Genomic DNA, 144,179 nt, shown 5'->3' with positions numbered 1-144,179 from the left:
AGCCAAAGGTCCTTTTTAAAAAATATAGTGTGAAATATATTGAGTCTTGATTTTTCCAAATAGTCTTGTTGTGTCTTGGAAAAACGCTGCAGATTTTCTGCTTATTTGGTGTTGTCTCAGTTATTGAGAGCCACATGTTGAAGCCAATACTTTTTCACTCAAGTGATTCAAACTGTTGCAAGTCCTATAAATAAAGCGAGTCTTCAGATAGGTGAGAAACAGCCTCATTAATGCTTTATACCAACAGGAAAGCTGTAGTAAATAAAAAGTTATGTTTTTGTTGCATCTAAACCGCAAGGAACTGGCTGTGAGGTTGGAGTGGGATGACTGAGGATACACACTGATGATGAGCATAAAACTTTGGAGAAGGTGAAAAGAAGGTTGTATACGTGCGTGTCCCCTCATCCAAATAAGCACTCCAGACTGAAGCGCAAGTGCTTGGGGGCCCATGGAAAGGAGGGCAGGAGGCCCCTTATCCAAACAGAGGGCTGAGAGGAACAAGGGGGGGCTAAATGGAGTGTCAAGGACCAGGGGAAGTATTCAATCCTGTTGTGACATGCTCACCTCTGTGCAATAACACCTACCCAGACTCCTCTGACCTGCTTTTAGCCCCACATATGGACACACACATGCACAGCAGACCATCATGTCAAGTGTATGTGCACAATAGAGAACTACAGGACAAGTGGGAAGAGAAAAAATAGGAAGAAAAGGAAAATATGACACAGATGACAAAGAGATAAAAGAGATGGAGGAAAAGAAGAAATGCAAGCGAGACAGCTGAGGTGGTTGTGCAGTCATCGGTGTGATGCAGCAGTGCTGGTATTCTCTGACACCATACCTTCCTCCACACATGCACCAGATACATGGTTCTCATCAAAAGGTGGAAAACTGGCTCTCTGCCATTACCTAGCTAGCTACTTGCCATATGACTTCATCCCGAAAGTCTGATTTTCCCTGCTCTCAACCACCCCACACGTGTTTCAAATGTGTACATGTGAGCGTGCAGACAAAAACAAAGTCTTCATATTCATTCTCATTTATTTATAAGACAAGTGGGGCCTTCGGGACGATTGATTTGAAGTGTTAAGAAGACGGCACGGACTGTAACTTTGCATAGCCCCAAATTTCAATAAAACATCTGCTCCTAAACAAACATCACTGCAAAGATGCTGATTATAGCCCTGGCAACGATCCGGAGACTCAGATTCAACAAAGTGAAACATCCATCATTTTTTCCATCCTCCTGAAATTAATTAATTTTTATGAGTGTTTTGCTGTTTGCTCCCATTTTCTTATTTAAGAGTGGCAGATTGGAATATTGTAACTTCACATTTGTTTACACTCAAGGAATATTGGCCTTGTCCAAATGTCATTATTTCCTTAAAGTGTAAAACTGCAAAACTTGCATTTTTCAAAGACCTTCACACCTGGCAGAAATATACAAGTTGGAACAATAGTGCTTTAAAGAGTTCTCTCTGGAGGGGCTGTAAAGTTGTTGTAAAAATGATGCTGAAGAGATCATACCAAAGAAAATAAGAGCATAACCTGAGTGAAGACGGGGACTCCAGGCCTAACAGACAACAATAACCTCAACCTGCATGCTGTGCGAAATGTCACTCCCAGATGAAAAATGCCCCTCTCCAAATTTCATCAAACAGTTATTCAATCATTCGCCATTTTCCACTTTCACGGGTAATGAGGACCAGGTTCCCTAAACAAAGTGTGGCTGAGAGAGAAAGACGGAAAAATTAGGCCAGCAGATTAGTGATGTGCAGCAGTAGCACCAGCTCCTATGGCTACAATAGTGTTTTAGCATCACACCTCAGATGAAGCTGGAGTAAAGCCTCAGTCTGCTGTAGGCCGGGAAGCTACTTCAAAGTGGAACAAAGTCTTAAAGCCTTGAACGGGGAAGAGGAGAGTTAATTGAGAGCACAACATTTCCAGATGGCCCAGAAAAATCGGCTAGAGATGATTAAACTGCTAAGAAGCAATGGAAATCCCTGGCAATTAAGCCAGATAGCTGCCATATGCACCAGACCAAGGTTAAACTGCAGACTCCTTTTTTGACTTCGCTTGTAGATCCGACATTCATCCTGGTTCATCACCACAAACAGGCTCACAAAAGATTGTGCTCCCATCTGATGGATACCATTTAAGGATGTATACACACTCACAGTCCACAGTGCTGCTTCTTTACCACTCCACTTCTCTGTTCAATGCACTGGCTCCCTGCTGAAGCTCACATCCAGTTCCCAATAAATGAACTGACATCAACATGTAAGTCTGCTTTAAAGTGCCTGCTGGATCGTCTGTTAGTGTTTCCTTTCAATTCAAAGATCAGGTAGAGATAGAGGTTGAAGATACACTAGGTGAGACAGCAGTAGCATGTGGTAAATAATCATTTACTATTTTTAATCATCTGAGTACAGCCATCCAGCTCCAGTCAGTTTAAAACAAATGCCAAGACTAAAATTATTCAACCCAGGCCTTTTCCAGGGACATATTATGACAGGCAGCCACGCTCTGTGAGTGTAAAAGGAGCAGAGCGCATGAATATCTGATATAATTCACATGGATATTTATGCTTTTGGAACAATTCTGAGCATAGGTCTTAATACAATCCACCTTTTAGAGAGAAGATGCTCAGTACTCATGGAAAAATATGCCTTTTTTCAAAAAAGCAATTTTCTGCAATCATGGTGGCTTTACTGTGCTTACTGAATCTAAATAAAAGAGGTGGCTATTTGTGTTGGTCAAATTTTATTAATTGCAACAATCTTAAGGAATTTTCCATTTCTAGATGGTACACAGAAAAACAGTGTGACATAAACTTGTTTTCTTAACTGATGCTGGAAAAGGTATAATCTTGTGTTATTTTTATACACTATTGATTTTAGTTTGCCAGTATTTCCATCAGATCAGATGAAGAAGACAGAATAAATGCAGTATTTTGCAGTCATGGGCATCGCTGGGCTCCGTGGGTGCCAGGAAGAACTCAAACAAGAAACAAATAAAATGGAGTGTAGCAGACCACAAAAATGACAAACCACTTTTTTTGAAGCATAAATTCTCCATGTTGCCCTTCCATCTCTTAACCAAAATGACTTTAAGAAGGAAAAAAACACCCACAGACACTTCACATCATCCTGCTCAACACATTCCAGGAGTTACTTTATGATGTGATGTAGTCACTTTTTCCTCCAGCACGACTTGTTTGCTTTGATATAGATTTCCCAGAATAACTGACCCTCTGTGTGGAAACACTTATGACGAATAAGTACTAATAGTATTAATTGATACAAGGATGAATAAAAACTATCACTACAACTTCAAAAAAAAAAAGAAAAAAAAAGGTTATGTGGCACTTAGCACTTTTGCATCAGAACAAGAAAGGCCTGGGCCAAACTTTGTCTGCAATGCGGAACGAGATGTTTTGATGGATAACAAAGACACAACTTATCTGAAATGTTCACTGAGAAGGATGTCAATATTGGACCATTCTGCACAGCCCTACCTTTCAATTCCAGTGCTATTTCCTAGAATACTGAGCTGCATGTATCATATGTTTTGCCATAACATCCAGGCAAAGATCATGGTCTTGGTTAACGAATCAGTTCTTGTGAAGTCGGCTTTGAATCTTTGAAAATTTACACGATAACCTTACTCAAGTGTTATAACAGAGCAGCAGAGCAATTTGACAACATGTGAGCCTCAGGACATATACCCCTCACTCTCCACGTTTGAAATCCTGGGCTTTGTGTCTGTTGATGAAAAATCCAGACTGGAAAAGCTTTCCTCAAAAACATGGAGATATGTAGACATATTATGCAGGTGAGAAGTGCAGCAGCATAAGAATCAGGCTTCATTCATCTACTGGAGTCTTGTCCTGCTGCAGTGCACAACTGTGGAAAGTTACGAGAGCACTATCACAGCTGGAGGGGAAACTTTGTTGACAAACAGAGCAAAGAGCATCATTTCTTCCACCAGTCTTGACTCTGTTTGCTCACGTTTCCATTGGTCCAGAGGTTCCCACACAAATAAAACCAGAGTAAACTGTAAGTTCTTAGAGTTGGCAGAACCATATATGAAAATTTGTGCATCTACTGGGGATAAAATACATCTCTGTCTCTGCAGTACTGTTTATTCATTATCCCGAGGTGTGGATGATAAAAACATTTCACTGTTATAGCGTTGATGTTAGCCAAAAACTTTCTCCGCTGATGCTGCCAGCTGCCATTCTGTAAATAAAAGGGGTCAGAGATTGTTGGAATGAAATTTCTCACATACAAAATGGTTTTCTGTTTATGTTTCAGCAAGTCTTCTGCTTGTTGTCACATCTACAAACACCTGTGAATGTACAACGAGAGGCCCTGCCTGCAGAGATACTGTACTATAATGTGCTGTGTCTCTTGTTTTCTGCAGCCATGAGACACATTAAAACAGAATAATAATAATAGCTGTCATTCTGTCATACATAAAGTTTTGGTTTTGTGCCACTAGAAATGGTTATGTCTGATGACAGAAAGCTGCTAATACACTGCTCAGTGTGGGTTTCCACTGTTGGTGCTGCTGCACCTGGGGATACATCACTGATGTGTGAGTCCCACTGTAGTCTTGTGGGTCACTTATGCTTGTTTGTAGTTTGATTGATAGTGTACAAGAAATATCAACTGTCACTTCAAACAGAGACTCAGGTCCAAGGGCCCAAGGGATGAGGGGGGTCTGTGTCCACTAGGTCCATTCAGTAATCCATCCATGATTTAGGGGTTTCTCTTGTAGAAATACTTGTAGATTCCTGTCTGGGTCTTATCCTAAAGAAGACCAGACACTGCCAGAACTTTAGTTTCAGTTTTCAGTTTCTCTTAATTGCTATCTATTTTTAAGCATTCATGAACATCCAGTTCTGTGAACGACTAAAAAGGTTTTTGGCTGGCTCAAAAAGACTCACACAGTATGAGTGCTTTGTGATCTGCCAGCCCACTGTGGCACAGTGCAGCTTGCAGTGTGGTTGGGCTGATAGTTAGGCATCCAAAGTGGTGGTACAACGTTGGCTGCTGTGGGAGTCTAACCATCCACCTCTACCTCCATCTTAAGAGGTTTTGAGGCTTTCTCCTCTTTCTTCTGGGAGCAGTGTTATTATTTGAACAACCATAAGAGGCTGATATTAAAAAAACTAGTAACCCAGTTTTAATTGATTGAACAAACAGTCTGCTTTTTTCTGCAGTCTCCAAGTGACTGAAAGGGGGAAGGGAGACCTTCATGCAGTGTATCACTAAAAGTAACAGCTGAAAGAAGTTTGGATGCATTATTTGCTGTCAGTCACTGAGAGTAGAAAAATGTCAGGTTCTCCTGCTGTGTAAGTGACATTCAGTCCAGTTCTTGCGCTTCCTTAGGAACTCTAATTTGGCTTATTGTTGGAAGGCCACGCCAAACAGCACCAGAGGGAATGCTGGGTCTTTTAAGGAAACATGTATGGGGGGGGGACTGGCCTGGCACACCAGCCTCCCTGCTGCGCCCTCAGTGTGTGGCTCCAACGCACCTGGCAGCACTTCAAAGCACCTACCATGTCTCTCACACACATACAGTTCATCTGACTCAGATAGCTCAAGAGCCAGCGAGTGGGGGAATAGTGCCCACGGCTTTAGTGTGTTCTGTGGGTGCAATGTAATATAGTATGGGCCAGTATGAGCACAGGTTAGTGTGGGTGCACACAGGACAGCATTAGTGATGTGTGTGGTCACCTTGGAGCCATAGTAGGGGCTGGAACTAACTGGTGCTAACTTTGTAGGGAAGCAAAAAAGAAGAACAGGAAGAAGTCATTTTTAAATATTTTGTGGTATTTATTGGAAATTTCCCATGAAATTATGGAGCTCAGAAGTGATGTAATAAGAATGAATGTTACTTTCTAAATTTAATTCAGGAAAAACTCCAATAAACATATTCTGTTTCCTAGACAACTGGTTTTTCCTGAGATACTGATTTTCAATCCGTGATGAACAGATCCTTAAATAGTCAAACTTGTAATCTCTAATTACATCCCAGTCCAAATTTCAGTCTCATTCAAAACGATATGCTTCAAATTCATTCATTTTGAAGTGTAATGATCATGACAATTGCCTTGGCGAGATCTTGTATCTTGTAAATATGCAGTCTTGCTGAGGTGTAAGATTGTGTCCTTTTCAGCTGAAATGAACAGGACAAGGCAGAGAAAGGACAACGGAGCAGAGTAGATTAGAAGTGAGGATACAAGAAATGGAAACTGGAGGGATGAAGAGGTTATCGGAGAGGATGTTGATGGGCGCTTGGCACTGGTGTGGTGGTGCGGGTCTGCAGGAGCGGCATGTTCACAGAGAGTTTCTTTAGGGCTCTTTATCTGTGGGCTGGCAGCGCTTCAATGGAGGCCTTATCACCATAATGGACACAGGGGAGAGGACATGACGAGAGAACACACTCAGCACATAGTCAAATACATCATGAGTGACTACATGCATGCAGATGAATTAATGTGTGGATGATAAAGCACACAGTCCTCTGCTGTTTTTTTTACTTTCTTGTATCTTCTCATCATCTTTCTTCCTGTGTTTCACTTCCTCTTTATATTGAGTTAAATTTCCTCAACACTATACAGTTTCACTAGCTTAAAACAGACTTTGAGAGGGTTTCTACGTGATTTCACCCAAATGGACCTCACAGTAAAATGTCCTTCATGGCTTCACACCCAGATCTCCTTAAGGCTCTCAAGGTCATTTCAGATGCTGTAGGACATCCTCCAAGCAGTTATCTGTTCTGAGGGTTAATGCACTTGGGTGTTTAGAAAGAGACAGTGTGCCTGGGAAGTCACTGTTAAAAGAAAATGGGAATTGGTAAAAACGAAGAATGACAAAACAATACTGAGGTGAGGATGATTAGATGGTTAAGAAATAGTGAATAAAAAGGGATCAGAACATTAAATAAAAATGTGAGGATGAGGAACCTGGGGAAGCCGAGGGAGATGGATGAGGAAAAGAGCTGACAGGGCCAAAAATAATATGACACAAGAAGGAAGTGAATAGATGAAGAAGAATCCAGCCAACATAAACTGTTATGTTCTAGTCCCATTAAAACGCCCTCGTGAGTCCATGTGATAGCCTGGTGGTGTACAAGAAGAGTGTACAACAAGTGCGAGCCTCTGTAAACAACTGCAAAAGCAAAGACACTTAAATGGAATTATGTATTCAATAATATACTCTTGTATCTTATGGAATAATCACACAAGAGGAAGTTGTGCCTTTGAGGACTACAGCCAGGCTTCGGACATCAGAGGACTTCAAATGCTTACACCAGCTGTGAACATCTGAATTTCCTTTCCTTCAAAATGACTGAAAACAACGTGTCCTGGACAGTTTAGCCAATGTGGTGAAACAAAGATTAAGGATGGTTTTGGCTGCATTTGTCCTTGAAGGATTGTGAGGACATGGGGCCTCCAGGAGCCACCCAGGCATCGGTTGTTTATCCCTGCGGCAAACAGACCCTCTCCCCCTAGCGGAGGCTGGCGGTCAGTGAGGTTGCGACAGGAGAGAAAAACAACAAATAATGTCAGAAGGAACATTGTGTCCATGCGTTTACAAGCGTACTGACTGCATTCAATTATACGTTACAATAAGTAGGATATTCATGTGAGGCGTCTGAAAGAAAATGTATATATTCATACCACTCAAATCAAACGTATCTTCTGCTATTGTCACTATTCAATTGTTTGTCTGTCTTTCAAAACACCTGTGACTCATGGCTCATGATTGTCACTGTTTCCCAACTTATAAGCACTAAAGTTGCAGTTTGGTTGTGTTTGTGAAACTAAACCTTGTGGTTTAAAGAAAATGTTGACTGTCAGGATTGTGGGCGACCAAACCATCAACCCTGACCCCGTCTCCACTAGATATCTCAGTGGTAAAACAGTATGACACCATTTCCCTGACAAGCAAGGATTAATTCACACAGCAGCTAAAGGTCCTTTAAAGGTAAATGTAAACATCTGTATCATCACAGAGAACTTGGGAAATAGTGCGACTCTGCAAAACTGTGGATTATGTTTAATGACTTTGTTTTAATACGTATTCAAAGCATGCAGCCATGCAGCTGTTCAGATAGTATGTATGGAGGGAGTTCATGGAAAGTCTTCCCCCTTGGTTTGACCCACCGCCCTCCCCGAGGACACTACGACAAGTCATAGTCAGCAAACTCATGTGCTCCAAAATCTGGCCATTGTCCAAACCCAAACATCAACAGAAAGGTCAGGGGCTCCCAGTTCTGATCCAAGTCTTTTCTTGAAACATGGCAGTTCTCATCCTTGTTTATCTTAGCTTTAACTTGGCCGCAGCTTCAGCCTCTGGTCCGAAAGACACTTGACAGCTTAGATTTGTTGTGACGTTAGCAAGATACTGATTTGACATTGGCTGATGACAAAAAAAGTCTCCCAAACTCCATCCAGATGTGGTCAGATCGGTGAATCATTTGAGTGTTTCCGATAAGAGGCTATGGATGTTCTCTTCTGAAGACGAGTGACGTCTCACTGAGGTAAAACCTCTGTCGTAAAGCTGCTGAACATGAATCAGCTGTCCTCTCTGGTTTACTTCATAATAACCTATTGCCTGTGTTTGCGCTGAAGAACACAAAGATATTACCAAACCTTTCTTAATTAAGCTGTGTAAAGGATCAGTTCAGAGCAATACGTTTTGCTGTCTTTGTCTTAGAATTGAAAATGTGGCACTTCCACTCCTGCAACCTGTTTTCATAAGCATTTTCATTAATACACTGAACTGTGTCACTCATGTTGCGTCACTGAAGGAAGTTTTGGTTTGTTCCCGCTGCAACTAAAAGAGAGACAAACGACCATAATTGCCGGTCATGGAATTATCAGTCAGCTACTTAGAAACAGAGAGAAAAAGACAAGGTGGTTTTAAGAAGAGCTGCGTTTTCCTCTTATTATACAAACTGCACGTTGTGTTGTTTCTAGTCAACACTGCGTCAGTTTCAGGTTAATTCTGACATAATCTGCATGTTTACTCGTAATAAAACAGTCAAACCATAAATAGTAAAGACGTGTTAAGAAGTTTTTGCATTGAGTGTCTTGGGATATTGATAATGATAAATGCTGCGCACTGATTGATTGGCCAGTTTGTTGCCATTGGTGATGTTTGAAGACGCTGGTTGGTCAGTTTGGAGCTGCTCTATAAACAATTAAATATAGAAGAATATTTAATATACGTCGCAAAGCAAAAAGAAAGGCGAGACCAGGACTTAAATAAAGCACAAAGCGGCAGGTGCGACTCGCAGACCAATGATTACATGGTGCCATTAGCCAAGAACACGGTTAACAAAGCTATTGTGACCGAAATTGACCAAATATCGATACCAGGTGGTGACGTGAAGCTCCAAGTTGGTTTGTAGCCCGACATCAAAGTCAAACTCAAGGAAAAAGAAGAGGAGTCACTTTTTATTGAAAACAGGTGGATTTTTGGAACAGCCATATCATGGCCTACACACTGAGACCAATTGATGACACCTGTTGGGCAACATTGAAGGAGTTGATCGGGAATTGTGGTCCAGTGCACAGTGCAGCTGGTGAAGTGGGTTGTTGTGAGGCTGGCTGGTGATCTGTGTTGTGACATGACCGGACTTTGTAGAGAGGTGGAAATGGAGACAACTTATATTCAGCATGTTTGCTGCATTGAGGTTTGACCCAGTAGTGTCACTATATGCAGTGGTCATTTGGTTGGTTGTGGTGTATATTTGTGGAACTAAGGGCCCGGGGCCCTGTGACGGGATTAGGTGGCCCCTGTGTAAATGCCTTGTTTAAGCTGTTTTAATAAAAATGAAAGAGAATGGTTTGGTCAAAATATCTTTAACACATTTTTATATTAAATCTGTTGTAGTAGTGTATCTACTTAGCATGTGTGTTCCAGTGCCTTGAGATTGGATTATCTGATGTGTGTGTGTGTGTGTGTGTGTGTGTGTGTGTGTGTGTCCCAAACTCCCCTGCAGCTCCCCTCTCCTGTCAAAGCAACAGTCCTGTGGTGTGTCTCACAGATCCTGTTATCTCTCGTCTCTCTCATCTGGCTATTGTGTCTCCAATCTTCTCGACTTTATCTAATCTGCCCTCTCTAGCTTTACCTTCTCTTGCACACACAGGTCCCTCAGGTTATTAGTCTGCTGTGCTTGATCTCCAAGGTCTTTCATCCCTATACATAGATATGCATGAAGAGGCATTAAGGCTGACTTTAAGATGGAAAACAAATTGGGAGCATGCTTAAGTGTATTTATAGATCGCTGCATCATTGAAGCTAAACACATTTTTTTTGTTTTTGTTGGTGTCAGGTTTGCCATGTCTGCCTCTCTCTGCAGCAGCAGCAGGTTGGATATTGTACTTAGCTGTAGCCCCTTGTCTTTATGCATTTACTTTCTGGTCTTGTAGCAACAGATATTACTAAATCACACTCAATGTAATATCATCAATAGCTAATCAAATGCCTCTGTTTCATATCTAAATGTGACCTTTTCCTGCACATGACCTGTCCCAAAACTGACCAATCATAGAGCAGCTGGTCTAACAGCTGCTCACCAGTCATCCTGTGTGTGTGTGTGTGTGTGTGTGTGTGTGTGTGCGTGTGTGTGTGTGTGTGTGTCTATGGCTGCCTTTGGGTTTGTGTTGTGTGCTGATAAACATGCTTTATACTTTCCTTTGACTGAAGGCAGATATCTCAAACAGCAGCCATCACATATGGCTTCACTGTGGCTTTCTACTTCTGTGTGTTTGTGTGTGTGTGTTTGAAACCTTGACCTGACCCTCTCTGACTTTTCAGTCCTCCTTTAGAAGTGCACAGTCAGAGGGTAACCTCAAAATAATGTCATCAATTCAAATTTATATTCACTCCATTTATTGAGATATCAAAACAACATTCATTTGAGTTTTTCTGCGGTGCATTCAGCCTGTTGGAAAACAATCCACACTGGTCCACCTTAAGAGATTTTTGCCTGCAGTTTTTAGTTTTTGCCTGGTGGTGACAGTGTTGCACCAGGGAAAAGTCATCCTAACACAGAATCTGGAGTGAAGAGGTGTGTCTTGTTTTTAAGGTCGTTCCTGGAGTTTGAAACACTTAACCTGGTTAAGAATCCTGCAGTGCAAAAAGTGGAGTGATCATACAGCATTGGTACTATTGATTTATTGTGTACTTTTAAAGCATATGTAGGAGTATTATATAGTTTTATATTTGTCCCTCTGCCTGTAAACATGCTTTACCTCTGTGCGTGACTGTTGTTTGTTTTTTTGGTCCTCTGCGTGCACATGCACGGGTGCATGAACTAGCACCAGTGCTAGCTGTGTCTTGGTGCGGCATGTGGCGGCTGACACAGAGAAAGCAGCTTACAGCTCTGGTCCCTGGTTGGTCCTGGCTGGGCAGGGTGGCGGGCGCCTGGGGGCCTCCCGGACTGCCACCAACAGAGCTTTATCGGCCCTGGGGATTACTCTGATTTCATCAGGGTCTGGGCCTGCCTGCAGCCACACAGACCCACATGGGTGCTGCAGATAGCACATTGCTTGTTAGGTGTCAAATAATAAATAATGTGAATGCTGTAGCTGCATTGTTTTTCCAGAGTGTCACTATGTTGCGTTTTCATATCTTCAATTACGTCTATATTTTGTGTGGGAGTGTGGGTGTTTCACCACGTGAGATTGCTGGAGCAAAGGTTGACGGGAGGTGGTGGTGGGCTTTGTGTGGACTAAAGAGAAAACCAAACAGCAACAGTTACTAAGGTCTTCTGTGTGTGTATAGATGTTTGTGTGTGTGAACATGGCAGTAAAGGTCAAGGGTGAGAGGCATTAGAGGTCAAGGTCTCACTGGGTTTTTCTTTCTCACTGGGATTGTAAGTTCATGTCAGCAGAAAAACATCAGACAGCCTTTTCTTCTCATCTTCCTGTTTGTGGTGAGAAAAAGGAAAAATCCACCGGTAGATATTTGTGATAATCTGTTTCTTTCAAGACATATTTGTGTTTGTTAGTGTATTTTCCTGTTACCAACATGATTTTACCTGACGTGTATTGTTTTAGTTGAATGTCCTTCCTCTGCAGCTTATATGAATGAGACAGGAGGTTGTCCTTAGGCTCTGTGTTAATAGTAAATGTTCGACTAGCAAACTAGAAAATACAGTGTCTTTTACAAGAACTGTTTCTCTGATTAAGTTAGACTTATTTTTTTCTTGTAATGTCTTTTGGGCTATGGAAATGCCCAAGCACCTCTGGAGCTGGAAACTTATTGTGCATCACTGGCATCAGTTTGTGAAGCTGCCTCTTGCAAATGAAAAACACTAGTGGAAAAAAGTGTCCCAACACAGTGTTTGATTGTGTTAATGTAATGTTTTTGTATGCCTCTTTATAATGCCTTCAATGTGTAGAATAGAGTGTGTACTGCATTGACCTCATATTGGAGGACTTTGCATGAGACAGATTAAGAACTGCTATGAGCTGCACTGTGAGGCTGTGCACCAGTGCTGTGGTTATGCGAGTTTAGTAAGTATCGTATTCATTATCTCTGTTTCATGTTTTAGAATATCTTTTAATTAATTTCAGTAATTTAGTCATTACCCCTGCACTCCTGTGACTTGCATCACCAAAAAGACAATGGTCAAAATCAGCGCAGCAGATTAGAGATAATCTTTTAGTCTTTTAGTACATTGGATGAGACAAACTCAAAAAATATTGCACTTTATTAAGACCGTTCTGCTTGATAAACACCTGTGAGGAAACTCCTCAAAGAAGATGTCACACAATTGTTCACTGGTTGAAGAGTAAACTAGGTAGACTGGTACACTTGCTTTGAGATGTAGAAAGACTTTCTTGCAGTCTCATGAAGAGCCAGTGTACTGTACATATTTGGTCATGCATTTTTCTGTTTGTCACATCGAATCAGTCCAACTTGTAAGAGGGCCGGTGGTTTCCTTCCAAGTGGACCCTGCTGTGCTGCTTGTGTAGTGTGAAAGCAGTCAGGCGTAGAGCAGGGAAATAGCCAGGAAAGTTTGCATTGAATCAAACAGTGCTGACTGTATTCTCCCATATTTTCCAGAATGTTTTATAGAAAGTGCATCGGGTCCGTAACATTTGCTTTTAGCTTGCTCAAAATAGCTAAATAACATCTAATAAACGGCACCACAAATCAGGCCTATAATCAGTCAGTAAGAAACATATTGACATATTTAAATCCTTAATCAAAGCAGCTGTAAACATTATGAAATACATCAGGTTTGAGTCCTACATGGTCACATAACGTACTCAAAACCTTTAACTCCTTCATTTCTTGGCTGAAGGTTTACTTAAGCTTGTTTTATGAGTAGTGCGTGTCTAAACTGGTCTGTCTGTTGGTTACGGAGGCGTCTGGTTTATCTACGTTAACGCTCAGAACATTTTCATGTGGTTTCTGTAGCCTGTGCGTAACTGCTGCCCACAGCTGACTGCTCCATGAAACAGTTATGGCCACAGTAAACCAGCTCTTACTGACGTGATGGCCTGTCTTTGTTTCACAGGTAAAACAAACAGCTGGTGCAGCCATGTAGCAGAAAATATAACAGTGAATACTCTGGGCGCTCAGTGTGTCTTTGACTCTGCAGTGGTCTCTGTGAATATGTGTCTGTAGATGTGCGTATTAACGTGCTTGTGTGTTTTGTGTGTGTCTGCTGCTTTTTATGGCTTTGCGTGGGCCCGCACTACTGTTTGAGACTACACATGTACTGTATGTGTGTCTGTGTGTTTATGTCTGTGTCTAAGTCTGTGTGTGTGCTAACGTGTGTGTGTGTGTCTGTGCGGCTTTCGCTCTCAGGTATGACCATGCTGCTTGGCATTGTGCAGCACTCTACGTGTCTGGCCTCTTTGCTGTGATCGGTTTTCTTGGCTCAGTGCTGTGAGAGCAACCTATTCAGCTGTATGGTGGTTTTCATATTATTATTAACCTACGATGCAGAGAGACAGTAGGAAGGTTTGCCTTTTGGGCTGTCGCAGTGAAATCATGTTAGTACATTCTTTCAATCATTCAGTGCTTCCTGTGTCTGTAAAGCTGAAATCAAACTGTTTGCACATTTTGGGAAATAAACTTTCTGCTTTTACGTCCAGAGCTGCATAAAGAGGTTGTGACCTGCTGATAGCTGTTTGTTCAGTATGTAGCTGGAATAGTTTGAATACAATGAACTGCTGTGAACTGTTCAGAATGAGGTTTGTGGATTTTTCAGTGTTAAGAAAGCCCTAAAGTTCATTAACCTCCATTCTGCTGGGATGAAGGTAATTTCCAGAGGCAGATAAGTCAAGACCTGGACTAAAACCAAATAATCAGCATGATATCACTTATTTTTTTGTCATTGTGTGTCCAGCAAGTAAGTAACCCTTCACAGCTGGCAACAAATTGCTTCCCTGCATACCAGATTCACAGAGAAGAATCGTTTTGTATGCATCACTGGCACAGAAGCTTTTAAACCCTAAAGACGCTTTTGAAATCAAATGTGGTCGTAGAAACCCAAACTGTTCATACTAATTCTTACTGAAAGCTGAACACTGCGTAGTCATGGTTTTTAGGCATTTCCTGTCTTTAGCCATTGTAATCAAGTCGGGTAATAAAACATTATCTCTTCCTCTTTAAAAGGGAATTGCTTTGTTTGCACTGTTTTGGCTTTGAGACCCTTGAGCAGTGCAACAGGACACATCCATTGAGAAGCATTACCCCTTTACTGAATGATATATGAACAGAATGTCTTGACATGTGGAGCATCTTAATTACAGACCGCTCCCATCATTTCATGGTATTCGTGTTTCGCCTTTAGTATATAAGCTTTCTGTAATTTCAATTTGGCATCAGTGCAAAAGCATTTTGTGCAGCACCCTTTCTATTTCAAAGAGATTACTAAAAGTGGGTGCTGTTTAGAGTGAATAGAGGTGCAGTGGTGATGCAACTCAAAGTACATTTAACTGTATAATCTTTTGCCATTATATCCTCCGCAACAGCTTTGAAGTAATGGATACCTGTTGGTGTTTGAATCTTTACAAAGCATTTAGGAACATCTGCTAAATAAACTGTCCTCTCTGTCTTAATCCCACCTCCACGCCTTCCTTCTGTCTCTCTTTATCTTTGAATCTACTCTTTTGCTTTTTTGTTTCCCTCCGTCACATGCTGCGTCATATTCTTTATCATCCTTTTTTCCCTTTCCTCTCTTCATTCATTTCCCACATCTATCCTTCATGTTGCATCCTTGTCTTTCTCACATATTTTCACTCTTTCCTCCCTCATTCATTCCATGCACCTCAGGCTTGTCCTTGAGAGACAAAAGCCTCATTGTGACAGTGTTTCGTGGGTGTATGTTGGACCACACAGGACTGCAGAGCAGAAGAAAACATGTGCATCCCTTCTTTTCTCTCTACCTGCCTATGTAATCATCGCTGAAATCACCAGGATGTGACAGCCCATCACCTCACAGCTTAGATAGAGGAAATACCTCAGGGACTTACATATCCTTTAAGATGTGCATACGTGTCTATATGTGTGTGTCTGTGGAGAAGACAATAGGGCTATTAGGTGCCTGTCTCATCATGGCACCTGAGTGGAGAGAGGGTGTGTCCTGACACATACACACAGACCCTATTGTGCATTATTTTCACTGAAATGAACTGGCTGTGTGTATCGGTGATGGATGGATCACTTTTGCCAGCAAACATAAAGGCGCAAGTTGCAGCTTATTTCACACAGAACCAGTGACATGAGCATTAAATCCAACACTATAAATTATCAGCAAACCACAGCATGAACTGGAGACTGCATTTGTCACCATATTCACATGAAAAGCTTAGTTGAGGATTAATGTATACATATGAAACAATTACCAAGGTTAATGCTAAAGTAAAGCAACAAAGTAAAGCAACAAATAAATGGTTAAAGCCTGTTAGCTTTACTCCCTGCAAGGTGCAGGTCAAAGTACAGAGGAAAAGTAGAGCCTAGGTTTATGTTGACACTGTGAACATTATGTCTCCGACAACGCTGAGGGTGCTTGATAAAACAATCCCCACTCAAGGTCCCCTAGTTAGATTTTAAACCTCATGCACTGTCTTCAGTGCCAGGTGTTTTTCCAGCTGTCATGGAGAAGAAACAACTGAAAGTTGACTTCCAAGGTTGTCCATGTTTTTTCTAAAGTCAAGAATGAACTGCATCTGATAATGAAAACCATGTGCAATGATAATAAGTTGACCTTAGGTTGGGACTGATTTGTGTAACAAGTATTTCCAGTGTGAAAAATATTTACTTTTGTTGAGTTTTGATTATTTCAGTGTGAAGTTCTGTTGTTATTTCTCCTCTCCGTAATAGTTTAACAGTGAGGACAAATATGGATCTGACTTTCTGTTGTATGGAGCATGTTCTCTGGCATTTTAGGGATTGGACTGATTGGACTCATTGTTTTGGAATTTATGAAACCACTGAAATGGGGAAAGTGTCAGTAAGTCAGGACTCAGGTTTATAGATTTATAAAATTGCTTCAGTTGAATAAATCCAACACACTATGTTTTTAGACTCATGGTGCAATAATAGCAAATATTATGGCTCAAAGCTGGCTCAAACAGGTTCTGGGGCCAGATTGGCTCAAGTTCAAACTAGTAAAACTGGCAGCTAAATAAGCCCATGGACTGTATTTAGTCCTTTCTTGGAGAATTTCTTAACAGTGATCAATTAAAAGGCACTGAGGCACAATAATCTGAGTAGGCAATGAAGGGTTGAATATGTATTTATAGTGTGTGTGTGTGTGTGTGTGGATATGTGACGGCCCTGGAGACGGTGCGACCATAAATCACACAATACACTGCAATGTGTTAAAGCTGAAAAAACAAAGGTTCATCATGTACACATACTCAGGCACTCAGGGTTTCAATGTCAAAGAAAAAACAAAAACAAAACAGACCTGACTTCCTGAGTCAAGATTAGACCTAATTAGAACTGTACTGGTATTCTAAAGCACCAGACCAGTACTATTGTTTAAACCTGTAAAAATATCTTAAAGGATAGGATGAATTCCATTTCTCAGAAAGTGACCATGAAAGAAGTTCTATAAATTTTACCATAACACACAATTAATCTGCCAGCACAGCAGTGGTTTTTACAGGAGCTGAGTTTCTCCTTTTATAGACATGATGGCAGCCTACAAATGTAACAGGCTTCAGGAGCACATTACCCTCGCCTCAGGACATGCTCAGTATATAAATCAACCTGTATCTGTTGTAAATGTGGGGTTTACATGGGTTTAAGTGCTACTCATAAGGTCCTACTTCTAAGTAAAGAAGTTGGATGTATCAAATGCTCTTGGTCACAACAGGGTTTTATTTATGGCATGTTTCATTATTTATCATAAAGAAAGTGTTTGCTAGTAGCTGAGTGATATTTTCTGAATTTATGACTTCATTAGAAGTTGTGTTGAGACAGAAAGTGGAAACTGTTAAACAATATTTTTATAAAGACACTCACATACTGTCTGTGGTACAGTTTTTGATTCCTCATTTATCATGGTCATCTGAATTATTATTGGATGTGAAGGCAGGATTATTACTGTAAATTCTGCTGAAACCACCAACAGTGAAAGTGAAAATTACGTCGTCCTCAAGTTTTCCCCCTGTATGCTACCACTTTCACTATTACCTATTTTTAGATTTCGTGAGTAATTATAACTTCTAGTTTGATATTTACAGCTGTAAAACTTGCTGTTTTCACAACACAGACTTGTCTTATCTTTATTTTTTTTTTGCACCTACTTTGTTCAACAGCTTTAGAAAGCAGTAAAGTCAATGATGGGATGAGAATTGAAGTTCTTTGTGTGATCATATGTAAATGTATTTAATCTAGATGTGCCCTAATCTCTGTCCTCACTATGTACTGAATGAGCTGAGGTCTGTGAAAGCCGCCTTGAGGAGACACTGTTATTAAGCTGAGTGAGAACTTTCCCATCAAACCTTGAACCTCTACTAGTACTCCTACTTTCTGCATATATCCGTATCTCCATCTCCATCGGAGGACACACAAGGCCAATCTGCTGTCTGGTACTCACTCAGCCTGCTCACTGCTGATGGATTCTCCGCCTTATTTTGTCCCATCTTTCCCTCTTTATCCTCTGTTCTGTCTTACGCCTATCATCTTCCTCATTTTGTTCACTCAGTTCTGCCTTTAGTCAAAGCTGCATCTGCATTCATGCATGTGTGTGACCACGTTCTCATACAGATAAGGGATCTTAAACTAACAGAAGAGCCTTCGAGCAGGTGAACCTATCAGGCGAAAGAGGCCATGCTTGAGATGAACAGATTACATGCATTTGCATATGCACAGATACACGCACGCATGTCACACAAGAAGGTAACATGAATGCGTCTGTTCTGGCACCTGATTTTGATTTAGTCTTAGTCTTCTGATGAAAAGGGACAAAATCATTTGACTTTGTTCACTTTAGTGATGTTTTAATCTCGTTTTCACTTCTAATTTTAATGTTTTCTGTCTGTTACCATCTTGTGTACGGTTACCACGGTTACGGGAGTTGTCACTGGTGAGCTCAGTGGAAAAGTGGAGGAAGCTTTGAGTGAGTGATTCAGAATGTGCTTGAGAGGAGAAGTTACGATGAAAACAGTGATATTCCTTCAACATCTTTAGATGTTTCACTGTTAACATTAATCCTGAAACTTAGCCATTCAGACTGAAATTAACATTACTACATCCACAAATGATACTACCTTACCATGAATGAGTGATGAGTTCTGTTCTGTATTGCAGCTGCTTGTCTAATTCTCAGTCGAGGTGTGTTTGTTGTTTGATAAGTTGTCAGCAAAGTTTCATCAATTTAGTGTCTAAGAATACATTTTGTATACTATTTTTAATGTTTTCTCAGTATTTTTGCCTTTATTTAAACAGTTTTTTCACAGAGTCGGGCAGGAAACGGGAGAAGAGGGGAGGCCGACGACACATGTCAGCAGGTGGACATGAACCACCTGTTTATTTTATTATTCTGAGATATGTCTAAACCCTGTTCGGAGTCCACCTAAGTGTGTCAGTGTAGACGCACCACCAACATACACTAAGTGTAGTAGCTGCCTGGAGCAAAGTCAGTATGCACTTCATCTATCACATCCTATAAGCTGCCTGTCAAAGCTCTGCACACGTTTTTACTGGTGTGCTCCCTTCCTGGGCCTAAAACCGGTGCTGAGAAACATACATACACACAGGTGATGAGCTGAAGAGGCTGTCAGGCAGTGCATTGCAGTGTCGGATATGTGCTGTGTCTCCACTGGAGACTCAGGTATAGAAAGCCTGGAGCCATGCTGAGTAAGGTGAAAAACAAAGATAATGCATCTGCTGACTGCATCATTCTGAGTGTGTGTGTTGGGGCATGTGGTGACCGTTCACGTTTTCAACATGTGGTTGTGTGTCAGTGCTTTAAGCGTTAATATATCAGCCTGATGATTACGATGCAAGCTTAACTGTGTGTCTGTGTGTTCCTGTGCACGTTTCTTCACTTTGGTTAGTGCAGCTTGACATCCTCACTCAGCACCCTGAGGCGAGTAAACACCTCACTAAGCTGTACTGCCTGCTGTCCTGTTCCTTGCACTGTTTCTTCTGGTTGCCAATGTGATTGCAGAAACCTGTTTATATTAAGCGTCTTTCTCCAGGCAGAAGGGCTGATAACAATATCCCATTGTCCGGTTATAGCATGGAGAGAGCAGGAAAAGAAATGAGCAAGTGTTTATAACAGACCCATGGTACAATGGTGGTATTATCTGTCCAGGAATGTGTGATTGTCTTGGGATCCTTCGTTACCTAAAGGAAATTCTCAAATTCTCAAGCAGTGTTAAGATATTTATTGTTTCTGAGAGCTCAAGGTATTCAAGTGTGAGTCAGCAGGCACGATATGTTAACAGAGGTTTACATTGTCAAGTAAGATATGGGATTTTTTGGAGTTTAATGAAAATTTAGTGTACATAAAACTTTGAGCATTGTCTCTCCCTGCTTTACCAATCTAAGCTGTTTTTGTTGCACTGTTATGACATAAGGACTGAATTTCATAGATCTCCCTTATTTCAGCATGGAGCAAAGACTTATGTGGAAAGTCTATACTGTGTATGCTGCAAACAGTAACAGCTTCTTTAAGGCTTATGAGCCTCTGGACTTGTCAGGGCAGACTACTTTAGAAGAAAGGCTGAAGTTGATTGCCATATGCTGAGAGCTGCATGGCGACCTGTCAGATTACATCAGAGACCACTTCAGCTCTTTAGCAAATCAAAATAAAGGAATTGCTATGCAAATGCTGAGACTGTATTGTTGTTAGCAGCCCAGGTCATATACTCACTGCTAAAACCTCTTTATTTTTGCCATCTGCATCTCTCATTCATATCTACACCACCACATCATAATCAAATGCAAGCTGAAATTTTAAAGTACTTGTTTCCAAATTCACCACTAGCTTTCAAAGCTCATGGTGACACTGGCGCCAGAATGCTGTGGACCAGTGGGCAATACCAGCCATGCACAAATATACATACTCTTTTCCTTCCTATGAAATGGTATTCAATAACAATAACATCTTGATTTTTTTTTATAATTATGAACTATCATTTAGCATTTATTCCCTAATGGTTGGCCCACATTCTTCACTGTGAGCTCATCGTCTCACTAAACGTCCCAGTCTGAGCATTTAGGAGTGTTTGATATTACAGGTGGGGCTGGGACACCCACTGGAGCCATATGTCCACAGCTGCCCCCTCAGGTCTGCACAAAGTGGTGAAATGTAGTGTGTGTGAGTGTATGTATGAATGAATATCATGGAAAGAAAGCCAAGGAGTGAGACACAGGTGGGGGCAATGTGTAAATTAGACATCACCATGTCCCCCATTGATAATGTTTCAAGGTGTTTGAGACACTGCTGAGAAATGTCCCTGCTTTTACATGTTACATAAGGCTCCAACTGCAGAGGCCCCTTCCAACTATCAGTAGCAAGTTGTGCAACTGCAGCATGTGGACGTGTGTGTAGAGACACAGGAGTGAGCCATGTACTGAAACAGTATATTAGACTCCAGAGGCAGAAGCACGCAATGTTCAGTGTTGACCTGCATGTGTGTTTCAGTGATTTCAGCAGCTTGATGTTTGTACCTCTTGGCCCCGGTATCTCCGTATGAATTCTTGTTACTGGCGTGGAAACAAAAGAGATCTAATTGCATTTGCTCATGGCAAGAATGATCATATGCAGATCAGTTGTATCTGAGTGAATATGTAGTTCACCAAACACCTGCTGAGTGGTCTGTGTTTCATTGGAAAAATCCTCTGGCGCACATGATAAGATGTTTTTTTAACTTAGAGCTGCTATAGAAGTGTGAATGTGACTGTGATTGGTTAACGTCTCTATGGATCTTGTGGTTTTGGTTAAATATTAGTGAAATACACATTCCCTGTTGTGCGTTTGAAGTCGCTGCTGACGCTTCAGCATATAACTGTATCTGACATTTATGAAGTGATTTGAGTGCCTAACCATAAAAACATGACTCATGCTTTAGTTAGTGACTATTTTGAAGATATATTCAGTATGTTCACGTTTTGCAACTTGGAGAACAATTATAAAATAGATTCAAAACATCATTTGGGCAGAAACTGTTGACACAGATAACTGATAAATGCTAGGATGAAAAACAACTAAATTAGATTGTCTAAAAGAAAACTTGCCACACCAGCTTCAGATTCATCTGATTTAATGTATAAAATAAAGACTTTACAACTTTCTATTTAAACTCTTTTTCTTATCTTCAGTGTGGCTGCTGCCCTGCCTTTGTTGGATAGAGCACATAAACATGATTTGTAGGAGACAGGGTTGGATCATGGATGGACAGATGGATAACAGTTTGCACAGAAAACTTTTTTGTTATGCCAAACAAGCTTGAGGAGAAGGGATTTTTGGGTAGAATAACAGACAGGATGCATCATGCATTCAAAATCCTTGTGTCTGGATGTGATATGCTGGTATAAACACAGACCTGCCATAAAATAAAATAAATAAAAAGCTCATTACCCATAAAATAACCATAAAACTGTTTTGACCACTGTCACCTTCTATTCCAATTCAAACACAATTCCTCCCCATACCTGCAGTACCAAATAGAGCTTTGTGACAGTTCCTGGGGGAAGTCTCCTCAGAAAGGGCCTCAATTCTAAAATTGATACTGGTGCTGATTGGATTGGCTTGGTAGCAAATCCAGCTGCCATATCTGGCCCTAATGATTTAACATAAACCAAGAAAAGATTTGGAGTCAGGATAGAGCCAGATGGACCAAACAAGACAGAAAGGCAGATGGAGGAAACATGATTGCCAGAGATGAGATTTTGCCTAGTTGTACGTGGTCAAATATTTTAGTTATTATATGTGTTGTTACCTTGATACATTGTCAGCAATGTACTATCACAAGAAATGATGACTACTACCAAGTAGAACCATTATATGTTTTCAAAAAAGCATGAATGTTGGTGTATTAGACAGCAGATTTAGCCTTTCTTGACTCGCTCACCACCACTTTGGCCTTTCTGATCTTTATCTAAATTTCATGTTGCTTTTGTGGCATGTAAACACAGCTTAGAATACAAGGTTTGGGGTTTGGTCAGATGGTGGAACGTTTTTCAGTTTATGTTTGCATTAGAGCGCTAAATTGTGTTTGTGTCTAAACCCGTACGCTTCGAAATTATGCGTACATCTGTGTCCAAGTACGTGCAGAGTGTGCGCCTCTCTGGACCAACTTAGTTCAGGGCTGTGTGTTTGTGGGCAATATACTGTTACTCTGTCATCTATCTGTAATGTATGTCAGAAATGAAGACTTTGGGCAGTTTTGTTCTGGAAAGTGGTGAAATGTCTTTGAAATGATAAATGAGAGGTGAACTTCCATATGCCATGTGGTCATTTGTGAGAGCCTGCAACTGAGCCATTCCTCTAATGTGCTGTGGGTGAGAAAAAAGCTGTGGTGTTACAAACAAGTTCATGGCCTGAGGAGACATAAACGTACTGCCAATAATAGACGATGCCAAAAACAAAAAAAACTGAGGTTGAGGATGGCCTATGCTGTAGGAAGGAGGGAACAGCACTTTACTTTTCATGCTGCCATTAAATGATATACTGTTATGTATTAGTGCACATCTGTCCACTAGGTCTATTATCTATCTGAAAAATACCTCATGCTCCTTATTGTTTTTTATGTTGCTGCTTTACATTGTTCAGAATTAACACCTGTCCTAAGCCACCATGCAGAAATAGTCGAGCTGTAAGGATCAATTGTTTTCAACTCAGTTCAAATCAGACATTTATTAGTTCTAGTCATTTTTGCAGCTCGTCTTTACCTTATGTGAAAGTCAACTGATTTTGGTAGATGGTTTAATACATGAGGAGCTGAGCACATCACTGATATACTTTCATTTTTTAGCCAATAATCATCAGCCTCTGGTAAAATGTTAATTTCTTTGGTGTATGTAGATACAATATGTTTTATTTCAATCCCAGCTCTGCTCACTAACACAACTGTGGACCTGCAGACTTTAAACAGCTGATTTGCAGTGTGCAGCTTTGAGCAGAGCCTGCTACATGCTGTTCTCAGCTGGCCCTCCACGATGCCTCTATCTCTCCCTGTTTTCCTTTTAGTCTTCCACAAGTCCAGCACAAGGATCTACACAGCATAGTAGATATGATTATGTATCTTGGCAGAAACAGTGTGCACGCTTCATTGTGTTTATGAGTGTATGTGCATGCGTGCATTACAGTGTGTCCTAGCTGAGGGAGAGAAGCAACTCATGGAACACTTGAAAGATATTCACCTTTTCCAGAGGAAAAGGAAACAAAGGCAGACTCCACAGATGGTATATCTGCCGTCTCCCTGCTGATACACAGCTCCGCTATGAGGACTGTGAGAGTACTTTCCTCACTTTTTTGATCACTTTTCTTCAGGTAATCCTAGCTGTGAACCCTTGAGATCCACTGGACCACTTTCTTTCATTTTTACGGTCCTTTTAAGATGACAATAATCTCTCACAGCCAGGCTGTCTCCCAGCATGTGCTGACTTGATTTGAACCCTGCTTTTCCTCTGTTTTTTGTGCATGATAGGCAGAACTCTCCCTCTTTCTCTCTTTTCTTTATTCTTTACCTTGCTTGTTTTATTCCCTCCCTCCCATGGGAGGTAGCTCCTTCCCTGTCCAGGTGGGCCTTTGGTGCCAGACACAGGAGCACAGTGTTTCTTTGTTATTTCCAAGGCTTAAGTCTAGATAACAACCACAGCCACTTAGGCTCAGTAACACATCAACGGCCTCATATCCGAGGCTTTACATTTCCATAATTGAGAGGCAAGTCTTCACAAAGAGAAGGGATTTCCGGCTAGCTACACTAAGGGTTCACTTTCGTTTCTCTTACATTAAAAAAGCAGTACCTGTATATTTGGGAACTGATTTTAAAAACCAGCTTTAACTCTGTGCACTGGGAACAAATAGGTCATGTTAGCAGGAATTCTACATTAACAGTTGTCCCAGAGTCGTTTTGTCAGCTTCCGCACATGCTCACATAGTGCACTTCCACTCAGGACAGAGGGATGAAATGTTACCAGCTGGTCCTGCTCCAGTTGCTCCCCTTGGCAACAGTTGCCTAGTGCCACAACTGGAGCCCATCACCAGAGCCGGCAGACAGCCAGCCTGCCAGATGTGAGGCCTGCTCCTCGCGCTCAGTGAGCCAAGCAGAAATACAAACGTCACGTCCACACACTTGCACATACACAGATAACTAAAGGCACCTGATAAGTTTCTCTTATCCTGTACTACTATGCGTTTACCTACAGTGTATGACATTTCGTATACTTTTCTTCCGGAATAAATTAAAGAACATGAGACAGTTTCATAGCTGGCACTCAGACCTCTGTTTTCCATCCAAACCAAGGAGTGACCTTGTTGTGGCCACAGATTCCCCCTGAGGAAAGCAGTCTCCTTCAAGACCCTGCTATTAGTGGCTTTGTGGGGCAGAGTGGCGACATGTTAATGACACACAGAGGCAGAGAGGCTGCAGACCCATGCACCCTTCTGCACCAAGAACATAGCTGACTGTAGGGAACATGGGCTCTAAAAGATATATGTTGACAGCAACCACCAAGAGACGCTTTGGGTAGGTGTTGGCATCAAGAATAAATTTAATCTTTCTTACTGTTTTTACAAGAAATTAAGCATAGCATGTTAATATCTATAGAACATACCCACAAGTAGGGAACATAACATAGAAGATCATCTCCCTTTATGCTTTATTTTACACTTTGTATCACTGGGTCACATTATATGAGAAGCCTGATAGAGCTGTCCTGTCTGGATGGTAATGAAGCTAATACTAGTCGGCATTTAGCCTAGATTAGCATAAAGCCTGGAGATGGAGGGACACAGCTGACCTGCTCCTGTCAGAAGATAAAATCCTCCTGCCAGCACCTCTTAGTCTCACTGATTAACAGGTACAAGTTGGGTTTTTACAGGAGATTATGAGTTGGACTATTTCTTGGCAGCTGAGATTCCACTTAGCTAACGAATAGGAGAGTAGTATCGATCCTCCCATATATCTCTCAGCAAGTAGCAAAGTAAACAGCAGTGGCTGTTTATTGTAATGAAAGAACAAAGCTGTGGCTTCAGGATGTGTTTTGAATCGTTTTTGGACAGAATTGGAATAAAGCTGCATGATTCTCAACAGTGAGTAAAATCTTGCAAGGTTTCAGTGAGCAACTTTAACAGGAACTGTAATAATGTCTGTGGCATTCTACTAAAGCTGTAACTAGTAAAACACAGGCACTAAGTAGTAGTATCACTGAGCTAATAAGTTACCGTTTCTGGCATTTCACATGAACCATCATGCCAGACTTTAACAGGCTCTAGCTTGGACTTGTACAGACACAGTTTGAACACTAGTTATATGGCAAGTTACAGAGCTGCTTAGAAAAAACTGACACAATCTGTAAGTAACAAAACGTATTCCATCCATCCATCCATCCATCCATCCATCCATCCATCCATCCATCCATTTTCTATACCCGCTTATTCCTTAACCAGGGTCACAGGGATCTGCTGGAGCCTAAAAAACAAATTAGCTCCCATGTTTTATTAATGAAGCCTGATGATATCACTTCATAGAGCGCAAAGCTCAAGATGATGTGGACAGTGGGCAACCATCTGGACTGCTGCCTTGTAAGCACAAGGGTTAATGGGTTAGTAACCAGGCATGCTTACACCTCCACTCACACACACTGTTGTGGTCAATGGGGCCCAACATCCCATACTTGATAAGACAAACACTGCTGCCCAATGATCCTTTTATGGCCGTCCAGGTCAAGATCTACAAATGGCTGTCATCTAAGCGTGTCATTGTTTCATGAGTCGCCTAAGACAGTTCAAAGGTAGAGTTCTGGAGATCTAAAGTGGGCACTATCAGATAGCCTTGTTAATTAGGCCTATCTGAAGTAGCGTCAGGCAAGCAGCCAGCAAGACTACTGGTGAGAAACAAGAGTGGGAGATGTGGGAGAAGGTAACTAGATGCCTCTTAGGTTGTACTGTAGTTAAGCTGTTCTGAGATTAGTGAGTCTTTCCTGCCAATATTCTGAAGGAAGTTTTCCTAGTCAACGCCAGCACACTCACTTGGCAACAAATTGGTACATGCACCATCCTTTTACAGAAATTCACCCACTGACCAGGGCCTTTCCCATTGACCTTATTTCCCAGAAGTCTTTGTTTTCGGTCACAGCCCATTAGCGGTACAACGTAAACAGTGTGTGATGAGTCATGGGGAGCTCCAGTGTTGTAAGTTATTTCATTAAGCTAGCTCTGATGAAATTGAGCTGTTAGCCAACATATGCTGCAAATAATGAAATTCAGAGGCAGTCATAGACCAATCAATGTAAAGTAAGGTAATCATGTTGATTTAAACAATAAATGTACTGGAAAGTCAAAGTACTACTTCAATGTTGCACTGAATAGCTGAAGGAGCATTGGAAGACAACATTCCCTCCTTTTTTCTGTCAGATAATATGTTGCATGTTGTGGATGAAGTTAAATATCTCGGTCACATCATCAGGAATGACCTTCATGATGATGATGATGATGATGATGATATTCAGCTGTAAATTGTATGCACAATATAAGGTAATATGGTGACACGTAAATTTAATGTGTTCTAATAAGGTTCAAAAAGCTCTCTACTGTACATGGCACACTTGTGGTGCAGTTATAGTCAAGCCCAAATTAATACGCTACAAGTGATATAATGATGCTCTTAGCATCCTACTGAAGGTCCAGTCAGCTGTTTGTGCAGAGTGCTTTCCCCACTTTAGATGCTATCATCATAAGGCTTATGTATAAATTCATGAAGCAGTTATTTTGAGAGGACTCTCAAAATGAAATCATGAAGGCTCAATGATGCCTATGAAGAGCAGCGTCAGGTACACCTGTAGTTTCTGGAGGCACTGGCGATGGTGCTTAAATGCCTCGTAGAAGTAATTGATTTTCTGTTCTTTCTGTCGTTTCTTTTATATTTTTTTGTATAGACCAGTTTGTGACTGACATAAAGATTGATTGAAAAATTACATTTTTAGCTTGCATGTCAAACAACAAGGAGTATATGTGTTAAACTGCTCCATACTGGTGGTGTACCCTGCTCTGTTAATTAGCCCTTTTGAAGTATCTCTCTCCATTATGAGGCAAACATCAGGGCCTTCTGTTTGCAGCTGCTGTTTGGCTCGCTGCTCATCGAACTGGCAGAAACTGAGCTTGAACTTCAGAAGCTCTGGCCTCAGTGTCACTAAGAAAGCAATGATGTCGAAGTTTCTGCAACATCACACCAGTCTGAGGCTTGAGAGGAGCTAAAAGCTCTGCAGGAATTTGGAGACGAAGGTGCAATCATAAATCAGAATTCCCTCACACCCTTTCACTCCTGACTTTACTTGTGCTTCTTTTTCTCCCCTCCTGTCTCTCGGCCTCTCTCGGCCTGAGACGCCACATTTTAAACCCATTAGCGACCAGCCTGCCAGCTGTACATCAGCAAAAAACCATAAATTGTTTTATTGGATGAAGTTTCTGCAAAGTGATGAGCTCAGCGTTACTGATTCCCGGTATACCACAAGTTTATTGTGTGTGTATGTGTGTGGGTATGTGGGTGTGTTTGAAAGTGTCTTGTCAAATTTTCAAGAAAAAAATCCTGGTTATTTCCAAGGCTTTTGATGCTTGGATGACGTCCCTTATGCATTTGTCATGCCTTTTATGAAATTTGTGTCTGTAGGCTAGGAGCTTTACAGCATTTAAATTGAATTTGCTATACAAATATTTGACTTCTTATTTACATGGTTGCAGGAGCACATTCATTATTTCTTCAGTCATGTGCTAGTGTTTTTAGTGTTTTCAGTAAATACTTGTCTCTACATGGCAGATCCCCTCTGCAAAAAACTGCTGATTTATGGAATCGTAGCGACACCTCTGCTGTACTACTCTCTCTCTGTTTTTATCTCTGCCTGGTCGAAGCAGGAGTAGCTTGTGTGAAGTTGTTGACATTAGCAACCATCTCCCACCAACCACACCTCCCTCTTCTCGGCAGCCCCTCCATGTCACACAGCTGTGTGCAGTGCAAACACTCCGGGCCTCCTCGGATGCTGTTGCCAGGGTGACCAAGACCACAACCAGGTATATCTGCCACCCCCCTGCTGGCAGTCAGCCCACAGTCCCCCAGTGAGTTAGATGCTCCGTAAACAATGTCTCCTGGAGGTCACCATCTGGACTGGAGGTCCAGTAATGACATGGGCAACTGAGAAGGGGTTTCACACTAATGTTCAGGCGTTTTTCCTTGTTTCCTTGGAAATGGGATTCATCGAAAATGGGAAAGCCCCATATTCTTACCTAACACCCTGATATGCATGCACCATGAATCCAGCCCTCTGTGGAATAACATTTTGGTGCGTCAGCAGGAGTCCAGACTCCAGGGAGAAATGTTGACTCAGACAACAGGTGTGTGGCACCTGTATGGCCTGCAGTGTGTACATGAAATATTCATTCTATTTCCTTTCCCCCACCCTCTCACTGCACTGCAGACCCCACAGTTACTGGTTTAGTGGCCACTTTCCACAGTAAGAAACTCTAAATGAAAACCAGTGAGGGTAGTGGGTGTGAACTGATAGTGAACTGATCATTTATGCCATTCATGACTGTGGAAGAATATACACAGTGAGATGGAAAGGTTTATAGTTACTTATACACAATATAGCAAACCTGAGATGTCAGTCATCACATGTAAACCTTTACATATGATGGAGACTGTGCAGCCTTTTCAATTGCAATTCTGGATTGGTAACTTGTAGTGGCCAAAAGTTACCAACATTAGCCAGATATTGCTCTGCTCACTGGTGACTCTGACTGTTCTCTTCCTTGTGCTGTGTTGTACCATATTAAGTCGACTCGTTCATTGTTTCTTAGTTGTGTCTGTTCAGCAGATGTTGTATGGGCCCTCTGTTATACTAGTTTCTAGTTTGTGCAAAAAGCACGTTGAGGAATTAATGAGGCTGCATTTATTTCTGTTTAGAGAGTACACACCACTGTGTGTGTAACCCTCTAACTAGTCTGTTTGATATGACTGAACTGTCATCAGTTGTCATCTGTTTTTTCAACCTCCCTGTAATTTGTTTCTAGGAACAACACTCCCAGTTAAATGATGGACTGAAGCTTTTGAAACAGCTTTGTACTGAAAATGAAGGATAATAATTTGTAAGAAAAAGATTAAACAGAGTGGACATTTTTCTACTTCAGCTCTTGGTACTTGCCAGTCAGCTTTGTTAAAGTCAAAACATTTAATGATTTGCCTGAAGTGACATTGATAGGGGTTGTTAACATAGTTACAATAATTTACTCTTATGGATTTTAAAGACTGGATCAGACTCCTTTATCTACATGGACTTTGTCCAGTAGAGGCTATGGATTTCAGGATTCAGTTTTGTCCCTGTTCCTTCCAGAACTTCAACCAAGAAATACAAATGAACTTGCACTGAGAAGACTTCATGAAATACATTATTTTTATTTGGAGTTGACGTCTGTTTTAAGGCACATGCATGAAATACGACCACTAGGGGAGCCTTAAATCTGCACCTAAGGAATTCTGAAATGCTCCTTAGAAATTAGTCTTATTGCTGAAGTGTGGAACAGCTAAAACAATAAATCTAGTTTTCTTCTGACTTTGCTACATGAACGCTTTAATAATTTAATCCAATAACCACATTAGTGGTTTATTTGCATTTTGAGTAATATACATTGTAAATCAAAGTAGAACCATATTTTCTTCGAAGAGTACGATATTTCCTGGGTGCAACACGAGGTGAACCCGTCCATTTAGGGCGTGCAGTCGAGATGTTCCTTCCAAATCAAAACATGTTTGTGTGCTGGGGATGGACACATACAGAGAGAGAGCGAGAGAGAGAGAGAGAGAGAGAGAGAGACAGCAGGTGGGTAATGAATCAGCTGAGCTTTATGAAAAACATACGTACAGTCAGGAGAGAACAGTGTGTGATTTACAAGTGCAGAAAGAGTAAAATTGAGCTGTTCCTCATCAATACATGTTAACATCTCCTTCAAATACACAAATGAGTACGTGTGCCCTTCCACATTTCAGAATCTTTCCCTTAGTCAGACACTCGTACACATAGTCCTGAATGTTCAGTCACTTCTTTGGCAAGGATAGATTAGTAACTGAAGGATGACAGAGGTGGCTGAGAGATGCCTGGGAATGATGACCTGATTACTGCAAATCAGAACAAGATCAACCTGTACTAGTACTCATAACTGAATAAAGCATAGAACAAAAACAAAGTGGCACCACGTGTGAGAGAAGCAGGCTGAACAAAGACTGAAAGGTATATGAAGCTTGAAGCCCAGGAAGAAAGCAAAATGTGAAGTCAGGCAGCTGTAGAAGCTGACACAGGACATGGGATGTTGGACAAACGGTGACCAGAGCACATGACTGTAGATTACATGTCCTGGAACATGCTTGAAATATGGCCACTGAACTAACACAACAACTGCTGGATGTCAAATCCACAGCAGCAAAGTACACTGACACACGAGCCCAACCACATGTTGCATTTGGCCCAGGGAAACCAGTGTCCTGCTCACCATGAGATATGCAGCTGAGGTGGTTGACTAGGTCAAGTAACCGCAGCTTTCATGTCTGATTTGTCACTTGATTAATCATAATGTCTCACGCATGTAAGTGATTACTGGCCAATCAAACAGACATTAGGCGACGTCAGAGGCATAATGTTGTGACGTGGACCTTCGCGGCTGCAGGCTGTCAGTCAGTGCTTGATAGCAAACTGCTGGGAAAAGAAGAAGGATGGAGAATTGTGTTTCCTTTCCTTTCGGTTGTTGAGGCCAGTTGTAATTTATACAAGGAGTTTCCTGTTTTTGAGTTTTTATCATCATGTTGTTGTTTGTGGATCTCCTGTTGGGTTGTGCAAGCCAGAGCAGTCTCAGAGGAGTAATCTGATGCCTTCCGATTTCAGAATATTTACACGGGTAATAGGAAACTAGCCACACAGGACACAAAATGAAAGAACAAATGAGTAACAGAGTGACTAAGAACATCATAAAATGAGTCTGATCTCTGTACAGTGACTAAGAACATAATAAAATGAGTTTGATCTCTGTACAAAATGTGCTAATTAATTCTCAAAAAAATGCACTGAGAGGACAAACTAAAAAACTTAACCACAAGACTGTGTACCAGCCAGGCCACATCGGTACGCTCTGTTTTCTTGATGTTTTTTAAGAGAGCTCTGCCTCTCACTGTCATGATGCATTAAGCAAGAACATTATCAGGGTGAAATCTGAAGTTGAAATGGAGTGGAAAAGACTCCTTGTGATTCAAGAGGGAAGAGTGTAAATGACAGGCAGTGGAGGAAATGTTCTTCCAAACTTAAAAAGAGAGTCTTTTACTGTGCTCATGCTTCTAAATATGAATTATTCATTATGAGAGGCTGGTAAAGAGCATAGAGTTGTTGTATTTATCACACTACTAAATACATTTTGGCACCATGGTTATTGAAAAATGTAAACAACTGTCTTCAAGTATGTTCCAAAACAATCAATTCAGAGCTAGTTTGACTTTGTGGAAAATGTTATTCATTGTTGTAATAATAAATCCATAATTAGTTAGGAATTTGTCTTAGTGTGCTCATAAATTAACACACAGCCGTACACAACACAACACAACACAACACAACACAACACAACACAACACAACACAACACAACACAACACACTAACACAAAAATAATATTAAAACATAAAACACTAAAAATACAACCAAAACAACCAGGGTAAAAAAATCGAACTACTTAAAAAGCTGCAGTTCTGCGATTCAACAGTCTGATAGTGTCTGGGAATGTGCTTCTTTTAAACCGCTCAGATTTGAAGCGAACTGTCTAACCCTTCTCCCCAAAGGTATTTCCTCAAACAGAAATGCTGCTGGGTGAGAGTCATCCCCAACAATATTCAGTGCTTCTTGGTGAGGTGCTGTGGCTCAGTTGTCCTCTTGAAAACTAAGTGGAACAGCGTTGTTCATGGTCAGGGTTCCAGAAATGCCTGTGAAGGCAACATTTAGAACAGGAGACTGACCACCATGGATCACTGTGGTGATTTATGTTATATCTTAAGGACAAAGAGCTGCAGTTTGGGTTATGCCATATGAAAGTCTGGTGCCTTGTGCACATGGTGCATGCATGTTAGTTATTAAACAACAAGATCACTTTCTGTTTAAATATGATCCGGATTAAATTGTTTTATGCAGAATTGATAAATAAGAACTAAGAGACAGTGTTTCTCTCCTACCAATGTCTGATATAACACTGATTCTCTGTTCCATGCTGTTGCAAAAGTATAGAGCTGTTAAAGCTGAACTTACCTGATAATGACAGCATTGGAAATAAAATGGCCTCTGGTAGATGACTGTAATTGTAGATGAGTAGTGTTATTGTGAAAGCAGGAAAATTAGATGTTGTAGAAGCTCTGAGGGCTGCTGTAATCTCAACAGCACTTCGGAATGAATAAAACCGTTGTGTTTTATGCCATTGGGCATATTTAATATATATATGTATCCTGGATGACTAGATAATAGCTTATTAGAGTTATTATATAGGGTTCTACCAAAACAGATTCTTGATAACAAATCATGCTGGATAATTAGCCCATTGTGTTCCTACTTTAATCACTTACCTTCTCTACATGATTCATGCCAGAGCTGAATCCAAAGTGTCAGTGCAAACTTCTTATGTATTTTCCTCTACATCAACAATAGATCTCACTGAGTATTGGCATTTTGTTTCCAGGCATTATACAGCACTGATTTGTAGAAGTGTTTTCTCTATCCTGATCATATTTATACAAGCAGGTGCAGTTTCAGCAAAGTGGCCAATGGACCATAAACAATGTTGTACTGTAGTGGGATCATTGTGTTAATAACTTGTGTCGCTAGTGTCCTGCACCACCACAACAGCAAATGGTGAGAAATGAAAAGAAATCAGATCTGACCTCTGAGTCAGTCATGGAGTATATTCATCTTAAGAGTCCCTTTAAACTTCCTGCTCACGGTCCACAGTCTTGCGTCATCTACTTTATCTAAAAGAGCCAAAATGTTTTACATTCTCACTGACCAACAACCAGTCACTGATTAATGATCTTCGCCAAGAAACACAAGACTAATCATTATAAGAGCTGAGATCTTCAGTGCCAAAACAAACAACTTAAACATCCTACGACAGCAAATCATGGGATAGCCCCAGGAGAAATACAGCCTGCTGCAGATCAGGCAAGTAAAGATAAGGGGGCACAGTCGCCAGAGTAATGACACTTATTCGAACACTGTGCTTTCCAGTGACGTGAATTTTTAATATGCGGCCTTTGATTAATATTATGACGTGGTCTACATCAGAAAAAATAATCAAATGTTGGGGCTTTGCTTCAAACAGTTTCTGTGAGAAACCTTAATTTCAAAACCCACTTGAAATTAAATTAAATGTCCTGCTTATAGTTTAAAAAAAAAGATCAATAATAAATTCTGAAATGAATAAAAAGTTGGGATCCTCCCAGTTTCTCACTCTCACAGTCTCTTTGATTTACTGAGGAGTATTTGACAGCAGGTTGATAGGGTCAGCTTCAGAAGTGGTCAGGGTGATGCATGGGTCACAGTGATGTCCATATAGACTTCCCAGCACTCGATGAGGCAGTGTGGCGCCATGTTCAAAGCCCTCGCTTGTTGGTGTGGAATGTTTGGCGGGCAAGGTACATCTGTTTGAAGTGTGTGTTTGTTTCTCTGAGTTAAAATAGCTGGTGCTGTCCAGGTGGGCGTGTGTCCTTGACACTGCAGTGGCCTGTGTGCACAGTGGCCAGACATAAAAGCCGTGCAGCAAGGTGCCTGTATCACAAAGTGAGTTTAATTTAGCTTGACTCTCTTAGGGTTATCTGGCTTCACTGAGCCGAACATTGGCCATCCCAAACAGCTGAAGCAACATTTTGAAGTTCTTCATTTTTAAGGTCAGTCTATGAGCACAGTGATGTGAAAGAAGCTAGTAGATTACTAATGTCCAACAGTTTCTTCTGCTAAAGCGGAGTTGACAGGGGAGTTAGTCCGAAAGGCTCTTTATGTTTTCTCTTATTACCAATGTATTGTGCTGCCCTTGATAAAGTCAAGTCTTATCGAAGAGCTTTATCAAAGGCATCTTAAATGGCACACAGGTACTATAAATTTAGAAGTAATCCAGCTGATCCTTGTGCAGAGGGAGCAGTAGGGAGCTGATGGCACAGTGTCAGTATTAGACAAACAGTAGCCTGGTATCCAGGTAACACCAGAAGAAAGGGGTCAGTGGAGACCAGGAGGCCCTGCTGTTACAGGATTATTTCAGCTGAAACCCCTTGTTAAAGAAGCACAGTTACCATGAATTCATCCCACATTAATAGTCACACATTATAATTCCCAATGCTGTGTGTGCAGGCATGTCCACATAAGCATGCATGAACATGTGTACCGATACAAACGCACGTGCAAGCACTGCTGCCACAAATATGCATGTCTCACAACAGCAGAACCCCTCGAGTCATATCTAGGTACCTCCCTGACACCAAACACTCCAGGCTGTTCAGTTGGCAGATTGAAATTTACCTTGGACAGCAGCGGTTTGAGCAGTGCCAACTTTAGCACTTTGTCATGAGAATCGTCAACACGGCTCAAAAAGAATACAAGAAGCAGCATTCTCTATCTGCCTTTTTGTGTCTATCTGTCTAAAAGCTGGTGAGTGTGTGTGTGTTTCAGTGTGTGGACAGTGGACAGGCCCAATGGTCAGTGCAAAGCAGTTTCTGGGAAGGGGTGGACCTGGAGTATAGGCTCTGTATGTTTAGTACACATAGCCACACAGTTACCAACTAATTCAGTCTTAGATACACATTTACATTTCTATGTAGTATTTGGTAGTATAATTCTCAGGTGGGGTTGAACCATTTACTGGATTTGCTGAACATAAGAAAATAACACCAGCCTTATCCTTTAAGTTGAGCAAGACAATTTAAAAAGTGTTCATCTGTAGCTCGTCTATTTTGCTAGTGACAGTGTAAAACATCACCATCTTTGTGTTGAGACTTGAGACTCTCTAACTACATCTGCACATGCAACCCTGAAATTCTCAAGATATTTTTAAATAATATTCCAAACATCAATCCAGAAACCCTGATCCCAGATTTTCCTTCTAATCTCCAGAAGCTGAGCACCTTTCCGTCTTCCTGTAAAACCCTCCCTTCCTACCTTAAGGTTGTTTTTCAGTCTGCGATGAAAGCTGGTCCTGTCAGAGGAGAGTTGAAAGGTTGTGGACATCTCAGCACTACCACTCTTTGTGCATTCCATGTTTGCCACTTCCTGTCCATCATGATTGACATTGGGAATGTTGGGAAGGGAGGTGCTGCTGCCTTCATGGCAACGGGGGTAAGCGGATGTCAGAACACTAAATGCTACATATTACCTGTGGAAGGTCACACAAGTGGACATTGTTTTAGTCCGACTGCGTTTCCTTTTTTAACATAAAAAATGTGAAGTGATGCAGTTTTGTATAGTGGTAGTCTGAGGAACATGTGTCCTAAAATAAAGTCCAAGGCCATTAAACAAATATGGCCATGACTTACCTGAGCAACCTTTCCCCCAAAATTTCAGCTTTGCATTTGTTTACAGATGGCTTCTATAGACTTAGACACAGAGTATTGTCCCAATGTGTCTGCAGCTGTTTCTAAAGAACCTGGGTAATTCCTTTGATTCCCCCTGGAGCCATCGATGCTTTAAATGTATGCACTTATACTGCCGCAACTGTAACCCGCATCCACTAATGCCGTGTGTGTGTGTGTGTTTTTCACATGGAAATCTCCTGTTGATGAGGGACTAGAAGAGCTCGGGAAGAAAAGGAGGAAGAGAGCTCTTTTGAGTGGCAGGAGACAAGTTGGGGGGGATGAAAAGAGGAGCGAGGAAGAAAGAGGGGGCCACATGTTCATTAGTCTCAGCCTCCATGATCACAGGGCTCTGCGGCAAACTCGGCGAACAATGGCCCCTGTGTATGTGCATTATGTGTGTGTGTATCACCTCAGATAAGGCGACCTACTCTCAGTTTCTCCTCATCTCCTTTCTCTTCTCATGCCTTCTTGTTGCTGCTCCTTCTTTCCTCCTCCTCTGTTCTCTTTGTCTCTCGTGCTCGGAGGCCTCTCACGAGATGAAAGGGAGACGAGATAAGGCCAGGTAAGAGTGCAGGAAGGGAAAAACAGCAGAGAGGAAAGTGATAAGGAGGCAAACAATGAGGGCTTTGATAGCATGTGAACTACTGTGGGCACAGGCGTGTGTGGGTATGTATAGTTGGGCATGTAACTGCACATATAGGCCCTGCAGAGTTGTGTATAAACTTTTAAACTTTTTTATGTACAGCAGGTTGAAGCTTCATTATGGAAAATATAAAAAGTGACTACCTGTTGACCCCTCGTTTTACCCCTGTTAACCTCTTTTCCTTCTTTAAGCCAGCATTTCTCTTTTAGCTAGTTATTACCTTTCACGAGAAGAATGTCACTGCCACACACACACACACACACACACACACACACACACACACACACACACACACGCACGCACACACACACACACACACACACACATTAACTCACCTGTTTCTCCCATTTGAATCTCTACAGTCTTTTAGCTGCCCCTGCTTTCCCCTCCTGTCCCAGCTGGGTGTAGTTTTCCAATCTGTCCTGCTTTAGCCATTACAGCCTCACCCACCCAAACTCAGACCAAATATTCACCTGCCACTACTGTGTGCTTGTGTGTGTATATTGGCATTGCATGTGTGAAAAGATGCCCAATTTGTACAGAAACATTGTTGAAATGTTATCTCAATCAACTATGAGTGAGAGGGAGCGAGTGTGGGCGACTTGATGTACAGGTTTAAAGGAAGAATGCATGGGATTCACACAGCCGGATGCCAAAAGATTGAAAACAAAGGTGGAATTGAAACAGATAACTGAAGAAGAAGCTCAGTAATAACTGCATCTCCTTGACTAATGCGTCAGTCCATGTGATGTTGCGTACATCCCAAAGTCTGATCTTACAGGTGGGATACACAGTGCCAGACATTCCTGAGGATATGGAGGTAGAGGAGCCTCAGGGTTAAAGCTGTATCCAGGAGATGATGAGAGTGCACAGTGTCCTAAAACAGATCATTTGATCATATGAAATAAAGTGAAATGAGTATAAATGTTAAGATACTGCAGAACTTCAATGATAGTGAACAGAAGGAGAGGAAGACTCACTCACAGTGGTCAAAGCATATAAAGTAAGGCCTCTGTTTTCTCCAGTGGCTGCCCTACTTTATGCAGCCAGCTCCTTTTGCCTCCTGGTGTTTGTTTCCCTACACAGCAGCATTCACTACCCTTGTAAAGAGCAGCAACCTGCAGTTCTGCTACTGCCCTGCAGGGGGCACCATGAGCAAAGAGATGTTGCTTGAAGCTGGTGGATAGTGTGCAGTGGCTGCACAACAGGTGGTGCTCTCTGTGTGGAGGTGAAATGGTAGTTTACAGTGGCATGACTGTGAATACATGTGCAGTTGAAAATGATGTGGATGGAGAGGAAGATTAATCTGTTGAATGTCTCGGTATGAAAGGCAATGTCTCCATGAGCATGTGAGTATTGTCAGATGCTACATGAGCACATAGCCCTTGGTCTGTGCTCAGTACAGTTTGACAGATTATGTGATAGCAGCCATGAGGGAAATCAGCTCAGCTCGACTGCTCAAACTCCAGGGCAGCTGACCAACATTTCTTTTGAGCATTTAAACTTCAGACGAAATCTGTTGCATTTAGAAGGTGCAGTTGTCTGGGGGTCACTAAAGTAATTGCACCCTGCAGTTTTCCTTGCAGACATCTCAAATGTCACTTTAGGTTTTTTAATAATAATTGGAAACTCCCGCTGTCCGCAGGATCTATACTCTGCTTCTTTCTTTCCTATTCATTCCTATCACATCTGTAATTCCTGGCCGTTGTCAGCCTGACTGTTGCAAACTCTTTGACCTTACTTCCATCCTTACAAAACAAGAGAGGCTTCCTGTGTGAACTTCTCTGTTCTCTTATCTGCAGCTCTTCCCCTCCCTCTATCTTCTGTGGCGTCTGCTTTTCCTCTGAACTTGACTTTCTGGAGGTTCAGCACTTTGAAAGAGTTGTCCCAAATCCCTCCCCAACTGCATGTGGCAGTTTTTTTCATGTACATTCAACTAATTCAAGACAGAATGTCTAATGAAACCCAGTGCACTGCCCTTAACTGTGCCCTTAAAAGGTGTAGGATTTGTGAAGCAAGGGATGAGTCTAAGTAACAATTAGACAACATAACAAATGATATTACAAAACCTGAAAGCATTTGTCTCTTTATGTCCTGATGTGACCTGCTGTTTGAGTCACATGAGGACATCTTGGCAGAAAATCCCATTTGCTGCCTAGTTTCTAATTTTTCTTCCTAAAGAAATGTTTGTCAAACACTGCATACACCAGTTACACAAGCTCACTCATGCACGCGGTCTGGTTTACACAAGTTACACAATAAGGGCCTGGAAGACACCGCAGAAGTTACATCTTCACACATGTAGTTTATTATTTAAACACTTTAACCATCTGTGAAGCCAAACACATATAGATACATACGTGATGTACTGTGTGTGTATAAATATTCTCACATCAGACAATGCTGACAAGATCCCTGCAAAATAAATCATCCAGGGTTTGATGAACGCTGCACCATATGAACAGTGTGAGACATACAGACTCTTGGTGTGTGTGATTTATCTGAGGATCACATGGGGTCACTGAGTGCTTCAGCATCATGATTACGCCAACCAAACTTTTGTCTTGGATTCCTTAGGGACCAAGGAGGGAAAGAAAGAAAAAGGGGAAGATTAAAGACTGAAATGATTTCAGGCACAAGCTGATTCTTAATCTTTTTGCAAACGGGAGAGAAAGAGAAGCTTAACTTCACTGTCTGATCTCTTTGGACTTCTTTGGGACTGTTGCCTCACTGACCTACTGACAGTCATACACTCCGCAGAATTTGATGTGCATTTTCCACTGTTTTGCGTGCCACTACACTCATGCAAGCCAGTGAGAATAGAGCAGGATACAATTAGTGTGCATCACAAGAACTTGATTCATGATGGTAGGTTTGGTATACAAGCAAACAAACTGCCTGATTCCAGACGTTTGGAAAACCTCTGCCTGTTAAATTTGTGGTATTTCTACCATATTAGTGAGTTTTTAATTGTTGTGACAGAAGCAAGCAAAACCTAGCAATACAATATTTTTCCCTTGGTGGCTCATGCATATGGTTTATCTGTGGTTTTCAAAAATGGCTTGCACAGGACTGACAGATGTTTACCACATGTTGTCTAAGCGAAGGACACAGGCCTGTAGGAGGAGCTCTGAAGAAAGAGAATATATTATAAACTCACACTGACCTGACTCATTATTTACAATAGATCATCTGATCTTTCTATCACTGCCCATAGAGAAAGTTCTGTAGCATCACATTTTGTTTCAATCTCACAATGACCCAAAGCACCATGAAAGCTCTTCATTGTGCATTGTGGTGACTGTCAAGACACACCACTGCACAGGGCACTGCTCTCTAGCCTGAGGAATGATGTCTCACAATCATTCAGTTCATCATGGTGACGTAGCCTTGCAACACTGGGACGGTCCACAGTAGTGATGTAAGGCCCAAACTGACAGCGATTCCTCAGTAAGTAATACGTCCCCATGTGACAGCCGCCTCCGAGTGTCCACTATCAGTTGGTGTGGCGGGTGATGACAACGTCTCTCCCTCCTTCCTAACTAGTGACATAATTGGGAATCCCAAACAGGATGACCCAAAAGCTGATATCAGAGAGTAGGGAGGGGGCAATGGAGCCGGAGTAGGACTCCCTCTTGCTCCTTGGTCAGTTCTAAACTATAAAATATTATATATTGTTGAAAATTTCCTTAACCGAAACTGACATAATTAAATGACTAGTTTTGTTCCAGTCAAAAAAAGAAAGAACATTAAGTTCAGACTAAAATAAAATGGAGATTAAAACAATTAATAGTTATTAATAACATTTTTATGATTGACTAAATTATTAATCATGTCAGCAATGCAGATATAAAACAGTTTTTAGCAGTGTTTCCATTGTTCCTTAACACTGGACAAATCTACAAGCACAAAGTGAGGGGGCTCTTAACGTTGACTAAAGAAAGAAAGAAAGTGATGTCACCATTGTACACTACGCACAATCATTTCTGCTGGCTCCTTCATTTTTCGAGTCTTGGTTGTTTGTTGAGGGGGCAGAAAGCTTGGTGACTCGTAAATAACCAACCAGTGAACCAGAGGTTGTCGGTGTTGGTTTCTTAGTATGTGGCAAAATGGATTAAACGAAGAAGGAGGCTTTGTTAGTGCTGCTTATCTATTTATCTACCTATCTATCTGTTGGCAGAGCAGGAATACTGCATATAGAAGTGGATGGTACAACGAGATACTATGATCCAGGGTTTCCAGTGGTCCTAAAAAGGTCGTGAAGTTTTGAAGTCTTCCTACAATTTGGTCTTCAGCATAAATTTGCATGTTGGATTAATTTTACATGCATCTTTGTAATATAATTCAGTGAAGAGGAGGATATGAAGGAGTAACACCACAGTAACTTCTGCTCCTAGTTAGAGCAGGTACAGCAACATGTGTGAAGTACATCTGCTGTGTCAACAAATACATCTACACATACTGTACATCAACCTCAGATATAAACATCACTCACACCTCAGTCTCTCACACACACACACTGAGGCAGACGAGAGCAGCAGTGTGAGGAGTGGGCTGCCTTGGCAATGAGAGCAGCAGCTGTGAAAATAAGCGGTAAATGATGTCAGAGCAGCAAGGGACTCTGGGTAGCAAGGCGGCTTTGAAGTGTTGTGGGTTTATGGCAGCTCTGAGAGAGGGCGGCGGACTTGAAGTCGAAAGAGTCTGTGTGTGTGTGTGTGTGTGTGTGTGTGTGTGTGTGTGTGTGTGTGCGTGTGTGTGTGCGCGTGTGTGTGTGTGTGTGTGTGTGTGTGTGTGTGTGTGTGTGTGTGTCCGATGCAAAATGCCAGTATAAGAAATGAGGAGATATGTCAGGTGAAGAAAACTATTTCCAGGTATTTCCCTGCATTGCACGGAAGAGTTTGGCCTCCAGACAGGTCCCACGTTCTGCAACCTTTGCCGATTCCCGTTTGTTTTTCCCTCCTTCCATTCGTCCCCTCTTCATGCAGGGAAAACACAGTGGAGGGCAGCAGGGGCACAGTGCCAGATGTGCCAAGTCATACCAGCAGACAGCCTGGGGATCAAAGAACCAGGGCCAAGGGGAGTATGTATGAGTGAGCAAGACAGAGTCTGGAAGGAGGAAATGCAAGCAGGCAAAGGTCTTATGCTCTAACTCCTGCACCTTTTTCTTTAGATGTGCAGCTTAACAGGAACCTTTTAAACATTTTACAAATTCCCATTAATGAGCCTATTAAGCTAAAGAATCAACAGTGCCACACTGGCTCACCATGCACTCTGTATTTTCTGTTCCATTAGCTGATGTTAATGAATATTGGATTATTCCAGACTGAGACTTGATCCTGACTTGGACTGCAGACTGAGCAAAGTTCAGAGACTGGGCATTGGTGTAGTTGGCTGATAAAGCAGTGTGAAATCAGTCTGCGTGCTGGTGGGGGTTGTGTATGGTGCAATGTCTGGCCTCCTCCTCCTCATCATAGTCCTACAAAACAGAAACTGTCTTGGGTTGGAAAGGAAGGGCAGTAACCTCAAAAGACTGATGCATCAAGACTGTAGTGTGATATTTTTCATTTTCTTTGACAACCTTTAGCCATATGGGATCAGCCTATAGCTGTATGGAAAGGTGTCTTGTGGAGTTTTCTTTGACAAACGTTGACATAGATGTAGTTGTTTTTAAACCAAAACTGATTATACAGTAAGTCAGTAAGTCCTGTAAGTCTCACAGATGGTTTTCCTTACTCATGTAACAAAACTAAAAATCGAAACATTCATTTGCTGTATGTGTGCTCTTGAGTGTTAAGTTTGTTCTCCTTAAAATCTTCTTCGAGAAAAACCTCAACCAAATTTACATCCTTGTTATGACACAAAAACTGATAAGATGCATTGGGTTTCTGTGTCCATACTGAAACCCATCCCTCAGGGCCGTTTATGAAGCCTGAGCAGTAGACCTTACAACCTTTATTAGAAAGTGGGTGGACGTTTTGCAGCACTTTGACAGAAATACAGCCCCGAAGTCACGTCCTTCCCACCCCGTCATCTATCTGTATATGTCAAACCAAATCATCCCATTTCTCTCTGACAGTCAAAAAATATTTCTGCTGCTGAATTCCTCTGGTTCGATTTTTTTAGCTGTTTAACTTACAAGCCTGCTCAGACTTGATAAAGACACTAAATGAGGAAAATTCTCTGAGTTACATGCTTTCTGTTCTTGGCTGAAGATATGGCAAACACGTAGCTGGGCTGGATCTGCCTAAGGCTATGGTTTGTTTGGAGGTTTTGTTTCACATTTCATTTATTTACAGCACAGCTGACAGTATTGAGACATTCTTCATGAGTTGAGGCAGATCAAGTGTGCAACAGGCTGACGAAAAGCATCACTGAAACATGTTGCGTCCTCTTTCACGATAAAGAAGGATTGTGTTCATTTTGTTTTTAAGACTGAAATGCTGTGAATGTACTGTAGATGTAAAAATAAGACTCAAGTTAAACAGGAAGATATTTCTACATATTTATATGCAGTTCAACAAATAGCTGAACATGCCTGGAAAATGTCTGTAGCAAGGGGATCCATTACTTTCACATCATGTGGAGACCACACACCTGTCTCAGAGCAGGAACATTTCTCCTCTTTCGTCTTTTGCTCTCATTCACATTCCTTTTTTTCTTGCTTTGCTGACCCCTTGTTATTTGATTAAACATATATCTGTCATCTAAAATTCCTTTTACAAATCCTTTCTTTCTTCCTGTTTTCAGTGTGAACGTGCTGCCACAACTCTTCTTCAACTTTTTATCTTATTCCACATCTACAAATCTTTCATCCTTGAACCTCTTTTCTTTTCCCTATGTGATCTCCGATGTCTCTACCCAGAAGAGTAGGTGTGTTTTTCTGCCCTCACCTGGTTGGAGAGCTCCTTGCTGTCTTTATGTTTCCAGCTGCATGCTGAAAGCCTGTCTGGCATGTCAGTCTGTCAGCACACTCACTTCAGAGTGGGGGTGGGAGACGTCAGTCAGTGACCCTTGATTTTCCGCTCTAGATTTCCAGCTTTCTGACATAGACTTGGTTTTGAGTTTGGTTGAGAGTTCTACTCTATAATTTTCTAAAAACAGGAATGGTAGGCTTCATTTTCATATATTGCACAACAATTTCCTTGCTTTTGTATGTACAAACACTTGTGTGTGCTGCTTTTCCCATTTTTAAAATTCATTCAACCTTTGCTCCAATCTGTGCCCTGTAAGGTTGCACCTAACAAGGGGAGAAAGGATCCACAAAGACAGACATGGGTGTGAGAGCAGCTGTGGGTTGTTCAGGCATCACTCCTCTCCATACTGGAGACAGACAGATGTAATGGGTGCTAGCTGTCACTGCTGACAAGACATGAGTTTGGAGAAATGGCCCCAAACTGTAGCTGTTGAAGGCTCAAATGACAGTGATGTCAATAATTGCAGCATTTACCTTAGAGGGTCACAAAGTGCTTTGCTGATTGTGTCAGAGCAGGGATAGCTATGTATTTGTGTGTGTGCTCAGTGCATATGTTGCTGTGCATGTCTGCATACGTTTCTAAAAGAGTGGGTGGTTTGTTTTTATATTGTTTCTGACTTCATGTCTGGCCTGTGGACTTTTTCTGCCTGAGGCAGCTGCTTAAACACTGTCAGTCAGATCATCAGGTCCACAATGAATCAGTCAGTGCAGCGTCTCAGAAACCTGATTTAGCACAGATGACAGGCCAGTCATGTCAAATCAGCTGCATGTGTCAATCTGTGTTATTGCCCTCATACTTATATATGCCCCCCACCTTTAGGAAATACTGCTGTGTTTAATGTGGTCACAAATGTTGCTTGGCATGTTTATGCAGAGGATTCGATTATCAGATGCATATAGGAACCACAAGTCATGGCCGACATCTGGGTTATTTGTGTTGATTTGGTTTGAGCAGATCAAGTTTTTCACATATAATAGCAAAGTTGGAGAGAGTCAGTGCTGCACCTGTGTGACACAGGCCTTCCAAAATAACCAGTAAATATCTTTTTAGTTTTTCTGCTGCCTTGTGGTTAAGGTTTGGTTACATTCCAAAGAGTTACCATGTTTTGATGAAATCAGAGTTGACTATTAGTAGGAGATGCAAAACACTGTTGATGGTGTAAACACTGTGTATGCCCAATCATTCTCAAGGAGGTCAGACGTCTTCTTAGATGTTTGGCCAAATGTCTGTGGGTAATATTTTTTAAAGTAAATAAGGCGTAGTGTATTTAGTTGCTTTACAGTGAAGCAGAAATACACTAAGCTAATGAGGTACTGGGGATTTTCAGGAGATGATAGTGAAACAAGTAATTCTGCTGAGAAACAATCCCCCTCTGACCCCGTCTGAGGTCTAAACCCCCTGCAGTTTCCATGCAGACTGACTCACAGAGAAAACACACCACCACTATGGGTTCACTGCTTATAAGTCACAGTTGGGCCTGCGACAGATCCTGTTTTGAGAGCAAAGCTTTCTGGGAAGCCTGTCTTCCCCCTTTTAATCACTGTATTTACTTTCAGGTTGACTTCAGGTTGTTTTGTGACTAAAAGCTTTTTCACAAAGACAACTGATGTCGTAGACAGGACATGAGGGTGATTATAAGACACTTCCTATAAGGTTCATGAAGAAAGAAATGGACAAATTGTACAACCAGGAAATTATGAAAGACATGGATCCAAATTTAGAATAATATTCATGTAGTTTCAACATGACTGCAATAATTCACAGTACTATGTTTTCCTTTTATAGTGCTGTAATTACACATACTGTATGCAATGGATTACCTTTCAGCTTTATGTTTGTGTAGGGAGCATGCTGGGACTAATGGTTGTTATGAAAAAAACAGACATGCACACACACCTTTGAGCTGGTTTATATCATTAGAAAATATGGAAAGTATGCTTGGGGAAAAGATGACTGTAGAACTCTGGTGGGTGGTGTTTAGCTGTGTGTTTGTCTGCAAAGAGTATGTGTCCTTGTGTGTGTGTGTGTTCGTTTTCTTGCTGTTTATGCCAAGTAAGCCAAAGGGTGAAATATGTCTCTTTCAAGAGCAGGGTGCAGGTCGTTTGTCTCAGGACTTGTATGTAAACACACATAAATTGAAACCCAAAGATGATGTGTGTGTTTTCCCCACACTGACGTGTCCTCTCTTGTTGTTTCATTTTTCTTTTTCATTCTTTCAACACAGTCCGTCTGTGTGGAAAAACTTGTTTCCAGGACACTTCAGACGACACTACAGGTTATTGGTTTTGGAAAGATCCCCAGCTCTTGTCAACAGCCCTAAATGAAAAGCTCTAGAACAAATGGAAAATAGAGTGGAGTGAATCGTGGTTTGTACATTCTTTGAATGACAATATGAAGATTTTCTCCAGTTCACAGGTCATCACTTTGCAGAATTCACAGTAAATTCAACATGTGTGTACTTCAGAACAAGCAGTATCAAAATCTGTGCACACGTAAACATGACTTTTTGAAAACTTTAGTGCTGACTTTCTATTGTAGGTGAGTTTGCATATCTGTAGCATTAGTCATGGTGGTGACACCATTTGGTTTGAACTTCAATATAGAATCACATAATGTGATGTTAGTAAGCTGCTCATGTTTACCCATCATGTTAGTCTGTGACTACTTTAGACCAAAGGATACCAGAAGGATGAGAGAAGCAAAAGATCTAATTGTACTAAATCCAGCTGCTTTCAGGACAGAGTGTTTGCAGCTTTTATTTGTATCAGAACATCATTCCTGTGGGTGGAGAAGTTTCAGCATGTCCTTGACATGTTCTTGTTAAGGGGAACAGGGGAACCTTTTGGCACCCTTTTGTTTTGATTTTTGCAGATCAAATGGGCAGATTCTTAATTAATTATTGTCTTTGAATGGGGCCCAGAATGTTCTTCCTGTGGGCTTTTTTCATTTTCCTGCTCATACGTTGAACGTTGATCATGTCCTTGCTTCCTTTTCCCAACCTGACTGTTACAGCTAGTAGCTAGTGAGGGTGTTCAGAAACCACAGGGAACCTGTGGATTCCCATATCCTGGCAGCCCCATGGTACACGTTACCTGAAGTACCACATAATCGCAGAAACATGCGAGGCAGCGCTGTAGCAGGAGAGAGCATGTGTTTGAGCAAATGAGAAACAGACTGAAGAGACAAACACATTCTGCTTAACCCATGTGCTTTAAACCCCAGGTCTGCATTGTGTTGACTAAATGGCATTTATTTTCATCTGTGCGCAAACAAGTAAATATGCCACATTTAATATTTGCCATCCTTCTGCAGACTGACCTGGTTCAACACGTATGAGACTTAGCAGGGTCAAAGAAAAGGCAGCTAAGCAAAGCCATAATTTAGGATGGACATATTGCATGAGTTTAGCTTTGATTAAAATACAACCACAGGAGAAACAATTTTGAAACGTCACATTCCCTCATGACATCTAGGCCCAAGAAATAATAGTCTTTCAAATTTTTGCATATGTCTTGTATGTGATCCACACTGTGGTTAAATATGATCTGAGCTGTGCACTCTGAGTCTGGCCTCTGTCTTTCACTTTGGCCTCACAATTTGGAGCAGTGTCTGAAGAGGACTGTCAACTCAGATCTGCGGTGCAGTCACATTTCCCAGCCTGCACACACACACACACACACACACACACACACACACACACACAGGCTGCAGAGTGGGTCAGTAGGACAATGATGTGTGTGTGTGTGTTTTTGTTTTGTTTTAATCTGTAATCCTACTAGGAAACCATATCCAACAGGATATAAATATAGGCCTCATTCAGACATATGTCTTGACATAAAGTAGTGCTCCTGGACTTTTGAGCCTCCAAAAGTGAATCAGCAAACAAGCCAACACCAATAATCATGTCAGTCCTTAGTGCCAATTCGCCAACTGTTCAGGGTATTAGTTTACACCTTCCGTGCAGTGTAAGCAATAAGATGCCATTCAGGAGGAGGAGGAGGAGGAGGAGGAGGAGGAGGAGGAGCCCAGTGCAGCAGTCTGATGGAATGAGATTAGCTTGAAATAAAGAAGGCTGACAGTCCGCATGACAGCACATCACGCTGTGACTGGTTTTTGTGTGATGCACCTTTGGTCAGCTGTAATGTCCTGAGATCACTGATTAAAAACCACATGTCTGGAAAAAACATATGGCAGTAAATGTGACTGTCCTGAATCATCATCAGCCATAATGAAATTCACTCAATGTAAAGTCCCTTTTTTACAAAAAGGACCTTGTAAGAATTTGAAATGAATTAATCTGTAGGAAATATACCTTATTTTGTGTTGAGAATGTTTTCCTGTCTTCTTCTAATTAGTCTTCTCTTAAAAAAAAATCCTGTCCTTGGAAAAATAATCCTGTTTTTAAAAGCTTTAACTCTAAGCCAGATCTACACAGCAAAAACGGAAACACTTGAAAAGACAGATCTCTGCATCATTGCCAAAAAGTTTAAAACAACATAGTGAAGCAATGCAGACAAAGAGCTTGAAAAGGTTCTGGTGGTTATGTGGGCTGCACCATTCCTAACATGCGTCACAACTGACCTCTGGCCTGTTTCAACAAATTCAAATTGAATGTCTTTATCAGCTTTTCCATGAAATTAGTCAGTATTCGTTACTTGTAGTGATATCAACTGTTTTTATTGAATTCTGCTGTGCCTTAAAGATATAGAGGAGAACTGCATGCACCTCCATATGCAACCATTTTAAATGTTTACGGGTGTGGGGGTGCATGTCTCTGTGTCATTACTTATACAGGCTGTCATGTACAGTTTATCTTTAACATTGTGCTGTGCATGCAGTCAACTGTGAAGCCACAGGATCAGCTCCACACTCAAACATAAGGAACTGCTCATGTAAAGGAAAACAGTAGCAGTAACAGAGGAGATCTCTTTAGAACAGGAACTTCCAAAGGTTTTTTGCTTCCCTTGGTGCAGTTTGAAAGCAGTTTTTAAAAGACCTAATTGCTAATGGATGGGATGTATTATAATGTTTACGCTGGCTTCAGTTTAGTTTAGAATCAAGTAAATGAGATAAGATGTTGATGGAAACTGCTGAACTTTTGTATGACTATGAAACCACTGCAGAAAGCTTAGTGCTACAGTCCGGTGAGGACTGGCATCTATAGTGGACACAGGTTGGACTGTACTGCCTCCAGATACACCTGTAAGTAGGAATACAGTTTAATGCAAAAAGGTCAAAGGTCAAACTCTGCTGCCTATCTCTGTATCGGGCAAACAACTTAAAAAGCTTTCATGGGACATATTGGAGCTTGGCTGGATGGTTTTCACTTGAAGGAGGGATTTGGTAGGAGTCAGGAAGAGAAGATAAAGAGCCACTGAGTCATAGAGTTTCTTTTTACTGACCCTGCTTAGCTACTTTTTTGTGTGTTTTTGCTCAGCATGCTTCCGCTTCTGTCTCTCCCCTAAATCAATACCCCAAACCACAAATAAATGGACCAGACAGCTGATTAAAAAGTAATAAACCAATTTGGTTTGCAGATATTAGTTATTACCTCAACACACCCTGAGGCAAAGACATTCTTTACATATGACGTAAGACAGTATATCAACTTACAGAGCCTTTTCCAAGGCAATGGAAGAATGGCTCGTGCCTTTTTGACAGTTTTATGGTCAAGACTGATTGACTGAGCCATATAAACACGATCCAATGCAATATCTTACATATTGTCACAAAAGGCGAGCATGAGTGTGTGTAGAGCTGTCCAGATGTGCTGAACAGAAACTGCTGTTCCTCAAGACAAACTTTCCATCACAGGCTGACCACTGGAGTGTGACTTGGCTGCACGGCCGTAGAACACTCTCAGATGTTTCACTCACACTTGTTTTTCTCGTTGCCTCTTATTTTTTCAAAGATTTTGGGCCAGGATTAACTGGATGTGTGACAGCAGACCATGTCAAAATAAGTTGTTGTCCAGTGGAGATTTTATGCATTTTCAGTTGAGTCTTATATTGTTGGTTGTATTTATATGCTCACAGTATCAAAGGTGTCGGCTGTTTATGTGGACCATAAATACTCTGGTCCAAAATGATCATTTTCTGGTATTCCTTCTGTTTTGAATCTAAACTCAGTGCTAAATGAAACAGGCGTAGACATGTTTGATTTCTGGATCCACAATTCTGACACTCACTATGGACATCCCAGTCAATATTTAGCGCAGATACAGGAAGTAGTTTGCACTTTAAGGGAATTAAGGGTCTAGCTTAAATTATTGGGTTTTTTTTTTAAGTGCAGTTTTGAAAACTTTACTTACCACCTCTTCTCCCTTCTGGTCATGTAGTATCATTTCAATTCACGTGATTCAATTTTTAATGATTGGATTTTTGAGTCTCTGGAGATGCAGACAGTGATTTGGTGCTTTCACCACCACCCACACATCGTCTCTTGTTTTAAGCACAAGCTTTATGTTATAAAGACCCTGTTTAGATCAGCATGACATCATTAGGGTTATTGTTTCCATATGACAAAGCTCCTCCAGAGCCGCGGACAAAATTATACAACTGTTTTCACAGGCTAACTGCTGCTCCCCATAATTAGTAGACTGCCCTTTTAAACATACCTCAGTAGCAGCAGTAGTGGTTGCTATGTGTGGGTATTGTGCTGGCCAATGTAAGTAAATAGATAATAGTCACTGGGGACCAATGGGAATTCAGTGTCTTGAAAGCCACTTTAGTAGAATCATGAACCTGAAGCAGCTGCCTCAGATGATGCTCTGTATATCCTGATGATCTTTTGCAACATATTTTTCAAAATTCAATCCCCTTTTTGTTTTCTTAAACAAGTGGAAAAAATTAGTGAGATTATTGTATTTAGTTCCAATACAGATCATCGTGTTTCATGAAAGATGTTTTTCTTTATAGTCCACCTAGTAGGGTTTTATGGAAGTTTGCTATTGGTGTTTTTCAGTTCTTCCTTTTTTTTTTTTAACCAAAAACTCCCACGAAAAGTGATTTGTTCACTCATTTAAAGAAGAATGTGTTTGAGATTAAACAAAATTAGAGTAAATGTCTTGAGCTGGCAATTTCCTGTAGAAACACTAAAATAGATTGCGTGTGTGTGTGTGTGTGTGTGTGCATGCGGTCAGTCTGGGATGGGCACGTTCACGTGAATCTGCCGCCTTTTCTTCCCAGTTGGATGCCTTTCGGTCCCTGCCAGCACTGCAGGAGGAGGCTTGTGATGAATTTTTAATGGCATGTTAGCTTTTTGCCTGATTTTGAAAATGGCAGTTTTCAAATTCCTCTGGTTTCATCAATCAGTGCCATGTGGGTTCTGGCAGACTAGAGGTCAGGCATGTAGTGAGCTCATGAGTTTCTGGAAAACATTTGCACTTTGCAGGTTATTGAATAACTTTCTCTCCTTTCTAGGTGATATTAAATCGAATTCTCAACCTGAGCTTAATTATAGTAAGTTCACATTTTATCAAGTTCGATCTTCAGTTAAAAAGCTTCCTGGTATGTTTTTGGCCTTTTAGCAGAAAACATTAAGCTGCTACAGTATATCAGGGTTTTTCCATCATAGACATGCACTTGGTCAACAGTTCGGCTAATTAAGGTTAAGAAATGTTATGTTAAGAAATGGTACTGAGGGGCTGATGTTCAACATAGAATATTTCCACTTAGTTTTTCTTAAGAAATGTAAAATGGCAACAAACAGCAACTTTTCCTCTGTGGATACTTCAGAAAAATGATATGCCGACTCAAATGTGAATAGCAGTCATTCAACTTGCCTGAACAGAGCGACAATTGCGACTGCATGCACACACAGCCACGCATGTAGTCTAGGTCTAACCTACAAAACACACCCTCAAATTACTGTTTGGATTAGCAATCAGGAAGCAGGTAAACCCACTCAATCTGACTGTTGTCATGGCAAAGACCAATGGGAACTGAGGGTTAATGAGGGAGTCAGTAGCCTGTCTAGCCAAGTGGGATTGTCAGTCATTCTATGGTTGACAAGAATGTGAAGAATGTGGGTAAAACAGAAGTGGATAGTCTGAGAAAACTAGATTCAGAAAAAAGCGAAGAGGCAGGAGGATGGAGGGAAGAGGAAGTAAAGGAGGAGAGTCAAGGCTGGAAAGCACCTGAAGTATGAGTCAGGGGAGGAAGAGGAGGAGGAGGGCTGGGTGCAGCTGCAACAACACAGTCTGGCAGTCTTGTGTGGGGGCTGCTGTGTGAACCCACAGACACACATATTTACACTTAATGTGCATGATCGTCCATATGCTCTAAAAACATTTTCTCATCTGCCCAGACTTTCTTGTGTCATACTATGTGTGGACCTTAGAAAACACATTAATCAGCCACTGCCTCCTCTCTCTGAACGCAACACAGGAAAAAAAGACTGTACATGCCTTTATAGGTATATACACACACAGCCCCAGGTCAGCTAGGGCAGCCAGCCACAGGCATGGCCACAGCCAATTATCCACACTCCCACATCTGGCTGCCTTGGATCTGGCCTTGGCTTCAGTTCACAACCCTCTGTCGTCTGGGTTTCCCAAAAGCATCTTGCCTTGCATCTTGTCTAAAACGTAGCTGTGCTCTATGATGAGGTGCCTGCTGGGAAAAAGAGGGTTAGCTAGTCAGACCGAGAAGCCAAACCCCACTTCAACAATAAACAAGAGTACAGATCTTGAGTGTTGTCATTGTTTGAGGTCACAGTGGTAGCAAGGGTGGCATGGATGGACTGTACAGTAAGTGTGGTCAGAAAGAAAGTATTCAGTATGCAATGGTTGGAGCCAGCAGCACATTTAGTCAGGTCTTCGTTTACTCTAAATAAGTTGAATGTGACATGAATGTGTCACTCTGATGAAGAAAAACATAATGTAACTCTCCTGACTTTATTCTCCCGGTGAGTTTACTCACATGTTACACTTCACTACTATAGAGAATTAACCTCATCCCTTGGGAAATAACAGATGTAGTGATAATATTATAACAATAGATTGACGACAGTTTTGTTTATAATGAATTCAGGTGTGAATACTTGTATGATAGAAATCCAGTGAGCATGATACTGTATGTTTTATGGGGCAAACACCTTATAGTTGAGCAGAGGAAGAAAGGGTAAAAGAGCAGATCGAGATGAAAGCTGTTCCAGGCACAGCAGGGAAAACACTTTGGGGAGGTGTGTTTATGAACGCAGCTTAAGATCATAATCGTGAAAAAACAAGCACAGAGGAATAAGCTACTCCTGCTGCTGCTTTTCTGTGTGCTCAGCAAATGTCTCCCACTGATGACACACACAGATCTGAGTGCAGGTCCGTTAGATGGTCTCACAGCAGCGTTCAGCTTTGTCAGGGGAGGGAGTGTGTTAAAAACTGTTATACTACTATATATCAGTCATTTGTTTAAATACGTAAAGAATCACCGGGTGGCAGTTCCTGCCTTTGACCATGGAGGCTGCAGTTTGCATCGTGTGTGATACTATGCAACCAACGGTCAATGCGTCTTTCTTTTTGTCTAAACCTCACCAAGACGTTTTAGTTAGACAGATATCTAATATTGGCAGAATCCACGTAGGCTCATGTAGGTCGTTTCAGAACTAAATGGCAACCAACATATTTAGTTTTACTCATGAGCGTAAATGCCTTCACTGGTTAATTTCTAAACTACAGACATGACTACCTTCTAAAACCTTATATTTTTATAGTTTTATGTGTTTATTGTGGTACATACATGCACTTTGTAGGTATATGTACTCCAGAGTCAGTGATTGTGTCCTTGTGAAACATACACTTTCACACATAACACACTTTATAGGGCTTTTCCTGTTGCAGGAAATGTATCTGTAGATTAACCAAGGAGTAATTTCTTCCTGGAAGGTTTATCAACCTCAGCCCTAGTAAACACTTTCCACCCAAACCTCAGTTATGCAGTTTCTTGTTCCTACTCAGGGTCATGACAACTCTATGCCAAAATGCATTGAGTAAAAGGCAGGGAAACACCCTGGACAGGTTGCAGGTCTATTTGCAGAGCCAGGGTAAAAATATGCTTTGCCTGACAGACAACAATGTTGTCCATGTTAGCTGGCTGTTGTAGTTTACAAGCAGTCTGTTTCTTACTGTGGAAAAGTTTTACAGCTGCTTGGAGCCTGTAAACAGGCTACTTATTCAGATTATTTACTGGGAGCATTAAATCATAAGAGAGCTCTTCCTGTGTGCAGGATACACACTATGTATACAGCCAGTCTAATTCTCTTTCTGCCCTCCTCCCTTATTGGGCAGCTTTTTTTGTCCTCTCCCTCTCTGCTCTCATGAAATGTTTTACCATAATAATGTCAGAACTGGAAATTCAGCTCCTCTTATAAAAGTCTAATTCCTCCTACTTGTGCTCCTGTGAGACCCCTTTGCCAGGTCACATAATGACACACACACTTTAAATTGTCATAGCAAAAGGCCAGATGGAAACACCTGACAAATATGTTTGTCAAAGCTGAAGGCTTGTTTCCATTTTTATGCAGCTCAGTCACTGGAATGGGCCACATCCACAGCGCATTTAAACATGGAGAATTATCCCTCACAAACTTACAATAATAGCAATTATTCATTTCATAGGTGTCAAAATCCAAAAATGGCACATTTACTGACTCAGCTGTAAAGAATGCAAAATGACATAGCAGTGTCTTTAGATTATGCCTTGGCCATCACGAGGGAAAGTCATTTACTAAAAAAAGACCTTTCAGTTGTTGACTTGGTTGACTTGTCACCACTGGCACAGTGCAGTAGCATAAAAACAGCCCAGACTTACAGAGCCACCTTTATGCTGCACCTACAGCCTGAGAAGCACTGGGCGACTTCACACAGAAGGAAAAAAGTCAATGCAGAAAAGACTTGAAATTAAAATTCATCTTGGATTAGAAATTGTAAAGGTGTATTTACTCTATGTCTGATCTCTGTGTGGTGGTATGACCTACCGCTCTGTTAGGAAGTCGAAAACAGGGATTTATTCCAGAAATCATGAGTAGGTATTGTAAAATTTAACAAATAATGACACAGCCTGTGCCTGGCAGATGAATTGAAAGGATAGACCACACAGTCTGTGCCTCAAAAAATTGGGCTTTAAGATCTATTAACACAAAAAAACCCACTGGGTGTAATTTCCCCACAGAAGAGCCTTCTCGCTGCCAGGGATTGTCCTGTAGATGTCAGAAATAAAAATGCTGGATGCTCTGAGCCTGTGGTGCAAGTGGGGGTTTCCAGCATCAGTTTGTGATGAAGGGAACTAGGGAGAGCTGCTAGGAAGGAAGATACTAGCTTTTAATTAATCCGAACAGAGGCTAACTCTAAACACTAAAACTTTCTGCATTGTCCTGACACACAGTCTACCATGGGAATACTGGTCATGGAAATACTATTGCTCTAACAGTTTATTCGTAGTTAGATCTACTGCTGCTAGGAATTCAACACAAGACCAACCTTATGAACACCTGCTGTGTTGTGGTTGTTTGATGGCTCTTTCATTGAAGATGCAACAGTTGGAAGTTTGGAAGTTAACTGCTAGTCTGTCTTTTGTTAGGCTCAACAGTGACCTCTGAACCCATGCACTACACCATAGTATACCATTAAAGGCTCTCAGCACCCCTCCTGTTTGCAGATGCCTGGCAGAAATCAGGCCAGCTGGGAATGTGTTGTAATGTTCAGCACTAGAAGCAGAGAAAACAGGCTGATTGGACTTTCTGAGTCTGTTTGCTTCCATTAGTTGTTTAAATGCCGAGAACAGTCAATATATAAAAGTGAATTGGAAATTATTTGTGCTTGTTACACAAATCTAGTGTCACACATACCACTAGCTTGTTCCATAAGGTCCACTTAAATGTGTCAAGTAACGTTTAACTTGTATTTTACTACTCAGAGAAGTGTGTGAGTCCTTGCTACCTGCCAACTTCTGCATTTGGTTTGTCACAGAGCTTTAGCTTTTTCTGTTGCCATTTCAGTTTTTACCCATTTACTTGTGTCAGGAAATAAATGGAAACTTTAGCCTGACACCTCAGGATTTTCCACCTCACCTTGGTATTTCAACACTGACTTTGAGCTGGATGTTTCAAAGCCATGTGCTCAGAATGAGCTCATCCTAAAGTTACTGCACTTAGAGCAGCGGGACAAACTTTTTACACATGTGGGCCACAAGATTAATGCTGTGTCTACAGTGTGTGGGTGTCCCAGGAGATATGTAAAAGCTAGGTCGATATTCTTCTCTCGTTAGTTGTCACACTCATGCTTACTGTATAATTATATTAAAGAAGCATGCACACATCGTACATCAGCTCAGATTTTAATGATCTGCCCCTGTAAAGAGGCCACTCTGAGGTATTTATGACACGTGACAGCAGAGCGTGTCCAATCACTTTGCTTTGTTACGGTTAACTTCCTGATGTTAATAACACACATCGCTGCTAACAGGCAACCTGCGCTTTGAAAACAAACCCATGTCAAAAGACCAGGATGCTGACCGGCCAACAATAAAGAGGAAAGGACAAATGTCAGTGTCAGGGTTTACATCAATCTGACACCAGTCTCAACTCATGTTGGCTGCATAAGTTAGTGTTCAGTGTTTTGAAGACCCAGATGTGTTTAAGTTCACAAAAACACAGTAAACAGTGAAGAAATCTTTTGCATCTTGGAGTTGAGAACACAGCTATGTGAGAAACTATGAAAGAACAATGGAGTAGATTCTTTTTTTATTAGTATTAATTGCTTCCTTTGTGTATTCAAACTCAGTCAGCCATCAGGGTATTATGGGATACATTTCTGTTTTCTGTTTTATGCACCTGCTGGTTTTGGCTTTGTCCTGTGGGAGGCTGCCCATTAGACCAGATTAGATTACACACTCTCATACATGCACTCACACTTGTGAATTTCAGTCATTAGTCACTGGAATATCACTTTCAGTTCTCAGACTGGTTCTGGACACCCCTGAGCCCAGCGAGGGGACTAATCAAGAAACTTAACACTAATCCTGATGGATAATGTGAAGGACCTGTGAGAGACAACAGGAGGAAGACTCTGATGGTGGTTACTCTTAAAACTCAGTGAAGAGCAGTTGTTTGTGAATGCAGGAGGAAACTACATGGGCAGATATATGTCACTGTGTGTACAGTAGAATACAAAACTAGCTGTACAGCTGGTAAAACAAGTGTTTTTCAGGAATAAATAAAGAATAGTAATAAATGGCCATATTAAACCAAAGCTCACTGATATTTATTTAGGTAGTTTCAGTTCCCTACAAATACAGCAAAACAGTATAATTACTCATTGTTGCAAACGTTCATGAGAGTAACTATCAAGACACAGCTCACACACTAACACCCATTGTGCAAATTGCCTCATATTCACCCGCCACTTCCCTTAGCTCCCTCTCACTGCTTCACCCGCCCTTAACAGGCAACAATCAATCAGGGTCATTTCCTGCGCTCATTTTCCTGAGTGAACGTCCTGTCTCACAGGATGTGCCTTTAAAGGCTCATGGGCACCAGAGACTTAGTGGGCAGGAGTGGCAAACCCTACGGCCCTGCATGGCAGGAAATCTCTACATGGCTGCTAAATACTGCACTGCAGGGATGTGCGTATACCAAGGCACTTGAGGCCAATAAGGAAATAGCTAGAGATAAGTCCTACTTAATATAAACAGTGTATGAACTGGCTAAGTACATGTTTAATGGAATGGGAAACTCATTGGTTGGTGCTCATCAGCTCAAATTCTAACACACTTCTCTCTCTCGATCTCTTCCCATAATGTGTAGAGCCTGTATTGCTCATTTCAGGGCCTGGTTGACATGCTAACTCCCAGTAATACCCGGGTGAGAGAATGGAAACTGGCTATTAGTGCATGTGGGTGCAGGTGGTGCTTTCAGCGTGAGAGTGTGTGTGTGTGTGTGAGAGAGAGAGAGAGAGAGAGAGAGATTGGGAGTGCAGTATGAGGTTGTGTAATGCCCGTGTTGACTGCGTATTCATACACATGCCATGCAGCAGTAGCTGAGGGTCAAATATGGCTTTTTCTGGCTTTTGTAGCATCTTATAAAAATCCCATTGCTTGTTTGGCAGCGATGAACAGGACAAACACAGGAGTCCTGCTGTTAACATATTGTAAACATTTTCAGAAAATACTCATCAGCAAAAAGAACATCTTGGTTAACTGCACTTGAGTTCTTTACGTTGGTGGTCTGTAGCAAATTACATCCCTGTAAATGCTGCTGAAATGGATTCAAAGACTGTGTCTTGCTAGTAAAGACAAGAGGTCTGAGCATCTGTTGAGACAACTTTCACACCTCCAGAGGATGTCTGCTTCACATTCAGGTGGCAGGAGTGAGTTTTTTTAAATCAAAGAAAACACTGCTCTGTAAAAGCCCACTGAAGAACTGAAATAACATTAGCCCCATGATGCACTTTCATTCATTCATTTTAACTTTATTACTATCCCAAAGGATGGCATTTGCTGGAACAAATAGTATAGGTCAGGCCATGGAAACTTATGTACGGATGAGTGAAATTATACTCCCCTTCACAGTCTTTCACGGAGGGCAAAGGACAAGCCAGTTATGAGAGGAAAAAGGGTAACAGTAGAGCAATTCACATAAAGCCAAATAGGTGGTTTTTAATGTGGAGATTTGTGTAGTTTTGAATAGGGCTGGGCTCAGAACGAAGATGCTGTATGTGTCCCAGGCTAACCTAATGTTGGACTGGGAGGGCTGGCTTCTTTGGAGGTATTTCCACACCAGGTCTATTACTGTCAGTGGAACTGAAATGGAATTATCCCGAGGAACGTCAGACATCTTTTTCCTGCAGCCTTAAACTTAGGAATAGGAACCAAATAAGCACAGTGTAGAATAGTATGAAGCGCAGTGTTAGCCCGACTCTGTCCAAAGTTCAAAAATCACCCATCACACCTCAAAGGTTCAGTTCACACTCAACAGGGTTTTATGCTACACACACGTGTCACAAAGCAGACAGAACTGCAGTCTTTCAAATGTGTCAAAGGTGGGTCAGCCCAGGACCCCTGCCTTTAAACACACTTACAGTGTGTTTTTTTTCCTCTGGTGTGTTTAGTGAAGCATAATCAGCACAGACAGAGGTTTAAATTGTGAAAATCCCGTTTTTATTTGCAGACTTTTTATCGATATTTGTTATGATTGATGAAGCACCTGTTGTCACTGGGAGCATCCTTATTTCACTTTTCCCATGCCCTCTGCCCAAAAATCAATAAATCCAAGCATAAACAGAACATGAATTACAGTATGCATATCAACACATCTGAGTAACTATGAACAAGTTGCAGTTTGAACTTTTTTCAGCAGTGTGGGTGTAACTAGGTTAGACAGTGACAGTCAGTCCTATGCTGGCGACTGACTCAGCTGTGTGCTGATTAAGGGATCCGCTAAGAGAGGAGCCATCAATCACACCCAAGATCACTCCTACTCTCACCCCACAAAGCACGGCTGTGATGTCATGTTTATCCAGCTGGTGGCTCAGTACCTGCTCCTGTCCTGGCTATCTAACAGAGGTGCACAAAGGGAGGAAGGACAAGGCTGGAAATTCAATCCATGCATTTCTGCATTGCCAGGTCAAGTTCAGTTTGTAGGCATATGTTTTAAAAATTACAGCTAACAACTATGTCATAACCTTGTCTCCATTCTAGACATACCAAATAAACAACATGTGCATGTAATATATACACAACACTAACATCTGGGATGTTTCTACGCACCGCTGCCAGCAAGGAAAAAAGATAGAGTTCCTGGTGCTCTGGGAAAGTTGGAAAGAGTAAGGTCAGATCTCAGCTCGCTCACGTCAGTGGGGATTTACAGCCCACCACCCAGCAGAATAGACATATGGCTAAGTGGTTTTATGCCAAGATATGTCGGAAGCAATGGAGACGGAAATGGAGAAAAGCAATGTAAAAAGCAGCGATGAAGATGATAGAAATAGAAAATAGCAAGAAATAAAGCACACAGAGATTCATTTTTATATACTTGACTTGTGTTTGACGAGGTCTGTGTAAAAATATTGCTAAATGAGACGTATCAAAAAAAGTATATAAATCAGACAAATTACGAAGTAGACACTGCAGGGTTAAGCAAGAAAGCAGCTGCAGCAGGCTGGATATTAAGAGTCAGCTACTTCCATGGAATTCCCCAAACTTCTTCAGCCAATACCTTCAGTTAGCTCTAAACTCTAGGGCCCCGTGGAGTCCATCTCTTTGAGCATGGATGTCCAAATTATAACAGGAGCCCCAATTGAAATTTCTGGCATAGAGAGACACCAGAGGAAGCTTCAACAGTAACCATATGCAGTAAAATTGCAACTGATAGGCAGACCTGAAACGAGTGCCAAACATAATAATGATTTCAATCAGTATAACAAATAAAATAAACAGTCGCTGATTATGTATTTTATTTTTCTTCAGTACAATATTTTAATTTTGAAACTCAAAACACTTACCAACTCATGCTTCTTGTCGGCACTGGCATATTTAACCAAGACAAACCTTAATTTAACCAGATATGTTACGACATGTGGGATGTCTCCATTAGACACCTGGCAACTACTTTGCTGCTTCAGTTTTTTTTTTTTTTTTTTCAAGATTAAACTAGCAAGATATGATGCTTATTTTGGAGCTGATTACCTTATCTTTGATCTGAGCCATCCTGGGCACATTATTTTTCAGCTGTTCCATAAAAATACGTGGTGTCTGGGAAGTTGTAGCGTAAGTTGTAATTGTGCAGTTTAACAAAGTGGCAGATTGTGAACTTTATATCAGTCAGTTTATTAATATAGACACACACAGGTACTAGATAAAGACCTACAATAGTGCATGTGCACACACAGAAACCAACACCATAAGCACTGTCAGCAAGTTCTGTGTCTATAGACTCCCCCGACTGTGAACAGTCATTTCCCTGCAGCCAGCAGACGCACAGAGCTCTTCTCAAATACACCATCCTGAACACACACATAGACACACACATAAAAAAAAAACACATTTTTGTATTTAAACACAGTTTTCCCAGAGTTTGGTGGGAACATAGCTGTGTAGTCTGATATCATTCATGTACACTGAGACAGACAGGTCATCCCACAGGATTAGTCTGGTGTTTCCCTCACACACACACTGGCCTCATCTGCTGCCAGCCATGACCATGGTGTATAAACCTGTGTCTGTGTGTGAATCTGTCTGTAGACCTGGTCGTTGTATATGTGCACTACAGTTTTGTGCATCATGATGGTTTTCCTCTCAGGGAGAATGTCAGAGAGGTCACGTTGTAGTGAATCGTTTCTGGGTCTGTTGTTTCTGCTTTTGTCTTCAGCCCAAATTTTAAATATGACACCAATGTTTTTTTTTTTCTTTTCATAGGGAAAAGAGAAAATATACAGTTTACTAACTATGTATGCATCTGAGGTTTTGCTGCTACAGCCTGATGTAATGTAGTATAAAACTAATATTATCTTTAGCTTGAGTTTTGCTCTCTTACAAGAAAACATATTTTAGTACTTACACATTACTTAAATCTTTTGTTTCCGAGGCTGCAGTGGTGGTTTTGTTTGTGCAGGGTTTCAGATATCCATCTACCTCCACCCCAACTCTTTGAAAGATGACATCTAACAATACAACATGTTACTCTGACCAACTCTTGTCCTGTCCTCCTGACAAACAGTGTGATGGCACAGATGGTATATAAATATGGGTTTTCACCACTTTCATCAGCTAAGCTTAAAGTTCGGTCAGGGGGACTCTATCTCTCCCCAGTCTCACTTTTCCTCTCTCCATCTCTGTTTTTTGTTTTTTCTTTTGTGTGTCGTGTCTGGAGAACAGATTAGAAGCAGGGAGCATAGAGCCAGTGAAAAGAGGTCACATGTGTGTGTCTGCATATATCTTTTTTCTTCCTCTTTTCTTCCTTTAATATTATTCTCCACCTACATTTCATCACTCAATGCAAATATCTAACCTACCTTATGTAGTGACTACTGCTTCAGGGAGATATACAGCTTCTGGCTGCAGCTCTTCACACTGTGTGACTGCTTGTCTGGGGTCAGTGATTTGTTTTTGTTCAGACCAGCTGGATGGAGCAGATTGAGCATAGAACCAGGAGGCATAGAGTGGACATGAGCATCATCAAAGATGTTGAGCAAGATGGAGGCATGGTTATGGAGAGTGTTTTATATAGACTGAGGAGCATCCATTTCTGAGTGCATTGTGTAGGCGAAGAGAGTTTCATGATAATCTGACACCGCTATGTTCATGTTCTACTGACACTGTGACACTGTTTCCTTTTCCCTTTGTGGCTTTTTATTAGGAAAGATCCACTGATGTTCACACTTGAGTTGGATGTGTGTGTAGGAAAATCTATGTCTACCCCCAAACATGTCAGCTTTAATCAAGGGTGCTGACAGAGGACTTTTTACTGTGTGTGTGTGTGTGTGTGTGTGTGTGTGTGTGTGTGTGCGCGCGCGCAGAATGACAGAATGACAGAGTGTGTGTTGGTGGAATAAGTTGTTGGAATTAATGGGGCTTTGCTGACAGAAAAGGAGGAATCTCTGTCAGGGCATGAATGAGGAGGAGGAAGACTGAAAACACCCACATATACATTAGGAAAACATGCTGAACCTGGACCGAGACAGAGACCTGTAATAAATATACGTATATACACACATCTATGACCATGACTGCGATCCTTTTGTATGAAGCTGGTGACCCATGCCTGCAAAAACATTGAGGCCCATAATGTAAGTTGATAGCATTTTTCACTAAACCCTCCTGACCTGGTAGATTCATGTTCCCCAGCTCTTAATAAGGCTTAGTAATACTTTACGTGACAATCAATTTTCATATTTACCCAACAGTAGCACACTTAAAGCAGGACATTGCTGGGAAATATCAATCTAACACAAATACACATCCACACCTCTTCCATTGTAAACACATTCAGTCTTGTGAAGCGCTAGCCACAACTAACTTCTCACCCTTAATAATCTGCCAGGACCCTCCCTGCCTGATTAGATTTCCTGCTGCACAGGAGAACTGACAGAAATATGGCACTGGAGAAGTGCAGGTCAAAAGGATAGAGGTATGGGGAAAGGCAGAAGGAGAGAGAGGGAAAAGTTGGAGAATGTTTTGGAAAGAGCCTGAGCACACACGGTGCAGTACTGCAGTATACACACTTTCTGTCAAAGGCTACGAAAACACATTCCAGCCTCTGAACACCTATTCGATCCCTGTGAAAGCAGATGACAGGGGAAAGTAAATGCACTTTACTCCAAAAAGCCTAAAAAGGTCAAAAATATGCAGAGATAAAAGAAGAAAAGGAAAGGCAATATATTACACACAATACAGGGTCATTTTAAACATTGTTGTGAGCAGTTGCCACTTCAGAAGATAATTTGTCATTTGAATAGTTAAGATTCAACAGTATGTGATGAATTCTCAGTATTTCCACCTGTGGTATGTGTGTACTGTGTTTTTTTAACCTCTGACCAAGCATGTGTTGTTGAACCCAACTGTACAGCAGACACTCTCACTGCCTGTTGTTTTTTCAGCTTCAACATCACGTCTCACTTCACAAAACTCAGTGTGACTATGCTGTGGGCATCATTTTCATAGCTCCATGCACATATGAACAACCTGTGATACTGTTTATGTTAAATGTTTTGACATGGATTGTGTTGCCCTGTCATGTTTAGTTTGTAGTGATTTTGTACTTGTGTATTTAGTGCAGTGTGTGTGTGTGTATGCATGTATGTGTGTGTGCCCCTGCTTACACATCAGTTATGCAGCAGACATAGGTCAAAGGATGTGAATCCATCATACCTGACACCAGATATTCAATAAACCCATTTCAGTAGTGGAGGCTGGTGTGTTGTTGCCTCATGGCATTTTGATTTGGACTGAATTACAGCAGCAGTAGTCATGGACTTGAATTAGTAGAGATACACATAAAGTACTTGAGTCAATGTTAAAGTATGTGTTGTGATTGACCCCTCAGGTTGCTTACATATGTGACTTCCTGCTTTTAGAAAGTATTTTAGGGAGGAATTGTCCTTTAATTTTCCCAGTAGGATTTTTTGGCAGTTCTGGTGCTATACTGGCAGACTAACCACTGCCCCTGGGCGATGACCTACTTCTGCAAAAGCTCCCTGCCCTTTTGGACCGCTCACAGTGCTTTATCTGTGTAGGCTTGGAGCTCAAGCATTAGTGGGTTTGATGTGTGAGTGTGTCAGCCTGTCACTGTGTCAGTGTGTCAGAGTGCACCAGGCCATTTTACAGAGGTGGGTGACACAGTTTGCCAGGGGGCTACCAACGTCCTGTCATTAATCTTTGTCAGACACGCACACAGACAGAGAGTTTGTTGACAAATGCCACAAAGACAGTGCTCTGTTCATGCACTTGTTGCAAGTGTCCTCTTCAACCCACACAAGTCTATTGTACTGTAACTCAGCCAAACAGGCTGCTCACAGGACACTGACCTGTGACCCTGTGGTCACCGACCATGAAACCCAGACACACAACAACAGGAAGCGCTCTTTTTTGTGTCGAATCAAGAGATGCAGATCCTGTATGGTCTTCTACGCAAGCAAGTGACCACAGCTCACCACCACTACTGAGGCACACATCCTCACTGCCAGCTGCCACGGCCACAAGAAAAGGCAAAGAGCTAGATCCATGATCTGGGTATCCTGTTAACCACCTCAGCATCGGCATCTCTGAAAATGCCTGAATAAATAGAACCAGACCTTCACCAAGCACTGCAGCCTCATTGATTTCTGACCTGCAAGTGCAGTAATATTCTTTCATGTGGAGAAGCCAAATCCATATGAGGAATTCACTTAATGCAAAATAAACAGTCAAGGACTGACGTGCTGAGGCCAGTGAGCTAATATGGTGCTCCACATATAGAAAAGCAGACACGTCTGTACAGAGATATGAGACATTTCCAAAATACATATGAAGTTTTGAGGCTGATGTGGTCGCAGAAAGAAAACTCTACCATGCTAATGTGAAGTAGAACATTTAAGTATTACAGTTTGGTGCGGCGGTCCAAGAAGGAATCCAAATGAATTCTGCCATTCGTCCAGGGGGTGTTAGCAGGAACATGATCCTGGAAGTTAGGGAGTATCAGAAGCCATTAAAGAGAGGTGAGGAAACACAGCGCACTGTGTCTGGACAGGATCACTGACTGTCCATGGAGGAGAGGAAAGAAAAAAACAAAAGTGTATAATCAACGATACACTGCGTTGGATAAAACTAAAACTTTGGTTTTTGCACCAGTTTGGCTACTGGTGGAGGAAGATTTTAATAAAACCTTGTGGTCAGTTTGGCATGTGCGGAGGAATGGAACCACCCGTCTGGCAGCACAAGGCTAACTTGCGTGCTCCAAGTCATTGACACATTTTAGATTACTCAACACACCATCAAGTCCAAGCCGTACCACGCCTGAGGGACATTCAACAACACCCACATAAAAAATATTTTAAAACCCAATGAACATGAAACAACTTTTCAGCAGCATTTAAGCTTAGCAGCATCTCTGAGGACTGCTGAGTGTTAAACTGCGAAGTGCAAAGTTCAGTCTTGAAGCGAGGTGGAACCGGTGCTTGCAGTGAACTCATGGTTACTTCCAGGATGAGGACATGCGAACAGCTGCAGCTGATGACCTTGTCCTCTGGCCCTCACCGCTGCAGCAGTGCTTACACAATCCCAGTGTAATGTCATGAGAGCGCACTGGTTTGACACCCAGAGCTGACATTGCCACACACTAATGTACTGAAAAAGGAAAATAATTCATATTCGTGTGATTAAGCAAGTGTTCACACCCACGTACCTCAAGAAAGAAGGGGGGCTGTTATGGGAAACGGTGGCATAAATTAGCTTTAGTAAGCACTAACTCTCAAAGTCATTTAACTGTCTTTCATGGTGCTCTTCAAATGTGACCAAAATAAGCAGGCTGACTCATTCTAGAACCACTAAAGATGGTGAACACGTTCTCTCGTTCTGTTACCAGCATGCTACTTTTAAACCTCAGGCTGAAAACTCTACTGTCAGCAGTTTGATAGACACACAAAGACACACAAACATGCAGAGTGCAGATCATCTCCAGATGTCTAATTGCTGAGCGACATAAATAGGGTAACAATGGTGAAGAAGAGAGTCATGGAGTTGAGCTGATTCAGATGGGAGCCTCCTAGCTGTTTGTCTGTACGGATTAAAGATTACACACATTCACAGGCGTGCACAGGCATGTTCACTGTGCACTTTTTTCCTTAGCAGTTGTGTTGTGGGTCAAGCAGCTACGTCAACGTTTGAACAAAAGAGATTTTGGGCTCTGCTGGAAAATGTTTTATAAATCAGGAGCCACAGTTGTCAGGTGCTGCAGGGTGATGAACAACATTGTCTTAGCTCTCATTTGTGAGTTTTGATTTAGTATTACTCTTCTTTTCATTGTGAAAAACAAGCAGTATGTTTTGTTAGCACTGAACACAGACCCTGGCCTCTGGAGTCAAAGCTCTGTTCTTTTTATGCCTGATCACCCAACAATAAGGAACAAAATAGAAAAGAAAAACATTGAGAACGTCTGTAAACTGTTATATTTTGCTCCTGGACATAATCCAAGTTACATTTCAACCAAAATACATTTAACAAAGCAAATGAGTAGTGTGTGGGCCAAACGCAAAGGCATTTTATGTGTTCCTAGTAGTACCACATACGAAGACCCTGTCTCTGGGGTGAAGGTTATCTCTGGAACCAGCCGGCTAATGTCTCACAGATCGTATCTCAGTGGGAGACAATGAACTCTCCCAGAGCTCTCCATTAAAGGCCCTCATGGTTGGACGTTCTCTGCCGATGCCAGACTCCCTCCTATTAAACGTGATTATAAATGGTTAGTGCCTTTAAAGGTCTCCTCCTAGAGAACTCATCACTTCATTCAAATTTCTGTGAAAACTATTTTGCCAGACAAATGCACAGTGTAGTACCATACTTGGCTGTAGAATTTCAAGCTCACTTTTGTTTGATGATGGTTAGATATCACTTCATTTAATAATATTACTTAAATATAATCTGTAAAACCTTTAAAGCTCAGATCCTGAAACGAAACAAATTTCTCTGTTGAATCCTGACATGTCATTGGATCCCAGTGCATTGTGTATTTATTGTGTGACACCATAATTCTAATACTGGGTCAACACAATTTATGGCGTTGAATTAGCAAGTATAATATTCTTCATTTGTGTTTCCCTCCAACCAATTTCTGAGTGATGTGTTTTCACGTAACACTCAACAACATGCCATCCCACTTTTAAATGTGGACCCTGCCAGGACAAACAGGCACAAGTGACAACCACATGGAGCTGGGAAGGGTTGATGGATGAAATAAAGAAGCAGCACTTGTTTAATAGGAGCAGGATGTTTTCTGACAGGCAGCTGGAGAGAAAAGAAAGACATGTCCCTGACATGGAGAGACAGACAGACAGAAAGATGGAGAGAGATGAGAGGACAGACCTGCCAGCTGAATGTCTTCTGGAAAATGCTTTGTCCCTCCTTGACAGATGTGGTGTAGCATCAGATTAAAGAAGGGGGAGTTGTAGCAAGGAAAGGAGGATAGGGTATGGATAAAGAATGAGGAGATAAGAGGACACATATCACATATCTCTGTATGTATAGCCCTTATACTCCCTGGAGGAGAAGGAAAAGCATTCCTGTGACCACCCTGGCCTCCTAAATAAGAATACCTTTCATGGCGTTCAAAAGCAGGGACCCCCTGTTAATCCTGTTTATTGACACCAGGTGCTGGGCTGGGGGAGCCTTATGGTATTGTGTTGGACAGCTTTGTAGATCCTGCTCGATATTAACATCTTCTGAAACTTATTTACACAGGACATGGCATGTAATGTAAATCACAACCCACAATTACTAGTTAATCTGCTGAATGTTTTTTCAGATGACTCCACTAAGCATTTAATAACCAAAATAGTGACACATTTCCTTTTTAAATTGCTTGTTTTGTCTGAGTAAAAACAGTCCAGAACCCCAAAACATTCCATAAACAGTAATACAAAAACAACACCAAGGAAAGCAGCAAGTCCTGTCATTTAAGAGGCTCTAACTTTGGTCAGATAAACATGACCATGGGCCTTCAGCATGAGTTTTGTTTTCAGCACAAGTGAGTTTAAATTCAGTGTCAGTGGCCTGGTGTGAGAGAGCATGTACAGGGACCTCTGCTTGTTTTGAAATCCTTGAAATGTGAGTAGAAAAACATTTCCCTTGCTGTTGCTAACAAACATCGCACACATTCCTGTTACATGTTTAGCCAGAATGTGTGCTTGTGATTATTAAAACGACGTCCTTCCCACCTTCCACCTGTTCGTAATCACATATGTCACGGCATCTCACACCTCTGCCCCATGACCAGCCCCCGTGTCCGTGCAGCAGCCACGAGTCAGTACTGCTGAGCGACGTCTTAATGGCACAGCTCAAAGCACAGAGACATTCTCTTGGCATTTAGGGCAGTCCAGCAGTCAGCACCAGTGAAAACCTTCCACGGTACATTTTTTTCAGCAGCTTCCCAGAAGACAAAACCAGAACCATATGGTGGGATTTTTTTTTTTAAGAAACTGCCCTGTTGAATGTTTGGAATGATATTCCAAAAACACCTACATTTTTCACTGTCATCTGCACTTTGAGTCAGGCTCCAACACGCCTGTAAATGTCATGTATGGGTAATATAGCATTTATTGACATGGAATGTAATTAGGTCAAACATCAGCTTGACTCCCTGTGAGAGCAACTCTGGGTTTTTCTAACTAATGGATGGTCATTTCAAATGTCCTCATGTCTCATGCATGAGCCCTACTAATTCACTCAAAAATACTAATGTTGAATGGTGTGTTAGGATTGCATTTGAATCCTTTGACCAAAAGACTGACTTCCCAAAGTGATCTGGATTTATCCAAGTCAGGGGATGTATTTTCTTTATTCATAAGTTGAAGTGAAACAAGTCAGCCTGGTGATTTCAGGAGCCCCAGAGCACACTGAGTAGTTCTTCATGAGGCGTGACTGTTCCTGCTGACAGATGTAGGGCTTATTCCTCGGAAAGATGGAGGATTCCTGGCTTTCATAGATCTTCTTGTGGACCTGATGCAGATCAAATATAATGTGGGTGTATTGATATTGGCCTGTGCATGTGTGTGAAAAAGGAAGCCTCTCCTGTCACTGGGGGAGAAGAGCTATGCATACATGTGTGTTTCTATGTATGTGTGTGTGACCACAAAAGGATCTCCCTGGCTGCAGCTAAAAGGATCCTTTAGTCAAGAGACCCTCCCTTCCAGGCTTTCCGCTTCCTAGCCCCACACCCTCCAGACCTCCATCCAGGCCACCCCCCCCCCCCCCCCCTTGTTCTGTCACCCAGGGATGGGCAGCTCTTCCAGGGCAGAGCTCTTTGATTGTTCCCCTGTGTTATTCCATCATGGTTCTTCCTTTGGAAGGGCCCAGCCAAAGCAAGCTTTGCACTGGATGCATTGATGGTGTGTGTTTTGAACCCATGTGCAATTGTTATGTGTGGGGAGAGGTCGTAACAGCAGCTGTGTGTGAGAGTACGTTAACTCCCAGTGATAGGAAGAGGATATGGATTTGACTGCCATCTTCGTCAGAAAGTGTGTACATTCATTAACCCTTGGCCCTTCCTGTTGTTTTGGCTTCACACACTAATCTGCAGCGATGTGGCAAGTGTTTCCTTTAAGGAAACTGGATACAGAAGTGACTTCATAGAAAATGTACTGACTCATTCAGCACATTTTTAACTTGCTGTAGACTTTCTATCCCCTTTTTGTAAATGTAGTTTTAAATCAAAAGCTTAAACTTGCGTTTTTTTCACTAAACTAATTTCTTATTTATCATTTTTTTCTTATTGTTGACATATTTAGAGCCAACCTGTTTCTTTCCCAGTGAGTGACTGATGGATGTCTTGAAGGCAGTTGGAGAAGCAGTGTAGGTGGCTGCTGGCTGATGGATGGTTCAAGATACTCTGTGTATTTTTCAGAAATACCCCAAGGGGAATAGAGGAACTGTGAGACTGACTGAACCTCTGCTCTCTCACACCACCCATGCCACATTAGGGAGATGTGTGTGTATATATACAGTACCATGTGTGTGAGTGTGCATTTGTGTTTCAGGCTGTGGGAATGCAGCCGCTTAAAATTCCATCTCTCCTGCCCATGGAAACCAAGGACAAACCTTATTTTCTCTCTGTTTAATGTATACCACACACACACAGGAGACTTGACGTAAGTCATGTAAAACTAATTGAAGAGACTACATTTAAAAGATTATTATGTTTGAATCATATCTGAATTATGTTTTGCCTTTTTAAGACTGTTTTTAGGTTGTTTTTGCATTCAATGAACACTGAGGTGTGTGTAATGTAGCAAGAGTCCAACAAAGTGATGTAATAGTTTATAGTCAGTGGCAGTTACTAGTATATGTTGTGCCCGTGGTGTAACTAATAACAGTACATTTTATCAAGTGCATCTGTGCTGCATTAAGTCAACACAGCAGAAAAACATCCTCCCTCCCTCCAGCCATCTTTCTGTCAGTGCTGTGACCCACCAGTCTGTTAAGTTCTCTACAGAAAGACAGATTGGGCTCATGCATTTTTCATCCCAGATAACAACACTGGTTGGCAACACAGGGCAAACCACCTGCAGAGAAGAAAACTCCCTTCTGACCATCTTGTCTTTGAATGAGTGAACTGTGTGTGTGTGTGTGTGTGTGTGAGGGTGTGTGTGTGTGTGTGTGTGTGTGTGTGTGTGTGTGTGTGTGCGTGTGTGTGTGCATGTACTGTCTACCAAGGGGGCTGATTGTTCACATGACTTGTCAGGTGATTTATGTTTCCAGCTACCTGTGGAGCAGCAGCAGAGTCTTTTTGGAGGCCCAGACACATTACTAGAAACTAGACCCACAAAAGCTCCTTAGAAGCAGGTACAGAATTTAATTTACCAGATGATACAGCAACCGCACGATAAATCAAGACACATAGACAAAGAAAAAAATCTTAAGAAAGTACTAGTGCATTCATGACGCTACATTAACAAAGTCTGTGCCTGAACTGTGTGGGTTGAGTTGCATTATGGGTACTGTAGGTGCCAGCTCTTGAAAAGAAAGAAGGAATATGTATTTTATTTTTTCAGTCAGCCAAATATGAAATATGAAAAAGTCATAATTTCAATTTAGTAACCTAAATTCAAAACCACAGGGGATGCAGATTACCTAATCATGACCTCAGAAATTACAGTAAGCTTCCTCCCACACATACGTGGCAAATTATGAATGTATTTTGTGGGAGGGTTGCAAACACACACATGCAATCATATCCCCTGTCCCTCTCAATCGCCAAACTTGTAAAAATATAAAGCAAGTTTTGAGTTTTATTTACAATAAACATTTTTCTTACTGATGTGCAACAGCTGATATTGTGGAAGTAAAGTTTTCACTTCACTGTCAGTACATAAAGACATTTATCATAGCCTGTGGAAAAGGGTGTGTAATGACATGGAAAGAAATATATCTGGGTGTGCGAGTGTCATGAGGGTGAACTAATATGAAGTGAAACAATGGGGTGTTTTGAGCGATGCCACAGCTGTTTTTGACCCTCTGCTGCTTATGAAAATGGAGAAGTTAGTGGTTAGAGTGCTGTGTAACTCTCTAGTCAAGCTTCACACTCCTGTAAAACCTGAAGAAATCTGTATTCACTGTTTTAAACTCAGTTTAACACAACACTGAGGGTGGCAACTTAGAAAAAGGGATTGAGGGATTGAGGGATGGGAGGGCTACACACCTGGCAATCAAGATAATCGCGGTACTTCCTTTCTGCAGCACAATGCCAAGTTTAAGGTATAACAAACATGCCTGTGGGGATGTACACACACACACCTTCATACTCATGCTCAGAATTGCACCTGAATTATTCTGTTGCTGCTGGTGTGACTTGAGTCCAAAAGAAGCCAAGCCAGCAGCCAAAGGAGACCGCAGCAGACTGTAGAAAGAGCCGTGTGTGATGACTTGGTGTGTATACCTGATTGCAGGAGCATGAATAAGCATTTCATGTGCATGCCTTTGAATCCGAGCTCACACACACACACATGCTGGCAGTGCAGCACAGTGCAGCAGGTCAGGAGAGTGTGTGTGGGCCCAGGCTCTGGACAGCTGAATAATAATGTCAATGGGTTGATGTGGTGAGGCCTGTCATGAGAGCGCTGTAGGTTTGCACCGTCAGCTGTGCTTCATCAGGGAAGCCCTCACCACCAAACCTCCCTCCTTCCTCCTCAGCTCCTACTCTCCTCTTCCACTGCTCTGTTTTCCAACCCGCTCTTTTTTCTGTGATCGTCCATCTCGTCACCCTCCCTCACCTCCACCCTATCACCTTTCTGTTTCTTCACCCTTTTGATCAGTTATCGGGTCTTTTCTCTCTCGCAGATCAGATTTCCAGCACTCTCTCCTCTGTGACATTGCCACTTTTGTGTTTCAACATGTTAGTTAGAAGTCATAGATAATCATAATCTCCATCACTGATCTGCACTCTCTTTTATACATCTTTATTCTGTCTGTACAACATCTGTGCCACTAGCTGACCCAGGGATCTGGGAGGTGAAGCGAGGGTCACATTTGCATGCACACATGAGACCACACCAGGGGAAGTGAAGGCCCAGTTCTTGTTTCCCCAGAGGATGCCAAAGACTGTTTTTCTCACGGTGGTGTGGGTTGAGCCGTGAGTTGGCACAGCTTGGCATGGGTAGACACAGGAAGTAGCGGCCTGAACCAAGCTAGGGAATCAGCCCAGTTCCATTTCCTGTCAAACATCCACCCAGAGGAAAGGAGCTCCAGGTCATTAGAGTTAAACCCACAGAGGGAGAGTCAGAGAGGACCACTGGCCTCACTAAACCTTTTATTTAAATTGTTACCTAACAGCATCTGTCCTTCATGAGGACAGTGATGCATTAATGTTAATCTAATAAAGTAATATTTCATGGGGCATTTTACTACATGACTTATAGCAATATACACACACACCTTCAGACATGATGTGCTCTTAGTAGATTAAGATTTTGAATCCAGGACTTGTAATGAATATTTTGTTTTAAACTGTGGAATAAATACTTTTCAGTGGGGATAGTGGGTTTTTGTTGTTGTTGGAAATTTGTAATGCAGTTCCTCAAAACAAAACAAAACAAAATTCCATTTCCCTCCATTGTATTTGGGTGGAGGCAGAAATATCAAGACATTATGTCTTAAAATAAAACCAAAACATATCTGCAGAACTAGAGGTAAGTGAGAAAATATGTTGTTTCTAATTTGGTTGAACTGGCTCTAAACTGATTTGTTTTTGTGTGAAATAACAGAAACACAATGGTCACTTTGGTTAAGCTGAAACAGGTGATGGAAAAAACCCACTGGATTTTGGAATCAATTTGGCTTCATAATATTTAAGATGTTTTAAAGACTGAGGTCACAAAGATATTATCATGAAACCTGACTAGTGTTGGTGTCAGCTCTGTAATATAAGGTTGATATGAAGCTGAGGTTCCTCTTTTCTTTCCAAAGCTCTATGTTTAATTCTCTCTTCAGGTATTCATGGTGTTGTATTTTTCACAGGCTTTTATTCCACTGGGCTAAATTCTTCTCTATCAGATAACATTACACCACAAATTGTAATTGATAACTGATAACCCAAGGCGTCGCTAGATGTTTTCTCTGCCAGGGTTAAGCAGCATTCTTGTGTGGCGAGCTCCACTATCTCCTACCACTGTCTGGTTCTCTGTCTCCTCAGCTTATGGTTATTTGGGTGCAGGCCAGCGAGACGCAGGGCAGAGTTTGCCTCTGTGGTTTTCGGTCATGCATTCTCTCACACGGCATTCCAGACAGATCTCCTTACATCCACACATTTGGTTGTTTTTTTCTCTCTCTAACCTTCTTTTCTTTCTTTTTGTGTCCGAGGGCAACATACCGCAAAATCACTGGCTGCCTCAAATAGACAAAGTAACTTATTTCAGCCGCTGCATTAGGCAAAACTGTGTTTAAAGTGGGCCTTTTGAAAGCAGCTATGCACTCCTGACTCTGCTGCTCAGGGTTATGGGGTAACACAAGATGATTCACAATAGACATTTACCATTTCAAAGCTGTGAAACCTCCAATCACAACATGATTAAGAGCCTCATTTGGAGTAAAACCTTTCACATGTAGGCTGCAGCACTAACACCGCTGAGCACAAGGGAGCCACATATTCCCAGAGAAAGTGTTTTTGGTTTTACGATGTGTTAATGCGGAGTAATGCTATTTACTGGATATTAAGAGCATAGATAGGAAAGAGGTCCTTAAGTTCAGGAAAAGAAAAAAGCTTGACAGCTTAATGAAAACGTGAGGCAGAGGATGTCATGCAAGGTCAAGTTTAAAGTGACTTGAGTGTAGAGTCACACCAGACTGTCAGGTGAAGGGTTTATAACCAAATTCATCTGACCCCTTACAGGGTCATGTGCATTTCTTTGATGTATTGCTGTATTTTGAGGGCTTTCCTTTCAGCACAGGCACACAGCGCTGATTTTTATCAAGAAAAACAGGCCAAAGCACTCTCACTGTTGTTCAGTGGATTTATGATCACAGCATCACAGGCATCTGAAAGAAGAACTGAGAAACATTTGTTTGGTCGAGAGACTGCCAAATGTTGAGTTTCAGTTTTCCTGGCCTTGCACGGGGCCGTCACTTTGGCGAGGGCAGCTAGTGCCTATTGTGTCTGGGCGCCATTCATCACTAGGAGAAGGTAATGAAAAGCCTGGCGAGAACATGAGGGGTGACTGTAAATCTAGACAGACTGTGCCGACTTGCAGGCCAGAGCACTAACTCAGCGCGGATGTGCCTGTCTGTCAAACTGTGTAGAAGAGACTGTGTGTGGCCAGAATGAATCTTTGCTTTTCTTTTTATCCTCATTATTTCTGCTTATTTGCCCTACAGTCTAAAGACATGCAGGTTAGACTAATGGGTCACTCTAAATTCCCCATAGGTGTGAATGTGTGCATGTGTGTGTGTGTGTGTGTGTCATTTGACTTTGTGCTTCCATGTATGTTATTGTTGTTTTCTTCCATGTTTCCATCTTCTCAGTGTGGAATTGGGTTTTGTCCCCTACTTTTTTCTGTGATTTGAAGGTTTTGATTATTTTGTGCAGGTATTTTCCCTGATGTTTGTGTTGTAATCTTGATGGTAGGACCATGGTGATAAAGTGTTTGTAGATCATACAATAGAGGATATGTTGCTCTCTGTTTGACTTTCATAATGTCAGATGAAGATTTGTGCTGCAGCAACAAAGAGCTGTATAATTCAGCCAGTATGCAGGTTGCTGTTTTTTTAATTTTTTTTTTACATTGCTCCTTTTGAAATAAAACACTTGGGCTTTTCATGAATCAAAACTCTTGGCTTGAATTAAACCAAAAGTACAGAAACTACACAGAGGCTTTTATAAATGAGGCCCCAGCTGAGGATAGTGAGGTTATAGCCTTAGAACTGGACCAGAGGAGTGGACCCTCCCTTTAGTCAGGAATGTTTCCTCTGACATAGTATGATCATACTGTGAGTCCCAAATCTTATTTTTCTTCTTCTGTTCAGCCTTGACAGAAATGCACTACAAAGTCTGTAAAACATGCCAGGGATTACAGTGTCCCACATACAGTCTGAAGAGTTAGCTTTGACTTTGCCAAACACTCATGAACACGTCTCATTCCTTGACACCACTACCCACCCCGTCGTCTCAGCTCTCCTTAGACTCCGCTGATTTTTACAGAAGAATGTTAACACAATGGAGTGTGTTCAGGCAGCGGGACTGCTGTTGTTGATCACAGAGCTTTTGTTTACTGCTCAGGAATCCCAATGTGTCATTATGAGACCAGGCTCTTTGCTCTTCACAGAAACTATATCCAGTGCCAGATTCTTCTCCTCCACCTACTCTTTTAAATAAGTGGTTGCTGAAAGGAGAGTGTAATAAAGGAATCCTTCTTCAGATAAGGGCTTATAAATATTTTACCATAAGCAAATGACTTCTGAGCCACTTTATTAGTGTGCATTTTAACAGAAGCAAATATGAATAGAAAGCTGATGTTGAATATAATATAATGAGGTCTTTGAGTAGAAGTTCACTCAGAGGCACCAATCCCAAACTCATTATCTGAGACAGTAGTATGTTAGCCAAGCACACTGGTTTGTTTTTGGTTGTCCAAGTATGTTTACTAAGCAGTGCTCTGCGGATAGAAGTGAAATCCCTGCTTTGGTCTATCTTCTGTTTAAAGATTTACTGAATGATTTTTGTTTTCTGCAGTTGATCTGCCACCATAGTTAGTGTGGAAGGGAGAGGGAGGGAGAATACTGTCATGTTTCATGCCTCTGTGTGCTGTGCTGTAACTTAGGAAAGCACCTGTCAGCCCTCAGGTTTTTGCTCTGGCTGACATTGTCAGAGTAAACCATTAGATAAAGAGCATGTCAGGCTATAGTAAATGCTTGGAACAAAGATGCCTGGAATGCATTTGGCCGTGTCAGTGGGGAAAAGGGTGTGGACATAATTACACCAAACACGACTTTGCATCTCACTTTAATAATATAGCAATTACAGCTGACAGTTCAGCACAGATTCACATTTGGTGAGGCGATTTGTTCTCTGGCACTCCTTTTTTTTAAATCTAAATTTGATGGGGCATCATATTTGTTATTGTCTTTCTGATTTCTTTTCTTATTTGAAAACACATTGCAGCAAAACAGAAACATTTATTCATAACTTCAGGGCTCATGATGTAGTTTTGCAGTTGCTTCCTGTGCAGTGAGAAAGCTCCACATCACTTTGTTTGGGACAGATGTGATTTTTAAGCAGGCTCTACAACAGATACTGGACTTTGACGACCTTTATATTCACTGTAAGGACCAAACTATTTAGACCAAATAGTAATTGCAGTGTTTTCCCCCTTTTCTTCCCTCTTCTTTGCCTTTTTATAGACCAAGATAGTTAGTTTCCCTGCATTTTTTCCCTTCCTTTTGCCTGTGAACACAGAATTGCACAAAATAAGTTTTTCCATCACTCTGTCCATCCTCATTCCAGCTCTGTGACCCTAAGCAACCACATAGCTGAACCAATCGAATTTTCGTCACCACGGTTTCAGATACTTTCAAGAGCCTCTTGCAATAATGAGTGATTTGTTCATTTTGGGATGATGCAGCCCAAGTCTGAGTGTCAAAGTAACAGGAAGGGAAGAACAGTCCAGTACAGTTACAAATTGCTGTAATGCTGTAAACCTGTGTTTAAATGAGCACAGACAGGCTGTGTATCGATCGCTAAGGACACATGACTTAGTTTAACCAGTTTAACCTTAGTTTAATGCTACTGGTGCAGGATAACACTGTAGCTGTCTGAATAGCCTGTTTCCACGATAACAGTGTTTGCCAAAGGCAGGTGGCATGGCTGTCGCCATCCTGCAGGCGGGTCACTGTCAGTGCAAGGCAAGCGGATATACGTTCAACTGGCAGCTGACGTAAACAAGAGCGCTAAAAACAGAAGCTGTTCCAAGCAACCTGCATCCTTTGTGACTGCTACAAGGCTGTCAGCTCCACCTCCTTCATCCAATGCACCTGTAATGTCTTCAGTTTCAGCAGCGAGCGCAGTCCTTCCTTCAGGGCTGGAGGTGAGTGGATGATTTTAATTTTTGCTTTTTGTGTGTGAGAATCTTTTTATTAACAGACCAATTTGGGTTTGGAGCCATAACAAAAAAAAATGACCTCACCTTTTACACCTGTTTGTAGCTTGTCTGCCTCTCCCACCTGAACTTTTATATGTTTTTATTGCTCTTTAGGGAAACACTCATCTTTTTAATTATTGGTTTGGTTCAACACCTGAGAAGGCTGCAGAGAGGACTGTGTTGAGTTACCACTGGTAGGTGCATGCTGTTTATATGCATTATGCAGGTGTGTGTGTGCGTGTGTGTGTGCCAACTAAGAAACTGTGACAAAAATAAGATATATAGTAATGTTTGCCACCAGTGGAATATGATATTGGATAATAACAAGGGTGATAAGCATGACAAACAGTCCACATGTAAGATTTAATGTTCCTGATCCAACCTCTGAAATCCAGTACAACCTAAAATAAGGCTAGTTTGTTTGTTTTAAACCCCAAAGCCAAAGTATTCGCTTTAGCTTTGAAACAACAAACCAGTGCAACTGCAAAAAGCTGAGTCATTGCCAACACAGAGGCTCATTGTATTTCACTCCTGTGCCACTTATGATAAGAATCTTTCATAAAACTGTTTTCACTTAACCTTGGCACAAGTTCATCATATTTGTTGACCAGTGTGTGTTCTTGTTTTTTTTAGACAAATAAATCCAAAATAATTTTACAATATTGTTTGACTGTAATTTGAAACAGATCAAAGTCAGTAGTGATCTTAAAGTATTAGTATGCTAGCCTGTAGTTTTTGAATGAAATGTTCTGAAAACCTTGTATTGACCATGTGTTCTGTTTGGAGAAAGTTCAACATTAAAACCATATAGGAATCTACACTATATGCACAGTAGCTAACCTACTCCACCTCTGTGCTGCTGTGCTACTATAATGTGATGTTATCTGTTGCAGCATGTGTGTTTTATCTGTGGTACCTATTGAACTGGATGGACCCACCAAAGTTGACCATGGATGTTTCCAAGGCTTTCTTGTGATCCGACCACAGTGCTGAGGCAGCTACTTAGATTTGGCAAAAACAGTTTTCTGTCATCACTGTGTGGTGGGACTTATGTTGAGCAGTCTGCCCCTTTTGATGGGATGTTGGCAGGGGAATTAAAAGAATACCTGAAACCAGTAATATGGGCCCAGTTCTCTCTTCAGCAGCAGTGAACAGTTGCCAAGATCCTTTTAATTTCAATGTACGTCAATAGGACCAGGTCAACCCATGATGCTACTATGATGTGTCTATGAATCATTGCTGTGTGCATATTTGCTAATGTGGAGTTCTGTATCTGACAGTTTAGTGCTGTGTGTCATCCTGCCAGTATGTGGTCACTTAGTTGAAAACATGCATCAAAGATGTTATTTATTGTAGCTAGTTTTCATCATTGTATCTATGAGAAGTATAAGTATACGATTATTTGCATAATGGTCATAGTTACTGAAGGGGTTTGCAGTATCTTTGCAGAATAATATGATCAAAATCACTGAAAATATTCTGTGCCAACAATGAGCTACAACTTAGACGGGGCATGTTACTGAGATCAAGTGTTTAGAGTCCCCGGTGCAAGCATTACCAATGTCTGAAGAATTTATGTCCCTGCACAACAATGTAATATTTTAAAGCCTTCCCCACAATGCCAAGAATATAATTCAAGTGGAAAAAATACAAAATCCGTCCATATTAGCTGGATACATACAGAAGCTGCTGGAGCCTGGCAGGGAACATACTGGTTAATTGAGTCAAGGCTTTCTAGACAGAAATGCAAAACCATAACAAACACACACCTTAATAATTTGTGCATCTTCATAGAGTTTATAAAATAGATTTTCCATCACAGTAGTTTTTCCCAAATGTTCCAGTGTGAACACTTCTCACGCAATGCATCCAGGCTTGTCTCTAACCTGGCTGATCAGAGAGTCAGAGGGGCCCCTCCTCAAATCCCCACCGGAGCAGTGTGGCACTCAGAGCCCCTTGACCGAGGTGCTTAACCTCAGTTAAGTCTCAGCATTCAAGCATATGAAACAGCCGTCTATGGAATGCAAAACCATGCCAGTAAGTGCTGCCAAGCCTGCAAGGAGCACAGTAATGAAATAATGAAATAGAGTCATCTTAGAAGCAATGGCCTGTAATGATATAATTACAGAGCAGGTACCCCATGACTTTGTCATGTGTACAACAACGGAGATATGTGGTGAACGTGAACTAGTCACTAATAATTAATCAAGTTAATTTTCATTGTTGCAGTATTAAATCAAACCTCTTCTCTGTCACTCTGGCAAACCAGGATGTTAGCGTTGTTTGGTTTAAACATAAACACCACTGTTATTACTTCAGAGTTGCTGCTACATGTTAATTGAAATATAAAGTCATTAGTCCAGTAGTTCACATATAAACATCCTTTGGTACAATAATTTAACACGTGTATTCATGCTCTGTGAGCAACAGGAATCTGGCTTTGTGTAGCATGCTTAGGTTTGTCTGAGAGCCTGTTCCAACACAGGCAAAGGCTGGATGGACGAGACAGTCACGGTTTGCGTCCAAATGAACAGGGTCTTAATTAATCCATCTCATTAAGGTGCCATGGTGAATGAAGGCTTGGTGGGAATTCACATCCATATAAACAGCAGCAAGGACAGGCCGAGTTGGACTTGTGATTATGGACATGAGCTAAAAGATATCAGACCTGGTTCTCTGTGGTAGGCTTTGCCGAACTTTGCTTGAGTGATGCTGCAGAATCTGGATATTGTGTTAGGTTAGATAAGGTGAGACATAGACGAGAAGATTGATATCATTGTCATGCTGATGATGTGTATAGAGGCAGCATACTCTTCGTTTAGCAAGAGATCAGAGAAGAACAGTTAGTCCTCTGTAGACACTTTGAGCTCTGTTTGTAACACTAACTTTCCAGTGAAGCCCCACAACACCTCATAGGAATGTCCACTGCGGTAAAAGACTCATGTAGGGAATTGCCAATCTTTCAAAGGTTTCAAACAAGGCAGGAAAACTACTTTAATTTCTCACAGTGGGTTTCACTTGAAAGTTGAGTCAGATGATGTCTGGAATAAATGCACAAAAACTGAATCATCATCCAAAGAGTGAATTCATTTTTCTGGACTGGCCATAGCTAATGAAGAAAGAGAGGGTGATGTTGATGTTGTGTACAACACTTTTATCCAAAGACCGGAGCTTGATCTGTGTGATCTGTGATTTGTTTATTTTAGCCTTTGGAAAATTGTGTATTTTGTATATGATGAATCTCTCTCACCTGTTCAACATGCGTGTTAAATGAACAGTTCTTTTACTATGTGCTAATGTTGACAATGGCATCGCCATTTGTGTTCAGAGGAAGAACCAGTATCATAGTCTACGCTGAATTTTTACCATTTTCTTTACATGTTGCAATGATGCTTCCTATTACACACAGTGAGAACCTTGCAGTTCTACAGGACTGCAGTGTTCCACTATGCTGACCACAGTATATCAGTGGCCCACTGCCCTGAATGCAAGACACCAATAAAAGTGGCCATAAAGCATGCAGAAAGTGTGTGCAGCTATGTGCCGGCTCTGAGTTACACACTCTGGCATCACATTTATGGGGATTACAGGTTTGTCAGGATGAACAATGGCAACAGTATTAAGGTCCCTTAGACCTGGGGTTTTATTTGGTCCCTGGGAAACAAATCAGTCTGTGTGTGTGTGTGTGTGTGTGTGTGTGTGTGTGTGTGTGTGTGTGTGTGTGTGTGTGATTTACACACATGTAGGAATTTGTGCATTATGTATAATTGCAAGACATTTTACTTCCTGACTCTTAACCCTTGACTTCTTGATTTTCTTTGGGGCAATTTCCTCTACTAATAAGGAAGATTGAAGTAAATTGTGACATAAATTCATGCTGCACCTTAATTACGACATAGACGGTGAGTTTCTTTTAGTGTTAGAGTTACTATATTGTGCTTTAACTCTCTGCAGTCAGTCTGAATTACAACTTGGTTGTGTTTTGGAAAGTTTGAGCTTTTCCGAACATTTAACTGGAGGGTGCTTTGTACAGAACAAACTGTAAATGTGCTACTCATATCTTGTGATGACTGCATAGAACCCTCAAAGCTGAAACATATGTATGCATGTGTGTATATACACCACAATGCTTTTCATTTTTGTATGTGATTTATACACATATTGATGTGATCTAATATGTCTGAGCAGTGGAATGCAATTTTCTGAATGAAGTACTTAGAGCACAGTGTCAGCAGGAGACTGGATTTGTTTTTTTTTTTACTGTGGCTATAAATGCTCAGCTGAATGAGCACAGGCAATGACACAGGCCATTAAACATGCAGAGAGCTGCTTGAGGTAGTCAAAATGGTTAAGAAAGCAAGACCTTTACATGACAGAGTCCATAAAGCTTTTCTTAAATTTCGGCAGTGGCCTATATGGAATAAGCCAGTGATTTTGAAATTGACACTATATACTCTGCTTGTTTACAGTGCATCCTGTGAGGACTTAGCTAAATATGAAGATCAGGTTCCAGTTGATCAGTGCTGGTACAAACTACTTTCAAGTATAACGTATTGACACCTAAAATGGATGGATTTGTTTATTTTATACTAATACTATAAATACTAAATTATACCACACACACAGGCACAGAAAAAAGCCCAAAACAATTCATTCAGTAATTCAATAAACTGTGGGAGAAGTATGCAAAGATAAATAAATAAAATAAAAACAATTTAGTAACTTTTTTTATTCTAATATCAGCAGTAGCAATGCAAACATGCTAACATTTACTTTAAATATTCAGAGATGGTGTCAAGATAATAACCGAAATGTTTATTGTTTTGTAAGCAAACACTCCAATACCCATGATGCCGTGGTTCCGTTTGTGCGCCAGGTTAGACGCAACCCAGGAGCCCCACGAACTTGCGCTCGTGCCGGGAACAAACCATTCGACCAGCCGAATAGGGGGGTGGTCGCTGTCTAGAGAACTCCGGGAAACGCAGAGGTAGGCTTCTTAACGTTAGATTCCCCGCACTTTCTCCTTTCACGCAACATACCATGCGAAGGTTAATGCGTCTTTTCGCTGCAGGTGATTTTGTAATAAATTATGGAGTAACGTGAGACTCGTTCGCGCCTCTGCTCTTCAATTCTGCAGCGATGGCGTAACGTCATCCTAAAAACCGTTAGACGTTAACGTAAGGTTTTAGGCTGAGCGATAACAGACGTAACGTTAAAGCTTTTATTTCCTAACAAGGTGATTGATTATTCCCTGGGTTTATATTTATCTCGGTATCGCAGTATTGTCCTGGCTCAACAGTGAAACAGTGGTGAGGTCATAGCGAGTGTTAAGGTGTCTCACAAATTGATCTGCATCAATAAATCAGTAAGTCAATAATCATTAAGTGCAGCAGTCCCTGCTTCTATCGTTAAAATATTTAGAAAGAATAAAAATAAGGAAAAATATTAAACCTAAGCAAATGTGTTGTCTGTTTATACCACGAAAGTAAAAGATTATTAAATTATAATCCCGAGCATAAAACTCATAACTTACTATATGAGCACTGATGAAATGATAGACTAGACTATGACACAGCAAGAAACAAAATATCAATAAAATAACTTAGTAGATACAGTTATATAACTACATGTGAGGCTTAGGTGAAGTCATGAGAGAAAAGGTGCTGCAGGGGACAGATAAAGGACACACCCACACATCACAGATAAGTGAGGGTGCCAAAATGCACTTAAGATCTGGTTGTGTCATCCCAGCTGCAAAGATGTGCCTTGTGCCTCTTTTTTGTTTTGTTTTTATCCCTAACTGGTTCTGTTTCTCATAATCTCTTGTGTTTTCGTTTTTCAAGGATGCGTGTTTGTGTCCCTGCAGCATCCAGTCATGGCTGACCAGTTGCCTCCACAGCAAGGGGACCCGCTGCTAGACAAGTGCCACCAAGGGAGCCTCCCTAGTAGGAAAGAAGCTGCCAAAAACAGCCTGCAAACCAGAGGCCAGTGGGGTAGCAAGGCTGAGTTCCTCCTGGCTGTGGCAGGGCAGATCATCGGTCTGGGCAACGTCTGGAGGTTTCCCTACCTCTGCTACAAAAATGGAGGAGGTAAAGCATACGGGACAATTAAAAAGTTCTGTCTTCCCTCCTCTCTTGTCTGTCTGTTATCTGCCTCTTGTGTTTCCTTTTTTTGTCTCTTTTTCTCCTTTTCTAAAACTAGGTGTGACTTGTCAAGCTGCTTGCACTGATATTTTGATTTTGTATTTTTATATCAATAAAAATATATAAGATACCTTCATTAAGATATGAAGATGGCCAGAATGTGGCCATTATATTGAATTTGACCTCTTTCTAAGCTCATATTCAAAAGTTAATTTAAAAATAAAAAATGAGCCTTCTTAAGCACAAAGGTTAGATTGGAGTTATTACTTGGTTTATAGAGTTCAGATTACAACAAAGATGGGATAACATTTTTTTAGGGTTAAAAATAGTATTGAATGTAAAACTGAAGCAGGGCCCCTTCTGTGTTGTGTCCAGGTGTGTTTTTTGTACCTTACCTGTTGTTCCTGGTGCTGTGCGGCATCCCTCTGTTCCTCCTGGAGACCTCGCTGGGACAGTACACCAGTCTGGGAGGTGTCAGTGCCTGGAGGACTATCTGCCCATTATTTGGAGGTATGCCTGTCTACTTATTTCAGTAGTAGACTTTCTTAGGCTTCAGCTCTGTCTGGTGTTGTTCTGTTAAATTGCATAAAGATTATTGTCATTACTGATTGATCTGCCTATTAAATTCTCAATTAATTAATAAGTATTTTTAATATAAAATGTCAAAACCAAGCTGACCTAAGATGATGTACTCAGAGTCTTATTTCTAGGAGATATTGATAATCAAATTGTTTTTTAATAACGTCTAATCAGTCAGTCAACCGATGTGAATATGTTTTTTAATTTTCACTCTCAGACTTTATGTCTCTTCTACTTTACTTTCCCTTGTCTTTTTTTCCTAAAGTTTTAATGCATTGCCACAAGCAATCAAAGCATTCCAGTGTCCACATCAATACAAAACCCATAAAAACAACATGTCCGCAATCAAAAAGTTTGTCATGCTCTGCCAGCTGCATGCATGTGTGCTTCATATTCAGCTTGTGAATCAAGCAGTTCACAAGTGCAGAAGGAAACATGTTCTCTGTCTGCCAGTAAAAATACAGACTTTAGTTTCAGTGTCTTGCTTTCATGGCATCCCGCTATGCAAATAAAGTATAAAGGTTAAGCATGAACTTAACACACACCAGTGAAACAGAATCAGCCCTGCTCAATGTGATTCTTTTTAAGAAAAATCAAACAGTGTGTGAGGGTAGTTAATGTGTACACATGTTCCTAGATAATCCAAACCCTTTAGGAATGGAAGCTGGTTTAATTAAATATGTTGAAGCAAGTATAAAGGAGCTTGCAGTCTTAAGGTAGACCTGTACAGCAGATTCCATGTGTGTGCTTTTTTTTTTAGATGTAAACCTGGACCGCCCATACAGTAAAGGCACTATGGAGGACTTTGATGTGTCAGTCCACCCTGTAATATTTATTCATAGCCGGCAGCAGAATGACTAATTAAGGGAAAAATAATGTTACAGTTGGTTGAGAAGCAGTAAGTTTGTCTGCACATGTGATGGTATTGAGATGAGAACAGCAAGGACATTTGAACAGTGTGGCTTTTTGCCTTTAGTGGGAGTAAACACCTTACCAACACAGATTATAGTTTCTAAACGGAGTCAATTTTTTCCCACCCTGCAGTGTGACTAGCACCTCTCTGCTAGCAGTTATGCTTCTCTGGAAAATGTGAAACACCAAATCACACTGGAGGCTCAAAGAACTTATACAAGCTCAAATATATAGTTTAAGTCATTTTTGTCAGATTCAAGGTTGTTGCAAAGCGAACCTTGATATTTTTATGTGGCAACTTAAGTCAGTAGAATAATAGGTGGACCAGCTAAGGAACACATTATAAACAGAATATGTTCATGTGTGGAGTTGATTTTTACCTTGCAGATGCGTACACACATAAATGCAATGTTCATTATTATGTGGACAGCTAGTTGTGTGAACAGCACGTGGACAAACACTGCTGAACCGTCACGTGAAGAATATGATGTACATACACATATACACACGTATGCAAGGCTCTTTTACCTCTACGCATAAACTTACGCACAAACAAACAAATGCTTTTGTGGGGTTTCCTCTCTGGATTGTGCATTTAATATGTCATCATGAGCGAAAGGCCTGAATTTCATGAGAGGTTACCACAAACAGCTATTTGTCTGGGCAAACAGCCTTCGCTTTCTCACCCACTCAGAACCTCATAAGACCATCATTCAGTCCTAATAAAGACATACTTGATGTAGGCTGCAAGTCAAGTGTCTCCATAAATGGTGGCTTTCAAAAGAAACTCAAGTGACATAGAAGTGACGATAGAATAATTGTGTTTCAGTGCTTTGAAGATCACTTATTTGTGTGTTGTGTGTTCGTCTATCTTCTGATTTCTCCACAGGTCTTGGCTATGCCAGCCAGGTGATCATCCTGCATGGCTGTGTGTACTACATCATCATACTGGCCTGGGCTCTCTTCTACCTGTCCTACAGCTTCCAGGCTGAGCTGCCTTGGTCCCACTGTAACAACACGTGGAATACTGGTCAGTTAAGACAGGAAATTAGAAGTTTCTCTCAGTGCAATAAGAGGCTGCTGTGTCAAACTTTAAGTCTATTGAGTGTGTATTGTCCTGCAGAGACTTGTGTCCAGTTTGAGCATCACAACCAGACAACCCATGTGAGCAGCCTGCCTGAGAATGCCACTTCTCCTGTCATGGAGTTTTGGGAGTGAGTGCCTTGGTTTCTTATTGCTGGATATTCAAGGTCTGAATCGTATAGTGGGAATACTTCTGCCCATGAGGAATAAACAGCAGTGTGTGTTGTAGGCGGGAGGCGCTCCGTCTCTCCAGCAGTTTAGATGAGCTGGGACCAATCAGCTGGAAGCTGGCTCTGTGTCTGGCCATTGTCTGGCTCACCTGTTACTTCTGTGTCTGGAAGGGAGTCAAGTCCACTGGAAAGGTGAGCATCCCCCCAGTATGATGCTTTCACTGCCTCTCCTTCATCTCTGGGAATGGTTTTTTTAACTAACTTGTTCCAAGAACTGTAACCTATTTGCATTTCCACTGTATCTTAGGAAAAATGCAATTAGGTATATTATCAGATAATGTATTTTCAGATTCAAATTTCAAAACTCTTCCTGGGCCCCATTGGGATAGAACATCTGATGCAGGAACTAAATGTAAGGTCTTGTTCTGCTGGTGAAAAGGAGGTAAAGCTCCTGAGTTCTTAAAAAGATTGATGGATTCATAGTGAAGTTCCTGTAGTGGAGACAGACATCCACAATGAAATAACTTTTAGTCTCAGAGCTTCTCTTCATGAACACATGCCTGAAGTATGCTTGTGTCAGTCAGTATTCTCCTTTAATATGGCTAACAAATAAAATATGTGCCTGGGCACTGCAGTCGTTCTGTAGGACTTGTTTGTTGTCTTACTGCCACCATCCAACTTTCCAGGGATCCCTCTTTTTAGTAGCTCATCCCTGTTTGAGGACATCACAGACCTGTCCGTCCTGTTTTCCCCCTCTCTGTGGCATCCTAACCACATCCCTGCACACTGTGTACACTCTAGGTGGTGTATCTGACAGCCACCTTCCCATATGTGATGCTGTTTGTGCTGCTGGTGCGTGGTGTCACCCTGCCTGGAGCAGCCCAGGGCATCATCTACTACCTCAAACCAAACCACACCCGCCTGGCAGATCCACAGGTACACAAACACAAATGTACACACTTTGTGTGTCTTTACACTATTTAAGATTAAAAACAGGAAAAACACCTGTCGGCTGCAAAAGAAACTCTGACTCTTTTAGGTTGTCTGGCTGCTCCTAAAGGTAGGAGGCCCTGTGAAAATAAAAATTGTGTACTGTTTGCTCTGAAAAGTACTTTTTATTTTCAGGTGTGAATCTCGAGAAAGCAGACGTTATTCATTACTTGGGCAACCATAAAGTTCTCGACAGTTACTCATCACAAAGTTTCAGCAGAGAGAAAAACTAGGATATATCAAACTAATATTAACACATTTGTTCGTAATGTCATGAGTTTTTCAACTGCTGTGAAAAACAGTTTATTAAATATGCTTTGGAATTTGTATCAAAAAAATTCAAAATTTGAAAAGAAAGTATTTAAATTAAATATAATCTTTAAAGCATAGGCAGCTTGGTGGGTGAGTGGTTAGCACCATTGCCTCACAGCAAGAAGGTCCAGGGTTCGCAACCCGGCCTTTCTGTGTGGAGTCTGCATGTTCTCCCTGTGCTTGTGTGGGTTTTCTCCAGGTACTCTGGTTTCCTCCCACAGTCCAAAAACATGTATGTCAGGTTGATTGGTGACTCTAAATTGCCCATAGGAGTGAGTGTGAGTGTGTGAGGTTGTTTGTCTCTATGTGGCCCTGTGATGGACTGGTGACCTGTCCAGGGTGGACCCCTGCCTTTCACCCAAAGAGACCTGGGACAGGCTCCAGCAGATCCCTGTGACCCTGGTTAAGGAATAAGCAGGTATAGATAATGGATGGATGGATAATCTTTAAAGCACATATTGATTCTCCTCTACTCTGCCTTTTTGTCTTCCCGCCTGTCTTTCTGTAGGTATGGATGGATGCAGGTACCCAGATATTTTTCTCTTATGGAATCTGTTTGGGAAGTCTCACAGCCCTGGGCAGTTACAACAAATACAACAATGATTGCTATAAGTGAGGCACTTTGTCACATACAACCACACAACAGCAGCCTCAGCCACACAGCATCTCCTTACACTCCACTTCAGACAAACCATATTCATTTAAATGTAAGATGTGAGCTCCCAGTGGTTCCAAGGCTTCCAGAAGGAATGGCTGGAATGGACAGAGAAAACACTTGATACATACACACCTTAAAGAAAATGGATCCCACACTCCAGGACTCACCACACACACTCACAGAAAGAGCTGAGCACTTAACTCTTGGCTTGCATTTACAGTCACAGGCCACAGCTCTATAATACAAGGCCAGAGACCAAGATCAGAACCTCAGTGTAATCTGCTCTGTTTTGAGACTTACTGAAAACACTTTTTAGAATATTTAGTTTGTTGTGTTTCATTGATTAAATGTATGTTTTCAAATTGTGTCCATGTGTTTTTGTCCTTCCAGGGATTCTTTCTTTCTGTGCCTCCTGAACAGCAGCACCAGTTTTCTGGCAGGTTTTGCCATCTTCTCAGTGCTGGGCTTCATGGCTGAGGAGCAGGGTGTGGATATATCCACTGTGGCCCAGTCAGGTGAAACATGATTTTGAGATGGAAGCTGGAATTTCCCAGCTGAAATTGGCAGATGTGAGGAGATGTTTAGGGAAAAAGGCTGAATGAAAAGCAGAAAGAAGCTAACATTTCACAATCAGTATCTATAAAATTTGCACAATGTGCAACAGTGTATGTCATATTTGTATTGTTAGAATAACACAAATACTTCTTTTTTTTTCCTGTGGTGGGATGTGGTCTCAGGGCCTGGTCTTGCCTTCATCGCCTACCCCAGAGCTGTAGCCATGATGCCTCTACCCCAACTCTGGGCTGTCTGCTTCTTTCTCATGATCATCATGCTGGGGCTGGACACACAGGTAGACACACACACACACACACACACCATCTCTGATGAATTACTGTAAGTCAATCTGACACGTCATGTAAAACTGACATCACGCACAATGACCATGTCTCCCATCTGTCACTCAGTTTGTGAGTCTGGAGGCCCTGATGACGTCGATCACTGACCTGTACCCTCACCTGATCAGACGAGGCCACCGCAGGGAGCTGCTTCTACTGTTCATCTGCATCGTCTGCTTCCTGATTGGACTGGTCATGGTCACGCCAGTAAGTTAGCATGGATGGATATGTATATGATCCTCTTTAGATCTACCTGCTTTGATTTTAATGACCTGGAATAATGGACTGTTTTCTCTTTGTGTGTATGTTTGTCTTCACGGTGCAGGCTGGGCTGTATGTGTTTCAGATCTATGACCATTTCTCCTGCAGTGGAGCCAGCCTGCTGCTCCTCTCCATCTTCCAGTCTGTGGCCATCGGCTGGGTGTATGGTACGCCAACTCCTCTCCTCTGCTTTTCTTTCCTTACTTTTCATTTCCCTTTCTTCTTATCTCGTTTTGCTTTCCCTTCATTTCTTATCCTTACTCCTCCTTGCCCTTTATCTGCATTCATTTTCTCTGCTATTTTCCCTCCTTTTTTAATTATAATTTCTATCCTCCTCTCCCCTGTCTTTTTCCTTTAGTTCTTGGTATTCATGGTATTTGTAAGTTCTTTACCCTTCTTCCCTTTTCTTACTGTTCTCATTTCTCATCCTTTTTGTTTTATTGCCACCCGTTTTCTTTCTATCACTGTTCTACTCTAATCCTTCCTTTTCATTCCAGTTCATTATTTCATTTCTTTCTTTCCCCTCCTCCTCTCATCTCCTCTTCTGTAGCTTCACACTTCCCACTCTTTTGTTTTTGTTTTTCTCTCCTTCTTTTTTGCCCTACCTACTACTTTAATCTAACATCGATTTTAAATGGAGAAAATATCCCACCAGCCCATTCCACTACATGCCGGAGTTTAATTTAATTCTTTTAGAGCTCATTAATCTCACAATGGGATTAGAAATGCCGGAATAAATCTCAGAGTTGGTTGTTGTCAGTTTATTTAGAAAATATAAAAAGAACTTTTGAACTTTTTTTTTATTACCAATTAAAGCAACTCCTAAAATCAGATAAACATACTGTCCACTTCCTCCACTCCTTCTGCATTCCACCCAAACTCAGTAGACAGTGGATTAACATGTCTGCAGCTACCTACTGTTGTAAGGAGGCTGGCTCCTGGCCAGGCCCCTGTGTGTCTCCTCTGGGCCCTAAATCAGCCCCCAGGCCCTGTCGCCTCTCAGTCTCAGTCTGGCGGCCGCAGGGAGCCCCTGTCTCAGCCAGTTATTTTAAATGTAAGATGGTTGGAATGCGTATACACCAAGACAATACAATGACTCTTGTATTTCTTAAAGCATTAAGTCCCAGAAAAGCTGTGAAAGGTAAATTAGGAGTGGTATTGCAGGTAACATCAGGTATCTGGCATTTCCAGCATTAAATGGCTGCAGCAATTGAACTGGGTAACAGTGATCAGGACTCTGCAGCACTTTTTATGACTAGGATTTTATAGTTTTTTGAGGACATTAGCATACACTGACATTTTGTTAGTGGTCCTGAAGGACTTGGGATCTAAAACTAGGCAAGATGTTTAACTCCACTTTAGAATTAGTTTGAGATAATTAATGTCAATACCACTTATTTTACTAAATATTACTACTATTACTGCTAACCCAGGCCTTAATGCTGCATAATAAAAACAACATAAAGAAAAATTTCTAATATTCTTCTCTGTAGTGGTGGATACTGGGCAGAAAATACATTTTAAGTCAAAGTTGGCCACCCCTACCAAAAGCAACAATCCAGCCATAAGCCAAACCAAAACACAACCACTCATGGGTCCTGTTTTGGCCACAGGAGCTGAGCGCTTTAGTGCCAACATCAGGGATATGACTGGATACAGCCCCATGCCTGCCTTCAAGCTGTGCTGGAAATACTTGACCCCAGCTGTGTGCACAGTGAGTGACCACTCTCCATTTCTCTGCTTTCACATGTTAGTGTATTGTCTCGTTTTTGTGAGTTACAGTAATTGAAACTGGTATTGACTGTTTTTTTTTTATTATATGCAGTCATTGTAATTAAATTGATTGGCAGGCTGAAGGAAGACTTTAAAATCCCAAACATGTTTACCTGTATACTATTTCACAATTAACAAGTTTCAATTTTTAAAAAATATTTCACCCAACTCAGGAACAGATATCTTCAGCTTCATCGGGAAGGATATGGGGTAAGGTTGCTGTCAAAAAAGACGTGCGTGTACTAATAAACATTCATACATATTGGCCCAAGGTTGTGCATAAATGAATAAAACGTACACAAAAATGTGGTTTTGTAAACTCTCGTCGAGTCAGATCATACATAAAATATGTAGTGCGTGTTCATATGTGAGAATACGAGTCTAAAAAAATAAAATACTAAAATAAAATAATTATAATAATACGAAGCGCAATTTTACGCTTGGTGTTTCTCCTTTATGAACACGAATTGACAACCGCGACTTTGCTGTCAAAAATACGTCACGGACTCGCAGGCCTTATGTATCGAGCAGAAGATACATCGATTTCACAAACTGCGCATGCGTACGGACTGTGTTTGACTAGGAGGCGGCAAGATGGCAGACGAGGAGAGTGCAACAGAGACGGGACGAAATCAGGTCAATAGATTATGTATCTCACATTGTGAATATCATTTTCTTACTATATTGGTTTCGGAAACCGATGCAAAGTACATTGTTATATCCGCGAGAAAAACTCAGATAATGTATTTTGACTAAATCTGTTGGTGAGTTTTAGTGACGCTAAACTACCGTTGCCACAGCAACAGTCTTAAAAAAAAGTTCAGATTGTAACTAGCTAACTAGCTAGTTATCATGGTGCCGATGTACCTGTCTACACTTTGAACGGATATGTTGCTTTTATTTCTTTTTCTAAACTGGATTCCAAATATCTCGAGCAACCATGGACGTGTTGAAGACAGTCACCAATTAACATGGACACATGTTGACCTGAAGACAGATGTTATGGTTAACTGGGGACTGTCGATAGACTGCGTCAGTATTTGATCATGGTGATGACATCAGTTTTTAATAAATATAAAGTATGTTTTAAAGACATGATTGAATGCGCAGTTTGTGAAATCGATGTATCTTCTGCTCGATACATAAGGCCTGCGAGTCCGTGACGTATTTGTGACGTAAAGTCACCACAGTTGTCAGTTCGTGTTCATAAAGGAGAAACACCAAGCGTAAAATTGCGCTTCGTATTATTATTTTGTGTTTTTTATTTTTTTAGACTCGTATTCTCAGATAAGAACACGCACTACATATTTTATGTATGATTTGACTCATACGAGAGTTTACAAAACCACATTTTTGTGTACGTTTTATTCATTTATGCACAACCTTGGGCCAATATGTACGAATGTTTATTAGTACACGCACGTCTTTTTTGACAGCAACCTTACCCCATAGAAGGATACATAAAGTACTGTAATTAAGAGTTTAAATATAATATTTGCAAACATGCATGGCAAACTGTTCAGTCAAGCTAATTTTCACAGCAATGAAGTACATGTCAATATGGAGATTTGCATAATTTTATCAAAAATTGTATGTACTATTACATATACTGTATATGTTTGTAATATTTTCAGTCATAATACTGAAAAACATTTTCAGTCCACCTTTCTCCCTCCTTCAGGCTACCTTTGTGTTTTCCCTGGTGTGCTGGTCTCCATTGAGCCTGGGGAAAGGTCTGGTTGCTCCAGTGTGGGCCACCATGCTGGGCTGGCTCCTCACCCTTTCTTCTGTCTCTCTGCTCCCCATCTGGGCCATTTATGCCCTGGTCACCACCCCAGGAACTCTGCCACAGGTTGTACCAGCATGCTGTGAAACCCTTTTATTATCATGTGCTCCTGATAATCCATTATTAATCCACAGATGTTAAGAACCTACACATGCACAGTGAGGGCAGCATGGTGGCTGAGTGGTTAGCACTGTTGCCTCACAGCAAGAAGGTTCCTGGTTTGAAACCCATCAGGGGCCTTTCTGTGTGGAGTTTGCATGTTCTCCCTGTGCTTGTGTGGGTTTTCTCCAGGTACTCTGGTTTCCTCCCACAGTCCAAAAACATGTATGTCAGGTTGACTGGTGACTCTAAATTGCCCATAGGAGTGAGTGTGAGTGTGTGAGGTTGTTTGTCTCTATGTGGCCCTGTGATGGACTGGTGACCTGTCCAGGGTGGACCCCTGCCTTTCACCCAAAGAGAGCTGGGATAGGGTTTTATTTTGAATGTGTTAAAAGTGAACAAGAATACAGTTGTTCGAAGTGATGAGGATTTTAAGATATTAAAACAATCAGTTAACTGTGACTTTTTGATCCACCAGCGCTTCCAGCACCTATGCAGTCCTGCCAAAGCCTCATCCACCAAACACCCAGCACTCCCATACAGCCCAGCACTGCCCCTGAGCAAGAAGTCAAAGGAGCCAGTCGCATCATCCAGGACCATGTGACCTGATAAAGTTGTATATGATGATGGGACACTGGATATTGCTCAGCCAATCAGGTGTGAGGAAGGGTAGGGTCTAAGTTAGAGTTGACACTGCAGAGTCCCAATAGAGGGGCTGGATTGTTGAGGGTCTAAATAGAACAGCTTCCGTTACTGGTTGGCAGACTTGGTTATTTCAAAATAGCATCAATATCTCAACATTTTCTTCTTCCTAAAATCTCTTATTTTAATTGAACCATTAATCACAGCTTCTGTAATCATCTAAGTCATGCAGCTAAATAACCGTTGTCTAGGCAGGAGTTATCACATTACCTTCTGCTTGTGTTAGCTGGTCCACTTAAACTTTTCTTATATGATATTTGTCTGGCTTTTGTATGTGCGAATGCCAAATCATGGCTTACACATTGTTTATAATATGCCTTACACCAAGCACAATTGGTGCTAATGCAATAGTTGCATTAGTCACATGACATTTTTCACTGCTGTCAGTTGCACAAGCTTCAAGTGCAGTTTCTGCAAATGTAAAAGGCAGAACTATTTCTTATCAAGCTGGAAAACATACAACCATAATATCTCAGAATATATTAATACAATGTTACAAAATTGCTTCTGCTACCTAGACAAAATTAAAATGTTTTTATTCTGGACACCAAATGTTTAATTTAAAATCTTGAAGTAGGTTTTTAATTAGAAAGCACTGTACCTGTAAAACAAACTAAGCACTCTGTTGTGATTGTCTTTGCAGAGGAGTTTACAGTCTTCAATGGCAACATTTTAATGGTGCTACATGCACTAGAAGTAAAAATGAATATACACCCTGTATGCAGTGTGGGGATGTGTATATTCTTCTAAAGAACCTATAGCATGAAGACAATCTGTAGTTTACAATCCTTAGTATCATTGTCATATATTACAGTCACAGGCTTAAAGTGACTGTAATATATGACAAAGAAAAGACAAGAAGGTTTTTTTACTTTACTATATTCTTTTTTACATCACCATGAGGTCTTGTCAGTGTCTCAGTGGGGTTTATGTAAAATCATGAACTTACTGTACTTAACGTACTCTTGACTGTAAAAACTGAACAGTAAGGAATATTTAATATGTTTAAACATAAATATGTTGATGTTTTTTATACAAATTTGAAATTTGTGTGTTTTTGATTGGTTAAAATTAGCTCTGAGGAGCATTTGAAAGAATTTCAAAGAGCTATGCTACTCAACTCATCTGTTTTTTAAATGGGTCCAAGTGTTTTATCAGCTCTGTTTACAGGTATATAGAGATGTTCTTCTTTCTCTGTTTCTCTGTCTGTCTGTCTCCCACTCTTTCTGTGTTTATATATATATATATATATATATATAATTTGGTTAAAAATGAAATGTGTGTGTGCAGGTGTGTGTTTGTGTTCCTGCAGAGTATAGCTCTGGGTATAGCTGTGACCCTGAAGATGACCCTATAGCTGTGACCCTGAAGATGACCCTATAGCTGTGACCCTGGAGATGTTTCTCCTCTCTGCGCCATGGTAACCGAGGCTGACACACCTGGTTTCCACAAAGACAGAAAAACAGATGGAGAAAGACACCCGCACTTCATCAGCCGTTCAACCATCTCAAAAACAAGCTCTGTGATTGCCATTCCCTTCTGAAGCATCTCCATTCTGATGGGAATTACTGGTTTAACATCCATGAAGGGATAGAATCGTAGGATGGAGAGTGTGTGTGTGTACAGAAGAGGAGAAGGAGTCATGAGACTAAAGAAGGAGGATGAGTAGCAGCGGCGGGGGGAATTCTGATACCACCACTTAGATGGAGCCTGGCAGTTATGTAAAAGGCTTGGCTTGTCAATTAACCGTATTGGACTCCCTCCTCTCCCAGCCACCATAGGAAGTGGGCTGGTCCAACACACGTGGCTCAGCACGCGTGGTTCACATACACACTCACTCACAACTAGTTTTGGTGACGTGTGTTACTGTATGCAGCCGGCGTTGCACATGTGATCCGGGTTACTGTGTAATTGTGTGTGTGGATAACGGGTGATTTATGTCCATATGGTTGCTTTGGCATACATCTTAGTTTCAGATGATGGGGATTAAAAATGATCCAACAAGCTTGAGAGTGTCTGATTCAAAGAGGAGAGAGGAAGAGGGAGGGAGAGGAGGACATTGTAGGGATGTGAGCCAAAGTGTGTGTGTGTGTTTGTGTGTGTGTGATTTTTCTGTACATGTATATTCATGAAAAAGTTTCCTAATTTTTGCTCAGGCTCAGTGCCACCAGTCTGCAGCTGCAGCACTGTTAACCTCATCTACTAACAATTCTTTGGTGTACATTTTTGGGGACACAAACAGCAGTTTTGTGTTAATATTTTCAGGGATAGCATATCTGAAATATCATTCAAGAGCAAAGCAATCATGCATATTAATATTTTCTACAGGGGCACCAGTCAGTATTGACATCACATATCCTCTGACACGCAGCTCTGGGCTGCTCTGCCGTTTTGGGTCTCTTTACTGTAGGTGATACACTTGACATTTTGGTGTAAAGGAGAAGCAGCCGGCAGCAGGGGAGCAGAAGGGGGGAGATTGGGTGGAGGCAAGACTTGAGGACAGGGAGAAAAAGAGATGGGTAGTGGGGGTGGAAGATGCATTGCATAACAGCTGGGTGATTTGGACATGAAGTTCAGCTTGATACCTTATCCACTCTCCAATGGTCACCATCTTGAAGTTTGCGGGTGTGTGCATGTGGCATGCAGTAGGAAATGAGAATGTTGTCATTTCATGTTTGATATTGGGGAGTAGATCTGTAGCAATGATTTTAAGAGTACTGAGGACATGAGCACAAGTCATGTTATGTAACCTCCCTCCCCAGACACCAGCCAATAAACAGTAAATATGGAAAATATTTAGATTATTTGGATTGTCTATAAATTATTAGTTGGTTGTTAAGTTATTCTTTTTGTAAATTTGATTTTCCTACATCAAGCATTTTCACTGGCTTTGGCTGTTGGCCTAACAACTTTAAACTCACAAATTTTCCTCAGTAATATCGAAGACATGACTCCAATGTGCTTAGTTTCACAGCTCTGTTAACGAACTGTCAAGTGACATTTTTCTGGAGGCTTGTTTGAATAGAGTGTTTCCTCGGTGTGGGATGGTTTATGTGTGGATCGTACCACAGTGGGATTTGACAGGGGCGCGAGGCTTATGGTGGCAGCACACCGTGTTCTCATTTTTGGTCATGCTTCCGCCGTCCACCCACACTCACTCTCATGCCCACTCCCTGGCTGCATCCCTGCACCATACTACCCACACCACTCAGTCACGTAGAAGGGGCTTTGGATTAGCACGCTGCTTTTAGAGAGCTGACATGGGCTCTCGTCACTTGACGCAGCAAAATAGAAACCTAATATGTGTTCTCAAGTTTTTACGTGAGGGTGTGTGCATTCATGAAGCGAGGCCTCCCTCCTGACATGCACACACACACACTCACACCCCCTCTGTGGTGTACAAAGGTAATAGCTGTGACTCAGCAAATGAGCAGTGTCTGGAACTTTTAAGAAAGGCCACTGTTTAGTTGGTGTGTGTGTGTGTGTGTGTGTGACACGCAATGATTTCAGCTCCAGTGGGGTATGCATGGCTAATTCCCTCTCAACACACAAGTATGACATCCCTGTGGCACCAACACACACACCTGCACAGTCACACACACCTTTGTTTCTTTACTTTCCCATACCCAAGTGCAGCAATACAGCTCCTGTACGTAAGCTCACACGTCTCCTCCATCTCCTCCTGCTCTCTCTCACACACACCATTAAATGCCTCACATGGAAAGGATGAACTCCTGGTGCTCTTATTCGGGACTGGCCATAAATTATCTATTTCTCTCTAGTTTGCTGAAACTCTCCAGTCAAATCCTGTTGGACCTTTAGCTTTAAATTATTAAAGAAGTTAAAGTGGAAAAACTGTAAAAATACCAGGCTGGTGTTTAGATTGTTGAGATTAATGGTATTGGTGGTGGGAGCAGCAGCATGTGGCTGTTTAGGAAATAGTTTTGATGTTTTAATGCTGGCTGCAAGTGACACCCTGAAATTGATGAAAATAGTTATGGGCTGGGGGAAATAGATTTTTAATATTCATTTAGGACCAAACATGGTTTAAAGTGATCATTTACAGGTTTGTGTTCTTGATTAGATGTTTTTCTCTGCCCTGACAGACTGATGGACTTGCAAAGCATAACAGGCTGATCTTTCCTTTTGGAAGCATTGGGAAATACTCCAGTGACAGTATTGTTCAGATTCCTCTCCTCTCCTCCAGCACTTGACTTTACTCTGATTTGAGGGAGAGAGAGAGAGACAGAAAGAGAGAAGTGGGGGGAGGAGTGGTGATTGAGCGCAAAGGGGCAGGACTTTTTCTCTCCGGGTCCTATTAAGAGCAAACTTTGTGTTTTTGTTCTCCAACTTCAGCTCTGTGCTTTGAGCCTGCACAGTTCCTCTCTGCTGCGCTTTTCTTTTCCATTCTTTCCTCATTGGTTTTCTTTGCTCGCTTGTTGGTCACTACTGTGTGTTTTTGCATGAGGGATTTGGGCACCAGGAGGATGCGGTTTTTGGAAGAACAAAAACTCAAAGTTGTCTCTTTGGCCGGTCCAGGGCTGTTTTAGTGGGTACATAGATGTTTTTCGTTTTGGAATGAACAATGATGCGGCTCCTTGATGTTCTGGCCGGGGGCATGCTCTGGTTTCAGCTACTGTTGATATGTGTCGTGGAGTTGGAGCTGGGAGCTGGGCTTTCTGCTTTCCAGAGTTTCTATCTTCCACCTGCGAACAGGACGCTTCTGACACCTGCCCGGAGGACAGATGGGGTCGTGCGGACCATTGACCGGATATACCACGGAGGAGGAAAAGTGGGTTATCTGGTGTACCTGGATGGGAGCCGGTTTCAGCTGGACATGGAGCGGGACGAGTCGGTGCTGTCGCATCATTTCAGCCCCCAGTATGTGCTCGCTATGATGGGGGAGAGCTATGCGCCTTTGCAGCAGGAGTGCGTGTTCCGCGGTACAGTGGACTCCATGCCGGAGTCCCTGGCCGTTTTCAGTCTCTGCGGTGGGGGTCTTGAGGGCTTCTTTGCCGTGAAAAACACACGCTACACCATCACACCTATCATCAGGGCGAAAGGACACAAGCACGATGTGCGCGCCCTGCAGGACAAGGACGCGGAGAGCGCGCTCCATGTGTTTACGCGCGAGAGTTTCAGCTTCGAGGCAATGCATGAAGGGCGCGAGAGCTGCGGGACGCGTGACCGGCACAGAGGAGGCAGACTTGCTGGGGGGAAACGCCAACACAGAGGTCGCGGGAGGTGGTGGGTCCCCCCGGAAAACACTGAAGATCATGGCCCTCGCAGCCGACGATGGTGGAACCGGCTCATCAAATCCGCCGCACCAGAGACCGGCACGCGTCAGAAGAGGTCGGTCTCACGCGCCAGGCACGTGGAGCTACTGCTGGTGGCTGACGACACCATGACAAAGAAATACGGCAAAGACTTGAACCACTATCTGCTCACACTGGCCTCCATCGCCTCCAAACTGTACGGGCACGCCAGCATCGAAAACCCCATCCGGCTGTCGGTGGTGAAAGTGACCACGTTCACCGACAAGGAGAAGGGGCTGGATGTATCCAAAAACGCCGCGGCGACACTGAAAAGCTTCTGCAAGTGGCAGAACCAACAAAACCCACTGGACGACGAGCACCAGCACCACCACGACGCCGCCGTTCTCTTCACCAGGCAGGTAAACAAACTCCCATTGCTTTCCGCACCTCCACCTGTCCGCTCCCCCCACCTGGCAGGCGCTCACCGAGGCGCCGGCCCCGCCTGCCTTCCATCCCACACAGCGGAGAAGTGGCGGTTTACCGCCTCAGTGTGATGCCAAGAAGCGCAGTGACGCCACGGTTTGTTTTGATGGTGCACGCGGTGGCAGCTGGTTCAGTGTAGCTGTGTGAAACAAGAAGCCTGAAAATGGCAAAACAGAAAAGTCCCGACACGTTTTTATCTGCATCACTTTAATTAATAACGTGTTATTCTTTTGCCTTGAGCCGGTAGGTGAGCGACACATGTAACTCCAGCTGACAAGAACTGTTTCTCCATCAGAATTATAGTCAGTCAGAAATGAAGACTTCACAACCTGCTCCCCACATGTCTCTGATTATATAAACCCTTTCAGTGTTTGTTTTCTTTCTCCTTGTGTTTCTCGCTCTCCTTCTTTTTGCTGAATCTTGGTGCGTAATGCAGCGCAGCGTCTGTGAAACAGCCATAAAAACTGTATTTCCTGCGCCGGGTGTTTTTCTAGGCAGACTCTTCTGTCTCCAGGCTCCCCCTCCTAGTCCCCTGACAGTGCAGAAACTTCTATGATCTGAGGCGCGCTCCCTACGCCGTGCACACATTCTTCCCTGGGTAGGAGGTTTGAAATCATCTGCTGGGTGCATTGCAGAAATATTTCTAAAACTCTGTTGAAACTCTAGTTAATTTGGTAGTCATCCCAACTTTGCACTCCCCCAGCCCCATCTCTCTCTCTCATCACTTCAGTCTGCACATTTTTTCCCCAGTTACTTTTCCAGCTTTTGTCAGCTGGGGCAGGGAGCTGTCAGGAAAACAAACACATCCACCCTGTGAGAAGCTGAGGCCACACTCATTTATCCCCTCTTTCACCACCCCCTCCCCCCCTGCCCTCATTGCCTGGTCCAAAGCCACAGAGCAGCAGTAGATCTGCATGCATTTTTTTTACCTCTCCGGGTGTGGCTTTATGGTGGTTAGCTCCAGTTAACATGTTAACCTCTCCTTGGGTTGTGGTATGTTCCAGTCATGCAAGGTCTTGTCATGAAAAAGGAAGTACCTGGGCTATTACCTCAGATCTCCTGGCACCAAATGCAAAATGGCACGGTCATTCACTGCCAAAGTGCCAGTTGTGAATACCTGAGGTCAACATGGTGGCACAGTGGCACAGTTTGTGTGCCAACCACGTTGTGGCATCCTGTTAACCTTCTAGCACTACAGCTGCATGGGCAAGACTGGAAGAAGAAAGAGCCATGATGGTTTGGTTTGGCAGGATCAGGCAGGTATGGGAACAGTTATCTAGATTCCTCTAAGGCAGCCTCAGGACAGGAGGGGCAAGCAAAATGGACAGAAAGCTTTAATGAAACATGACAGGCAGTACTGTGGATTTTTTTCTGTTCCATGTGGGCTTTGATCCCGTTAAAATACCCATGCTCACCCTGAGACCACACTCATCCAATCTGAGTGCTTTTCCATTTAGTTTAACTCCACGTTAGGGATTACAGTTATACGGAGATTCGGACATTGTCTCATACTGTGATCAATTTCATTTCATTAGATCTATTTCATACCAAACATTAGTCTACATCTTGTTGTAATAAACAAGTTTCATAAATGTTTTCCATTGTTGTGTGTTCACAGAGGAACATCCATCATAAACTGCCAGTATTGGCCATATATTGACCTTAACAATATATCAGCAACACTTCCATTATTTACAAACCTGTGTCTTGACCTTCATTCACACACATTTCATCTTCTCTGTTGAATGTGAAAGACACGCTGCAGATTTCAGCTGTCACCAGGGTGTGTCCTTATCTGCCACAGCCTCTGTAACAAAGTACACACAGCTGAGACATGAGGAGGTGGGTTTGTTAACCATGTGTGTTGCATTTCTGCAGGTCTAATGTGCTGAGTTGTAGCTAAGTGTGCTCAGTGTGCAGAATAAGCACATAGCTAATGCATGACATGAGTTTGGGGTTGTGAGTGTTTAAGCCAAAGAAAGGAGTCCCTGCAATGCTTTGACCTCTGAACTCTAAAGGCCATTATAGGCCATTATCAGGATTACATGTGTTGGCTGAGTGCTTGAATTGCTGTTAATTTACCTTGTCTGTCATTATAATGGGCTGACACACAGGGCTGAGGTTTGTTTACATGTAAACACTGCTGGAAACTACTTGGTGGACATGAGTGGAAGTAGATTTTAAACATCCATGATTAACAAGTATCGACTCAGGTTACAGACTAAGGTGTGTCAGAGGAAAAATGTGGAATGTGAAGATGTTGGCATCTTGCAAAATCTTCACTTAGCCTCATTCTTTACGAGAACCAAACTTTAATTTGGCTATTACTCATTTTCCAAGAGTGGTTGTAGGAAAAGATCCACGCATAATGTCAAGAGATACAGAAAATGTACTAGTTTACAAACAGGATAAAGCCATTGATGTATCCACTGACAGAATATCAGCCGGGGGAAAAAAAACTTTATTTGGTTCTGGTTAGTATCTCATTTCTTTCTTACAGAAAGCAAAGAAGTGTGATGTACAAGGTGTGGTAATGTTTTAACTATTTTCTCTGGCTTTTTTCAAGAGGAATGATGAGTGGTGCAGAATAATGTGCAAAGACAGACTTGGCAGTGCTGTACATTTGATTCAGATGTGCTGTAGTAGATGGTCTGTAGTATTTAGTTGTACTGAGGTAACCAGATAACAATGTAACTGTTTCATTTTGTGTATTTGGAACTGCTTTTAAGTAAGTCCTGATTATTGTAGTCCATTGAACTAGAACCGAAGCTCTCTGAAGACTTTGTCACTGTGAAGTCAGACCAGACCATTGTTCCTAAATGGGGGGCACAGGGTACAGGGAAGTCCTCTCTTTGTGGGTGGGTCCAATTACTCCAGTGCCCCCATACTTGCAATGAGCTGACCCGTGTGGCAGTGTCACCCAGTTCAACACATAGCAGCATCAGTACAAAACAAGAGGCACATTGATGGGTCTCTTCTGAGTGTGTCTGTGTCTGTATGGGAGCATTGCATGATATGCATGGCTGTGCTCACTTGGACACTTGACAAAGCCCTACTGTAAGGTGGACAGAGAGATCTACAGCGCTGTGGGGATATTTGATTTGCTTCAATAGCTCAGATGTCTAGATAGAAATTGCTAGCAGCTGCTTGTGATGCCAGTGATATGTAAGTGCTGATCTTTTCAACCTGAGCTGAGGTCAGGTCACCTTCACTGCACACAGGTCAGATGTGTAGTAGTACAGTCAGAGACAGTAGCCAGTAAATAATATCCAACCAAGCAACAGTCCAAAACGAAAAGACATTTTATTTACAATGAGGAACTTGTCACTGACAACAGCATTTTTTGGCATTTTTGTTTAAACAATCAGTCAAGATTGAAAATATTTGACACTTACAGTTGTTCACCAACCAATCACTGAATAGCAAGTGGAGCTTGAGTTGAGAGTATTTCGTGGCACATACTGATCTCAAGATCAAAAATGAATTGCCATCTTTAGAAATGTCCAGTGTATGACTGAACAATATGGTTATAATCAGTGTCAAATGTATATACAATTACATATAAAACAAGAGTATACAGCAATCAGAGCATTGAATTTCATACCAGCACTGTCACATGGTGCCTGAGCACAAGGTGTTTGTGAGTTTTTATCTCCAAATTAATAAAATTTAACATCATAAAATCATTATGAGAAGGTCGTGATTGATGTAAAAAATGAACATGTGTGTGTGTGTGTGTGTGCGTGTGCGTGCACACTGGTCCTCCCTTTCCTGTGCACTTGTCTTTCTCCTGCCCTCCATGTGTTCATGTGTTTATGTGTGTCTATACATTGGCGTGTACGTTTCCCATCCCTTGCTGGCGTCACAGCTAGTCGCTCTGTTTGTTTAAACCGTTCTTGATATTTCACATGGACTATAACTCGTCTGGGATATGTTGACAACCTGCAGACAGCTCATGGATCCCAGACCCTCGACCCCGGCCCTGGATCTGTCGACACACGAGTGGTCAGACAGATCCATCTGCCCTGTAAAAACATGAGCTTCACCCTCTTCACATCAGTGGCTTTAGTACTCCTGCTTGCAATCATAGTCTGAAGTTTCCTTTGTGCACTGACTTTTGGCTGGTTCATATTTCTGTGCACGACAAATAACACTAGTTCAACTAGATGCATTTTGATTTTCTTTGTCAGTGATGAAAGATGCTAAAATGCACCACAGAAATCAGGGCGACAGTAGATTTAGGTGGAAATTCTCTGGTGGTCCTGCAGTTGCTGTGGGTACAGTTATTGAATAAATTGCCTAGTTTATTTTCAGCCACTGTAAAAAAAAAAACATGGTCTGATGTCTCTCACTATTTGACAGCCTGTCCGTCACTGGGGGACCAGTCATTGGGACCTGTCCACTCACTGGTATGCAGCTGGTTTTTATCACTTCTGGTTAACATCTTTACTGAAATCAGCCTGCAGTGTGTTTTCATCATACAGAATAATCTGAACTCACCCTGCAAGATGGTTTTTAGTGTGTGTGTGGGTGTGTGTGTGTGTGTGTGTGTGTGTGTGTATGAGGAGGGGGGCTGGCTGGCTATTTGTTTAACACAAGCCTTGGCTTCTATTACATGTGGTCCTGTAAAACACAGCCCTACACACAACTATGATCATCTCATGACCTTCACAACCAGCGTGCCACCTGTTCTCCTGTTATTTCTGCCAATATTTCTGTAACTCCTAGTACTCTCAGCTCTTCGCTTTAATTTCCGGCATCCTCTACTCCCCCCACTGCCCCATCCTACCTCTGATTCCTTAACTTTTAGCCCTCGCCCTCCTTTCTCTCCCTTTATTTGTTCTTCTTTATTTGTGAAATTGGTGAAAATGTTTGTGTTTTTTTTTTGCACATCACTTTGATATCTAATAGGAGATTTCTATTTTTTCCCTTTTCACTAGTGTTTCCTGTTACATTGTGGTGTACCAACGAAAGCTGTGTACACAAGAAAGAGTGTAACAAAAACTGCTCTTGCACTAGAGCCTGGGAGGAGATGTATGAATAAATAAATGAAAAAGAGGGAGGTGTAAAGAGGACTGAGGTGAAAGAGTGTGGGAAACAGGGAAAGAGAAACAGAGCAGATATGAAAGTAAACTTCTCTATACATTCTCACTGTCTGATTCAAAATAAACAGGCTTCTTCTGTAGTCTTCAAGCTTGACTGCACACAGAAAAATAAAGAGAAACTTCAGCAAATTTTGGCTCTGAACAGCAGTTTATGCAGTCAGACTCAGCCTTTGTGTGCTTCATGTACCCAGCAGTCATTTGGCAAAAGTAGGCATTCCTGGACTGTGTACATGTGCATATTGTGGGTGTCTGCTGGATGCATTTATGATGCATATATATGTATATATATATATATATATTTATATATGTGTGTGTGTGTGTTCTGTACTTGTAAGTATGTACCCATCCATTTAGACTTAGTTATGTGCAGCTGAGTGTATTTGTGTGTGTGAGGTGGTCCCACCCAGTCAGTCATGTGTATAAGCCCAGAACACAAGGGAGTTTGTTCCAAACCGATTGGCCCGAAACGGGTAAACACCCTCCCCAGAGATTTTCTCACACACGACCCAGCAGGCCTGTCAACACCACTTAACATGACGATTCATCCTCACTACGGGATGTTTGTGTGTTTTCCTTTTTAGATGTTCTCATGTGCACATGCATGGATGTTTGTCTCTATACGTCTTTGTGTGTCTCTGTGCTGATACATTACTTCATTCTGAGTGTAGATGCAAACAGATCTGTGTGCATGTGTGTTCGCTGATTAACTCATTGATCTGTACGCTCAGCGGGGCCAGGCACTACACCCTGAGGCCTCATCTGCATGGCCATGTATGGCAATTAAAACAAAGATCAATACTGTGTACTCTGGCACCTCTTAAGGCAGACAGAGATGGAGGACAAAGAAGGAGAACGTGGAATAGAAATTAAAGGAACATTTCACCAATTTTCTATGTCAACATGACTAGGCACGAGAAGTACTGCTCATCCACTTAAACCTGGTGTGGAACATCTTCTGTAGCTCTAGGGGAGAACTGTCAGGTCTGACAAAACTTCATGTTGAACTTGTTGGATATGAGCATCGACCAAGTAGAGAAGCCCTATCCATAAAATCATTAACCACAAAGAAAACTGGGTTTGTTGTTGTTTTTTTTAATGAAGAGCTATTTAAACTTGCATTGTTTTTATTTTTGCAGGACCTTTGCGGTCACCACTCTTGCGACACACTCGGCATGGCGGACGTTGGCACCATCTGCTCCCCAGAGAGAAGCTGCGCTGTCATTGAGGATGATGGGCTTCACGCTGCATTTACGTTAGCACATGAGATAGGTAGGCATGGATACATACACAAAAACACAAACAAGCCAAAGCTTGCACAGGTACATTTGTCATTCTGATTCTTGAGTGCTCCCTGTGTTTTCATTGCTCATTCTTGTTGCATGTGCAAACTCGAGACAAGTCTGGTCCTCTCTCAAATTACTGTGTACATGGTGTACCCATCACTTCTGTTTTTCAGGTCACCTGCTCGGTTTGTCTCATGATGACTCCAAGTTCTGTGAGGAGCGTTTTGGAGTGAACAGTGACAAGCGGCTCATGTCCTCCATCCTCACCTCCATCGATGCCTCCAAACCCTGGAGCCGCTGCACCTCAGCGACCATCACTGACTTCTTTGATGATGGAAATGGTGAGCGTGGGAGAAAATGTCAAACAATAATGGCAGGGGGGGATAGAGAGCTTGTGAGAACTTTTCTCAGCCAGTAGAAAGTTTTTCTCTATGTACAAATTGTCTCCATGTAAATATGACATTTAGTAGCTTTTCTCCCACAGCACCTACTCATGAGAGCTGTTTACTACCAGACAAAGTTGAAATCTCTGTTAATAGAGGGTTGTTTACAATCCTATAAACTTCTTATGGAGTGATATTGCAATGTGGCCAAAGTCAGATCACTGGCTGGAAATCAAGATGAGTCACACTTTGCTTCATTCCTGTTTCATCAAGTAGTTTTATTCATGACAGCCATAAAGCATTGTCACTGACAATTTCTCAAACCTTTCTATTGCTTTCAGGATATTTCACGTAGCAGCATTTAGATCCTAATCTGACAGTATTTGAATGCTGCTCCAGCTCTTAATTGAGTGATGGGTCATATAGGCTGGGTTTGTCAATAGCCTAAAATAGTTTTTATTTTTCTACGCTACAGCCGAGTGTCTCCTCGATTATCCTCACCACGCTCTTCTTGGCCCAGAGGAGCTCCCAGGACAGAGCTATGACGCTGTCCGTCAGTGTCGCCTGGCCTTTGGCCCCGAGTACACAGTCTGCCCAGGCATGGATGTATGTTCTCGGCTGTGGTGCGCTGTGATTCGCCAGGGACAGATGGTGTGTCTGACCAAGAAGCTGCCAGCGGTGGAGGGAACGCCTTGCGGGAAGGGACGCATTTGCCTGCAGGGCAAGTGTGTGGACAAGACCCGCAAGAAACACTACTCGGTAAGAGGGATGGACTGGATCAGAATGTGAGGGAGAACTAGAAAAGGATATGGAGACAGACAGTGTTTGATAAGAGAGACAAAAAGAACTACACTCAAAAATAGATTCCTTATTATAGTTCAGAAACTGATATTTTAAGCATTGTACAAACTTGTTTGTGGGAGATAAAAATAAATAATGCAATATACAGCATGTGGGGCAGAAGGAAAAGCTGAAGTGGAAAAGGAGACAGACACACTTAAAGAGAAAAAAAATATGTCATGGGTTTCTTGTGTGTCTCCATTATGTGGAATGTTTTGTTTATGCCACTGCTGATCTCTGCTATTTGTTCTCCTGACCTCCCTTAAACGGATCTAAATTAAACCAGGCCTTAAAAACTCTTTAAACACCAAATCTGTTTTGGCAGAACATCCACACTGTTTGTGAGTGTTTGTGTTGGTGAGACAAAAGTCAAAAAGAATGAAGAAGTTTCTTTGTGTTTATTTGTCACATGACGTTTGAGTGTGACTCGATCCTTGGCAGACGGCTGCACATACGGATCCAGCCCAAGTTTTTACTCAGTCCATATTCACAGCCCAGCATGACGACCAGCTAACGCCTCAGAGCAACCTTAACCCTCAAATCCATTTTAGGCTTTGAGTCTTTGAACCTCCATATATTTACTACAGCATCATTGCAGCTCAAATAGCTTTTATTGTGAAAAGAGGCAGTTAAACCAAATGAAGAGGCTGTTTCCAAGTAAGATTATAAAATAACTTTTGTCTCATATTGTGTCATATTGTGTTAATTATTAATTATCTCATTTTTCTCACTGATGACTTACGGATGTTTGGTTGGAGGAACACAGAACTAAGAACATTACTTTGAGAATTTCATTGAGGCTGTTCCTCCGGGGAAGCATGTGAGCTGTGGCTTCAAAAAGACTTTAGTTATTATCATGAGGATAGCCTCATTCCTTCTCTCTCCCTCTTCCCACAACCATAATGAATGCCTTTATCATAAATTCCTCACTCCAAATGGCATTCCCTGTGACACATGGCTTGGCCAGCAACCACTCTGACTCCCACCATTTCTCGTAATTGTCGTCTCTCATCCTTTTCTTTCTCTTTCTTTTCTGATCTTTCCTCTTCTGTGACTTCCCTGGGCCTTCATCCCTCTGCTTTCTTCTTCCCTCTGCATGCCCTTTCTTCTCACTCCTCTGCTCCCTTTCCCAGACGTCTAACCATGGCAGCTGGAGTTCCTGGGGTCCTTGGGGTTCGTGCTCCAGAACCTGTGGAGGCGGGGTGCAGTTCGCCCAGCGTCTGTGCAACAACCCGCCACCACGGAACAATGGCCGCTACTGCACAGGGAAGAGAGCCATCTATCGATCCTGCAATGTCATGCCATGTCCAGCATCAAGTGGGTGTGACTGCATGCAGATGTGTGCATGAATATGAGAGTACACTAGGTTTTGAAAAGAATATCTGTATCTTTTATTTTTCATATGACAAGGTAATTTTACAGCTCAGGTTGATTCATAATGCAAAATATACTGTATAGTCCTTTATTTAAAATTTCTTTTAATGGAATGTTTCTCCAGATAAAACTTTCCGTCAGGAACAGTGTGATATGCGTAATGGTCCTCAGACAGACCCTAAAGGGGTGAAGACCTTTGTTGAGTGGGTGCCTAAATATGCAGGAGTTCTCCCTAAAGATGTGTGCAAGCTGACATGCAGGGCAAAAGGAACAGGATACTATGTGGTGTTCTCTCAGAGGGTGAGTTAGATAAAAAAAAAAAAAGTAAACTTGATGTTTGGTGAAAACAAAAACATGAGGGTGATGATGGTGATACTGTGATTCTGTTGTCAGGTGGCAGATGGGACGGAGTGTCGTCCTTACAGCAGCTCGGTGTGTGTGAAGGGAAAATGTGTACGGACGGGCTGTGACGGCATCATCGGCTCCAAGCTGCAGTTTGACAAGTGTGGTATATGTGGAGGTGACAGCACAGGATGTGTACGTGTAGTGGGCAACTTCACCAAGAAAAGGTATACAGACACATAGAGCCTGAGTTTAATGACGGGAAGTTTGTATGTGTTGTTTATATTTACACTGTTCAGCACGTTTGCAGTCTCTACTATCAGGTTTCTATTTTCAGTGTCTCACTCTGTATGTTAGGTACCTTTACTGTTAAGGCTGTTGCATTTTCAAAACGCAGCAAAACCTCTTCCATTATTTATGATTTCCACATATAGTATCAAATACATCACATTTCTTCACATTATTTCTGATATTATTTTGTGCTGTACTGCATTTGTCATCTAGCAGTTTGCTAACAAAGTGAGACCAGATTGAATGAGCATGCACCAAGTGTTTAATGTACTGACCTGATCTTTCCTCTGCTTTCTGTCTTGTACAACAGTAAGGGCTATACTGATGTAGTAAAGATCCCAGCGGGCTCCACCCACATAAAGATTCGTCAACACAAGGCCAAGGACCAGACCCGCTACACCGCTTACCTGGCCATTCGACGGCCCAACAGCGAGTACCTCCTAAATGGCAAGTTCATGATCTCCACCTCTGAAACGATCATTCCACTCAACGGATCTGTGCTCAACTACAGTGGCTGGAGCCAAAGGGATGAGTGGCTTCACAGTATGGGACCCGGCGCCCTCCAAGACGCCTTGGTAGTCCAGATTCTAGCAACAGATGCTAAAAAGCCCCTGGACATCCGTTATAGCTTCTACATGCCTCATCGGACAACCCCAGAGCAGCCGTCAGCTCATCTCAACCCCAACCCAAAGTCTTTACCTTTGCAGAGCACTACGACAGTCTCAACCATGATTAGAACCGCCACCACCATAAGAAGCACCACTACATCCTCCTCTGCTACTCCAAGTCTGGTGCTAGGTCCACCTACAGCTCTAGGTCCCTCAACCCCAACCCCAGGGCCCCAGTGGGTAACAGGCTCCTGGATGCCCTGCTCCAGGACTTGTGACACTGGCTGGCAAAGCCGGACAGTGCAGTGTAAGGACCAGGATGGGAAACTGTCCAAAAGCTGCGTGCTGGGCACACGCCCCTCAGCTTTCAAGCAGTGTCTGGTGAAGACATGTTGAGGAGAAACCCGAGGAAAAATGATTCAGTAAGACAAGAACCAACGCACAGGAAGATGTTCTACTCTGGACTTCAGTGCTGGAAGTAGGACCAGTGAATGGACCTAGTTGGACAGACTGGCTTGGATGTACCTGACTGATTGCCAGAGGAATGTCCTGGAATCCTAATAGCTATGCAGTGCACAAGTTAACAGAAGACACTTTCCATATGATGACGACAAGTATCTCCATGGCAGAGCTAAAGACTTGAGCTGCATGTAGACAATAACTGATTGTCTTTACTTCGGTCTCCAAACCCTGGAGGCTCATTGTGTGTTGCCCTGTAATGGCATGCGTGTTGTGTCTTTTTTATGCTATTTCATGTGTTCTAATCACTGTGGGGATTTGAAAGTTTTGCCCCATTGTCTTTTGTCATGAGTGTGTCCAAGACAAGACCCCCAACGATGGGAAGCACTCGTTATTCACCTTGCCTTTATATCTGCCTGTTCCACAGCCACCATACTTCAAATCAAGGTCCTGTAAACTGGACATTTTATTAACTGAGCGGCACATAAAATATTTTATGAAAAAAATGTTGAAAATGCTAATTCACTGGATGGTAGGCAATCTTTCTAGCAACTGCTAAGCAATAAAACGTAACCAAGAAGGTTCCCTTGCATTAAACATGCACAGGGTTTCTTTTTCATGAATCAACTAGAGTTCTACTACTGGCCTTATTTCTACCGAATAAAACAATGGTTGCCTTATACTCGGGCTGATACCAAGATTGCTTATCAGTATTGATTCCCTAAATAATTGTACAACCCACCCAGTGACTGAAATGTCCATGTTCAGGTGATATACATATGATGGTTCTGGATCAGTGTTACTAATACGCCCCGACTACAACCCTTCTGTGTCTTTCTCTGTGTCCAGCTGAAAACTGGGAGGCAGCACATGAGAAGCAGACGTTTGCCCAACTATGTCCCTTCATGGTGACCATTATGTGGAAACCGTTCAAAAGAAAGCTGAAGATGAAATACAAAGGGAGAGTATGGTGGCCTTGAGGGACAAACTTCCAACAGTTAAATAGACGAAGGGATAAAGTAACCACGACACTCCCTAACTTTTAGGGATGTTCATGATGAATCACGGGTTTGCAGCAGATATTCATTTTTTATGTTTGTCTTTGTGTGCATGTTATGTGTTAGCACATCCATGCACCCAGGCCTGTGTTTAAAGCACATACAACCATGAACATGTGTTTAGTAGCATCTTGTAGCTTCTCTCTCTGTTCCCCTGTATCAGGCATTATGCTGGATCTGGGAGGTTTATGGTCCTTATGTTTGTTTGTTTGTTTATCTATTTGCTAATATGACAATGTGTGCCCTGGATACTCACAACAGCAACAGAGATACTAATGCCATCATTAATGTCCTTTTGCAATTCAACTCTTCTTTTTTTTTTTTTTTCATCACTCAAACTCTGTTTTATTCTTACATACTGTTCTTTGATCAAATTGCAAATTTAAACTTGTTTCCAACTCTGATGGGTGATGTTTGCTACAATAGGACAATTCACATTGTGCCACAGAATGGTGCATTAGCTCATGGATGGCACTGGGACACCTGGCTGAGGATTTGTAAGGGTCAGATAACCCAACAAAAATGTAGCCATCTGACACCTCCAGCCCAGTAGCTGACTGGTTATTCATTTGTGATCTTCACAACTTTGAAAAATTCTTCACCAGAACTTGTATCTCCGGGATGATGCCTCGGTTACTCCACAGTCCACGGACCTCACGGTGGCTACTTTGTGCCAAAGAAACAGTCCCTGGTGGCAAACTGGGGAACGCTGATTCTGTGTGAGTTAGATGAGAAGACTGATAACACTCATGTGTCTGGCCATTAAATCTAAAGTTTCATCCAGAAGTCACTTAGCTTAGATGGAGGCGGGTCAGGTAGTGTTAACTCTACTCTCAATATTAGTCATTAAGCCCCAACCCTATCGAATAATGTTGACTATAAACCTATTGGACTTTCTCTAAACGTGTTAAACTCTCTTGTACCCTTCATGTTTCCCTGTTTGGCAAACCTCACCCACCTGGCACCTGTGCAGGACAAAACAAACCAGATACTCCATGACCCAGCTCGACATACCGCTCACAAGACGCCCACACATTCATGTTGACTTAGACAATGTAGACATTTTTGTACATGAGTAAGTTGTCATATATGCATTAGTAAGTGCCCATATATACACAGGAACGTACACACAGACACACACATACCACTGAAACAATCCACCGGTCGCAGAGTTTTTGAGAAACATCACTCACTGAAACCCCTCTCGCTGAACGACAGAAACACAGCACTGAACTTGTAATTTATTATTTGTACAACTGGTATGTGTGAATAAAAAAAACAATGAGATGAGTTTTATTTATTATAGTAATTTTGTATCAAATTACTATTTAACTTGGGATGTGACTGTGCAGACTCATTCCTTTGTAAGAATATAGTGTTTCTTTCCTAGTCATCTACAGGAATATGTGTACATAAAATCTATATATTTAAGTGTCTTTGTGTCTGTGTAGTTTATGTTGTCACTACATTAAAACATCTTTATCATATGTCTTTTTGCCATATCAAATCAGTCAGGAGCCTCATATGAAGCAGATATAAGTCACTGGTGGTTGTAGACCCTTTCAGGCTTCCTCAACCATCTGTCAGTTTTATCTCCACAGCCATAAAAATGAATAATTATTATTGTTGTCTATTAGAGAACATAATTATAAAAAGCTACAGGTTCAAAGCTAATAAGCTACAGGCTTATTATGAAATTTTCTTAGCTTTTTCATTTCCTCAGTATTTTCCATCATACCTTAGTAAACCAAGACATTGAGGCTCAACATTAAGGTGCATTTACTCAGGTTTGTTTGGTGGAATGATTTTATTGTGAAGTCTGTAATGATCAGCAGAGAGTAGCTAAGCAAATGTTTTCATAACACAAGCACATGCAGGCATAGGTAGGTATATTTTAACCTACAAAGAAAAGTGTGTGTTTTTACCAGTACGACCAAGTTGTTAAGGGCTTAAGACCCAATAAACAATAATCCTTGTGGGTTCAAATCCTACTTCTGGTAGGACTCAGTACAGTACTAAACCAAGGCTGTCTCCTTGTGGCTCCTGGCTTGCAGCTTTACAAAACAAATGTACATCCAAATGTGATACAAAAGCGCCATCTGTGGGCTTAATTTGGAATAGGGCCCCTCAGGTTCTGGAAAATCTTTGCAGCAGTCTGGAGATGTTCCTAAGCACATGTCTGCCATCTGCTGGAAGCCTCTGAAACTACAGCTATTCGTTTTTATAACCTATTGACTTTAAGGTGGATTTTCATGATGGATCAAAGATGATCAGGGCGCCAACACCCAACACAAGGATTTATGTCAATCTGAATCCAGTAGATCTGCATGGACTTGGTTCCAAAATAAAGTCAATAATAGAACCGTTCGTCTTTCAATACTATTGTTACGTATAAAGGTCTAAAGGCTTGCTGTAAATTGAGTCTATATCAAACAGTTCTTCACCTGACTGAGGGATCATTGTAGTTCTTTTCTCTAAATAGCTGCTCCTGAACAATCTGCATTCTTTTGTGTCTTTGTTGTGAATGGAGTTTCACTTATTTGTGATGGCTCTCTGCACTGTTGATAATGGGTTCTCTGCTTTGCCAGTTATTTTAATGAAAACTCCAGCATAAAGTCTTCCTGTCTGTCGGAGTCGAAGGGCTGTCTGGGCGGGCGGGGGATCAAGCCGGTGTACGGGGGCTCTGCCCGCCTTGGTTTTACTACAGAAGCAGCCAGAGGGAGAAACCTCTCCACCTTAAGAACTCAGCTGCCCCTCTCTGATTCCCCTCCCCGGGGAGCCGAGCTGCGGAACCCGGCCACGGTGCACCACAGCCGGCTTGGCATGTAGGAGGTGAATACGGCTCCCGAGGTCCTGGTTCCCATTCACGACCTGCTGCCATCTCCCTTCTCCAGTTGCACTGACCCTACAGCACAGATCACATCAGCCACTGCTGCCACTTTAATTTATGTTGGACCAGTTTAATGAAAAGGATGTAGCTCAGTTACTAAATGAAAAGTCAGTTATGTTTGTTTTGTTTTGTCTTGGGGAACACTCACAAATACACTAATGGTGTAAACTTTGTTTGAAACTAAGTTGTATGACACAGGCTGTGGACAGAATATAAATATAAAAACTGGCTATAACCGGATACTGTACATCTTGTGACAGACCAGCAGAGTTTAAAAAAGAAAAGTCAGTAACAGATTATTATGGCAACGCTCCAAGTTGCTGTTGCGTTTTCATTGCGCACGGGATGTGCCCTCTGAGATCAAAGAGCGCTTCGAAAAGGGGTGGTCCAGTACTGGGGGATATATAGGAGGGACCGGCTCGGGTCTGACTACAAGGCAAGACCAGAGAACAGACCAGACGCGACAGCAGATAGTTAAAGCCTGAAATATCTGCCGGGTTTTGAAAAGAGAGAGACCTGTTGGAATTTACTGCTGAGATCCAGCTTTTATTTTCATTTAATGACAGGACTTTTTTGCAACAGCTCAGACCTGCACAAAACTTTGAATGAGTTCTGCACTGGATTTGATCTGTTTGTAGATTTGTGTGTGTGTAATGCGTAATTTTGAGGACAGTTTTGTGGAAGTTTAAAGACTTTGGGTTAGTAGCTTATAGTGAAAACCTTTTTTTAAGGATTTAATTGTTTCTTCGTTTAGACTTGTCAGTTATTATTTTCATTTGTCGGATTTCAAAGTTATATGATGTGGTTTTTCCACGTTTCCATTGGTTTTATTCTGTGCGTTGGCGCGACGCACAGTGCCTGGGAGGAGAGCACCGTCGTGCCGGTCAGACTGGACCCGACCTCCCGGTCGGAGACCAGAACCGAACCGCGGCGAACTCTCTCTGCTGAGGAGATTGAGAAAGAGGCGGAGATGAGAGTCTATAGTTTGGACGTATTTGGCAGGGAGATGGTCCTGCAGCTAGAGCCCGACCAGACCTTCTTAGCGCCGGGTTTTGTCTTTCACATTGTGGGTAGTCCCGATTCCGAACCCACAAGGGCATCCAGTAGTGGAGCTGAGCCGGGTTGTTTCTTCTCGGGCACCGTGAACGGAGAGGAACACTCCGCCGCTGCGCTCAACCTTTGCCACGGACTCAGGGGCGGATTCTACTTTAAGGGTGAAGAATACTTCATTCAGCCCCTTAACTCCAGTGACTTCATGGGCACTGAGGAGGATGTGCACATCATCCGCCGGAGAGGTCGAGCGGCTTGGGCTGAGGAGGAGCGCTCCAAGTGTGGGGTCAACGAGGACGAGGAGAGGATGCCAAAGAATCTGGACAAAGAGGCCAAGCACGGAACCGCTAACTCAGACCAGACAGGTAAGACTGAAATGCTGTGCACATTTTACACACTGGCAGTCATCACAAAGCTTCGTTTATCGGAGCAGGAACTTTAAACGTGGCCAAGGAAACACTAGGAAAGTGGTTTATTTCTTTCTTTTTTCTTTTATTTCTTTTATTTATTTAGCCCAGTGCTGTGAAAGGGACCCAGCTCATCTACAGCTTCACAGAAGAAGCAAATTACTTTGCCGTAAGTTTAGTGGCACTGCTGGAATGGCACATTTGTCAGGGAGCACAGCGTGTTACTTTTTTTGACATCGTTTTTTACGCACAACTATAGAGAAGGGAGGGAGGAGGGGTAAACCTCTCCAAAGGGGATAGAGGAGGAGTGTCAGAGGGAGTAACGGGAGTAGAGGAGTGAGGTCCGGGCCAGTCAGAGCCCGGCAGCGCTGAGACGTATAAAGTCGCCACCTGGTACAACTTTCACCAGCAAATTTCTCCAGAAAGGATTTTCTCCCTTCGCTCTTTCTCACTGGCAAATTATTCCACCAGGGAAGGTCATTTTAGGAATTTTGACCCCGAGGAGGAGGAGCCACCGGTGGTGTGACGCTGAGTCACAGCGAGGCTCCTTTACGCACATCCGGCGCTGTTATTTAGCGTTTTGTACTGTGAATGCTGTAAATACAGTTTGGTCTGACCTCAGTCTGTCTCTCCCCTCAGCCCACCACAGGACCAGGCGTTTTGTTTCCACCCCACGGTACCTAGAGATCATGCTGGTGGCTGACCAGTCCATGGCGGAGTTCCACGGCGCTGGACTCAAACCCTACCTCTTGACAATTATGTCAGTGGCATCCCGTCTCTACCGCCACCCTACCATCCACAACTCCATCAGCCTGGCGGTGGTGAAGCTGCTGGTGGTGTATGAGGAGGAGAAAGGCCCCCAGGTGTCAACTAATGCTGCCGGGACCCTCCGCAACTTTTGCAAGTGGCAACGACAGCACAACCCGGCGAGTGACCGCCACCCTGAGCACTATGACACGGCTGTGCTTTTCACCAGGACGGTAAGCTGGAAGTGTGTTATGTGATAGTGATGGAGAAGGAGGAAGAAACATCACGAAGTTTGCAAACTTTGATGTTTTTTCGCTGTGTCTGCCTCATCAGGACCTGTGTGGGGCCCACTCCTGTGACACCCTGGGCATGGCAGATGTTGGCACAGTGTGCGACCCTGACAGAAGCTGCTCGATTATTGAGGATGATGGACTGCAAGCAGCATTTACTGTCGCACATGAACTGGGTAAGAAGAAAAAAAACATGTTCTTGTCTCACGGTTAAAAATATATTTTTAATAAAATCCACCTCTTGTTCTAGAAGTGCTCAAAAAACTAACTTATTTTCTGTCTGTCCTCCAGGACACGTTTTCAACATGCCTCATGATGATGCCCAGTTGTGCTCTGACGTCAACGGTATCCACTGGGGGTCCCACATGATGGCTTCCACACTATCCAACCTGGACCAGCAACAGCCATGGTCCCCCTGCTCTGCCCTCATGATCACCACCTTCCTGGACAATGGCCATGGTCAGTGCCTGCTGGATAAACCAAGCAAACCTCAGCCTCTCCCACAGCCCCTGCCTGGGATGGTCTATGATGCAGACCATCAGTGTCGCCTCACTTTTGGTGAAGACTCCCAGCACTGCTCAGACCTGAGTACCACATGTGCAGCTCTGTGGTGCACTGTGACTACATCCAATGGTTTGTTGGTGTGCCAGACCAAGAACTTCCCCTGGGCTGATGGTACACCATGTGGGCATGACAGCTACTGCCTGGCAGGACATTGTCTCACTAAGGACCAAGCTGCCAAGCACCAGGTAGGAACCGTAGACAATCCAATTACACCTCAATAATCCAACTGTAGTCTGTATGATATAGCACAACATGCAGCATAGCTGCTCTATTTTTGCTGTTGTTGGTTCAGTCACAGTTTTAACTCCAGGTCAAAATTCTAACGGTTCTGTCTCTGGTACTTTCAGACTCCTGTCAATGGCGGCTGGGGCGTGTGGGGGCCCTGGGGCGGCTGCTCTCGGACCTGTGGTGGAGGGGTTCAATATTCCTTCCGCGCCTGTGACAACCCTTTGCCCAAGAATGGGGGCAAATACTGCGAGGGCAAGAGGATCCAATACCGCTCCTGTAACACTGAAGTCTGCCCTGATACCAATGGTAAGACATCATCATCAATCAAAATAGTTAATCCTTCCCTAAAAATGCCCACATTGTATTTGTTGGACTTAAAGGTCCTCTTTTGATGGATTTTGCACATTGACATGAAAGTTAGCACACAGATCAAGTTGAACAAGCAGTAAATCTGTTCTCTTTCTCAGGCCTGTCATTCCGTGAGGAACAGTGCCTGGCCCACAATGACATGTCAGCCCAAATCTCACTGGGTTCAGGTGAGGGTGTTGAGTGGGTGCCCAAGTATGCTGGAGTTTCACCCAAGGACCGCTGTAAGCTGGTGTGCCGGGCCAAAGGGACTGGATACTTCTTTGTCCTCAAATCTAAGGTGAGAGTTGGTAGAAGCTCAATATCTAAATAACCTCTGTGTTTTATTACTCTGTTTTGGAAGTGTGTTACTATTTTATCAGGGTCATACAAGTCTCTGTACTTATGCAAACCTGCAAATCAAAAAAATCAGCCTTGTTGTCTCAGACTTTTATACAAGTCATACTACTCATACCTCTGAAGTTTAATTTGTGTCTCTTTGCTGCCCCAAGGTGGCTGATGGCACACCCTGCAGCCCAGACTCCACCTCGGTTTGTGTTCAAGGCCAGTGTGTTAAAGCTGGATGTGATCGTGTCATTGGTTCTAATCAGCGCTTTGATAAGTGCGGTGTGTGTGGTGGAGATGGCTCAACCTGCAAGAAAGTGTCAGGGTCTCTGGAGCGTGCCAGGTAAACATTTGAGAGTGCTTTTTATTTTACACAGCTAGAAACTCTTATAACATTCACTGAAATCTGATATTATGTTTGTCCAAATACATTTTAAGTGGGTTTGAGTTTGATCAGCATTTGTCTTGGTTTTAGGCCTGGTTACCAGGATGTTGTAACCATCCCTGCTGGTGCCACCCACCTCGATGTCAAACAACGTGCCCCAGGGAATGGCCGTCCAGATAGCAGCTATCTGGCAGTGCGTCGCCAGGATGGATGCTATCTGTTAAATGGTGATTACAAACTGATGACCATGGAGACGGACATCCCCCTGCGAGGGGCACTGTTGAGATACAGTGGCTCCTCTGCCACCCCGGAGCGCCTCCGGAGCTTCGCCCCACTCCCTGAGCCCCTCACCATCCAGGTACTCTCTGTTGGTGAAGCCCCAAGGCCTCGGGTTAAGTACAGCTACTTCACCCCCAGACCCAATAATGGTGCTTCAGTCTCCAACAAAAGTGGAGACCGCCGGCCACCAATAAATGCCATTCAAAAGTTGGGTGGGGCCGAGTGGACCCTAAGAAAGTGGGGTCCATGCTCCCAGACCTGTGGAGGAGGTATCCAGCAGAGAGAAGTGGTTTGTCTGGATCCCCAGGGTCATCACTCCAGAGATTGTCCAGAAGAGCTGCGCCCCTTAGCCTCAAGGTCTTGTGCCCCCCAGGACTGCCCATCATGGCGTCCCGGAGAATGGTCTGTATGCTCCAAGACCTGCGGCCAGGGTTTCCGCAAACGTGAACCGCACTGCATCGGCCATGATGGACGCACGCTAACCCATGACAGCTGTGACTCCAAAAAGCGACCACGACCCCGACTGGAACTCTGCAATCAGAGTGCCTGTAACCTCCATCCAGCCAGTGTTCAGAAAGAAATCAGATAAATACTGATTTTCACTGCCTCTTTTAATAGAGGCTGATGAATGTTTACATCCAGAGCAAGAGTGCTGCAGGTGTCTATGGGTTCCACAGTGATTGTGACTGTAACTCACAATTTTAACCCATTTCCTTCATCCATTTTGGGGCCAGATGTTGAACCATAGTGGCACTTCCATCTAGTTGCAGCAAAGACTGACAACAGCAGTGGCACATTTTGCCTGCAGTTAGGGGGTAGAAAGCATGGACATTCCTGATATCCAAGCATGCTGCTTATCTCCAATGTCATGCCAGTGTGTCAGTGAACTATGAGACTGTGTGTGTGTGTGTGTGTGTGTGTGTGTGTCTCAGATGTCTTATATGGCATGTAAATGATGTTTGTCCAAGCTGGGCTGGACAGACATGTAAGGGTTGGGGGTATATAAATATAAAGAAACAAAGCTCATATTGTACTTGCTCACCCCATCAGGTATGGAAAAGAATATATAAATCTCATATTCATAGTGTTTATTTTCCAGACTTGCCAGTTTATGTTTATTTATCACAAACCTGTAGCACTTCATCTTTTTTTTCCAGCGGCACATTGTAATAACTAGTTGTCTCTAAATGCCTTCATACACCATATTCTGTCCTTTAGCCATATCTTGCCCTTGTCTACACAGCTGTCAATGAGGGAACTTTTTAAAAGACCAAAGAAGTGTGTGTGTGTGTGTGTGTGTGTGCATAAGGAGTGTGTATGTGGAGACCTAAAGAGGGACTTGTCTCCTGCTACTACTTCATAAGTAAGTCTCTCCTGCCTTCTGCGAAGGCACCTTGTTATTTGTCATCATGTTTTGTTTCTCTTTTTTTGTACAGAATATCCAAACATTATTTATTTTTGTACAGCCTGTTAAATATAATCATGTGGCTTTTTTAATGTTATTTTTTATTTGTTAAGATCACAGAAGGAAGTAGAATATATAGAATATTTATACAGTTTGATATATATATGTTCCTAGGTTAATAAAGTATCACAATGACTTTGTGCAGATACTGTCTCCAGTGTGGTTTGTCTTGGAAATTTTAACACTGAACCTACACAGGCCAGGACAAATTGTAATTCAGGCTTCGCCCACTGCATGGGAGTATTTCAGCCACTCAAGCTGGATACTTTACCACAACAACTTTCATGTGGTTTATGAATATTAGGCACAAACACTTTTAATTTCCAATTTGAAGGATCCTAAACTCATCCAATACTTGAAATCAAGGTTGAAAATTAAACTTGAAAATACTGAGATTGAAATTTGTGAAGTGAGAGTCAGACCAGGAAGCTGAAGGATGAGTTTTAAAGTCAAATATTCGCTGATAAAACTTATCGATTTGCTTTTATGGAGGACCACTTTATTTGCATATTGGGCGCCTCTCTTACGCAGGGCAGTGACGTTAACCAATCAGATCGACGCAAGCGGCACACCACGCCTGCGCGGTAACTGCGCGCTTCATCAGCATTGTCCTGGCGGCGGAGCGGACAAAAGTTAGTTTAGTTTAACCTGTGCTCCGACAAGCTGCACAAATGAGACGGTTTTTATAGAGCCGAGTTAAACCGGAGCAGCCTTGAGTTTGCACCGGGTCTCACTGAGCTCTAGAGCCGCATTGGAGCCGCAGACTTCAACAGCTGAAGCTACAAGTTACTGTCGGGGCTTTAAAGTTTAGTGAACTAGCATAGCCCGAGTTAACCGATTAGCCCAGTCACAATGGCAGCTGTGTGCCAGTCACGACGTGCCTTGGTGGAAATACCTGCCCCACAGCCCAAAATTGCAGGTAAGTCTGAAACGTGGCCGTTTTCCACGTGCTGCCACAACTTCTGCTCTTTGTGCCCGAAGCGCCGCTTTGCTGTGGCGCTAATGTTGCCACAAGTAGCGTCAGATGATTCATACTGTGATGCCATGTTAATGTCGACAGCTTGTCGGGTTGCAGCGTGGTTTTTAACCTCCGGACGGTAAACGCTCGGTCTGTGTGGTGGCTCCTATGCTCTGCAGCGGCGACGCTGTAGGAAACATGGGGACAAGTTTGAATGCTCGTGTTTCTTTGCAGCTCGGGTCAGAAGGTCGTACTTAGAAATCCTGAGTGCTCGTTTGGCTCCATCTTCACTTCCAAGAGGCAGAAGCGCAGCAGCAAACACGAGGCCTGTGCAGTCTTGTAAGTGCTGCAGCTGAACAATAAACCACGCACCTGCAGAGGGTGGGGTTTGGTTTGGTTTTCTCTTCTCTTCTCCATTTGGTGTCAGAAGGCCTCACAGGTTCTTCTGGTTACTGACCTAATCACTTGTTTTGTTTTTCAGTGGACTTGCCCATTGGAGGCGTGTGGACTGGGAGACTAGAGCACTGTGAGAAGATGGATGAGCACCAGACCCCATTGTCCAAGCAGCAACTTGCACAGCTAATCAGATCCCTCATCTTAGTTGAACAGGTATCACCTGATCGCATTGACAAGATAATGGTGGGTTCAGTATACATAGGGGAAAAAAAAAAAAATTCATGTCCACATAAGAAGGTTAAATAAAATCTACTTAACTAGATGCCCTACTGCATACAGCTGCAATGTGTGTTGCATTGTATCATAGAGTCAAGAACCCAGGATCCTGGCCTCAGACCTAAAGTACCTCCAGGAGGATTTGCAACAAAAGAAGGCAAATGTTTACAGGTCCATACCGTACTCACGATTTGGCTCCAACAGGGATGCTCACTGCTACAGAAAGGCATATCCTCACCTGGTGGCATTCAAGGTGAGTGTTTGCAGTGCCTAAGTTTTTATCTTAGAAATTGGCATGTTTTGTATACTGTTCTGTATATATTCATGTGATGTATTAAAACCTGCAATGTACGAAACCTCCCTGGGGCTCTGAGTGCGTCATGCAAGTCAGTCACCTCCTGGTCCTCCCCCACAGGTTTCGTGTCAGGAGTGGGGCCAAGTTCTGCTGAGGAACAAAGAATGGGATGCTGTGTTGGAGCACGCTCTGATGGCATGGCGCTACACGAGTGAGCTGCCACAGTGGGACACAGTGAACCATAATGCTCTCAGAGAACAGTGTTACAGCGTCCTGGCAGCTCACAGCCTCACTGCTCTCCAGCACTACCACCCTGAAGCCAACAGAGGGCGCGAGCTGCTCAGAAGGTAACACCTTAGTTTTGAAGGCCTGTAAAGAGTCTACATATAGATTTGAAGCTATATTCACATTACACTATCACTTAGATGATATATTTATTATCAGTTTAAGATAACCTTGAACACTGAAATAGTCTAAACACCTTGTAAACCAATCCACTGTTGTTTTTCAGTTTGTAAAATGAACTGATGTTACTGGTGAAGTGATGCTATGGCAAACCACACTTTTGAGTTAGTGCCTTCAGTCTGTTAATTGGGCAGAGTGATCTCAAAATAAGTACAAGCAGTGTGATACACTTATGTATTACTTGTTTACCAGGCTTTTTGTGGATGTTTGCTTTGCTAGAACTTCCATGGTGTTTACTGTTGACTGGGCTGCTCAAATCTGTTCGTAAAAAATATGTATGTGCCATTTTTTTTTTTTAAATTAATTTAGCAGCTAAAGCAAGATTCATAGTGCAAACTCCAGAATTGTTGCGTATATACAAAAGTAGTGGGTTAAATGCCAACTGCAAATTTGGGAAATTGCGTTTTGATCTACCTTACCTGTTGATGAGTGAAGTCTAAATCCTGTCATCATCATAGGTTTATCATTTTCTTAATATTTAGCATAGTATAGTATAGTATTTTAGCTATTGATAATTTACTAGCACCAGATTGTACATTGTTAGCATTAGTAGCGTTGAAGTGAAAACTAACAGATCACTGTTCTGTTTCTGTCTCCTAGATTGAAGGTGGCTCAAATGCACAGCCAGTCAATTGTGCCATGTATTCTGGAGTTGCAGAGAATTATGGGATGTGCAGATCAGACCTCCATGGACACAAAATAACTTGAAACACTATGTAACCACCTGGCTACACCCCAGTGAAAGTGTGCTGCATAGGTCACCAAAATGATTTGTGTTTATTCAAGGGCCAAAAACTATTTATGTAGTAGCATTTTTAGAAAAAACATTTTTCCAAATGGCATTCACATCTACAAATGTCAGTAATAAGTGCCAGACGATCAAGGTTTCAGTGAAAAGGCAGTGAAAACAACCTTCTAATTCATTGCAAATGGAGACCTTATTTAGTTATGCTGCATTTTAGCCTTGGCTGGAAATTATTGCAAGGAGTATTAACAGGTGCTACATGGCATGTTCCGCGTTGGTTGATGTAACATTGTGTTCATGTGTTACCAGACGGCCTTATTACAAAAGCATCTTTTGTTTTTTTTGTTAGAGGACCATTCACATGGTAAGAAATGCTTCATTAGTTGTTTTCTGGCAGCAATACAATTAAATGTATGTATTTGAGACACTGTATACAGTTACTTGTATTGACTTGTTGCTTTATATGGGGGTGGAGGAGGGTGGGGTGTATATATGTTTTTGTTGATGTTCACAATACTTGAAACTGTGTCCTTATTCTTTGGCTGTAGTTGTTTTATATCTATGGCTTATTTGTCATCAATTGCACTGTTGTGGTTTGTCCTGAATACTTGAACATCTTTGATAAAATGAATTCCTAATTTAAATAAAATTGTTAGTAGAAAGAACGAAGAAAACTGCAGATTGAATGTGCTTTCTGGAGTTTTTGGACTGTGTGTTCTTTGATTGTGTGGCTTTTTTTTTATGTTGGTTTCCAAACCAGAAGTTAGAATCCCTTTCATTTATATATTTACTGCAGACATAACAGCTGCAGTTTAACCTTCATGTAAATGCATGTAGCGTCCTAGTGAAATGGGAGAAACAAAGAACAAATTTGTGTTTCTGCTTGTGTTCTCAGACCGACAATCTTGCAAGTGTGGGAGTGTATACATTTATTTGATTAGTTTCTGTCTCAAGTTGATTTGTCGACTGTGGAGTCTGCAAAGCACCTTGATTAGAGACTGTTTCTTAAAGATGGCCTATTGCAGTAGATAATAGGATTAATCAGTCAGTGGATTGATCATTTGTCGTTTGTGGCCATATGTGAGTGCAGTGTCTGAAGTTACCATTTTATTCCACTAGGTGGAGCCCACATTGTGCTGTATTCCACCATTATTGTCACAGTCTGGTGTGAGGCTTATGACTTCAATAAAGGAGAAACAGCTATTGCCATGGCACTCTGTAGAGTGAATATAAAATTATTTTTAAATGCTATTTAGGGTTCAACAAAATGATTTGGAGGCTGGTAGAATGAGGAGGCTGTTGGCTGATGAGCAGACTTCCACCTGTGAAACTCAGAAACAGAAATTGCTGTAATGCTACTTTATCATAGAAGGGCATGTTGTTATAGTGACATTTCTCCTATGATACTTTTGAGTACTTGGTTGTAACATGATGGTGAGTTAGCCGATGCCGTCTTTGGACTGGAGGCTACCCTCTGTATGCTTTTGTTGCAAACAGGCATCTGTAGGGAGCTGGAAGATACCAGTTCACTTGGCCTTCCCTCATTGTCATCTCAGATGGTATCTTCCAGCTTCTGTTTGATTGAACACACCTGATCCAGGTAATCATCAGTGGGCAGAGGCTCTTGAGGACCAGGGTTGACTACTGCTGTTTTTGTGGCTAAAATGAAATTTGCTAGGACACCTTTCAAAATGGCCTCATTCCCAAATATCTCCCACAATGCCCTGGACATCACAGATGGATTGTGTTCCTGACGACTGAGGACTAATTCCTTCTGGTTAGGATTTTGAAGTTTGCTGTGGTCTCAGTTGTGTTCCTCCACATGCAGAGCTGGGCTGCTTTTCATTCATCTTCGGCTGTCTAATAAGGGGCTGGCTAACACCTGGGATGCCAGGTGAGTGTAATTACTGCTAATTAACTAGTTGTGAGGATAGAAAACCAGCAGTATGAGTCCCAAGGTGTTACATATGGGACTCAGAGTGAGTGAGCGCAGTGACTGTTTGTACATGACTTGAATAGTCATACCCAGCAAAATTCCTCTCAGACATCTGTACTAACATTCAAACATCTGGTGCTGCAGCTTTGGCAAACAGCTGAAAGAAACTGAAGGAGCACTTTGATTCCATGTAGCCCAAATTACTGCGATAAATCTGACAGACCTAAGGTGGTACCAAGTACACTGATAAGAACAGCATGGACAAACTTGCTGCCACAGTGATGGGAATGCCCTTTACAGTCTTATATTTTTAAAGTGCAATAGTGTTGTGTAACAGTAGGCTCCTTCTAGAGAGGAGTGAGTGCTTTGGCTCATATAAACCAGGCTATGGACTAGGTATTATTTAGTTCCCTTTATATGTACTGCAAATATTCCAAGTGTTCATAGTTTTTTCTGGCTCTACTTTCAGTTTGTAATTTCTTTTTAGTTAATGTCATAATTTCTTTCCATCTGAGAAACGTTTAGTTTGATTTGGAGAATATTCATTGCTGCCTGTGCAGGTTTAAAGCAGCACAGCTGTAGAATTTCCAAAGAATGGTTTTTGAGGTAGCATTTAAATGAATGGTTGAAACAACTTGGATGAAAAGGTGAGAAACCAGATTAAAAATCATCCTTCAAATCTTCCTTTGCATTTATGTTGCATCATGGGTCTAAATTAGGTGATCAACCATATCAGACACTTTGACATGTCATGGCAGGTCAGGCATTGGTAATAAAATTAATGATGCCATCATCCATTCAGCTGTCCCTGTAAGCCATGTCCCTGAGCCAGGATGCACAATAGACCTTTTTCACAGCAGACATTTTGACATGTCACTACACGAAAAACTAATTTCATCTAAACGTGCAGGTTCCAAGGTCTGGCATAGTTTATATAGCCGGGGACACTGGGACATGTAGTGTAGCTGAGATAATGTTAGTTGCACCTGTGCTAGTCCTTCTTTAAAAACTCAAAATGTCTGCCTAAAAAGGGTCTATTAGTATTGTACTGTGCACTAATCTTCATAGAGTGGGTTTTTACATTTCTTTTATAATGCACTGTGGTACAATAGTGCACTTGAGCACGGCATTCAGAAATCAAACAGGTTTCATATGCATTTGCTTGGCCACTGATCTGATCCTATTCTAAGCTAAAAACCCATCATTTTCATCTGGGTTATCCATTAGTATGAATTTTATGGAACTGTATGTCATCTGTTTTTATTGGTATTTTGTATTTACTCTTATACTCGGTTTATTTCTGAAAGCACTTAGGTCGACGTGAGCTGTGTTTGTTGTGTTATGTGGGCTTTTAATATTCCAGTGCTTTTGGAATAAAGGAGAGTGATGAAGTAAGTCTGTGTGCAAAATAAAGATTAAGTTGAGATGAGCTGAACAGGGTTGAGAGCGAACATATTCAGAACCTACTTAGAACTTTTCTGTAGTATTGCATTGGAGCATAGCTGTTGTGCAGCAGTACTGAATGGGTACTGAATGCCAGTTTGGGAGCATTCATGCAGTGGTTGATGAGTTGTTAAATAATTTACCACATTTTTTTAAAATGATGGTTTTATGGTGGGTCATGTTTGGAGATGTGGAGATGCTGGTTGGTGGATTTGGGTTCCTGACAGAACCAGGCAAGCTCTTTCCATATTGCTGTCATTTGAAAATGTCACTATTCCTTTAATCATATCACTGTAGTGCCACTAGTATGTAGAGAGAAGTGATTTCACATTTGTCCTTCTGGGATTACTCTATTCAGGTACAATTTTAAAACTTACATGTAAATGTAATCAGAGGACTGTCCTTCAAATGCCCTTCAAAGCTGCACAATGGCACACTTCTTTAATCAAGATGCCAGTTTTGATCTCATTGTTGTATGAATGTTTGGTGTCAAACTGTTTATTAGCATGGATAAACCAATTCATTCGTTCTCTAACAGCAGATATTTCCAGTAAGTGAGCTGAGTATTTGCTTTTTTGGTTGAGAGCAGTTGTATCTTTTTTAGAGAGAGAGGAGGGAAGCAATTTGTTGGTTGGCAAAAGGCTTAGATAAATAAGTGAGCTCCATCAAATCCTGAAAATAATCCAGTTTAAATCAAACATTGTGTTTTAAATAGTTTTCTCTGGAATTTCTTGTTTTTGTCTACAACGGCACAGAGAAATTACATGTAACACAGGTCTCAAGTCTTATTTGAACCTGTGCTCTGCACATTTGTCCACTGAGCGATCTGTCTGCTCCCTCTGAACATAAATTGCCGTGGCATTCAGCTGACTGAGGTATGTTAGGTGAGGAGTTATGTTAGCCCCAAAACAGTTGTCATGTTACTCTTCTATTTACCTCCATCAGTAGCTCCATGGTATCCTGGCTGATATTTAGCGTGGATGTGCAGCATATTGGCAGAGACTCGGATATGTATGTGACTTGGACACTAAGTACATTAAAATGTCTTTGACGGCTGACAAAGAGTGGGCATCATTCAGCAGGATGGGTTTCTGAGAGAGTGACCGCATAATGACACTGTCAAAACTCATCGTGTCAAACTGTTTTAGATGACTGTGAAATCTTTGGCGTCTAATTTAGTTTCCCAACTGCAAATGTTTAAAATGCAGGTTGATTCTGTTTGCCCCGTAGGTCAATGGAAGCAGGTGTTCATGAATAAAAAGGATGTTAAATATGCGTGAAGTGCTTAATTACAACCCTGATATTTTTACAAGGTGCTTGTGTATTTTGGCTTTACTAGTCAGGCATGGCTGTCAATACATTTCTTCTTCTTGCGCTCGTCTTTTCTTGCTTGCTTTCTTCATCATATCCTCTCTCTCAAGGTGGCCTTGGGGCCCCACTTTTATAAGGCCGACAGCCTTATGAGGCAAAATGTCACACTGCAAAACAGTGACAACCAAAGTTCTTGGAGTTTTTCTTTGGTGCATACAAATATTATTATGCATATTTTATTATATTTGTTTATTTATAAATTATCCAGCAGTGGCCAGGTAGGAGTATTTGTTTTGAGCCCAGAGCCATAATGATAAGATGAAAATGCAAATGTACTGTGGCTCAATCAAAACAGATTGTTAGTTTTATATTGACCTTTATCTAAGATCCAGTAAAGTTTCCTCCACTTTTCTCTGCAAGTCTGTCTTCTACCAATTGTACATTAATATTACTATTACTATATATACTATACTGTATGCATCTTTTTCTGAATTCTGATTGTAATGCACTTCTGCATAATGGCATGCTATGAACATTTTTTGTAATGCACCGAAGACAAAAATAACCAAAATAGTTTAATATAAACGTAATTTGTGGAAGGTGCAGGTATTCACTGAGATACTGGAACTTGCAAATGTGACATTTACATAAAGTCAATCTAATTAGAACATAGAGCATACTGTGTTGGTTGTTTGTTTGTTAAGGATCTTGCCCTTGTTCCAATAGAAGCTGAATTTAAGTGGCGTTGGATTTGATGTCATGACATATGTTCTAATGCAAATTACTGTGTTATTATTTGTACCTTTTTTGGCTTGAGAGTAATTGTGACTTTGCTTGTTCTCTGGTGGCACTACTGTAAATCATTTAGCACCTGATGGTGTGAGGAGGAGGGCGGAGAAATATTGAGTATTGGCAAGACAGAGGGTTTTGAGAGCTAGAAATCCCAGCAGCTGGTTGCTGACATCCCTCAGCACACTACTAACCCTTGCAAGTACACATGATGATCATTTAATTCTGTGGGGCAGTAAAGAATGTCTCAAATATGGCTTTGACACTGGTGATGTCCTCTTTAGCAGAGACAAATGAATGGTTCTCTGCTGTCTTCTTTATCTGTTCAGAGAGAAAATGAAAAACTAATTTAAGGAAATGAGCTGGAGCTTGGAAGGAGCAGAGTTTATGCATAAAAATATCATTTTTTATAATTTCCACACAGATGCATTTTAGAAAAAGAAAATACTGAGAACAGATCTCATCAGAAAACACTTGACTTTATATTGCAGGGGTTAAGTTGGTTAGTTTTCCTATTGACTTCAGTGAATCAGAGGAAATTGGTGCATGTCACATTGGCTATTAAATTTAGCCACAAGTGACGGTGCCTAATATTCCCTTTAAATACATTTAAAACAAGTCTGGTGTTTTACATATGAAAAGCTTTGTGTCAAGCATTTTCCTGACAAACAAAGAAAGAAGAACTATTATCTGCATGCAAGTGTAATTCTGTCTTAAAGTTGATCAGAAAGTCATCTACTTTGCAATTATGACGTTACACAGTCCATCTTAGCCAATAACACACAAACCATTGTGTTATTCTTGTGCTGTTGATTTCTAAAAACACTCACACACTTTGAGTTTGCTCTTTATGAAGGACCTGCCAATGTGAGTTGAGCTTCATAAAAGAGATCTAAGATTTATGATCAAAAATTGTTGATTTGCCTAAAGCTGTAAACTGTTACAAAAATAATTTCAAAGAGTTTAGATATCTATCAGTACACAGTCAGACAAATTGTCTGTAAATAGAGATGATTTAGTAGCCTGGTTACAGCCTAGACGTGGGCGCTCAGCGAGGATGACTCCAAAGGGCCAACATAGGATGCTCAGTGAAGTGAAAAAGAATCCCAGAGTAACAGCTAAAGGCTTAAAGAAATCATTAGAGCTGGTTAACCCAACAGGGATGCAGTGAAATTACCTGATAGCTGTTCATGCCAGACGTCCTAAGAATATGGATGAAGTGAAACAGCTCTATGAGGAAGAATGGTCCAAAGTTTGCTGTGCAGTGACGGGAAACACTTGAGGTTGTTCCTGCCAAAGGATTTTTGACCTGTTATTAAATCCATCACTGTGGATGTGTAATGTGCCTGTTCACTTAAGACACAAAAGCTTAGAATGTGTGTGTAACTAGCTGCAGCACCTTTTGTGTGTATATATAGTTGCAGTGTGACTTAGATGAGAATCGAATCACGTTCACATAATTTGTCTTGTACACCAAAATTCCTGCTTCCATCTCCCACTGTAGTACAGCATAACAGCCAGAACATTACTCTTACAGTTGCAGCTAGACAGGTGAGAACCCTGTATTTGCTGTGATCTGTGGGAGTGTTGTGTGTGTGTGTGTGTGTGTGTGTGTGTGTGTGTGTGTGTGTGTGTGTGTGTGTGTGTGTGTGTGTGTGTGTGTGTGTGTGTGTGTGTGTGTGTGTGTGTGTGTGTGTGTGTGTGTGTGTGAGAGAGAGACAGAGAGAGAGTGATTGAAAGGCAACAGGGATGGACAGTATAATAGTGGGTGGAAGGGTCTTAAAATCAGACGAGCTGCCGACCAACCCCGAGGGGCTCCGTCCCAGGGTCATGTGTCATTAGCAAAGTCTGATTTGGTGGCAGACTCCGGCACAGCTGAGCAGCGGGGGCAGCGATGCTGTTTTCATGGCTGAGTGGGAAGCGCTTGCGGCCAGTGCCTGTCCTCACTTTGCCCCTTTTCAGAGGAATAAGCTCCATCCAGGCATCGGGCAGACAGAAGATTCCTCCCACTCCGCTGATCAGCCACATGCATGTGTAGAATACACTCACCTTATTTTGACTAACTTTATATTCTTGTATGTCACAAAATCTAAATAGTCAGTGTTAATTTCACTCGAGGCATACAACTCATTAGCCTTCATTTGTGTTTATTCAACACTTTTAAGCGTTGCAGAGCTAACCGCTAACAGCTGTGTGAAAGGACAAAAAGCTTTCCATTTAATTTTTGTCAAGTTCACACAAAGACAATTAAAAAGCTTTGCAAAGAACTTTGCAGCACAATGCACAGTCTACAAACAATACAATTAGAGTAGTCTGCAGCTGCTGTCCATCTTTCATAGCAACGATCCCATTTAAATTTAGATCATGAGTCACACTGATAGGCGTGAAAGATCTGGAGTGAAAGCTAAATTACTGCCACAGGACCTGAACACAGAAGTGCTGATGGTGCTGAAAGTAGAACACAAAAGTAGAGAGCTGTCAAGCTATAAAATTACACAGCAAGCTGGGTGAAAAGATGATTATGGGCAATTAGGCAGCAGAAAATGCCCTCTAAGGGAAGACCTTCCACATTTCAGAGGTTAGCTCAAATGGACACCCAAATAGCAATACAGCTGAGCATCAGCTGTGTTTGTTCATGACAACTGTGATAGCTCACATATAAATACAATTACCTGGTTATGTATGATGAAAACTATATAACATTATGAGCTAAAGTACAATTGGATAATTTCTTCTGGATGGTAATGACATTTGAGTGCATTATCTCAATTTTATGCCTGTTTATTCCACTACATTTAACAGGGAATTGTTATGTTGCATATTAAGATGTGGCATAGAAAAATTGTTTATAATTTTAATGCATAGATGGTACTAATTGAATAATATATTGTATAATTTAGCTCAGAGGGGCTATTCTTCAAAGTGAATGTTTTTATGTTTCTTTTAGTGCATGTTAAGGATAATACACAGCAGAATCAGACACATATGTGCTCAAAGAGTTTGTTTTAATGTTGGTGTCAATGAATGAAAAAAATAAAAGGCACAAATACAAATAAGTTTAGCCAATGTAAATTACAAATACATATAAACATTACACTTTTTATTAATGATGTTTTTTGTAGTATTTTAAACCTCAATACTTAAGTCAGAGCTTTTAAATACAGGACTCAAATTGTTCTTTGATAGACTCTCACGTTAGATCACCAGTTAAACATTGTCTACGTCTATGAAATTCAGTGTGTGTCCCCTAAAGATTACAGTCTTCTTGGAGGCTTCAGTCAAATCCATCTCTGGCCACTTGGCTCGAAACTAAGACATAAAACACCTTAGCTTCACCATAATGTTCCTATGAACCACTGCATCATGCCCATCTTATATTGTTGGATGTGTTGCCTTTAAGTGAACAGTATCACCCACACTGTAGGTGGTTTCAGTTTTTCACCAGCACTGTAGACTTGGATGAGAGGCATGTGTATATTTAAATCAAAGGGAACCTGGTCTGATCTCAATCTTAATTAAAATGTGCTATAACTAAGATTAAGTGGGTTTTGTCATTCCCATATATTTTGATTTGATATATATCAACTGTCAGCAGTTGTCTGAACTTATAGATATAAATTTTTCTTTATGTAACAGAACATTTATGAAAGTAATGAAAACCAAATAAGGGCCTTTCTATAATTTTTTTGCAGCACCAGCAGCTGTAAGTCATTGATTGGTGTTTGCTCATTAGTGATGTAATATAATTCAGACGAGTGATTTTCTTTAACATCTCCCTTAAATAAGTAATTTCGGTGTTAACTTCAGATAGACCACACAAATGGGATATTTATCACATAAAAACCATGAACTTCTACTGTTTATCTGCTGCTAACGGCACCTTTCATGTTTTCAATTGGAGTGTGTATTTCAGCCCTCCCTACACGCCAGTCTTCCTTCCCAGACAGGAAGTCATTACAGGGGCTCTCACCCCATCACAGATGGCCATTTAACACATCGCTGGCAACTGCAAATGAACCAGGAGTAGCAGCCACTTGACTAGACCCGGCCGACTTTGCACAAATGTTTATCTCTGACTCACCTGCTGTTCTGGGAGGTGCTTCTACCTTGGCACAATTTTTACCTTATTTATTTATTTATTTACATCTATTTGTTTGTCTCGGCCAGAATGTACTTTAAATTCCGTTTGAAAGATTTTGTGAGGTTGTGCAGTCAGAGTGGGGTGCTGTTCACTTATTTTTTTTCTTTCCCATTTACCTTGCTGAACAAATACCCTTTAGCCTGGTTTTTAGAGGAAGCCAGTGTATATGGGATAACAACGTTATTTATTTTCTATTTTCTATTTCCTTGTTTTCTTTGATGAGCAGGCAAAAGAGCTTATACACAGTAGGCTTTTTTCTTAAATCTTATTTTGCTGCCCCATCGAAATTTGAGATAGCCATATTTGCTCTGTCAAGCTGCTTTAGCCTTTTGTTGCATTTGGAGTTCCACTGGTGATAAAACAGATAAAGCCGACTTGACAGGTTAAAAATGAGAAAGCAATTGTGGCTGACACCCTGGAGACAGCTGTCCTCTCTCCCTCTTCCTCCTGCTCTCTCACACTATGTTCTGTTTGTTCTTGTTCTCTGGAAATTCCTTGCTTGTTATTTACTATCTCTACTGAGTAAAATATTAACGAAGGTACCTCTTGAGGATGAGCGATATAACTGTAGCCGGGCTATTAGGAGAGAGAGCCTAAGCACCGAGGGACATAAACACAGAGCCTATTCATTAGTCCCTTCCTATCCTTCTAGCACTTCAATATAGTATACACTTATCACTTTGTCTGTCAGGTATAGGATTTTGTTGACACAGTACAGTGACTACCTGTGTGTAAAGTTGTGAAAAAATGTTAAGTAGAGACATAACCGATAATTTAGTTATGGTTTTGTTTGGTTTTATACACTCTGTGTGCCTGAGGGAATGGCAGAACGTAAGGGCCAAGTGTATTGCATGTGAAAAATTCACAAGAGAGAAGGGAAAGAAGAGGTTGATAGAGCAGTGCTGGCAAGGCTGGGGGTCTAAATCACCACTTGGAATGGACCCTCCGTGTGACGATTGGCTACCACAGCCACAGATGGAGGACAGTGCCCACAGGAAAAGGATAAACTGTCTGATAAGTGCACGGTGAGGTACAGGGCTTCTGCTGGCAGACAGGCTCTTGAGAGAAGGGGGAGTTGGGGAGGGGTTAGATGGGAATACAAAAGGAAAACGAGTCAAGAGGGAACAGGCAACAGATGAATCTCCATCTGTGTTCAGAGGCGATCAGTGATAGTACCAAGAAACAAGCCAAACAGCCACAGAGGTGCAAATGTGGTCTCTTACCTCTTGTGAGTTTGCTGTTCTGAGGGAACACTTAGGTGCGTTTCTTGATATCTCCTCCTTCCACAGAGGATCGGGCAGCACACACTTCTGTCATTATGAGACGGATGAGTGGCGTTAATCGGGTCTTTCAGGAATGAAGACCAATACAGCAGCTGTGGTAGCAGCAGCACAGTGTTTATTCAATCAATTGAAAAAAAGGAACAAGCAAATGATAATAGCAATAAATGACTGAAGTGACTACATGAGACTAATGACCTGCCACTATGGGCTGCAGAGTCACAGGCTGTGCTCATTCATGCACTGGCTGCCTTTGGCCTAGTTAGGAGATGAACCTGCACTGACCTTTTGGCCAATGGCATGAGAGGCTTTGTGCAAATGGTTTATTCAGTCATATTTTATTGAACATGCAGTGCATCTTCATGGGACACCTGAGACTAGATATTTTTTTAATGTTACTATGAATTTTAGAAGCTCCCAAAGTCTCATTTTAGATTATGAGGGCACACGTCATCTTGGCCTTTTAAAACAACCTGTTTTATCCCCCTCACCATTTACAGTCATGCAAATAATGTCTTCTCTCAGAGGCAGAGGTGGGAGTGACAAGATGACGTTTTACTGCTGTAAAATCGTTCAGTGATAAGGTCAGAATATATGGTTTCGTCAGCAAAGCTTTGTGACTCTTCAATCCTTCTGTAGCCTTAACCAACTAATTTTAATTTGCCCAAACCTACACACACTTAACTATAGAGAAGAGAAAACATGTTGTATATAATCTGTATACAAATGGACTCAGTGTCAACAATCCTCACAGTCTTGTCAAACTATAGATTCTGCTGTTTGGAGTTTTAGGATGTTTTTGTCAGACTACGCTATGTGATGTCTACTGTGTGTGTGTGTGTGTGTGTGAGGGTGTGTGTGTGTGTGTGTGTGTGTGGATGCGTGTAGCACAGTTTTCACAGTTGTCAGTGTTATCTGATCTAGTGATAGAGGCTACATCTGCGGTTGCAGGCTCCCTCAGCGCTGTGCTTTACTGTAGCATATGTATATGCTGCATTAGGGAATGACAGCAAGCATCTGCAGACAAGCATGTTTTACTTCTAGTGAGAGATCTGATCCAAATTCTCTGACCAGTTAAAGATAGGTAGTATTGTAAAACGTGTCCTTATATAAATGTAATAATATCCCTCCAGTAATATAAAAAGGTCTGTGAATGACTCCAAATCCTAATACCTCCCAGACTGACAGAGTCCTGTCGGTTATTCCTACAGCCTGTTGTGGGTTAAGTGGCTTTTCTGCCTAAGACTGAGCTGTATGCAGTTGGCTCTTGAAAGATGGTGCTCCTCTACTGATGTGGGTGTCTGTCTGTAGAATAATGTGAATTATAGAGCCACCTATTATTGCTCCATTTGATAAAATGACCTGAATGTGTTACTGCCTCTCCAAAAATGAGAAAATAAGAGAAGGAATAATAAAAGCTATAGGATAACAGGAATAGCTTGTTACCTACACTAAAATCACAATTCAATATTTGTTTCTTTTTATCATCCTCCGCTCACTATCGTTCACATAGAATTTAGGAACAAGGCCTTTTTGTATACCCTATAAAATTCAACATGCTATACTATAAATGAGACATAAAATACTATAGATACACATAATAATTTAAAGATCTTTATCTTCAGCTGAGAATGATGGACTTGTGTATGCTCCCATTTGTATTTTTCCAGTCTTGTCTTCCTACCAGCTAAATGCACAAAAAACAAAATCAGCTGAGACAAAGGTTTGGCCTCAGTTAATCTTGTTATGCAAGGCATTTATAACCTCACAGAACCACCTCCACCTTTTATCCAGGAAATTTTCTGTGCTTGGAACATCTCCTGTGGGCATGTAATTATTGTTGATCCCCTCTTGCTTTTTTGCCTTGGCACCTCACTGATTTTAATATAACAAAATAAAGTAACTGGTTAGTATTTAGTGCAAGCAGCTAGTTTGTTATGTGACTTCTTCCATAGTGGTGATATAGGATGTTTGCACATGCATGTATGTGTATGTATATATATGTATATATATGTGTATATATATGTGTATATATATATATATATATATATATATATAGCAATCTGGTAGGAAAAATATCATCACACTGGGAGACTGGAGGGCGTGGGATATTTCCCACAAGACTAGAGCTTCACAGACAGGAACTCATATTCTCAGTCCACATCTGAGACTTTATTTCATTAAGATGAAGGCCAGCCAAAACTCTCTTATTTAAAAAAAAGGGTCCAGTGTTAACACAGGAGCAGAGTTGTTGAGTTAACAGACTCCCCACCTCCTCTCTGTGGCAGGTGCAAAGAGGCCGGGGATTCAGTTTGTGAAGATGGTTTCCATGGGGAAAATACAGAGTCTTCAAGTGCCTGAAGTCACTTACATTCACGTGAACAGCGGTGGTGTCCAGTCTGTTGTTGTCACAGAGCAGATCTGAGCACCTGCACAACAGAAGGTCTTGGCAAAGGTTGGATGCTATTATTGCGTTCATGTCATATCATACAGACTGTAACCATGACCAGCAGAGCGGAAAAAGTCTTTGTGTAATTCTGAGTGGAAGATAAAGTATCAGTGATCTCTAGATCATCTAAAAAACCTAGAGAATCACTAATATTAATTTGACTAATTTAAAAATGTGCTAGCTATACATGATTGTATCTAAGTTTTATTGTGAACAACCTCCTCCTGGTGGGACATGCCCAGAACACCTCCCCAGGGAGGCGCCCTCATTTCAGCCGCTTGTATCCGAGATCTTGTCCATTCGGTCATGACCCAAAGCTCATGACCATGACAACAAACATTTTTCAGACATTTCCTTTCTTGGAGCTAGGAGCTTTTTGGCAGGAAGGTGCATGCACTAGTGGGGAAAAATGTTGACTAACATACACAGCAAAAATTCTGGTGTGACTACAAGAGTAGCATTAGGGATAATCATCTTGGAATAGTGGAACGTTTTCTCTTCTCATTCTGCTTATAAAAGATGAGTCCATCATAAACCACAGCTTCCATCACTCAGGGCAGAGTAATGCAGTAGGAGGAGGAGAGGAAAGTGAAATGAGCAGCTCTTGCTCCCTCTAATGTACTGTAAGTGCAACATGGTGAGTCAGAGAATTGACCTTCAAGTTGGGTTGTTAAAGCTGAACTTTCATAGGTTCTCATTGAAACAACACATTCCAGAGCCCAACAAGCCCAGTAAAATGGACAAATTAACATTGTAAATCTAAAACAAAACACCAAATTGAATGTAAATATCAATATTTACAGCATTTATCATTGTTCTTATAATTTTTATTATAATTATTATTTATATTTATTAATTTCTATGGAAATTTATATTATGCGATGGACCATAATTGGGACTTATCAACAGGCAGAGAACCATATATTAGAGTTCATCTGAACATTGTACTGTACTAAAAACACACCTGGCTGACTAAACCATAGACGACTGCATTGGCACTAGACTAGTAACAGACTTTCCCCATATTGTTGATCGTTGGGTTTATTGACCAGCTGTAAAGGTGCATCTTGAGAAACCTTTAGAACCACAGCCATATTAAGGATTTGACATTGCTGACACATGTCAAATGTCTGCATTTCTATCATCAGGCCTGTCTCCTGTGTAAAAAATGTTACAGTGGGTCTTTATAGGTAAAATGATACTACAATACTGCACCAATATAACCATAATGCAAAGAAAAATGGGGTTTGAATGGTCAAAAGGGAGTGTCCCTAAAACTGAATTAGCCCTTAACATGTTTAAACATGAAGTTATGCTGTTGAGTCTCTATTATTCTGTCTCAATAGAAGCTAAATGAAGCTTAGTGCAAGCTCAATCAGTAAGATTGGCTCATTCACAAATCTGTTGCCTCTACTCTTTCAGTCAGTACTCTCCCCTAATGAGTTCAAGCCACTTCATGCTAAATTTTCTTCTCGTCAACCACAGTTTCCTTGAGCTCTGAGTTTTAGACTGAAGCTGATCACACTTGAAATAAGAACCTATTCATTCAAGGTAAAACCTTTGAATGCCAGATATATTTTAAAACATTTTCCCTGTCCTGAGCTGATACGTCCATGTTTTCATGCTGGAGAACAAGATGAAAACAAAAGAACTAAAAAGGCCAGCAGTTATTCTCAAATCCCAATCCATACCTGATTAAAATGCTTGCAGTTTCTAGGGGTTTCTGCGTTTTATTTTCACAAAATACCAGCAAGGCATCCATCCCAAGCTTTGCTACCAAGGGATGAAGGGTTTTCTTCTCCCTTTTTAATGCCAGCTGTACAAGTTGATAGGCGACAGTTAGACGCTGCTCACAGTGCCACAGTCTGGGTGCTTATTCCAGCATCCCTTGGCTATATTGTATGTCAGATGATAGGATGTGCAATATTCTCAGACCAAGAAATGAATCCACAGAGATTTCTTTGTGGCTTGTCCAGATAATCCTTTTGGTCAAAGAAAAAGAAACCGCCCGCTTTTCGCTTGAGGCGTCAAGAGGGATTGTTGGAGGAGGCAGTTTTCATTTCAGCTGCGTTCCATACTTGTGGTATGTGTTTACCACGTTGATCCAGTTTAGAGATATGGAGTGAAAAGCTGAGTAATGCAAGTAGAAAGCACCTCACATAAATACTTGTTTTTCTGATCAATTAAATTGATATGTTGAGGAATGTCAAGACAGAAAATGAGAAGAGGGTAAGTGAAAGGGAAGGAACAAAGAGGAAAGTTATATCAAGCATTCCCTCTGCGGTTTACTGTCCAGGGAAGAGTAAATAACTCTTTTTCATTATTTAAGTTCCCTTGGGCTGTTGGCATCCAAACCACTAAAATTTAAACTGGAAAAAAAAAATTGTCTGCTGTGGTCAGAATGCCGAATAAAACTCAAACAATTTTTTTTATCAGTGATATTTTCACTTTGTGGTAGTCTGTGTGTGTGTGTGTGTGTGTGTGTGTGTGTGTTCATGCTTAAGGGCATGCATACAGGCGTGTTTGTGTGTGTGACAAGGCATTGAGTTGCTCCCTTTCCTCAAAGCCCCCCCCAGGCATCAGAGAGCATCTGCAGCCCTCTCTTTTCCATATGCCCCGTGCCTCTGTCTCACTCAATCATTAATTCAGGGTGATTATGAATTAACAAGGCACCATTGCTGTTTTTCCTGTCAGATCAACCACATTTTCATCCCCTTTTATGATTTAGACATTCAAGAGGAGCTTTTAATTATGTAAAAGCTGTCTCAGGTGGATGGTTTGGCATGAGGATGCGGCACATACAATTGCTCTAGCGATCCAGGTTTTTCAATTAGGAATATGTATTATTTAGATGACCCCTTTGGAAATTGTCAGTCTGGTTGTGGAAGCCTGAAGAGGTGGAGTTCACTTCTCAGCTTCATGTAGTGAAATCAAAAATATCATCCTACATTTGAGCTGATTAGCCACCAAATATCACTGACCAGAAAGTGTATTTTCTATTATCAGTTTTTATATGTGGTTAAACCCAACGTGTCCCTTCTGACTGGCCGTGCTGCCCAAACATGGCTGCTGTGAATTGTGACAGCCATGTGCGGAAAACAAATAAAGCCAAAAATGTGTTTTCCTGACGGATATATACCGAAATGCTGCAGAAGCACACAAAATCTACATTTCAAAGTATATGCTCATTTCCCCAAAGTTTGTGAGACTGTGATGGAAATTCTCCCAAGGTGGCAAAGAGAACAGATTCCCTTGAGCAGGAAGCGCTTCACTGTGCTATAGAGAGACACAACAACCGGGCAGATGCTTGCCAACATGGGGCCTGAGCACAGCATCCTGCAGTTGAAAGGCGCTTTCCTTAATCACCATGACACCCTGCTGATCAGTTGTTTTGGCAAAACAATGTAGAAACAAACAACCAGAGTAAACTTGATTAGATATGTGCTGTTGGGAGGAAGATTTAAAAGCTCTTTGTGGGATGACTGACTCTGACACTAGACCACAGGATAGCATTATTGCATTACAGTGGGCTGCAGCTGTGTTTAAGGTGATAACTATGATAGATATCAGGATACATATTTTTATTTGCAATGTTTGCTTCATATGTAGGGAGAAATTTACATATATGTCCAAAAACATCAACAGGCAGCAAAGGAAGGCAGAAATTTAGGAGGTGCTGGATATATAGGCTACCAGATAAGGTAAGAATTAATGTTAGAGATGGCAGGATCTTCCCTCCTGACAAATTATATCTACAAAGGATTTAATCAATAATATTGATTAGGCATGGAGGATCATGAGGAGAATCTAAACCCATTTATTTTTTGTCTGTGCAAAATTCTAAACATAATAATGACATATATTCAAAGCCATCCCACTCAGTCATTTTTAGTTTCTGCTCCCAATTATTCAGAAACCCATCTAAAGCAAGAAAAAACAAAATCAATTAAAAATGCTGTGACTTGTATAACATCCATTAAAAATTTTGTTAAAATAATATCAAAATAGAAGCTGTTTTATTTTCTCATTCTAAATATAGCAGCCCACTATTTATTAGTTTTAGTTGGAACTAAAAATATAAACTTCAGATAAAATTCAAAATAAAACCCCTAAATACACAACTTATATTTTTAGAAAATACGATAAAAAAATAAAATGTATGCATGTATGTATGTAAATAACTTTTTTTTTTTTTGCTCAATCGTCTATTTTGTAAGGTTTTTATAGTATTTCAACTAAGGTGCCACACAGCGTCCTCTAGTGGTGGGTTTTAGTTACTTCAGACTTCAGTTAAGTACTGAATGCTACAGGAGCAACGAGGATTTTTTTTCATCATTAAATTCATCATATTTCAGTAGAACTGGAAACAGAAACTGGACAAGAGTACGGCTCAGAAACTGCAATATGGAGCCTGAAGCTCAGCAAGAAGCCAGCTTTACATTAGGTTACCCAGCTAATTGTAAAAATTACAAATATTATGTTTGTCACTGACACATATTTAAATGTTATGGCTTTTGGAGCAAACAAAATGTTAAACAGAGCTAATTTTTCAGTGTATTGACTGTCAACCTGTAGCTATTCAAGCACCAAGGCATAATCAGACAAATGGAAACACCTGTGCAGGTCTGTCATGGTATGTAGGTGAATAACTGAAACTCAAAGCACATGTTGTACATGTGCCTCCATTTCTCTTACATTTCTGTAGATCTGTGATCTGTAGGTACCACTATGTTCCCTGGATTCTAATGAAAAAAAGGATATGCAATACTTGAAGTTTCAGTACATGTACAAAGTAACACGACAGAAAAGGTAAGAACGAGCGTTTTTCCAATATTTGTACTGTTGTTAAACATTAAGAAACTGTAGTCGCTGTGATAATTCAATCCTAAATACCATTTGAATCATGAGACGTTATGCTTTAATTTGATATATAGATTTAATAATAATAATAATCAATTTTATTTCATGGTGCCTTTCAAAGTCTCAAGGTCACCTTACAGAGAGAAAAAAGAAAGCATAGAGCATGAAATACATAGAGTGCATTAAAACAACAATAACAGCAACACGTAAATATTTTCTGCAAAGCTTTTCTGAGGTTGTCTGAGTTTCCCTAGTGGCCCAATTGTTTTATTTAACTTGAAGGCCATTTTATATACATATGTTGATGCCATGTCTTCTTTGTCTGACAACAGTTGTTCTGCTCCTGTCTTCATGCTGTTAACAGGAAGCTGACGAGACACTCCAGTCACTTTGTGTTGCCTTCTCTGTCTCCCAAACAAGTTGTAGGTTACAGTGTTTGTCCTTCACCATTTTGATTGTTGCAGTAAGTGGAGATTTCTTGTTTGTTTGCTCAGTCCAAGCTAGAAGAGAACATATAGTGGATTGACTGGTGACACAATATAAAAACAGCCGTTACTGAGCCAGTGGTTTGTTGTTTTGGATTAGAATCAATGAAGTTTTATTATCTTACCTCAGGATGAATCTCATGTGAAGGTCCCTGACCAGGGAGAAACGCTTTTAAACAAATTTGATGCATGGGTGTGTTAGAATGGAAAAACAAAGTTATTATTTTCACATTTTCAAGTTTGTAGAGATAAACCCTTCCATGTTTTAAAGACCACACCTTTTACATTCTGCACCACAGCTTCATGTCCGCAGTCCATTGCACTGAGCCTGCCTGCCAGCTCACGATCTGAATTCTGCCCCATGCATCTTTCCTCTGTTCACAATGTGCTTTCTGACTGGAAAAACTCTGAAGGAGTCCAATAAATGATGTTTGAGTGTGACAGGTGTTTAGAAATAACAGTTTGGTGTTTTTCCTGCCCAAACAGTAGAATATTCAGCACAAACACACAATCTGTGGAGTGGAGTGGCTGCTCTGGTGGGACAGAGCCCTCCACCCTGTGCAGACCTCTGCTTCTGGGTTTTGAAGTTGCCATAAGGTTCTATGAGATGAGTACACATGTATGTTGATGTTTATAATTTTGGTGCAATATTTTTCCACAGATGTCGAGCACACCGCACATGTCCAGTGTCCAGCCAAAGACGCTCTCCACATTCGACTCCAGTTAGGTGACATTTAAATGTCTTCAATGTAGAAGGAAGCTTTGATTTAGCTGTTCAAATGAAAGAAAACTACATAAGATACACAGTAAAATGATTTTTGTCCTTTTATAGGAAGTGGAAATGATGCTGATGATTCAAGGAAACCTGTCACTGCTGTTTCATCAGTTGACCTGAGGACACATTCATTTGGTGAGTCTCATACTTGTTTGATGCCCAGGCTGTATCAGAGTTAAACTGGATGTGTGGAGAACACCTAATGAAACGGACAATATGGTGGAGATGGAGTAGGACTGACCCAGCTGACAGGGGCTCAGAATGAGGACTGCTGTAGTGGCACAGGAATGCTTGAATATATTTTGAGATAACACTTTTAAACCATAGACCAAACATGAAGGATGAGCTACAGCAGGATGACTCAAAAGGTAAAATCCAGTGGTCCAGTGCGCTGTAATGAGCTGCAAAGTTTTGACTTGCTGAGCTAGCAGTAATTGTCTGACTCAAATGACAAATCGCAGATTCGCTTGTGGCAGAAATGGCTTCTGAATGCATTGACTTCATCCACCATTTCTTCTGGCAGTTTAGATTAAAAATTCCCTTTGCATAGTCAAAGCCGCAGCGCACCTTAGCCAAATCCTTCCTCTTCTGTCGTGAGCTTTTCCGGTCCAGTCCTATGAGATATTATAAAGTTTCATTCAACACTTCCCTCTAAGAAATGCAAGAATCTTGTCATTTGAAACTAACATTTATTTGTGCTGTCCATGTCTATAGCCAAGACATGGTGCCATAAATCTGATTCCTTTCAAAAACTACCAGATTTAAAATCCTCTTAAAAAAAGGAAACCATGATATATTGGAAGTTTACCTTTTAATAAGTCCGTTCCAATTAAGTGTTGAGCACATATCTAATCTCCATCAGTGGGGGGAAATGTAAATATGAGGCATATAGTTATCACACAATAGTAATATACTGAGAAGCTGTGAATGAGGGCAGAGCCAGGAGGAGACACAAGGTTGTGTGGCCTTCTTGATCTTCCACATCATCCAGTTTGAAATGGGCCAACACACAGACA

General features: G+C 41.7%; 4 protein-coding genes across 13 annotated transcripts; all 4 read left to right on the top strand.

Moving 5' to 3' along the window:
- The first annotated feature begins 77,504 nt into the window (after positions 1-77,504).
- LOC113127275 (sodium- and chloride-dependent GABA transporter 2-like) lies at positions 77,505-106,190 on the top strand. Of its 8 annotated transcripts, XM_026301707.2 has the most exons (17): positions 77,506-77,665; positions 77,834-77,913; positions 82,596-82,706; positions 83,563-83,808; positions 84,238-84,372; positions 86,243-86,383; positions 86,477-86,567; positions 86,666-86,798; positions 87,408-87,542; positions 88,417-88,520; positions 88,957-89,081; positions 89,304-89,416; positions 89,532-89,669; positions 89,788-89,890; positions 91,337-91,437; positions 93,178-93,348; positions 93,860-95,180. In XM_026301707.2, the coding sequence occupies exons 4-17, from the start codon at positions 83,595-83,597 to the stop codon at positions 93,983-93,985; spliced, it is 1,830 nt and encodes a 609-aa protein (XP_026157492.1). In that variant the 5' UTR covers positions 77,506-77,665; positions 77,834-77,913; positions 82,596-82,706; positions 83,563-83,594; the 3' UTR covers positions 93,986-95,180. The 8 variants fall into 8 exon arrangements, 6 of the variants coding, with proteins under 6 accessions (XP_026157497.1, XP_026157492.1, XP_026157493.1 ...); XM_026301712.1 differs by lacking the exon at positions 82,596-82,706 and having other exon boundaries at positions 77,505-77,665; positions 83,586-83,808; XM_026301708.2 differs by lacking the exon at positions 82,596-82,706.
- adamts5 (ADAM metallopeptidase with thrombospondin type 1 motif, 5 (aggrecanase-2)) lies at positions 96,455-113,000 on the top strand. Its single transcript, XM_026301705.2, has 8 exons — positions 96,455-99,757; positions 106,063-106,195; positions 106,383-106,550; positions 107,068-107,351; positions 108,566-108,749; positions 108,931-109,106; positions 109,200-109,375; positions 109,750-113,000. The coding sequence occupies exons 1-8, from the start codon at positions 98,669-98,671 to the stop codon at positions 110,441-110,443; spliced, it is 2,904 nt and encodes a 967-aa protein (XP_026157490.1). The 5' UTR covers positions 96,455-98,668; the 3' UTR covers positions 110,444-113,000.
- Positions 113,001-114,900: 1,900 nt separating this feature from the next.
- adamts1 (ADAM metallopeptidase with thrombospondin type 1 motif, 1) lies at positions 114,901-120,705 on the top strand. Its single transcript, XM_026301859.2, has 8 exons — positions 114,901-115,869; positions 116,551-116,891; positions 116,992-117,124; positions 117,240-117,697; positions 117,860-118,046; positions 118,208-118,386; positions 118,598-118,773; positions 118,906-120,705. The coding sequence occupies exons 1-8, from the start codon at positions 115,251-115,253 to the stop codon at positions 119,681-119,683; spliced, it is 2,871 nt and encodes a 956-aa protein (XP_026157644.1). The 5' UTR covers positions 114,901-115,250; the 3' UTR covers positions 119,684-120,705.
- A 443-nt stretch (positions 120,706-121,148) lies between these two features.
- Positions 121,149-124,177, top strand: LOC113127350 (uncharacterized). 3 transcript variants are annotated; one of them, XM_026301825.1, is made up of 6 exons: positions 121,149-121,478; positions 121,752-121,856; positions 121,999-122,126; positions 122,281-122,442; positions 122,605-122,831; positions 123,550-124,176. In XM_026301825.1, exons 1-6 carry the CDS (start codon positions 121,412-121,414, stop codon positions 123,650-123,652), a joined length of 792 nt encoding a protein of 263 aa, XP_026157610.1. In that variant the 5' UTR covers positions 121,149-121,411; the 3' UTR covers positions 123,653-124,176. The 3 variants fall into 3 exon arrangements, with proteins under 3 accessions (XP_026157610.1, XP_026157609.1, XP_026157611.1); XM_026301824.1 differs by having other exon boundaries at positions 121,999-122,156; XM_026301826.1 differs by lacking the exon at positions 121,752-121,856 and having other exon boundaries at positions 121,999-122,156; positions 123,550-124,177.
- The last annotated feature ends 20,002 nt before the right edge of the window (positions 124,178-144,179 follow it).

This window comes from Mastacembelus armatus, chromosome 2 (genome assembly GCF_900324485.2).
Source record: "Mastacembelus armatus chromosome 2, fMasArm1.2, whole genome shotgun sequence".
Classification (NCBI taxonomy): domain Eukaryota; kingdom Metazoa; phylum Chordata; class Actinopteri; order Synbranchiformes; family Mastacembelidae; genus Mastacembelus; species Mastacembelus armatus.
Note: the sequence above shows the minus strand (reverse complement) of the source record. Positions and strands in the feature narration are given on the sequence as shown.

Bases quoted from the DNA above. Each gene is read 5' to 3' on its own strand.
- adamts5 (XM_026301705.2), top strand. From the start codon at position 98,669: ATGATGCGGCTCCTTGATGTTCTGGCCGGGGGCATGCTCTGGTTTCAG. The intron at 108,750-108,930 runs GTGGGTGTGACT...ATGTTTCTCCAG, and splicing joins CATGCCATGTCCAGCATCAA to ATAAAACTTTCCGTCAGGAA. The intron at 109,107-109,199 runs GTGAGTTAGATA...TTCTGTTGTCAG, and splicing joins ATGTGGTGTTCTCTCAGAGG to GTGGCAGATGGGACGGAGTG.
- LOC113127275 (XM_026301712.1), top strand. From the start codon at position 83,595: ATGGCTGACCAGTTGCCTCCACAGCAAGGGGACCCGCTGCTAGACAAG. The intron at 83,809-84,237 runs GTAAAGCATACG...TGTTGTGTCCAG, and splicing joins CTGCTACAAAAATGGAGGAG to GTGTGTTTTTTGTACCTTAC. The intron at 87,543-88,416 runs GTACACAAACAC...GTCTTTCTGTAG, and splicing joins CCCGCCTGGCAGATCCACAG to GTATGGATGGATGCAGGTAC.
- adamts1 (XM_026301859.2), top strand. From the start codon at position 115,251: ATGATGTGGTTTTTCCACGTTTCCATTGGTTTTATTCTGTGCGTTGGC. The intron at 117,698-117,859 runs GTAGGAACCGTA...TGGTACTTTCAG, and splicing joins ACCAAGCTGCCAAGCACCAG to ACTCCTGTCAATGGCGGCTG. The intron at 118,047-118,207 runs GTAAGACATCAT...TCTCTTTCTCAG, and splicing joins AGTCTGCCCTGATACCAATG to GCCTGTCATTCCGTGAGGAA.
- LOC113127350 (XM_026301824.1), top strand. From the start codon at position 121,412: ATGGCAGCTGTGTGCCAGTCACGACGTGCCTTGGTGGAAATACCTGCC. The intron at 122,157-122,280 runs GTGGGTTCAGTA...ATTGTATCATAG, and splicing joins ATCGCATTGACAAGATAATG to AGTCAAGAACCCAGGATCCT. The intron at 122,443-122,604 runs GTGAGTGTTTGC...CCTCCCCCACAG, and splicing joins CTCACCTGGTGGCATTCAAG to GTTTCGTGTCAGGAGTGGGG.